We start from the raw sequence: 144,179 nt of genomic DNA on the forward strand, positions 1-144,179 counted from the left end.
CTATTTGTACCTGGCCGGACACAACAATATAGGGAAGCCCTTTTTTTCTTAATTATTTCATGAATTTCATGAAATAATTAAAAAAAAAGTACGTGGGGCTTCGCCCCATTTTTGTGTCCAGCCAGGTACAACTAGGCAGCTGGGGGCTGGAATCTGCAGCGCAGGGAGGCCCAAGCTTTCTGGGCCCCCCCCCGCTACAAATTGCAGTCTGCAGCCACCCCGGAAAATGGCGCGTTCATAGAAGCGCCATCTTCTGGCGCTGTACCCAACTCATCCAGGGCCCTGGTGCGGTGGCTCACTGGGTAATAAAGGGGTTCGGGCCAGCTTGGTATTATCAGCTGGCCCCAAGCCCAAAATTCATGGGGTCACGCCAGTATTAGACATGACCGCCATGAATTTCTAGTAAAGTATTTAAAAAAAACACAACACCCAGAATAAAGTCCTTTAATTGAAATAAAGACACAATTCTTTATTGTTCTAAATTAAACCATACTTACCATCACACCCATTCCAGCTGAAGCCAACGATCTCCTGCAATAAAAGAAAAATAATAAACCAACCTCATCCTTACCTTTCCATGGTTCCCACGACAGCTTCAGCTCTGCTACATCGAGATGACTGGCTGGACCGCAGCAGAACGCTGCCATCCAGTCTGTCATCCCACAGACACTGAGAAGCGCAGGCATGCTTGCGCTCCTCACTGTCTCGCTGTGACGGCATCCAGATGAGCCGAGGTCATGTCCAATGAACTCGGCTCACCTCATGCACGTCACTGACAGCGTGGGAAAATTCTCACGCTGAAGTGTGAGTGCAGGAGAATTCTCCCACGCTGTCAGTGATGTGCATGAGGTGAGATCATGTCCAATGAGCTCAGCTCACCTCCTGCACGTCACTGACAGCGTGGGAAAATTCTCCTGCAATCAGCGCTTCAGCGTGAGAATTTTCCCACGCTGTCAGTGACGTGCATGAGGTGAGCCGAGTTCATTGGACATGAACTCGGCTCATCTGGATGTCGTCACAGAGAGACGCTGAGCAGCGCAAGCAAGCCTGCGCTTCTCAGTGTCTGCGGGATGACAGGCTGGATGGCAGCGTTCTGCTGCGGTCCAGCCTGTCATCTCGATGTAGCAGAGCTGAAGCTGTCGTGGGAACCATGGAAAGGTAAGGATGAGGTTGCTTTATTATTTTTCTTTTATTGCAGGAGATCGTTGGCTTCAGCTGGAATGGGCGTGATGGTAAGTATGGTTTAATTTAGAACAATAAAGGATTGTGTCTTTATTTCAATTAAAGGACTTTATTCTGGGTGTTTGTGTTTTTTTTAACTTTGACTATGGGGTTAGTAATGGGGGTGTCTTATAGACGCCTCTCCATTACTAACCTGGGCTTGATGTCAGCTGGCATTATAAGCTGACATCAACCCCAACCCTATTACCCCCTGCCACCGCACCAGGGCAGCGTGGAAGAGCGAGGCTAAGTGCCAGAATTGGCGCATCCTATGAATGCGCCATTTCTGGGGCGGCTGACGGCTGGTGTTTCTAGCCTGGGAGGGGGCCAATATTCATGGCTCCCTTCCTGGGCTATTAATATCAGCCCCCAGCTGTCTGCCTAGCCTTTGCTAGCTATTAAATTAGGGGGGACCCCACGTCATTTTTTTTGGGGGTCCCCCATTTTAATAGCTAGTAAAGGCTATGTATTCAGCTGGGGGCTGATATTAGTAGCCTGGGAAGCTCCGTGGGTATTACCCCCTTCCCAGGCTTCAAACATCTGCCCCAGCCGTCTGCTTAACCTCCGCTAGAGCCTAAAATTAAGGGGAACCCCACGCCAATTTTTTTAATAATAAATCCTTTATTTTAATACTAAATGACAAGTACAGTAACCAACACTATCACTGTACTTCATATATATGTGACTGACATGTTTCTATCTATCTAATCTATGTGTGATGCTCTATCTTTCTGTTCTAAATTGTCGGGTACCGCTGCTGAATTGCCGGCCGGCTTTTTTAAAGAGACAGTGCATGAAAACACTATTATTTTTTTAAATAAATCCTTTACACTAAATGACAAGTACAGTAAGCAACACTATCACTGTACTTATTATATATGTGACTGACATGTTTCTATCTATCTAATCTATGTGTGAAGCTCTATTCTTTCTGTTCTAAATTGTCGGGTACAGATGCTGAATTGCCGGCCGGCTTTTTTAAAGAGACGGTGCATGAAAACACTAATATTTTTTTTAATAAATCCTTTACACTAAATGACAAGTGCAGTAACCAACACTGTCACTGTGCTTCTTATATGTGTGACTGACATGTTTCTATCTATCTAATCTATGTGTGATGCTCTATTCCTTCTTGTCTAAATTGTCGGGTACCGGTGTATGCCGCTGCTGAATTTGCCGGCCGGCTTTTTTAAAGAGAGTGTCTTCTGAGCAGTTTGTCAGCTTTTGGACACCTTTGCAGGTGTTTTCTATGTGTTTCTATGTGTTTTTGTTTGCCTGCCATTGGTTTTAACGGTGTTCGACGGTGTTCTAAGGTGTTCGACGAACAGTTCGACGAACATTTCCTCGAACATCCCGGTGTTCGACGAACCGAACCGAACCCGAACACTACGGGGGTGGCTCAACACTAATTATAATGTATGAGGTTATATGGGGGGATCATGCTATGTGGGCGTATGTACTGTGGGGACATCATACTGTTCTGGAGATATTGGGTTCATCATGCTGTGCTTGCGGGGGAATCCACTGTTGGTTGGGGGCATCATGCAGTGTGTTATATGCATTTTTAGAGGCATTATACTATATGGGGACACAAAAGGTGTACTATTGTAGTGGTGAAAACAGTAAGGGGCTTAAGAAAGAGCTAAATTACTGTGTATGTGCTGCAATACATACTGTGGTGGCCAAAAGTATTGGCACCCATGCAATTCTGTCAGATAATACTCGGTTTCTTCCTGAAAATGATTGCAATCACAAATTCTTTGGTATTATTATCTTCATTTAATTTGTCTTCAATGAAAAAACACAAAAATAATTGTCCTAAAGCCAAATTGGATATAATTCCACACCAAACCTAAAAAAGGGGGTGGACAAAAGTATTGGCACTGTTTGAAAAATCATGTGATGCTTCTCTAATTCGTGTAATTAACAGCACCTGTAACTCACCTGTGGCACCTAACAGGTGTTGGCAATAACTAAATCACACTTGCAGCCAGTTAACATGGATTAAAGTTGACTCAACCTCTGTCCTGTGTCCTTGTGTGTACCACATTGAGTATGGAAAAAAGAAAGAAGACCAAAGAACTGTCTGAGGACTTGAGAAACCAAATTGTGAGGAAGCATGAGCAATCTCAAGGCTACAAGTCCATCTCCAAAGACATGAATGTTCCTGTGTCTTCCGTGCGCAGTGTCATCAAGAAGTTTAAAACCCATGGCACTGTGGCTAACCTCCCTAGATGTGGACGGAAAAGAAAAATTGACGACAGATTTCAATGCAAGATTGTGCGGATGGTGAATAAAGAACCTCGACTAACATCCAAACAAGTTCAAGCTGCCCTGCAGTCCAAGGGTACAACAGTGTCAACCCATACTATCCGTCGGTGTCTGAATGAAAAGGGACTGTATGGTAGGATACCCAGGAAGACCCCACTTCTTACCCCGAGACATAAAAAAGCCAGGCTGGAGTTTGCCAAAACTTACCTAAGAAAGCCTAAAACGTTTTGGAAGAATGTTCTCTGGTCAGATGAGACAAAAGTAGAGCTTTTTGGGAAAAAGCATCAACATAGAGTGTACAGGAAAAAAAAAAGAGGCATTCAAAGAAAAGAACACGGTCCCTACAGTCAAACATGACGGAGGTTCCCAGATGTTTTGTGGTTGCTTTGCTACCTCTGGCACTGGACTGCTTGACCGTGTGCATGGCATTATGAAGTCTGAAGACTACCAACAAATTTTGCAGCATAATGTAAGGCCCAGTGTGAGAAAGCTGTGTCTCTCTCAGAGGTCATGGGTCTTCCAGCAAGACAATGACCCAAAACACACTTCCAAAAACACTATAAAATGGTTTGAGAGAAAGCACTGGAGACTTCTAAGGTGGACAGAAATGAGTCCAGATTAGAGATGAGCGTTGTTCTACTCGAACTGTTCGCCAATCTCAAATTCGAGCTGTTTTGGGCGGTGTTCGAGCCGTTCGGCGAACACGAACAATTTGAGAAAAATTCGGCTGTTCGAGGTTTTGTTCGATAACTGTTCGTGCACCAAAATCATAACTGGATTTTTTCTCAGTAATGATGAAAATTAATGTTAATACGCAGTTTGAGTGTACAGCGGGGTGGGGGGAGGGGCAGGGGATGGATCTCTGCAGGAACAATGAAGATCTCCATTTTTTTTTTCTCTTTCCTGCATTTACAGTGGGGAGGTGCAATCTGTCAGCCTATCAGCAGCGCACACATGGAGCAAAGTGCTTTTTTTCACACAAGCAAGGGCATGTGTCATTGGCAGTGTATGTCACATGTCCTTGCCCTATAAGACCAAGCCATTTTCCCCGTCGCCACCATTTTCTCACTGCTGCAGCTGCGTGTTAGACGGCACCGCTGTTGCTGTGTGCGCTATACCTTGTTAATTTCAAGCCAATTTTCGCACAAATCTACAGATAGCTTGGGAGTAGGGAATAGTTGTGATTGCAGTCCTTTTAAGGACTAGGTTACAGCATTTCCTACGACTTTTATCAGGCAGGTCTGTGCTCTTAAATAGATAGATTGTGGGAGTAAAGACTAATTGTAATTGGAGTCCTTTTCAGGACTAGGTTACATCAGTTCCTATCAGTTTTTGCCAGGCAGGTCTGTGCCAGTGCTGTGCAAGTTTTTTTCACAGCATTTGGCTGAATCTAGCAAAGCTAATCCTTTTTGGCCTATTGCAGAGTGTATTAGTCAGTGGAGTAGCCTATCTGTGTTGCAAGATATACCACCTGTGTATAGAATACCAATTTTTTTACTGCACCTAGTGAAGTAAAATCTTTTGGGCATAGCATCATTCTATTAGTCCATCTATACTGACCTCCATCAGGTTGCAAATTGAATATAATTTTTTTCTGCATCTAGCTCTGAAAAAATATTGGGCTTCTAGCTGTGTGTGGGACTTGTTGTATTAGTCCATCTATACTGACCTCCATCAGGTTACAAACTGCATATATTTTTTTCTTCATATACCTCTGAAAAAATATTGGGCTTCTAGCTGTGTGTGGGACTTGTTCTATTAATCCATCTATACAGACCTCCATCAGGTTGCAAACTGAATATATTTTTTTCTGCATCTACCTCTGAAAAAATATTGGGCTTCTAGCTGTGTGTGGGACTTGTTGTATTAGTCCATCTATACTGACCTCCATCAGGTTGCAAACTGAATATATTTTTTTCTGCATCTACCTCTGAAAAAATATTGGGCTTCTAGCTGTGTGTGGGACTTGTTGTATTAGTCCATCTATACAGACCTCCATCAGGTTGCAAACTGAATATATTTTTTTCTGCATCTACCTCTGAAAAAATATTGGGCTTCTAGCTGTGTGTGGGACTTGTTGTATTAGTCCATCTATACTGACCTCCATCAGGTTGCAAACTGAATATATTTTTTTCTGCATCTACCTCTGAAAAAATATTGGGCTTCTAGCTGTGTGTGGGACTTGTTCTATTAATCCATCTATACAGACCGCTATCAGGTTGCAAACTGAATATATATTTTTTCTGCATCTACCTCTGAAAAAATATTGGGCTTCTAGCTGTGTGTGGGACTTGTTCTATTAATCCATCTATACAGACCTCCATCAGGTTGCAAACTGAATATATTTTTTTCTGCATCTACCTCTGAAAAAATATTGGGCTTCTAGCTGTGTGTGGGACTTGTTGTATTAGTCCATATATACTGACCTCCATCAGGTTGCAAACTGAATATATTTTTTTCTGCATCTACCTCTGAAAAAATATTGGGCTTCTAGCTGTGTATGGGACTTGTTCTATTAATCCATCTATACAGACCTCCATCAGATTGCAAACTGAATATATTTTTTTCTGCATTTAGCTCTGAAAAAATATTTGGCCTTCTAGTAGTGTGTGGGACTTTCTCTATTAGTCCATCTATACTGACCTCCATCAGGTTGCAAATTGAATATAATTTTTTTCTGCATCTAACCCAGCCAATAGTTTTGGCCTAATACCACAGTTTGGCCACTCAGCTCTGCTCGGTTCCCATCCATTGTTTTTTTGTGCAAACAACTCCAGAGTTGTTAATTAGTTAACCACCAAAATGAGTGGAAAAAGGCCTGCTGCTGGTGGAAAGGGGAATAGGCGTGTTGGGAAGGGGAAAAAAGGTTGTGTCCGTGGGGTAGGTGTTAAAGCAACAGTAACATCTGCAGAAGAAAGACCATCTTCCAGCCAAACTAAAATGTCTACTTCTTTTAGCGGACAATGTGATAAGATCCCTTTCTTACGGCCACGCCAATCGCTACAAATTCCAGATGAGGCACAAAAACAGCAGGTGCTTCAACAGATATCAAGTGCTCCTTTAAGTGGGCTCTCCTCCACATCAACTTCAACATCACAAATACTCCAGTCCTCAAAGGTGTCACCCCAATCGCACTTGCTTCCTCACAGCTCCCAAATCTCCAGCTGCCCGTCTGAGTATGAGGCAGAACAGATGGTTGAGTCTGCAGAGCTGTTTACTCATACTATAGCCTGGGAATCAGAGATCGACTCCAGCGCTTCTGTGAATCCAGACGAGGAAATGATCTGCACTGATGCCCAGATTCTTTATGAGTCGGATCCAGGACCAGACGCAGAAGGTTCTGACCATAATGTAGACCCTCATTCCCAAACTGTAACTCCTGTTGGTGGAGACAATGAGGAAGACGATGATAAGACTCAAATACCTGATTGGAGCGACAACTTTAGTTTTTTGTCAGGGCAGGAACAGGTTGGCTCTGAGGACGACGGGTGTGATAACGCACAGGGTGATGATGATAAGGTTGGAGATCCCACTTACTGTCAACCCACAGTCAGCCAAGAGATGAGGTCAGCAGAGGAGGTGGAGGAAGATGCTAGTGACGACGAGGTCAGGTTGCGCCTTCCTGGACAGAGACGTAGTACTGGAAGCACGTCAACAACTGCATCCTCAAACACAACTCTGCCTCTCACCACAAGTCGTGGTGGCTCTTCAGGTCGCATGGGTGCTAAGCCTTGCATAGCCTGGGCATTTTTTCAGATCGATAAAGATGACCCAACTCGTGTTATCTGTAACATTTGTCAGCAAAAGCTAAGTAGAGGCCAAAAAATACATAGTTTGAGTACTTCATGCATGAACCGGCACATGGACATGAAGCATAAGTTGCAGTGGGAAGCTCACTGTGCTACAATGCGGCCTAGCCGGCCGGGCCAACCACCGTCTGCCATATCTTGTGCATCCGCGGCCTCTTCATCCTCTGTGACTGGGGGGACAGCAGTCACACCTGTTTTGGGGCGCAGACCTGCCACCTCTTTACCCGCAACAGCCAGCGTGATTGGCAGGTCATCATTTTCTTTGGAGGTGGTAACACCAGCTGGTGTTGAGCGCTGTCCGACATCGATAGCACCACCTTTGGATCAAGGCAACCTAACATGTCCGCCTGCATCTTCCTCATAGACCGGCAGTTTGCCGGGGACACCCTTATCAACCCCGTCTAAGCACAATAGCCAGCCCTCGGTCCCTCAGATGTGGACAAGTAAAAGACCATTTCCTCCTAGCCATGAGAAAGCTAAGAGGTTGAATTTCACCATCTGCAAGTTCTTGGCTACAGAAATGCTGCCTTTCCGCCTGGTGGACACAGAGGATTTTCGAGACCTTATGTCCGTCGCAGTGCCCCAGTACCAGATGCCCAGTCGGCACTACTTCTCAAAGAAAGGTGTGCCTGCGCTCCACCAGCATGTCGCACACAACATCACCGCTTCTTTGAGAAACTCTGTGTGTGACAGGGTGCATTTCACCACAGACACTTGGACGAGTAGGCATGGACAGGGGCGTTACATGTCGCTGACTGGGCACTGGGTAACTATGGTGACAGTAGGACAAGGGGCTGCTGTCCAAGTCTTGCCGTCCCCACGAGTTGTGCGTCAATCCTCTTTATGTCAAAGTTCCTCCACTGCTTCTGCCTCCTCAACCTCCTCTCGGTCTTCCACCTGCACCCAAAGCCTGTCTGGTCATGCCACAAGCTTTCTAACTGCGCAGAAGGGATCCTGCACACCTCCTTACTATGCTGGCAGTAGGGCTCAACGTCATCAGGCGGTTTGTACATTGAAATGTCTGGGAAATGTGAGTCACACAGCTGAGGAGTTGTGGTCAGCTCTGGAGAACCAATTTCATGAATGGTTGTCTCCACTGGACCTGAAACCAGGGAAGGCCGTGAGTGACAATGCTGCAAACCTGGGTGCGGCCCTTCGCCGGGGCAATGTCACACACGTGCCTTGTATGGCTCACATGTTGAACCTGGTTGTCCAGCAATTTTTAGCCCACTATCCCAGACTAGATGGCCTTCTGCAGAGGGCACGGTCGCTGTGTGCTCACTTTCGCCGTTCGCATCCCGCAGCTCAGTGACTTACATCTCTACAGAAGTCGTTGGGCCTGCCACTTCACCGGCTAAAATGCGATGTGCCTACCCGGTGGAATTCAACTCTGCACATGTTGCAGCGACTGTGGCAGCACCGACAAGCCGTGGTGCAATACATTCTGACGTATAGCCTGGGCCAACGAGATCCAGAGGTGGGGAAAATCACGCTGGAGGAGTGGTCTCAGATCAGGGACCTATGCACCCTTCTGCACAGTTTTGAAATGGCGACGAAGATGTTTAGTGCTGACGATGCCATTATCAGCATGACTATTCCGGTGATTTACATGCTGGAGCACATGTTAAACAGAATTCGGAGTCAGGTGGTGGCACAAGAGGAGGTGGAGGAAGTAGAGGAGGACGAGTTGTATGCGGAAGGGCTAACATCTGCAAGGTCCAGACGGTCGGCAGCACCAAGGCGGCAGGCATGTGAGGGTAGGGGAGATGGTTTTACCAGGGCGCATGGTAGCAGCCAAACTATTGAGGAAGGTGCAGGAGCCCAGGAAGAAGTGGAGGACGAACTGATGGAAGACTCATCAGATGAGGGAGACCTTGATCACATTTCTGTTGTGCGAGGTTGGGGGGAGAGGACAGAGGAAGGAAGCATGATTGTTACCTCGCCACCAACACAACAGGGACTTGGTGCTCCTGGATGCGCAACACACATGAGTGCAGAGACTGTTGCAGAATCTTACATGTGCTTTTCCACAAAATACCAGTGGTGCACGTAGTGAATCTCACAGTTCCAACTTGCCAACCGTGGGACCGTCAAGTGTTCAGCACTCAAACCGTAACAGAACCACAGTATCTGCTGGTAACATCAATTTTGCGGAATCATTTCACCTCTTTTTTAGCCCATCCTTTGCAAGGCCACAGGAGACAAGAAGTCTGACACATAGTCAACGCCTAGAGACGATGGTACAGGAGTATCTCCAAGTAAACATTGAAGCCACGACTGTGTCACTGGACCCTTGCTCTTTTTGGGCTTCCAATCTGGATAAATGGCCGGAGCTAGCCACTTACGCCTTGGAGATCTTGTCATGCCCCGCAGCCAGCGTTCTGTCTGAACGTGTGTTCAGCGCTGCTGGTGGTGTGCTGACAGATAAGCGCACGCGGCTCTCCACTGATAATGTAGACGGACTCACGTTCATAAAGATGAACAATTCATGGATCCGAAACGACTTTTCTACCCGTGTGTCATCCTGGGGAGAGTAAAAGCTTGATGATTGGTTAAAATCACCCTACCAACCGTTTTAAGCTTTCAAATTACTAATCATGTTTATCTGTATCTTGGCTGGAAAATAATTTGGGCTTTGTAGCAGTGTGCAGCACTGATTCTATTAGGCCATCTATAATAAGCTCCACCAGATTTAAAATTACTAATCATGTTTATCTGTATCTTGACTGGAAAATAATTTGGGCTTTGTAGCAGTGTGCAGCACTGATCCTATTAGGCCATCTATACTAAAGCTTCACCAGATTTAAAATTAATAATAATTTTTAGCTGCATCTAGCCCGGAAAATAATTTTGGGGCTCCGAGATGCGCAAGACACATAAGTGCCTTCTTGCTGCACTACCTGCAGCATGACCCTCATATTGTCAGAATTCGAAGTAATCATGACTACTGGGTTGCCACACTCTTAGATCCCCCAAACTTTTCGATCAACCTTTTCATTTTAATAAAGACCAAAAAAATGGTCATTTTTGAAATTATAAGCATTAGCAGGTTGTTAGAAACTGAAATCAAACAGTTTTCAACTCAAAACTTTATTCTAGGTGATGTTACATTTTCACATAGGACCCCTTGTTCGAAAGGAGCTTCTGAACTCTCTCGTCCATTGAATTTGTCAGGTTTTGGATGTTTTCTGCTTCAATTGTTTTGCATGAGGACAGAATACCCTCCCAGAGCTGTTGCTTAGATGTGAACTGCCTCCCGCCATCATAGACACTCCTTTTAATGATGCTCCAAAGGTTCTGAATGGGGTAGAGGTCAGGGGAGCATGGGGGTCACACCATAAGTTTGTCCCCTTTTATGCCCATATCAGCCAGAGATGCAGATGTTTTATGTGCAGCATGAGATGGTGCATTATCATGCAGAAAAATGATCTTGCTGTGAAATACACGGTTCTTCTTCTTGAACCATGGCAGGAAGTGCTGTTTGAGAAAATCCACATACATTATGGAGTTCATCTTTAGGACCTTCAGGGATCCTAAAGGGGCCGACAATCTCTCTCCCCATGATTCCAGCCCAAAACATTACTCCACCTCCTCCTTGTTGGCGCTGTAGCCGTGTTTGCGTGGGGTGTCCATCAACCAGCCATCCTCCACTCCATCCATCTGGACCATCGAGCGCTGCACGGCACTCATCCGTGAACAAAACAGTTTTGAAATCAGTCTTCATGTAATGTTTGGCCCACTGGAGCCGTTTCTGATTGTGTGAAGTGGATAGAGGAGGTCGACAGGATGGCGTATGCACAGCTGCAAACCTCTGAAGGACCCTGCATCTTGTTGTTCGGGGGACGTTGGAGGCACAAGCAGCTTCAAAAACTTGTCTGCTGCTATGACAAGGCTTTTTTGCCGCTGCTCTTTCAACCTGACGTAATTGCCTGTAGGAAAGAGTCCTCAATTTGCCCTTATCAGCACGCACACGTATGTACTGTGAATCAGCTACATACTTCTTGATTGCCAAGACACTTCATCCTGATCATCGCACAATGTTGATTGTAGTCATGCCTTGACCTAAACACTCCACAATTTGTTGCTTCTCAGCAGCCGACACATCCTTTTTCTTTCCCATTTTGGCAGAAAATGTAGGCTGCTTAATAATGTGAGACAGCCTTCTTAAGTAGTCTTGCCTTTCATTGGACACACCTGCCAAACTAATTAGCACAGGTGTCTGCAATTGCTTACAGTGATATAAAGAGCCCTGACACACATCACCATCAATGAGTTTAACTGACAAACAAACAAATTCTTCCCTTATCACTACTAAACACTTTTTGCATAATAATTTGGAACACAGTGTACATGTGCTTTTCCACAAAACACCAGTGGTTCACGTAGTGAATCTTACAGTTCTAACTTGCCAACCGTGGTCTGTATGGAGTTGTTCAATAAAGGGCCCAAAATTAAGATAACATAGATGGGAGAGGTCTCTATGAATAGGAATTCCTAAGTATTTGATACCCTGTGAGGGCCAGGCAAAGGGAAAGTTGGACTGGATGGAATCCTATATGGATTTGGGGAGGGAGACATCGAGGGCCTCAGACTTCGCTGCATTGATTTTAAAATTTGACCATGTAACAAAGTGATCTATTTCAGCCATAACAGCATGGATGGATATATGTGATTGAGTGATATATACTAGGACATCATCAGCAAATAGAGAGCACTTGTACTCGGTGCCTCCCACCTCAATCCACCTAATATTGGGGTTATGGCGAATTGATGAGAGCAGGTGCTCCGTCACTAGGATGTATAAAAGAGGGGACAGAGAACATCCCTGCCTTGTCCCATTGGTGATTGTGAAAGGTGATGAAAATGTTCTGACGCGCCCCCTGGGCCTTGGGACACCCGGAGCCGGACCCTTTTTGGTGGATGCTGGTGGTTGTAGTCTCCGTGGCGGCAACCCGGTTCCGTGGCTCAGGGCGATCAAACCAGTGGCGGAACTATTTATGTGGTTTTGATGTTTAAATGTCCGACTACGCCACCCGTGGATTGCGGTCAGAGTGAACCGCCGCTCCAGGGCAGACCGCTGAGGCTGGTGTTGTGGGTGCAGCAGAGCGTAGCATAACTCCCCACGGGAGGAGTATAGCCTCAGGGCAGTGTATGCGGAGGATGGGGGTGATGGTGCAGGGCAGCAGCAGTAATGACACGGAGTCAGTGATGCAGTCCAGGGCCTTTACTCACAGTTCTTATTATCCAGACCACGTCTGCAGGTAACGGCTGCCCACGTCGTACTGTGCTCACCAGGTGAGGGGCTCAGACAACTCCCAGATAACTTTGGAGTGCTTCACAAGACCCCCTTTGTGTGTCCTTTGTCTGGCCTTTCTTACCAACCCTTCTGTCCGGCTGCCTCGGGCCTCCTCTTGGTAAACTTGGCGCCAGTTTCCCTGACCCTATGTGGTGCCTTCCTAGCGGGTGTAGTGAGGGGCTGCGCCACATAAAATGTCACAGCCTCCTGTTTCTAGCTGAGGGTCGTTTCCTGCCTCCACTAGTTTCGGGGACCGGTCTCCCCCTTTGGCCTGACCCCTCCACGCAGGTGGATTCGGGCATGCGGTGGCGACTCGCCCGTCCGCACCCCTGAGATCCCTTCGTTCCTCGTTCCTGGAGCCTTCTCCGCTCCTCTTCCTTCCTTCTCCCTCTTCCAGGCCTGGGCCTCTGTTACTAGGCCCGCCTCCGGAGCAGAGCTCATGCAGAGCCCCTGCTCCCTGCCACTTCTGCTCAGACTTCTCTGCACTGAACTAAGATGGTGCCCACCTTTTATACTCCCTTCTCAATGCACCCAGGAACTGCTTCCTCCCTGCTCCTGCATTACAGGGTTCCCCTTTCTCAGTGTTCCCTCCCCCCACTCCAACCAGGGACAGGGACTGTCGTGCCCATCTCAGGGGCAAATTGGTCGCCCTGCCCCACGGCAATGTGGTGTAATGCATGCAGGTGTCGGGTCCTGATCCACACTACATCCTTACCTGAGAGTGAGATATCACACCTCTGGGTGAGGTGCAATACCTCTGTAGCAACCGAGCCCTCAGGGTGCTACAGTTCCATTTATCTTCAGCCTAGGTGACGTATTGCGATACAGGGCCGTGATTTTGGCTATAAAAGGGTCCCCTAGACCCCTACCCCAAGCTTTTTAAGAGAATCATATATGGCGTGCCAGGAGACTCTATGGAATGCTTTCTCAGCATCCAACGAGAGTATCTAATTACAAATTTTTAACTGCATCTAGCCCAGGAAATACTTTGTGCCTAGTAGCAGGGTCTGCTAGTCAGCGGATTATCCCGGCTGTTAAGCAAGCTACACCACCTGTAGTTTGGACACTTCATTTTTTCAAAGGAAATGCTTCGGGACCACGGGATACTCAGTGAAGAGCATCAGGAGGCACCCCAAGGCATATGGGCTCGGACTGGCAGTAGGATGCCTTGCGGTGGACAGCCGAGCTCGATCCTTATAAAAGCTTTTTAACTGCAGCAGCTTTAGTGGACGCTACTGGAGCTGGAATTACGCGGCTGCTGGCATGAGACTTGCCCTCCAATAGATCCTTGTAAATGGATTTAAAGTGTATTTATTCAAATTAGAGAGACAATTTAAATTAAAAAGCTTAGAGCTGCCTCCACCACAGGGGGGCTCGCTCGACCCACCAGCGGACAGGCACCAGTATTGGGAGAGGAGGGCTGGCCGTCAGGGTTCACCGCGGCTCTGGCACAAACCCGGCGACACGGAGGTGGCACGGGCAGGAGCGGACTGAACGTGTCGGCTTCTCACTTTTTGGATTTTAGAAGGGCATGACATGCCTATATCTGTGTCTCCCCCTCCTTTTACTCCTCCACCTCTTTTCTTTTCGCATGACTATATGTACTTGTCACTTTTCCATGTGTTAGTTGTGTCTTCTGAGCAGTTTGTCAGCTTTTGGACACCTTTGAAGGTGTTTTCTATGTGTTTCTATGTGTTTTTGTTTGCCTGCCATTGGTTTTAACGGTGTTCGAAGGTGTTCGACGAACATTTCGACGAACAGTTCGGCGAACACACGGGTGTTCGACGAACCGAACCGAACTCGAACACTACGGGGGTGGCTCAACACTAGTCCAGACCTGAATTCCATAGAACACCTGTAGAGAGATCTCAAAATGGCAGTTTGGAGAAGACACCCTTCAAATATCAGGGACCTGGAGCAGTTTGCCAAAGAAGAATGGTCTACAATTCCAACAGAGCATTAAAAGAAACTCATTGATGGTTACCGGAAGCGGTTGTTCGCAGTTATTTTGGCTAAAGGTTGTGCAACCAAGTATTAGGCTGAGGGTGCCAATACTTTAGTCTGGCCCATTTTTGGAGTTTTGTGTGAAATGATCAATGATTTGATTTTTGCTTCATTCTCTTTTGTGTTTTTTCCTTGCAAGCAAATTAAATGAAGATAATAATACCAAAGAATTTGTGATTGCAATCATTTTCAGGAAGAAACTGAGTATTATCTGACAGAATTGCAGGGGTGCCAATACTTTTGACCACCACTGTATCTCTATACCTATCTTTAAATGTTATGAGGTATGCCATTTTGTGACTCTTCCTGTGCGCCATGACCCCGCCTACTAAACTGAGAGGGAAGGGGGGGGGCCAATTAGGACTTTTGCCATGGGGCCCCATGGTTTCTATGTACGCCCCTGATCCAGATGTAGCTGAGTTGGGTTCTTCATAAAACAAATGTATTGTGGGCTGACAGGTGAGGATAACTATATCTTTTTATCTTTATTTTAAAAATAATAAATGGGTAAAAGAGGGTAAGGAGTGTTTATTTCAAATAAATGGCTTTTTTCTGTGTGTTTTGCTCAATTAAAGGACTTTTTCCTGTGTCTGTGTGTTAGTAATGGGGGTGTCTTATAGATGCCTCTCCATTACTAACCCCTGGGCTTGATGTCAGCTGACCAAGCTGACATCAACCCCACAAATAGTACCCCACTTTCCACATCAGCAGGGCAAGTGGGAAGAGTGAGGCTAAGCTCCAGATTTGGCGCATCTTATGGATTCACCATTTCTGGGGCGGCTGAGGGCTGATGTTCTTAGTCTGGGAGGGGGACCAACATTCATTGCCCCTTCCCAGGCTATTAATATCAGCCCACAGCTGTCTTTTTAGCCTTTGCTAGTTAGTAATTAAAGGGGGACCCTATATAATTTTTTCTGGGGTCCTACCCGTAAACTAACAAGCAAACAGCAATGAGTAGTGATGAGCGAGCATGCTCGTTACTCGAGATTTACGAACATGCTCGGGTGCTCACCGAATATCTTCAGTGTGCTCGGGTGTTATGTTTTAGTCAATCTGTGTGCATGATTTGCGACTGTTTGACAGCATTAATACATGTGAGGAATGCCTGTTTCTTAGGCTGTCAAACAGTCGCAAATAATGCACACAGATTGACTAAAACATAACACCGGATCACGCTGAAGATGCTCGCCTAAAGGGTTAACAGAACATACTCGCTCATCACTAGCTATGAGCTGTTATTAATAGCCTAGGAACCTTTATGGCTATTGGCCCCTTTCCCAGAATATTAACATCAGCCCCCAGCTGTCAGCTTTCCCTCAGCAGTTTATGAAAATTACGGAGGACCCCACACTGTTTTTTTAATACTTATTTATTTTTACACAATGTACACACATAGCGGGTGCTGAATACAACTCTCATTAGTGACGTTTGGTTGTGCTTATCTCAGGGAGACCAGGCAACAATGATGAGAGCTGCCTTCAGCACCCGGTGCCTGGGAACAGCGAGAACTGTACGGCTTTTCCCAGGCACCAGTACGTGTCACCCGTGTGTCATCAGTGTGCACGTGTGCGGCATGCATTTCGTCCATGGTGTGTGAAAAAAAAAGGACGTCTGTGGGTTTTTCACATGGACACATGGTCAATGTGAAAAACCTGACATGTGCACACCACCATTGAATACAATGGGTGTGCATGTGTCCTTAAAAAACGGACCGCAAACAGACATGAAAAATGGACATGTGAAGTTAGCCTAATGCTCAGCATTATTTGTGCTTTTAAGTATATGTAAGTTGTACATACCATAGACATTAATGCAACCCCCACACCATCAGAATGCAAGCTTTTGAACTGTGCACAGGTAATAATCTGGATTGTTCCTCTCCTCTTGAGTCCGCAGGACACAGCATGTCACGGGGCTACCGCGACAGGTTGGAGCTAGGAGACCTCTGCGCCGGAGGGCTCCTGTTCCAACTCTGAGTAGAAGCAGTTCTCCTTCATCTTAAATGTATTTATTTCTTCCAGCAGAACAGGGGTTAAGCGGCCATGTTGGATTTCCCTGTACTCACAGCTGAGCTTGGTTAGCCACTTCCTTTCCCTTTATAACCTGGGCTCTGATACTAAGTCCTTGTCAGAGCTAGCATTTGCTGCATGGCTAAGGAGAGTGAGGAGTTCTATGGGATGGAGTTTGGGAGGAATAACTTGTGACTGTTGCCTGGTTTGTATGCATGCTTATTCCTTATCCTTCTCCATTTTGGTTTATTCCCCCTACCTACACACCCTGGTTCTTTCCTCTGTTATATGTAAGACAGTATTTTGTGTGCCTGGAGTTTTCTTTTTATCCCTGTCCGTGTTACCTTGTTTGTCGGGTGGATGTACTTCGGTGCACAGTAGCGCCCTTCTTCCCTGGGTGGGGGAGGAGAACAAGCAGAGGGCTAACTCAGGAGTTAGGATGAGGGCGGAGGCCTCAGCATCCTCACCTTCAGAGGTATCCTGGGGAATATGGCAAGCTAGTGCGCCCCTTAGTGTTAGGGTCAGGGTAGGAGCCCCTGTTCCCTGGTCACCCAACAGCTCTGCCGTGACACAGCATCTGTAGTTTCCTTAAAGAATTTACATTTTAATTCATCTGACCACAGAATAGTTTTCCTTTTTCCTCAACCATTTTAAATGGGCTTTGCCCAAGAAAAGACAGCATCATTTCTGTATTATGTTGATAAATGACTTCTTCTTTGTATGATAGAGATCACAATCATCCAATATTGACTGTCGGCCTTGTCCATTGTGCACATGGATTTCTCTACAATCTCTAAATCTTTTGATGACATTATGTCCTTTAGATGGTGGAATATTTGAAGTCTTTGTAATTTTATGTTGAGGAACAGTTTTATGAAATTGTTTCCTTATTTTAGATGCAGTTGTTCACAGATTGTGACTTAGTTGAAAATTTTCCCTTCAGCTGTTTTTATTAGTACAACTTACTTTTCCAGCCTTTTGTTTCCCCTGTTCTAACTTTTTGAGATGTGTTGCTGCCATCAATTTCTAAATGAGTTCATTTTTTTCAAATGAAATGGAAAAACGTTTTTATGTTCAGCTTCTGATTTGTACTTTATGTTTCGTTGTGAATAGAATATGGTTATAAGAGATTTCCAAATCATTGTATTCTTGTTTTTTGCATTTTACACAGCTATCCCAGCTACCCATGTTTTTGTTAATTAGGGTTGTATACAATTTAAAGTTGCTGTAATGTTTTGGTCCTAAAAATGGATCTTCATCAAATAGTCATATTGCAGCATGAGGGGCGATCATGTCAGATAGTTGAATAGTAGTATAGCAGCAAAATTGGTGCATATTTCCCAGTAATTAGATCACTTCACAAAGCCCTATACTGATATTTTACTATCTGAAATTATCTCTATTCCTGAGGAAATTTGACTGATGAAAGCTCAACTTTTGGAATGAAATATTGCAGCAACTGTGAATTGTATATAATAAGCCGCGAATAATTACAAATATGGAGTTTGCTTAACTCTTTAATTAAAGGCCCACTTGGAAAGGCTGATAATCAGGAACTAGCAAGATTTATTTTCAGCTCATTTAAATGACAAATAATCAAAATGCTTGTTCGTTGAGTGAGATGATATTTAAGCAGGCTTAAAAATTACTGGCTATCAAGAACATCATCCCCTATAAACAAGACATGTGTGTCTGAAAATATTGATGCCGTATGTGCACAGAATAATGAAATTAAAATCTTTCTTTGTGTATAGAAGTATGGTCAGCCTGTCTAAATAGGCCATTGAAAGACTTCTGATGAGCGCATGTGTAGATGTTTGGCAGTTATTTAATTGCTGTGATCTCTTCTAAATTGGCCATAAGGAGAGAGATCCTACCAGAGCCCCAGAAATAAAATGAGTAACATGATAACCCCATGCCAGCCACAGTATTTTCACTTTGGTAGCCTGAGACCATCCCATGCTCACGTTCCATGCTGGGCTTCTTTCAGTCCTGGTTGATAAGTGTAGTAGAGTAGCATGATTTTCATCCTTTTGTTTTGGTTTTGTTTTTTACTGTTTACCATCACTGTGTGGTTATGTCTATCCATGCCTAGTTTTGGAACCCTTCTAGAGAATGGGAAGCAATCCCTACTTTAGATTGTGGGTGGGACAATGGGCTAAGCATGTTAGACTATCTGTGTCCTTTCACTTCAGAGGTACTGTAGATACAGGCTTTGATGCATTGGCCACTAGTAATTATCTTCATCAGTAGAGCTGTATATTGACTGACTATGCTAATGGAGTTTATTTCTGCACAGCAGTCTTAGCATTTGCACAGTCTGTAAATAGCTCACATGAAAAGACCCAGGTGGTATATAGTGTGCCTCATGTGAAGTAAACCAGGCAGAATGGACAGACTATACTGAGGACCAACTCATTTGCCTCTCGGGAATCCTGGGCCATGAGCAGAAGGCAAATTGCCATCTATTTAATTCTTGTTTGAAACAAGAGGGGATTGTAGGGAGAGAAAATAGGAAGCGCAGGCTTCTAAGTGTAGTAGTTAGATTCCAAGGGTATATACTCAGTATAAATCCACTCACCTATTTGGTGTCTTGAGATAAAGCATGTAAATCCAATCCGTGGATTACTCCATTCCACTCCATTCAGTTTGCTGCAGAAATCTGGGAGCTGATGAGAGCACTGGACAGAGCTTTCATGGGCGATACCACTTTGTAAATGTTTTTCCCAGCAATATGCGCTCCTGAAGGATGATGATGGAACTTGATATTCAGATTCAAAGATAATTTTTATTTCAAACTAAAATACAACCGGTTTCGACTTCTTTGAGTCTTCCTCAGGTATAACATCATGCATATAAACAGATCTATATACACACATTTTATAACAGATAACCCTGCTTGCCATTTTGGGTGGGGACTGAAAGATCTGTTTTTCAGACACACCCAGATACTCAGATATGCAGGATTTTGCACTCTGAGGAATCTAACAAAACCCATATACTAAATGACTATCATACAGTTTTTTTTCCATAAAAAAATTTTTGCACAACAAATTTTTTTCACACAGAAAGTATTTTCTTTTCTAAAAACACTATAAATATAGTTTTACCATATATAAAATGTCTTTTAAATGTTATTAAACATACTAAAAGTGTGATTTCATACAGAAATGTAAAATCCTGCAAACATGTACATTATGACAAAATTTAAAACCCTTTCTTTCTTCATATTATAGCCATTTTCAAATACAATTTGGGTGTGTCTGAAAAACAGATCTTTCAGTCCCCACCCAAAATGGCAAGCAGGGATATCTGTTATAAAATGTGTGTATATAGATCTGTTTATATGCATGATGTTATACCTGAGGAAGACTCAAAGAAGTCGAAACCGGTTGTATTTTAGTTTGAAGTAAAAATTATTTTTGAATCCAAATATCAAGTTCCATCATCATCCTTCAGGAGCGCATATTGCTGGGAAAAACATTAAATTTTTGTTTGCAACTGATAAGTCATTGAAGGTGGAAAAAGTTTTGAAATGATTTTTCTTGGTATGATTTTTTTACATGCCAAAAACCTAGCATTCTAGCAGGGGTGTGTAGACTTTTCGTATCCGCTATATACTCCAAAATAATACCAATAAAAACTACAGTTTGCTGCACAAGGACACACCACTCTCAATGGAAAATTCAATTAAGTTATGACTCTCAGAAAATATTGACAGGAGTTTAAGTGTTTTTATTGAGCAAAAGCAGTACAACATAAAAACAATACATTTAATTTCAAAATAAATGTTAGTAACATAGTTTTTAAGGTTGAAGGAAGACTAAGTCCATCTAGTTCAACTCATAGCCTAACATGTTGATCCAGAGAAAGGCAAAAAAAAACATGTGGCAAACACTAAGCTCCACATTGGGGAAAAAAATTCCTTCCTGACTCCATACGACAATCGGACTAGTTCCCTGGATCAATGCCCTATCAAGGAATCTAGTATATATAACCTGTAATATTATACTTTTTAAGAAAGGCATCCATGCCCTTCTTAAATTTTAGTAGTGAATCACTCATTACAACATCATGCGGGAGCAGTTCCATAGTCTCACTGCTCTTACAGTAAAGAATCCGCGTCTGTGATTATGATTAAACCTTCTTTCCTCCAGACGTAGAAGATGCCCCCTTGTCCCCGTCTCAGGCCTCAGAGTAAAAAGATCAGTAGAAAGGTCTGTGTAATCTCCCCTCATATACTTGTACATAGTAATAATTTCCCCCCTAAGCCTTCGTTTTTCCAAAGTAAATAACCCCAAGTGTAATAACCTGTCTTGGTATTGCAGACCCCCAGTCCTCTAATAACCTTGGTCGCTCTTCTCTGCACCCTCTCTAGTTCAGCTATGTCTTTCTTATACACCGAAGACCAGAACTGTACACAGTATTCTAAGTGTGGTCGCACTAGTGACTTGTATAGAGGTAAAATTATGTTCTCCTCATGAGCATCTATGCCTCTTTTAATGCATCCCATTATTTTATTTGCGTTTGCAGCAGCTGCCTGACACTAGCCACCAAACGTGAGCTTGTCGTCCACAAATACTCCCAGGTCTTTTTCAGTTACAGTTTTGCCCAGTGTTTTACAATTAAGCATATAATTATACATTTTATTTCCTCTGCCCAAGTGCATTACCTTACATTTATCCCCATTAAAGCTTATTTGCCATTTATCAGCCCAAGCTTCTAGTTTACATAGATCCTCCTGTAATATAAAATTGTCCTCCTCTGTATTGATTACCCTGCAGAGTTTAGTGTCATCTGCAAATATTGAAATATTACTCTGTATGTCCCCTACAAAGTCATTAATGAATATGTTAAAAAGAAGGGGGCCCAATACTGACCCCTGTGGTACCCCACTGTTAACTGAGACCCAGTCTGAGTGTTTTGCATTATTAACCACCCTTTGTTTCTTATCACTGAGCCAGTTCTTAACCCACATATATATATATTTTCCCCTATCCCCATTGTTCTCATTTTATGTATCAACCTTTTGTGTGGAACCGTATCAAAAGCTTTTGAAAAGTCCATATACACAACATCCACTGCATTTCCTTGGTCCAGTCCTGAACTTGCCTCCTCATAAAAGCTGATCAGATTAGTTTGACAGGAACGCTCCCTCGTAAACCCATGTTGATATTGGGTCATGAGGTTATTCTTCTTCAGATACTCTAGTATAGCATCTCTTAGGAAACCCTTCAGGATTTTACCCACAGTAGAGGTTAAGATTACTGGCCTATAATTTCCAAGTTCAGATTTTGTCCCCTTTTTGAATATTGGCACCATATTTGCTATACGACAGTCCTGTGGTACAGACCCTGTTATTATGGAATCTTTAAAGATTAAAAATAATGGTCTATCTATGACGTTACTTAATTCCTGCAGTACTCGTGGGTGTATCCCATCCGGGTCCGGGGATTTGTCAACTTTAGTGATTTTTAGACGCCGCCGTACTTCCTGCTGGGTTAAGCAAGTGACATTTAATGGAGAATTTTTGTCATCACTAATCATGTTTTCTGTTATGCGATTTTCTTGTGTAAATACTGTTGGAAAAAAAAATCATTTAGCATATTGGCTTTTTCCTCATCCACCATTTCACCCAGACTATTTTTAAGGGGGGCATCATTTTTTAGTTTTTTACTTTCTCTGGCAAAGAGACTCTCTGTCTCAGTCTTTGCTGCCTTGATTTGGTTTTTACAGAATTTATTTAATTTTCTGTATTTATTTAATGCCGTATCACTACCTACTTGCTTTAGTTCTCTAAATGCTTTCTTTCTGTCACTTATTGCGCCCCTTACAGCTCTATTTAGCCATAGTGGTTTCCTCCTATTTCTAGCATGTTTATTCCCATAGGGTATATATTGTCCACAGGTCCTATTCAGGATGCTAATAAATGTCTCCCATTTGCTTTGTGTAGTTTTATGTCTCAGGATATCGTCCCAGTTTATTGCACTAAGATCATCTCTCAACTGTTGGAAATTTCCCTTCCTGAAGTTTAGTGTCCTTATTAGTGTTGAGCCACCCCCGTAGTGTTCGAGTTCGGTTCGGTTCGTCGAACACCCGTGTGTTCGCCGAACTGTTCGTCAAACTGTTCATCGAACACCTTCGAACACCGTTAAAACCAATGGCAGGCAAACAAAAACACATAGAAACACATAGAAAACACCTTCAAAGGTGTCCAAAAGCTGACAAACTGCTCAGAAGACATAACTAACACATGGAAAAGTGACAAGTACATATAGTCATGCGAAAATAAAAGAGGTGGAGGAGTAAAAGGAGGGGGAGACACAGATATAGGCATGTCATGCCCTTCTAAAATCCAAAAAGTGAGAAGCCGACACGGCCAGTCCGCTCCTGCCCGTGCCACCTCCGTGTCGCCGGGTTTGTGCCAGAGCCGCGGTGAACCCTGACGGCCAGCCCCCCTCTCCCAATACTGGTGCCTGTCCGCTGGTGGGTCGAGCGAGCCCCCCTGTGTTGGAGGCAGCTCTAAGCTTTTTAATTTAAACTGTCTCTCTAATTTGAATGAATACACTTTAAATCCATTTACAAGGATCTATTGGAGGGCAAGTCTCATGCCAGCAGCCGCGGTAATTCCAGCTCCAGTAGCGTCCACTAAAGCTGCTGCAGTTAAAAAGCTTTTATAAGGATCGAGCTCGGCTGTCCACCGCAAGGCATCCTACTGCCAGTCCCAGCCCCTATGCCTTGGGGTGCCTCCTGATGCTCTTCACTAAGTATCCCATGGTCCCGAAGCATTTCCTTTGAAAAAATTAAGTGTCTAAACTACAGGTGGTGCAGCTTGCTTAACAGCCGGGATAATCCGCTCACTAGCAGACACTGCTACTAGGCACAAAGTATTTCCTGGGCTAGATGCAGTTAAAAATTTGTAATTAGATACTCTCGTTGGATGCTGAGAAAGCATTCCATAGAGTCTCCTGGCACGCCATATATGATTCTCTTAAAAAGCTTGGGGTAGGGGTCTAGGGGACCCTTTTATAGCCAAAATCACGGCCCTGTATCGCAATACGTCACCTAGGCTGAAGATAAATGGAACTGTAGCACCCTGAGGGCTCGGTTGCTACAGACGTATTGCACCTCACCCAGAGGTGTGATATCTCACTCTCAGGTAAGGATGGAGTGTGGATCAGGACCCGACACCTGCATGCATTACACCAAATTGCCGTGGGGCAGGGCGACCAATATGCCCCTGAGATGGGCACGACAGTCCCTGTCCCTGGCTGGAGTGGGGGGAGGGAACACTGAGGAAGGGGAACCCTGTAGTGCAGGAGCAGGGAGGAAGCAGTTCCTGGGTGCATTGAGAAGGGAGTATAAAAGGTGGACACCATCTTAGTTCAGTGCAGAGAAGTCTGAGCAGAAGTGGCAGGGAGCAGGGGCTCTGCATGAGCTCTGCTCCGGAGGCGGGCCTAGTAACAGAGGCCCAGGCCTGGAAGAGGGAGAAGGAAGGAAGAGGAGCGGAGAAGGCTCCAGGAACGAGGAATGAAGGGATCCCAGGGGTGCGGACGGGCGAGTCGCCACCGCACGCCCGAATCCACCTGCGCGGAGGGGTCAGGCCAAAGGGGGAGACCGGTCCCCGAACTAGTGGAGGCAGGAAACGACCCTCAGCTAGAAACCGGAGGCTCTGACATTTTATGTGGCGCAGCCCCTCGCTATACCCGCTAGGAAGGCACCACATAGGGTCAGGGAAACTGGCACCAAGTTTACCAAGAGGAGGCCCGAGGCAGCCGGACAGAAGTGTTGGTAAGAAAGGCCAGACAAAGGACACACAAAGGGGGTCCTGTGAAGTGCTCCAAAGTTATCTGGGAGTTGTCTGAGCCCCTCACCTGGTGAGCACAGTACGACGTGGGCAGCCGTTACCTGCAGACGTGGTCTGGATAATAAGAACTGTGAGTAAAGGCACTGAACTGCATCACTGACTCCGTGTCGTTACTGCTGCTGCCCTGCACCATCACCCCCATCCTCCGCATACACTGCCCTGAGGCTATACTCCTCCCGTGGGGAGTTATGCTACGCTCTGCTGCACCCACAACACCAGCCTCAGTGGTCTGCCCTGTTGCGGCGGTTCACTCTGACCGCAATCCACGGGTGGCGTAGTCGGACATTTAAACATGAAAACCACATAAATAGTTCCGCCACTGGTTTGACCGCCCTGAGCCACGGAACTGGGTCGCCGCCACGAAGACTACAACCACCAGCATCCACCAAAAAGGGTCCGGCTCCGGGTGTCCCAAGGCCCAGGGGGTGCGTCAGAACATTTTCATCACCTTTCACAATCACCAATGGGACAAGGCAGTGATGTCCTCTGTCCCCTCTCTTATACATCCTAGTGACGGAGCACCTGCTCTCATCAATTCGCCATAACCCCAATATTAGGTGGATTGAGGTGGGAGGCACCGAGTACAAGTGCTCTCTATTTGCTGATGATGTCCTAGTATATATCACTCAATCACATATATCCATCCATGCTGTTATGGCTGAAATAGATCACTTTGTTACATAGTAAAATTTTAAAATCAATGCAGCGAAGTCTGAGGCCCTCGATGTCTCCCTCCCCAAATCCATATAGGATTCCATCCAGTTCAACTTTCCCTTTGCCTGGCCCTCACAGGGTATCAAATACTTAGGAATTCCTATTCATAGAGACCTCTCCCATCTATGTTATCTTAATTTTGGGCCCTTTATTGAACAACTCCATACAGACCACGGTTGGCAAGTTAGAACTGTAAGATTCACTACGTGAACCACTGGTGTTTTGTGGAAAAGCACATGTACACTGCGTTCCAAATTATTATACAAAAAGTGTTTAGGAGTGATAAGGGAAGAATTTGTTTGTTTGTCAGTTAAACTCATTGATGGTGATGTGTGTCAGGGCTCTTTATATCACTGTAAGCAATTGCAGACACCTGTGCTAATTAGTTTGGCAGGTGTGTCCAATGAAAGGCAAGACTACTTAAGAAGGCTGTCTCACATTATTAAGCAGCCTACATTTTCTGCCAAAATGGGAAAGAAAAAGGATGTGTCGGCTGCTGAGAAGCAACAAATTGTGGAGTGTTTAGGTCAAGGCATGACTACAATCAACATTGTGCGATGATCAGGATGAAGTGTCTTGGCAATCAAGAAGTATGTAGCTGATTCACAGTACACACGTGTGCGTGCTGATAAGGGCAAATTGAGGACTCTTTCCTACAGGCAATTACGTCAGGTTGAAAGAGCAGCGGCAAAAAAGCCTTGTCATAGCAGCAGACAAGTTTTTGAAGCTGCTTGTGCCTCCAACGTCCCCCGAACAACAAGATGCAGGGTCCTTCAGAGGTTTGCAGCTGTACATGCGCCATCCTGTCGACCTCCTCTATCCACTTCACACAAGCAGAAACGGCTCCAGTGGGCCAAACATTACATGAAGACTGATTTCAAAACTGTTTTGTTCACGGATGAGTGCCGTGCAGCGCTCGATGGTCCAGATGGATGGAGTGGAGGATGGCTGGTTGATGGACACCCCACGCAAACACGGCTACAGCGCCAACAAGGAGGAGGTGGAGTAATGTTTTGGGCTGGAATCATGGGGAGAGAGATTGTCGGCCCCTTTAGGATCCCTGAAGGCGCTAAAGATGAACTCCATAATGTATGTGGATTTTCTCAAACAGCACTTCCTGCCATGGTTCAAGAAGAAGAACCGTGTATTTCACAGCAAGATCATTTTTCTGCATGATAATGCACCATCTCATGCTGCACATAAAACATCTGCATCTCTGGCTGATATGGGCATAAAAGGGGACAAACTTATGGTGTGACCCCCATGCTCCCCTGACCTCTACCCCATTCAGAACCTTTGGAGCATCATTAAAAGGAGTGTCTATGATGGCGGGAGGCAGTTCACATCTAAGCAACAGCTCTGGGAGGGTATTCTGTCCTCATGCAAAACAATTGAAGCAGAAACCATCCAAAACCTGACAAATTCAATGGACGAGAGAGTTCAGAAGCTCCTTTCGAACAAGGGGTCCTATGTGAAAATGTAACATCACCTAGAATAAAGTTTTGAGTTGAAAACTGTTTGATTTCAGTTTCTAACAACCTGCTAATGCTTATAATTTCAAAAATGACCATTTTTTTGGTCTTTATTAAAATGAAAAGGTTGATCGAAAAGTTTGGGGGATCTAAGAGTGTGGCAACCCAGTAGTCATGATTACTTCGAATTCTGACAATATGAGGGTCATGCTGCAGGTAGTGCAGCAAGAAGGCACTTATGTGCCTTGCGCATCTCGGAGCCCCAAAATTATTTTCCGGGCTAGATGCAGCTAAAAATTATTTTTAATTTTAAATCTGGTGAAGCTTTAGTATAGATGGCCTAATTGGATCAGTGCTGCACACTGCTACAAAGCCCAAATTATTTTCCAGTCAAGATACAGATAAACATGATTAGTAATTTGAAAGCTTAAAACGGTTGGTAGGGTGATTTTAACCAATCATCAAGCTTTTACTCTCCCCAGGATGACACAGGGGTAGAAAAGTCGTTTCGGATCCATGATTTGTTCATCTTTATGAACGTGAGTCTGTCTACATTATCAGTGGAGAGCCGCGTGCGCTTATCTGTCAGCACACCACCAGCAGCGCTGAACACACGTTCAGACAGAACGCTGGCTGCGGGGCATGACAAGATCTCCAAGGCGTAAGTGGCTAGCTCCGGCCATTTATCCAGGTTGGAAGCCCAAAAAGAGCAAGGGTCCAGTGACACAGTCGTGGCTTCAATGTTTACTTGGAGATACTCCTGTACCATCGTCTCTAGGCGTTGACTATGTGTCAGACTTCTTGCCTCCTGTGGCCTTGCAAAGGATGGGCTAAAAAAGTGGTGAAATGATTCCGCAAAATTGATGTTACCAGCAGATACTGTGGTTCTGTTACGGTTTGAGTGCTGAACACTTGACGGTCCCACGGTTGGCAAGTTGGAACTGTGAGATTCACTACGTGCACCACTGGTATTTTGTTAAAAAGCACATGTAAGATTCTGCAACAGTCTCTGCTGATACTCCTGCATGCGTGCATCCCTTTCTATGGCAGGAATAATTTCTGCAAATTTACTTTTGTACCGGGGATCTAACAGTGTGGCAACCCAGTAGTCAGGATTATTTCTAATTCTCACAATTCGAGGGTCATGTTGCAGGTAGTGCAGCAAGAAGGCACTCATGTGTGTTGCGCATCCAGGAGCACCAAGTCCCTGTTGTGTTGGTGGCGAGGTAACAATCATGCTTCCTTCCTCTGTCCTCTCCCCCCAACCTCGCACAACAGAAATGTGATCATGGTCTCCCTCATCTGATGAGTCTTCCATCAGTTCGTCCTCCACTTCTTCCTGGGCTCCTGCACCTTCCTCACTAGTTTGGCTGCTACCATGCGCCCTGGTAAAACCATCTCCCCCACCCTTACATGCCTGCCGCCTTGGTGCTGCCGACCGTCTGGACCTTGCAGATGTTAGCCCTTCCGCATACAACTCCTCCTCCTCTACTTCCTCCACCTCCTCTTGTGCCACCACCTGACTCCGAATTCTGTTTAACATGTGCTCCAGCATGTAAATCACCGGAATAGTCATGCTGATAATGGCATCGTCAGCACTAAACATCTTCGTCGCCATTTCAAAACTGTGCAGAAGGGTGCATAGGTCCCTGATCTGAGACCACTCCTCCAGCGTGATTTGCCCCACCTCTGAATCTCGTTGGCCCAGGCTATACGTCAGAACGTATTGCACCAGGGCTTGTCGGTGCTGCCACAGTCGCTGCAACATGTGCAGAGTTGAATTCCACCGGGTAGGCACATCGCATTTTAGCCGGTGAAGTGGCAGGCCCAACGACTTCTGTAGAGATGTAAGTCGCTGAGCTGCGGGATGCGAACGGCGGAAGTGAGCACACAGCGACCGTGCCCTCTGCAGAAGGCCATCTAGTCTGGGATAGTAGGCTAAAAATTGCTGGACAACCAGGTTCAACACGTGAGCCATACAAGGCACGTGTGTGACATTGCCCCGGCGAAGGGCCGCACCCAGGTTTGCAGCATTGTCGCACACGGCCTTCCCTGGTTTCAGGTCCAGAGGAGACAACCATTCATGAAATTGGTTCTCCAGAGCTGACCACAACTCCTCAGCTGTGTGACTCACATTTCCCAGACATTTCAATGTAAAAACCGCCTGATGACGTTGAGCCCTACTGCCAGCATAGTAAGGAGGTGTGCAGGATCCCTTCTGCGCAGTTAGAAAGCTTGTGGCATGACCAGACAGGCTTTGGGTGCAGGTGGAAGACCGAGAGGAGGTTGAGGAGGCAGAAGCAGTGGAGGAACTTTGACATAAAGAGGATTGACGCACAACTCGTGGGGACAGCAAGACTTGGACAGCAGCCCCTTGTCCTGCTGTCACCATAGTTACCCAGTGCCCAGTCAGCGACATGTAACGCCCCTGTCCATGCCTACTCGTCCAAGTGTCTGTGGTGAAATGCACCCTGTCACACACAGAGTTTCTCAAAGAAGCGGTGATGTTGTGTGCGACATGCTGGTGGAGCGCAGGCACACCTTTCTTTGAGAAGTAGTGCCGACTGGGCATCTGGTACTGGGGCACTGCGACGGACATAAGGTCTCGAAAATCCTCTGTGTCCACCAGGCGGAAAGGCAGCATTTCTGTAGCCAAGAGCTTGCAGATGGTGAAATTCAACCTCTTAGCTTTCTCATGGCTAGGAGGAAATGGTCTTTTACTTGTCCACATCTGAGGGACTGAGGGCTGGCTATTGTGCTTAGACGGGGTTGATAAGGGTGTCCCCGGCAAACTGCCGGTCTGTGAGGAAGATGCAGGCGGACATGTTAGGTTGCCTTGATCCAAAGGTGGTGCTATCGATGTCGGACAGCGCTCAACACCAGCTGGTGTTACCACCTCCAAAGAAAATGATGACCTGCCAATCACGCTGGCTGTTGCGGGTAAAGAGGTGGCAGGTCTGCGCCCCAAAACAGGTGTGACTGCTGTCCCCCCAGTCACAGAGGATGAAGAGGCCGCGGATGCACAAGATATGGCAGACGGTGATTGGCCCGGCCGGCTAGGCCGCATTTTAGCACACTGAGCTTCCCACTGCAACTTATGCTTCATGTCCATGTGCCGGTTCATGCATGAAGTACTCAAACTATGTATTTTTTGGCCTCTACTTAGCTTTTGCTGACAAATGTTACAGATAACACGAGTTGGGTCATCTTTATCGATCTGAAAAAATGCCCAGGCTATGCAAGGCTTAGCACCCATGCGACCTGAAGAGCCACCACGACTTGTGGTGAGAGGCAGAGTTGTGTTTGAGGATGCAGTTGTTGACGTGCTTCCAGTACTACGTCTCTGTCCAGGAAGGCGCAACCTGACCTCGTCGTCACTAGCATCTTCCTCCACCTCCTCTGCTGACCTCATCTCTTGGCTGACTGTGGGTTGACAGTAAGTGGGATCTCCGACCTCATCATCATCACCCTGTGCGTTATCACACCCGTCGTCCTCAGAGCCAACCTGTTCCTGCCCTGACAAAAAACTAAAGTTGTCGCTCCAATCAGGTATTTGAGTCTTATCATCGTCTTCCTCATTGTCTCCACCAACAGGAGTTACAGTTTGGGAATGAGGGTCTACATTATGGTCAGAACCTTCTGCGTCTGGTCCTGGATCTGACTCATAAAGATTCTGGGCATCAGTGCAGATCATTTCCTCGTCTGGATTCACAGAAGCGCTGGAGTCGACCTCTGATTCCCAGGCTATAGTATGAGTAAACAGCTCTGCAGACTCAACCATCTGTTCTACCTCATACTCAGACGGGCAGCTGGAGATTTGGGAGCTGTGAGGAAGCAAGTGCGATTTGGGTGACACCTTTGAGGACTGGAGTATTTGTGATGTTGAAGTTGATGTGGAGGAGAGCCCACTTAAAGGAGCACTTGATATCCGTTGAAGCACCTGCTGTTTTTGTGCCTCATCTGGAATTTGTAGCGATTGGCGTGGCCGTAAGAAAGGGATCTTATCACATTGTCCGCTAAAAGAAGTAGACATTTTAGTTTGGCTGGAAGATGGTCTTTCTTCTGCAGATGTTACTGTTGCTTTAACACCTACCCCACGGACACAACCTTTTTTCCCCTTCCCAACACGCCTATTCCCCTTTCCACCAGCAGCAGGCCTTTTTCCACTCATTTTGGTGGTTAACTAATTCACAACTCTGGAGTTGTTTGCACAAAAAAACAATGGATGGTAACCGAGCAGAGCTGAGTGGCCAAACTGTGGTATTAGGCCAAAACTATTGGCTGGGTTAGATGCAGAAAAAAATTATTTTGAATTTGCAACCTGATGGAGGTCAGTATAGATGGACTAATAAAAATAGTCCCACACACTGCTAGAAGCCCAAATATTTTTTCAGTGGTACTGTAGATGCAGATAAAAATTATTTTTAATTTGCAACCTGATGGAGGTCAGTATAGATGGACTAATAGACCAAGTCCCACACACTGCTAGAAGCCCAACTATTTTTTCAGAGCTAGATGCAGAAAAAAATTATATTCAATTTGCAACCTGCTGGAGGTCAGTATAGAAGGACTAAAAGAACAAGTCCCACACACTGCTAGAAGCCCAAATATTTTTTCAGAGCTAAATGAAGAAAAAAATTATTTTTAATTTGCAACCTGATGGAGGTCAGTATAGATGGACTAATAGACCAAGTCCCACACACTGCTAGAAGCCCAAATATTTTTTCAGAGCTAGATGCAGAAAAAAATTATTTTTAATTTGCAACCTGATGGAGGTCAGTATAGATGGACTAATAGACCAAGTCCCACACACCGCTAGAAGCCCAAATATTTTTTCAGAGCTAGATGCAGAAAAAAATTATTTTTAATTTGCAACCTGATGGAGGTCAGTATAGATGGACTAATAGACCAAGTCCCACACACTGCTAGAAGCCCAAATATTTTTTCAGAGCTAGATGCAGAAAAAAATTATTTTTAATTTGCAACCTGATGGAGGTCAGTATAGATGGACTAATAGACCAAGTCCCACACACCGCTAGAAGCCCAACTATTTTTTCAGAGCTAGATGCAGAAAAAAATTATATTCAATTTGCAACCTGCTGGAGGTCAGTATAGAAGGACTAATAGAACAAGTCCCACACACTGCTAGAAGTCCAAATATTTTTTCAGAGCTAAATGAAGAAAAAAATTATTTTTAATTTGCAACCTGATGGAGGTCAGTATAGATGGACTAATAGACCAAGTCCCACACACTGCTAGAAGCCCAAATATTTTTTCAGAGCTAGATGCAGAAAAAAATTATTTTTAATTTGCAACCTGCTGGAGGTCAGTATAGAAGGACTAATAGAACAAGTCCCACACACTGCTAGAAGTCCAAATATTTTTTCAGAGCTAAATGAAGAAAAAAATTATTTTTAATTTGCAACCTGATGGAGGTCAGTATAGATGGACTAATAGACCAAGTCCCACACACTGCTAGAAGCCCAAATATTTTTTCAGAGCTAGATGCAGAAAAAAAATTATTTTTAATTTGCAACCTGATGGAGGTCAGTATAGATGGACTAATAGACCAAGTCCCACACACTGCTAGAAGCCCAAATATTTTTTCAGAGCTAGATGCAGAAAAAAATTATTTTTAATTTGCAACCTGATGGAGGTCAGTATAGATGGACTAATAGACCAAGTCCCACACACCGCTAGAAGCCCAACTATTTTTTCAGAGCTAGATGCAGAAAAAAATTATATTCAATTTGCAACCTGCTGGAGGTCAGTATAGAAGGACTAATAGAACAAGTCCCACACACTGCTAGAAGCCCAAATATTTTTTCAGAGCTAAATGAAGAAAAAAATTATTTTTAATTTGCAACCTGATGGAGGTCAGTATAGATGGACTAATATACCAAGTCCCACACACTGCTAGAAGCCCAAATATTTTTTCAGAGCTAGATGCAGAAAAAAATTATATTCAGTTTGCAACCTGATGGAGGTCAGTATAGATGGACTAATAGAATGATGCTATGCCCAAAAGATTTTACTTCACTAGGTGCAGTAAAAAAATTGGTATTCTATACACAGGTGTTATATCTTGCAACACAGATAGGCTACTCCACTGACTAACACACTCTACAATAGGCCAAAAAGGATTAGCTTTGCTAGATTCAGCCAAATGCTGTGAAAAAAACTTGCACAGCACTGGCACAGACCTGCCTGGCAAAAACTGATAGGAACTCATGTAACCTAGTCCTGAAAAGGACTCCAATTACAATTAGTCTTTACTCCCACAACCTATCTATTTAAGAGCACAGACCTCCCTGATAAAAGTCGTAGGAAATGCTGTAACCTAGTCCTTAAAAGGACTGCAATCACAACTATTCCCTACTCCCAAGCTATCTGTATATTTGTGCGAAAATTGGCTTGAAATTAACAAGGTATAGCGCACACAGCAACAGCGGTGCCGTCTAACACACAGCTGCAGCAGTGAGAAAATGGTGGCGACGGGGAAAATGGCTTGGTCTTATAGGGCAAGGACATGTGACATACACTGCCAATGACACATGCCCTTGCTTGTGTGAAAAAAATCACTTCGCTCCGTGTGTGCGCTGCTGATAGGCTGACAGATTGCACCTCCCCACTGCAAATGCGGGAAAGAGAAAAAAAATGGAGATCTTCATTGTTCCTGCAGAGATCCATCCCCTGCCCCTCCCCCCACCCCGCTGTACACTCAAACTGCGTATTAACATTAATTTTCATCATTACTGAGAAAAAATCCAGTTATGATTTTGGTGCACGAACAGTTATCGAACATAACCTCGAACAGCCGAATTTTTCTCAAATTGTTCGTGTTCCCCGAACGGCTCGAACACCGCCCAAAACAGCTCGAATTTGAGATTGGCGAACAGTTCGAGTAGAACAACGCTCATCTCTAGTCCTTATAACCCCTCTACTAGATATTTTATTAAAGGATACATGAAAGCTTATTATTTTGTGATCACTATTACCCAAGTGACCCCCAACTCGTATATTTGATATGCGGTCTGGCCTGTTGGTTAATATTAGGTCTAGCAGTGCCCCCCTTCTTGTTCGGTCCTGAACCAGTTGTGAAAGGTAATTGTCTCTCATAATTGTCAAAATCTATTACCTTTGCTTGAACTACAGGTTTCTGCTCACCAATGTATTTCAGGGTAGTTGAAGTGCCCCATAATAATGACTTCTCCTTGAGTCGCTGCTTCATATATTTGTTTCATGAAGATATTCTCTGCAGTTTCCATTAATTTTGGAGACTAATAACAAACCCCTATCAGTAATTTATTATTTTTTCCCCCTCTCCTTATCTCCACCCACAGGGACTCTACACTTTCATTAGATTCACATATATTCTCACACAAGATGGGTTTTAAGGATGATTTTACATATAAACACACACCCCTCCCTCGGTTGTTTGTACGGTCATTTCTGAACAGACTATAGCCCTGTAAATTAACTGCCCAGTCATGGCTCAGATATCCCCACCATGTCATAATTATTTTCCAGCAAAATTAATTCTAATTCCTCCATTTTGTTGGTGAGGCTTCTGGCATTAGTGTACATGCATTTTATGCATTTCTCTGCACCTCTATTTCTTCTTACTATATTGACTGTTCTAACCCCACCCCCAATTTCTTTATTTGTGCCCAGGTTACGATCTGCACTATCTTCCCCACCTATAAAATGAGTACCCTCCCCCACCAATCCCTAGTTTAAACACTCCTCCAACCCTCATGCCATTTTCTCCCCCAGCACAGCTGCACCCTCCCCATTGAGGTGCAGCCCATCCCTAGTGTAGAATCTGTAGCCAACTGAGAAGTCGGCCCAGTTCTCCTGGAACCAAACCCCTCCTTCCTACACCAGTTCCTGAGAAACTTATTTATCTCCCTAATCTCCCGTTGCCTCTCTGGCGTGGCACATGATACACGTAGTATTTCAACGAATACCACCTTAGAGGTCCTTGCTTTAAGCTTGCAGCCTAATTCCCTGAAATCATCTTTAAGGACCTTCCACCTACCTCTAACTTTGTCATTTGTGCCAATGGGCACCATGACCGCTGGGTTCTCACCAGCCCTTCCCAGTAATATGTCAACCCGATCAGTGATGTGCCGGACTCGAGCGCCCGGTAGGCAGCACACTGTTCAATGATCCCTGTCTTTGTCACAGATTGCCCTATCTGTTCCCCTAATAATTGAGTCCAACACTACCAGCACCTGCCTAGCCTGCCCTGCTCTCCTATTTCCCCCCTTACTGGAGCTGACACTCCTCCGGCTTTCAGAGGACATGCCTTGCTACAGCAGTGCTACCTGTGCTTTTATTCTACTAATTTGCAGGACAAAAGGTACATATCCATGCCAGATGGTTTAAAATATTGAATAAAATTGAAAAATATATATTTTAATCCATCTCGCCAGTGAGAGTTAATATAAAGTAAAATGCGATATGTACCTCAGAATTATGGCATTGGAAATTACAACTAAACATGAAAAAACTCATGACCTTTAAGAGGCAAAATTTAGTAATTTATCTCCTACTACTTATACCCTCTTTTCTCCTATAAACTGTCTCTAGAAGGCAATGCCATCTAACCAGAAATTTTTTTTTAACAATACAATATTTTTAAGGTGAAAATTCAACACTGACTTATTATATGTTATGTCGTAGTTGAATATTTCAACATTTGACAGACCTTGCAACCTGATATCAGTCTAATCTATGGCTTATTTTCAATTGATGCTGATACGCTTCATTTTTCACCATTTCCGCAGTATATGTCACAGCACATTAGGTTAGTGTGGAAAAGCATTTCAATTTCCTTGGTGTAGTGTAATTTGTGACATCTTTTGAACTGACACAGATTTCTTTCATTTTCCAACATTTTCCATGCTGTAAATGTCAATGCACATCAGAATCTGATAACAACAGAGTATTTACCTCTACCAGCCAAGCTCAAAGGCATATCCAAAATCTCCAAAATGCCTGAAAAAATGGTCCTTGTCCCCATGATCACTTGATGTAATGGACTGTGTCACTGCCTGATATGGCAGCAGTGTGTCTACTCAAAATGGATAATTTATCTGATGAATGCCTTTAGCTTACTGGAAATATCCAATCTAAGCATTTTTATTCTACATTTAAGAGAAACTATGCCCTATTATATATGATCAGTGTCAGAGTAATTCTATTGCCGATTAGTGAGGATGATTTGTTAATAAATTATTGGGATCTCTAATATAGTTAAAGAAAATGTTGAGTGTGAATTACGTCCTTATGGTCATTTCTCTTATGCAAACGGTATGTTTCAAATACTAGTTGGTCATATTTGAATTATTTTCCAAAGTTCTTTTTTCCTCTAATTGAATATATTGACTTGTTTCTTGGTTGATACCATTGGTTTGTGTTATTTATTATGGCTATTTAGTAACACTCAGTAAATGCTAATGATTTACTAGCCCATATAATGGTCTATGATCTGGAAAAAAGCACAGTAAGTACATTATGACAGTATGTGATATGTATATTCTCTACATATTTTAATCACTACAGGTATTAGTGAGGTCTTATTGCAAAAAAAGGAAGAGACAGTAAAATTTACATTATGGTATTGATAAATTCTGTAAATACACTATGCAATGTTCTATATTGAGCCGAGGAGCAGTTTGTATATTTAGATTCCATCTAGCTGTTTCAGTTGTTGAAGGAGCTGATCCCTACTAGTCAGGCTTATTGGCTTCAGTGATCCCTGACACAAGGACACAATGATGTCACATTACCCACTGGGAATAGGGGCTCCAGCATCGGAGGGGAGGGTTGGAGGTAAGTATAGATTAGGTTTATTATATAGGGGGCGCTAAAGTAATTAAGCAGTTTTGCGAGAGCATGAAACTGCCATGGGATTACTGCCCTATTTTCTGGTTAGCACTACTCACTAGAGGTCAGCAAATCTTTTAGAATTTAAATTCGCCGACTTTGCAAAAATGTCCCCAAAAATTTAATTTGAAGCGAATAAATTTGCACGAATCTTAATGATGAAAAGCTTGAAATTACTCATAAAATATACAGGTTGGAGCAGAGAGAGAGAGAACCCTGATGACCATAAGAGGTTACATTTTAAATGAGGGATAGTGAGAGAGGACTCTGCTGACTATAAGAACTTATACTCTGCAGTCAAGAGAGACTAAGGAACCTGCTAACCATAATAGCTTACACTCAACAGGATAGAGAGATTTACCCAGTGACTCTAAAGATAGAAAACAAAAATTGGGAAATTGAACTGTAGTTCAAATCTCAAAATGTTCCAATTTTGCGTGAAACTGCAAATTTCAGGAAATTTGATTCAAACTTGATCCTCCTTGTATCGATACACTCATCTGCATTACTCACATTTAATACTTTACTGAGAAGGCCCACAGTCATAGAACTTTTTCTCCTTTAAATCAGCCTAGGAGATCTCACACTTTGCTTACTCTGAGGCTTTCCTTCCTCGCTTGATGACACTCCTCTTGTGAAACAGAACACTCCTACACTCTAAAGCCCCCGTCTCACATAGCGAGATCGCTAGCGAGATCGCTGCTGAGTCACGGTTTTGGTGACGCAACAGCGACCTCACCAGCGATGTCGCTATGGTGACACTTTGCAGCGATCTGGCCCCTGCTGTGAGGTCGCTGATTGCTGCAAAATGTCCTGGACCATTTTTTGGTCTTTGCCCTCCCGCTGGTCAGAACACATCGCGGTGTGTGACCAGCGGGACCAGCGATCAGGCTGGTAACCATGATAAACAGCGGGTTACTAGGGGCACACGCGCACTTTGTAACCCGCTGTTTATCATGGTTACCACTCTGCTACGGTGAGCGGTAACCTCCAGCTCACCGTAGCAGAGTGGTAACCATGATAAACAGCGGGTTACTAGGTGCGCGTGTGCCCCTAGTAACCCGCTGTTTATCATGGTTACCAGCCTGCTCATGCTTCAGCAGGCTGGTAACCAGGAGCAGGACATCGTGGAAGGATTCTTTCCACGATATCACTGCTCCCCTGATCGCTGGTGAGCCTGCCTGTTTGACAGCTCACCAGTGATCACATAGCGACGCAGCAACGATCCCTGACAGGTCATATCGTTGTCGGGATCGCTGTAGGGTCGCTAAGTGTGACTGAGCCTTTACACTCCTCATAGGTACAGATCTTTGGCTTCTTCACCCATCCTTTCAATCGCAGTTGGCTTGCTTCTCTCTTTTTCTATGAGCATATTAGTCTCCCATGCCTGTGACTGTACAAGGGGTAGCCTCAATACAGAAAAAGTTGAAGACTTGATGCTTTTTCAAACATAATTGTATTTATTAGGAACCGGCATTAGTGAAAACAGATGAATTTTTAATGTTGCGACCAGTACAATGGTCTTTTTTAAGGACATCTATATGAGGAGCTGATGATGTGTGATATGGCAGGCGCATGTGGTGTGGTCAACTTCCAAAAGAAATATGGAGACAGCCAATTACACGCATGCAGTCTCTTGTAAGAGTGTGGTCAGCCTGTTTTTGACCATCTTACATGCTTATTGCAAAACATTCCAAAACTTTTTTCTCTTAATACCGAAAAACACTTTTTTGTTCTAATCTGTGTTTTTTATTTTCTGTTTTTTATATATTTTACTGTATATATTTTTTTTTATTTTCTGTACATCTTGCTTTACCTTTTGTTAACTGCATTTAAAGATAAACCTACTGCGACAACATTAATCATAGACAGTAACAGACAGGCTCTGACTCCTGAAGTCAATAGAAGAGTGTTTGTGCATGCTTTGTGATTTGTGAACAGCTTATTGTGTAGGGACAAGGGAGACATGAGATATGAGCATCTTTTAGTGTGAATGTTGGGTCCTGTGTTATCTACTATTTATAGAGGAGGTATCTGTCATTGTTATCATGCCTGCTATTATGATGACTGCTGAAAAGTGATTTGCACAGGACTTATGAGCCTGATATTAAGCTTACTGGCCAGCTTAGTGGTTAGAGTGAAAAGTGCAAGATTTTTTTATAAATATATACAGTGGAGAAAACAAATATTTGATACACTGCCGATTTTGCAAGTTTCCCCACCTACAAAGAATGGAGAGGTTTGTAATTTTTACTGTAGATACACTTCAACTGTGAGACAGAATCTAAAAATAAAAAACAGAAAATCACATTGTATGATGATTTTTAAATAATTAAACTGGCTTTTATTGCATGAAATAAGTATTTGATCACCTACCAACCAGCAAGAATTCTGTTAGTTTTCTTTAAGAAGCCCTCCTACTCTGCACTCATTACTTGTATTAATTGCACCTGTTTGTACTCGTTAACTGTATAAAAGACACCTTTCCACATACTCAATCAATAACACTCCAACCTCTCCACCATGGTCAAGACTAAAGAGCTGTCTAAAGACACCAGGGACAAAATTGTAGACCTGCACAACGCTGGGATGGGCTACAGGACAATTGGCAAGCCGCTAGGTGAGAAGGTGCAATTATTAGAAAATGGAAGAAACACAAGATGGCTGTCAATCTTCCTCAGTCTGCAGCTCTATGCAAGATCTCGCCTCGTGGGGTAAGGATTAGTGTTGAGCAAGCACTAAAATGCTCGGGTGCTCGAAGTTCGGGCCGAGCTCACCGTGATACTCGGGTGCTCGACCCAAGCAACGAGCCCAATGTTAGTCTACGGGAGACCCGAGCATTTTTGTGGCAGCACCCCCGGCAGTCTGTAGAAAGCCTAAAAAGTGCCCAAAACGATAGTGACAGTGCTCAAATGACATGGGGACAGCATGGGGATCATCTCAGGAAGCATTTCTGACCCCCAGGTCACTGCTGTCAACAACGTGGTCAGAGGTATTAAGCCACTTTTACGGGATCACAATAAAACATTCAAAAACTAAACTGAAAGTGCTTTCCTGTAAAATATGTTAAGGAACATCCTTTCCAGGGTAAAGACTTGTGTATAAGGTAATATAAATAACCAAAAACAAAAATACTCCTCCACACCTTGGGCTATGTTCACAAGTAGCATTTTTTTTTCATTTTTGCAATTCTGCATTGCTTTCAACCGTGACAAATGCATTCACCGGGAAATGTCATTTTAACATTTTACAACCTTATCTGGCTATGTGCTGTGTGACACATGCATACAGTGCTGAAAAGACATGGGAACAGCATTGGGAAGACCCCTGGAAGCATCTCTAACACCCAGGTCACTGCCTAAAAGTGTGCCCATCAGAAGTGATCCTTGCCGCATCAGAAGATGCAGACTTGCAACTATCCCCGTGCAAGTCCTTGTCCCAGGGCAGTGTTCAATTGAACCTTTCCCATTCCTTGCAATGCAAGCGCAAGTATGCAGCCTGCCACCCACCCACCTCCAGGCTGCAATACCATACTGATTGCTTGCACTTGAAATTGGGCATTTTAGGCATGTGGAGGCGGAATCTGGCCACCACGTCATGGCTGCATCAGAGGCCTGGTATCCATACTCAGTCCCCAGCCGCTCGGCGCCGGGTGTCCACGCTTGGTCCCCAGCTGCCAGGGGGCGGCCGGGTGTCCATACTCGGTCCCCAGCCGCTCAGAGGCCGGGTGCCCACACAAGGTCCCCAGCCGCCTGGGGGTGGCCAGGTGTCCATAAACAGTCCCCAGCGGTTCCTATTTGTCCCGGTGCACCTTATACACAATCGCGCATACCAAAATATTACCTGTGCCCTCCCCAGTGCATTTAGTGGGAAGGACAGCCTAACCACAAACACGAGGACAAGTAAATGTGGCCAGGGATGGACCATCTCACTGACGCCTTCACACTGGGTTAATATTGTGGAAGCCAGGACACAGATGGACACTGGGATGCAACACGTCCTCCAGACAAAGAGGATTGCGGGTCCTGGGTCAATCAGGCTTCAAAACAAAGTTCAGAAGGTAGACAGCAGCAGTGGTCAGCCTCCTACACAACAAGTAAATTATTCATGATCATGAGGCCATCCATCTCCTTAGCTTTCTGTTCCTTGGAATGTAAGCGCATGTATGTAGTAGCGGCTAGGCCTGAGGTGGTCAGCATTTTGGCGCATATCCTACCTCCTCCGAGGATTGCTGGATGTTTTCCTGCTACTATCCACGTTCTATGACTCCCGATAAAACAAAGCTTAAGGTGATGAATGATGGATGAGGTGGTGGCAAAGGAGAAAGAGCAGGAGGAACAGGGACCATTCACTTCAATATCAGGCCAGTCAACCACACATGTCTTGTAGGATATGTTTCTGTACCAAAAGGAGCAGTTCGGCTACACAGTTATAGGGCAAACAGTGAGTGCAATACCTACCAAAAATTTTGAGGCACTCCAATGCCCCTTGGAATTGACATGGAGGTCAGAGGGCCTTAACTAAACCGTTTTTTCCATTTATAGCAACTGGGTCTCCTGTACACTGTTGGCCTAAGCAGTGAATGGAAAGCTTTCCAATAATTATGAGGAACTGCAATGCCCCTTGAAACAGACATGGATTACAGCATACTAAAAACCTTCTACCCATTATTGGGGAGTGGGTCTCCATTAGTGTTCGCCTATGCATTGAAAAGCAGAAGCTGAATAAAATTAGGAGGAAATGCTATGCCCGTTGGAGGAGATGTGGAGGTTAGAAGTAATTAAAAACAACATTTCAATGCCCCTTGGAAGAGCTATGGAGGTCCCAGTGTAATAAAAAGACAATATCAATGCCCCTTGGAATAGTGGTAGAGGTTGCAGTGGAATAAAAAGTCAATATCAATGCCCCTTGCAAGAGTGGTGGAGGTTACAGTGGAATAAAAAGACAATATCAATGACCTTTGGAAGAGACGTGGAGGTCACAGCTGCTTAACAAGATGATTTTAATGCCACGTGGAAGAGACGTGGAGGTCACAGTAGCTTAACAAGACGGTTTTAATGCCCCTTGGAAGAGACGTGGAGTTCAGAGTTGTTTAACAAGACGGTTTTAATGACCCTTGGAAGAGACATGTAGGTCAGAGTAGCTTAACCAGACAATTTTAATGCCCCTTGGAAAAGACGTGGAGGTCACAGTAGCTTAACAAGATTTTAATGCCCCTTACAAGATCCATGCAGTACAGCATATTAAAAACATTATTCCCATTATTGGGGAGTGGGTCTCCCATAGTCTTTGCCTGTGCCTTCCAAGCAAAAGCTGACAAAAATTAGGACGGAGGAACTTGCAATGCTGGCAACACGGACCACGGTCACCCTGGTGGTATAGTGGTGGTGGAGGCTGAGGATAAGGAGAAGAGCACTAAACAACAGAAATGAGGAAGCGTATACCCATGTGTGGGTGTGAAGCTGTGCATGAGAATACACCTCCCGAAATAACACAGTGGATTTGACTTTATGTTACTCTGCTGTCATTTGGTGGTGATGAGAAGTCTGGCTCAATCCAGCCCTTTTTCATTTTGATAAGGGTCAGCTTGTCAGCATTGTCAGTTGACAGGCGAGTGAGCTTATCAATTATAATTCCCCCGGCCACACTAAAAACACGCTCCGATAACACGCTAGCGGTAGGGCAGGCCAGGACCTCCAAGGCGTACGGAGCCAGTTCATTCCAAGTGTCCAGCTTGGATACTCAATAGTTAAAAGGCACAGAGGAATCACGGAGGATGCTGGTACGGTCGGCAAGGTACTCCCTCACCATCTTTTGAAACTTTCCACTCCTTGTGAGAGTACCCCGCGCCTCAGGGCCTGTAAGCTAGGCGGGTCTCAGAAAACTGTCCCAGAATGTTGACAGTGGTCCCCTGCCTCTGTTGGATTCGAGTTGCCTCTCTCTCGCTTGTACGCCTTGGTTGGTCAACGAACTGTGACCTCTGCCGCTAGCGTGTTCAGATGGGAACTCTTTTAACAGTTCTGCAGCAAGGGCCTTCTGGTACTGCCCCATTTTTGTAGACCTCTCCACCTCAGGAATAAGAGAGTGATAGTTCTCCTTGTAGCGGGGGTCTAAAAGTGTCACCAACCAGTAATGACTGTCACCCAACATTTTGACAACGTGAGGGTCACTGTTAAGGCAGCGTAACATAAAGTCAGCCATGCGTGCCAGACTGGTAACGGGCAAGATTTCCCTGTCCTCACCAAGATGATGACTGACCATGATCTCCTCCTCCGCCCCTTATCCTCAGGCTACCCACGCTGAACCGACGGTATGACAGTTGTACAGGTACTACCGTCTACAGCGCATGATACCAGCTCCTGTTCTTTCTCCTCCTCCTCCTCCTCTCCCTCATTGTCCCCCAATGCACGTTGGGATGAGATGAGGCTGGGCTGTGTGTAATTGCCCGCTACAGCTTCTTGATCCATCTCATCATACTCTGGCTGCAATGCCTTCTCTTTACAAAAGACAGACAAGTGGGATGCTGACGCTAATGATGGCGTCATCGCCACTCACCATCTTGGTGGACTCCTCAAAGTTTGTCAGGATGGTACATATGTCAGACATCCAGGTCCACTCCTGAGGTCTTATGTCTGGAGTCTGACCTGAATTTCGACGGCCTTGTTGCAGCTGGTACTCCACAACTGCTGTCTTCTGCTCATAAATCCTTTGCAACATGTGGAGGGTAGAGTTCCAACGTGTGGGGACATCACACACCAGTCGGTGTGCCGGAAGCTGCAAACGCCGCTGCAACACAGCATGGATGGCGGAAGCTGTAGCTGACAGGCAGCGTACTTTGATGAGCAGATCTGGCAACTCGTGGTACGATTTAAAAAAAACGCTGAACCACGAGGTTAAGCACTTGAGCCAGGCATAGTACGTGTGTGATCTCGCCTCACCTCAGAGCCGCCACCAGGTTACGGCCATTGTCACACACGACCATGCCTGGATGTAGGTTCAGCGGTCTCAGCCACAGATCTGCCTGCTCTTTCACAGCTGTCCACAACTCACAGGCAGTGTGAGGTTTATCACCTAAGCTTATGAGTTTCAGCACAGCCTGTTGCCAATTGGCTGAGACAGTACTGCAGTGCTTCCAGCTTGTAACTGATGTGGTGATATCTGAGATGGAGGCTGAACATGAGGAGGAGGAGGATGCGCAGGAGCTCTACACTGTGGGGGCAACTCTGACTGACATAGGGCCTGCAATCCTCGGTGTGGGGAGGATGTGTTCTGTCCCAAGGTCCGACTGGGTCCTGGCTTCCACTATATTTACCCAGTGTGCCATCAGGGAAATGTACCGTCCCTGGCCACAAGCACTTGTCCACATGTCCGTTGTCAGGTAGACTCTCCCAGTAACTGCGTTGTTGACGGCATGGCAGATGTTTTGGGACACGTGCTTGTGTAGTGCTGGGATGGCACACCGGGCAAAATAGTGTCGGCTGGGGACTGAGCACCAAGGGACGGCCACCGCCATAAGGTTGCGGAAGGATTCCGACTCCACCAGCCTAAAAGGCAGCATTTCCAACTCAAGCAGTCGTGAAATGTGAGAATTTAGGACTGTGGCCTGTGGGGCGTTTGCTGCGAATTTGCGCTTTCGTTCAAAGGTCTGAGATATGGACAATTGCACAGTGCGGTGGGACGTGGAGGTTGATGCTGTTTCTTGAGAAACTGCCATAAGTTTGCATGCAGTATGGATAGGGGATTGCCTTGCACGCACAACAGGGGGTTCTTTTACACGCACAACAGTGGAAGAAGCAGTGGTGACACCCGCTGACACTGGTCGTGGACCCTGGGGTTCGCCCCACAAAGTGGGGTGCTTTGCTGCCATGTGCCTGATCATGCTGGTGGTGGTCAGGTAAGTACTTTTGTCACCCCTGCTGATGCTGGCCTGGTAAGTGGTACAAATGGCCTTTTTGGGGTTATCAGCAGAGTCTTTAAAAAAATTCCAGACTCTGGAAGACCTACAGGTTGTACTGGCAACGTCCCTCATGTTTCTGTTACGGGGAACGGTTGCCCGCCTTCTGTCTGTGGCCACCACACTGCTTCTTCCTGCCTGTTGGGGTACTCTGCCTCCCTCCCCCTGTGTGCTGCTGGCCTCGCTCTGCATGTCCTCCTACCACGTTGGTTCAGTTACTAGATCATCCACCACCTCCTCCTCTTCCACTTCCGCACTACGATCCTCCTCCTCACTTCGTGGCAATTGTCTCATCATCATCCACCTCTTGTGACAAATTGCCAGCGTTGCATTCCTGTGGCCGTGGCTGTTCAAATATTTGGCCATTGCTACATGGGATCTCCTCTTCCACCACTTCAAGCAGAGCAGGTGAGGGGCACAAATATGGAAATGGACCAGTGAACAGCTCTTCAGAGTGTCCCACTGTGGGATCAGTTTCTGTCTGACGACACTCGGCATGGTGGGAGGGAAGAGCATCAGGGTGAGGAGGAGTATGCAGTCGAGACTCACGGCTACTAACACTTGACCGTGTGGAAGACAGACCAGAGGTGGTGGTGCCCAGGTAACTGGAAGAATTATCTGCTATCCAATTAATAACCTGTTCACACTGATCAGTTCACAATAGTGGTGCTGTTGTGTGCTTCCCTAGTAATTCGGTCAAGAACTGGGAGTGAGAAGATGTGGCTGTTGGTTGTGGCACATTTTCACCTTGGCCATGGCCCCGTCCTCTGCACGCACCATCACCAGAACGTCCAGTTCCGCGCCCCTTGCTACGCGCCTTGCCCATTGTAAAGTAAGTAAAATAGCTTACACTCGCACTATCAATGGCAAACGTGTAATAAAAAGGAGATTTGAACCGTGGAAGAGGAAAACCACAGTTCTAGTTATCTGACCTACACTAGAATCTTTTAAACAGATAGATATATTTGTGTCTGAACAGTCTGCGAGACACTCAAACTGTTTTTTTAATGGAAAAAAGGCAAAAAAGTGGATAATACAGAGATTTGAACTGTGGAACTGCAAAACCACAGTTCTAGTTATCTGGCCTACACCAGACTCTTTTAAACAGATATATTTGTGCCTGAACACTCACAGACACACTCATTTTTTTTTTTTTTTTGGGGGGGGGATACCAGAAGGTTAATAAGACAGGTATTTGTACTGTCTGACTGAGGGGAAAAAAAAAAAAAGAGGATTTAGATGAAAAAAAAGGATTTTTTCCTGGCCCCTGAGACCTGGGGCTAAGTCTAGCAATTTGAAAAGCAGCACACAGTACTGTAATGCAGAGTTTGTTGGTATAACCGCTGCGTCTCCTATACAGCCTGCCTGATATCTGGGATGGATATTAGTCCTGAGAAGGACTGTTTGTTTGATTTGGCAGGCTTTAGAGACCCTACACTACCTATTTCACAGTATAAATCTCTCCCTAGCTCAGCAGCACTCTCCCTACACCGTCTGATCCGGAGCGACTGTGTCCAAGATGGCGGCGCCCGGTTTTAAATACTTGAGGTGATGCTGTGGGGCCAGACAATCACTGAAATGCCCACAACCAACATGGCTGCGGCATTACAGTGAATGACTGGCAATCCCTGCATGTTCATTGGCCTTGTAAAGAGCGCCAAACATGCAGGGCGGAGAGCTGAGCTCCCCCCCCCGAGTAACCTGGAAATGCTCGGTGTTCGCCATACATCCCGAGTAGTGAGATGCTCGGGCGAGTGCCAAGCAGTGTCGAGCATGCTCGCTCAACACTAGTAAGGATGATTCAGAGAAAATTGAGGAATCAGCCCAGAACTACACGGGAGGACCTGGTCAGTGACCTCAAGAGAGCTGGGTCCACAGTCTCAAATATTATCATTAGTAACACACTACGTCATGCCCATTTGAAGCTCACGAATGACCATCTGGATGATCAAGATGAGGCATGGAAGAAGTTCATGTGGTCAGATGAGACCAAAATATAACTTCAAATCAGCAGTGGCAAAATCGGCAGCATATCAAATACTTATTTTCCTCACTGTATATTGATCAAAAATTTTAAATATGTACAACATAAAAACTGTATTTAAAGTATAACCGTCATTTAATTTTATTTTTAATAAATAAATAGGAAATGAAATATGCAACTTTTTCCTTCTGAACTGGTCATTAGTGCTCAATATTCTCACTTCATTAGTAAAATCAGTCTTCAGTACCCATAAAGTTCTAAGGGGAATGGTAATTGTTGTTTCAGGATAATATTCAGCATAATGTCTATTTCTGCCACAAGCTCCTCCTTCCATAGAATTTTAAAAACACCAACTGTCATTTCATTAATAGGAAAATCTGTCTTCAATGCACACAGATTTTACAGATCTTACACGTAAATTGAGAATGAATTATCAATCTAGAAGGAGAAAGAAGTAACTTTCTCTGATAAGATAAATGATAAAGTTGGTTTTCAGGTGTACTATTGATTTAGGAAATAAAAATTAAAATGACTGTTATTCGTTAAACACCAACTCTGATTATTCATTCCATTGAAGAAGTTTAGTGGAGTATCACAGTATAAGGTTGATCTTGATAAAGATAGGTTTGTGTCATGATCTAGATTACAGTAAAATTGCTAGATTTTTCCGTCCTGTACATATGGTACATATCTGTAAGCTATTCTGACAGTGAATCTTGATTGAGTAGTCACAGTTAATTTTTACTCTTAGCTTTAAGTATAAAAAACATTCTTTATGACTTAGATATTGTGGGAATATTTTCAACAGGTGGGATAAATCTGAACCAGGTTATTATTGCCTTGAACAGTACTTGATTTTTGTCCTATAACTTCAACTTTATTAGGCCTTACATTGACCTTTGCTAGGTCACAAAAAAGAATTTTTACTTTTATTTGCCTAAAAAACATTCTAGGATTCTTAAACAAGTTACAATGGCTGCAGTGCTTGCACGGGTGTAATATTGATAACAGAAAATATGTGGCTTGAAGCTAATATAGTATTTATGCCAGGTACTATGTAATATATAGAAACAACACTCACTAAGTATAGCAAAACATAAGAAATCGTAGAAACCTAAATAAATAGAGTAAACCCTTAAGAGTATATGTTTGCTATAGTGGACAGGTAAATGGCAGACGAACAACAAAGATGAAAGAAACTGAACATGGGGTCCAAAGAAATCAAAGCAAAAAGTGTTGAGTAAGATAAAAAACCTTTGTTGGACGAATGGTGAAGTGACACTAAATACAGAGTGCCCGCACTCAAACATAAAAAAATTGCAAATATATAAAAACCAATTACATACATAAGGACCACCTAGGAAAACCATGCATGCACTAGAAGATAATATAGGAAATATACTATATACTACACACAGTGTAGAATTGAATCATCCAAAACATATACTGTATGAAACTACAAAAAACACTGTATATTATAGTGCTGATGAAGAACCCTCAGTCCCAATCACGCATTGGGATGTGCGCCGCACTTATTCCATGGATCACCTTAGGTAATATACATTAGTTCCCTTCTTATGACTGTTACTACATGACCGCTGCACATCTATATAGGATGATGTCTCTGGGGCTGATATGAGGATATAATTTTGTGATATAGGCCACAAGATTATGACAACTTGCTGCATATATATTTACAGAAACTCTACATGTATGATAAGTGTGATTTAGCCATCACATTCAATGCCAGTGACTAGTGATGGGCGAGCACTAAAATGCTTGGGTGCTCGATGCTCGGGTCGAGCACATTGGAATACTTGGGTGCTCGACCCGAGCAATGAGCCCAATGTAAGTCTATGAGAAACTCGAGCATTTTTCAGGAGCCCCCCCCCGGCAGTCTGCAGAGGGCCTAAGAATTGCTCAAATCAATGGGAACAGTATTCAAATTGCATGGGAACAGCATGGGGAAGACCCTTGGAAGCATTTCTGACTCCCAGGTCACTGCTGCCAACGATGTTGTCAGAGGTATTACGCCACTTTTACGGACTCACAATAAAACATACAAAAACGAAACCAAAATAGATTTTCCTGGGAAATATGTTAAGGAACATCCTTTCCAGGGTATTGACTTGTATATAAGGCAAAATAAATAACAACCAAAAACAAAAATACTCCTCCACACCATAGGCTATGTTCACGCGTAGCATTTTTGATGCGTTTTTGCAGTTTTGTATTGCTTTCAACTGTGACAAATGCATTCACAGGGAAATGTAATTTTAACAATTTACAACCTTATCTGGCCATGTGTAGTGTGAGACATGATCAGACACATCCTGTTTCATTTATGAAGGAGGGACTCTGAAAGCCTATTTTTATAGGGTCATCAGGCGGCCCTTACTATTCTTAGAGAGCCATCAGCCGGCTATGCTTTGTTGTTCCCATTACTAAATAGTGGGTCTCCTATACTGTTATCTTGTATGCAGTGAGTGGTAGGGCTGCCCAAAATTTGGACGCACCCCAACACTCCTTTGAAGAGACTTAGAGGAGGGTCTCCTGAAAGCAATGTTCCCATTATTAGGAAGTGATAGCCTATGCAGTGAATGCAAGGGCTGCCAAAAATTGGGAGACACTCCAATGCCCCTTGGAAGAGACGTGGAGGTCAGAGGGCCTCCTGAAAATAATGTTCCCATTATTAGGAAGTGGGTCTCCCATTGTGTTTTCCTATGCAGTGAATGCAAGGGCTGCCAAAAATTGTGAGGCACTCCAATGCCCATTGGAAGAGACGTAGAAGGCCTCATGAAAAAATGTTCACATTATTAGTAAATGGGTCTCCCATAGTGTTGGCCTATGCAGTGAATGCAAGGGCTGCCAAAAATTGGGAGGCACTACAATGCACCTTTGAAGAGACGTGGAGGAGGGCCTCATTAAAAAATGTTCCCATTAGAAAGGAGCGGTTCTCCTATACTTGTAATGCCCATGCACTAAATGTATGGGCTGACAAACATTTACCCCTGGGGGGTATACCAGAAAAATTGTATAAATTATAAAAACCCTGTAAAAAAATTATGTGGGTGTTGCATCACAGACCACGGTCACCCTGGTGATATGGTGGATGAGGATGAGGAGAAGGAGGAGGACGGGAGCAAATAGCCAAAATCAGGAAGCGTATACCCATGTGTGGGTGTGAAAATGTGCATGGGAATACACCTTCCAAAAAAAGACACTGGATTTGAGTTTATGTTATGCTGCTATCATTCGGTGGTGCTGAGAAGTCTGGCCCAATCCAGCCCTTGTTCATTTTTATAACAGTCAGCCTGTCAGCATTTTCAGTTGACAGGCGGATGCGCTTATCAGTTATAATTCCGCCAGCGGCACGAAAAACCCGCTCTACTAAAACACAAGGGGCAGCGCAGGCCAGGACCTCGAAGACGTAGAGAGCCAGTTTATTCCTCTTATCCAGCTTGGATATCCAATAATTATAAGGCACAGAAGAATCACGGACGACATTGGTACAGTCAGCAAGGTACTCCCTCAGCATCTTCCCAAACTTTGCACTCCTTGTGAGAGTACCCTGGGCCTCAGGGCTTGTGCGATGGGAGAGGCTGAGAAAATTCTTCCAGAACTTTGACAGTGTTTCCCTGCCTCTTCTGGATTGGAGTTGTGTCTCTCTCGCCTGTACTCCTTAGTTGTCCAACGAACGGCGACCTCTGCCGCCCACATTTTCAGATGGGAAATTTTTAATAGTTCCGCAACAAGGGCATTCTGGTACTGCCCCATTTTTGTAGACCTGTCTGCCTCAGGAATAAGAGATATAAAGTTCTCCTTGTAGCATGGGTCTAGAAGTGTCACCAACCGGTAATGACTGTCACCCAAAATTTTGAGAACGCAAGGGTCTTGGGAAAGGCAGCATAACATAAACCCAGCCATGCGTGCCAGACTACTAACAGGTAAGACTTCCGTGTCCTCACCAAGAGGACGACTGACCATGCTCTCCTACTCCTCCTCTCTGTCCTCAGGCCATCCATGCTGAACAGACGGTATGACAGTTGTGCAGGTAGTTTACTGCGCTATAGACGGTACTATCTCCTGTTCTTCCTCCTCCTCCTCTTCCTCTTTGTCACCCAATCCACATTGGAATGATATGAGGCTGGGCTGTGTGTAATCACCCTGTATGGTTCCTTGCTCCACCTGCAATGCTTCCTCTTTGATTGTGAGAAGAGAGCGTTTCAGAAGACAGAGAGGCAGGATGGTGATGCTAATTATGGCGTCATTGCCGCTCACCATCTTGGTGTAGTCCTCAAAGTTTTGGAGGATGGTACATATGTCTGACATCCATGTCCACTCCTGAGGTCTTATGTGTGGAGTCTGAACTGAATACCGACGCCCTTGTTGATGCTGGTACTCAACAACTGCCCTCTTCTGCTCACAAATCCTTAACATCTGCAGTGTAGAGTTTCAACACATGGGGACATCACACACCAGTCTGTGAGCTGGAAGCTGCAAACGCTGCTGAAACAAAGGAAGGGCGGCAGAATCTGTACGTGACTTTCTAAAATGGGCACACAGGCGGCGTACTTTAACCAGCAGATCTGGCAGCTCCAGGTAGGATTTGAGAAACCGCTGTACCACGAAGTTAAGCACATGGCTGTAGGTTCAGTGGCATGAGCCACAGATCTGCCTGCTCTTTCAGAGCTGTCCACAACTTTTCAGCGTTGTGAGGATTGTCACCTAAGCATATTAACTTCAGCACAGCCTGTTGCTGCTTGGCTGAGGCAGTGCTTCCAGCTTGTGACTGATGTGGTCATTTCGGAGATGGAGGCTGAAGAGGGGGAGGCTGAGGAGGATGAGGTGCAGGAGCTGTAGACTGTGGGGGCAACCCTGATTGACCTAGGGCCCACAATCCTCGGCGTCGGGAGGACGTGTTCCTTCCCATGGGCCGACTGGGTCACGAATTCCACTATGTTAACCCAGTGTGCCATCAGCGAGATGTACCATCCCTGTCTACAAGCACTTGTCCACGTGTCTGTGGTTAGGTGGACTTTCCTGGTAACTGCATTGTTGAGGGCACGGCTAATGTTTTGGGACACGTGCTTGTGCAATGCGGGGATGGCACACGGGAAGAAATAGTGGCGTCTGGGGACAGAGTGCTGAGGTACAGCCGATGCCATCAGGTTGCGGAATGCTTCCGTCTCCACGAGCCTAAAAGGTAACATTTCGAGCGTAAGCAATGGCGAATTTTGGGAATTTAGTAGTGTGGCCTGTGGAGCATTGGCTGTGTATTTGCGCTTGCGTTCCAAGGACATGTGTAGCACCCTGAGGATTCGGCTGCTACAGGGGTATTGCACCTCAACCCAGAGGTGTGATATTCCACTCCCGGGTAAGGATGGAGTGTGGAACTGAGCTCAGAAAGCTGCATGCACTACACACATCCCATTTCCGAGGAACAGACCAACGGTACTCCCACTTAGAAATGTGCAGGTACGACCGAGTCTGTTCCTGGCTGGAGTGGGAGGGGGGTGGTACATCCCAGTAGTGTAGGGGCAGATAGGGGGAGCAGCCTGGGTAAAGATAGGAGCTCATTGGGTGCTGGTCACCTGAGCTCACACATAGAGGGAGTATTTAAGGTGGGCACCATCTAAGATCAGGGTCAGTCAGTCAGCCAGTCTTTGCAGAGAAGCCAGAGGAGAGGAAGAGAGCAGAGAGCAGAGCAGCCCCAGAGTGAGAGAGAGGAGAAAGCAAGAAAGACCCAGAGGGGGTGAAAGAAAAGGACTCTGAGAACCCAAAGTCCATCAGCGGGTGAAGAGTTGGCAATAGGGTACCGGATCCCAAACTGGTGGGGGCTTAAGCACACCTCAGCCAGAGACCGGAGGCCGTGGGCAGGATCTGCCACGGCCACCCACCACATCTACCCTGAAGGCAAACCACATGTAGGGTCAGGGAACCCAAGGCCAAGGGTCTCCCAACAGAAGGCCCGAGGGAGCTGGACCTAGGTGGATCCCTGGTGGGGACGGCCAGAAGAAAGGACAAGAAGGAGGGCTCAGGGTCACGCTCCGGACTTGCTTGGGGGTTGGCTGAATCCAGGACCTGGTGGAGGCAGCACGGCTCGGGTGGTCACTTGAAGCTGGAGTGACCGGAACATCAGCAGTAAGTAAATACCCTAAACTGCACAACCCGACTCTGTCTTTAATTACCATCTATGCTGCACCACCACAACCCCCATCCTCTGCACCTGACCCCCTGAGGCTATACCCCACCCGTTGGGGGTTATACTATCAAAAGCTGCACCAACACCATCAGCCTCAGCGGACCCTGCTGCAGCGGCGGCCGTGGTGACCGCAATACAACGGGTGGCGTAGTCGACATAAAGAACTTTATAACATCTGTAGGACTGCCACATACTCTGAGCTTGACACCCTGGGCACGGACCGGGTCACAGCCACTCGGAGACTACAACCCCCATCTGATCCGGCTCCGGGTATTCCCCTAAAGAATATGGCCCAGGGGGCGCGTCAACTTTGGCGTAGTCGGCAGGATCACGTGCCCGCAACACCCGGGTACTGCGTGCCTGAAGAAAAGAACAAGTTTACCTCAAAAAGAAGTCTCCTGCCGGTTCCGGAGGGTCCCCGCCATCGGACTCCATCACAGATCGATTCCCGCCGGTTGTCCGCCATTAACAGCTTTTTCCCGCCATCTGCAGAGTTTCCCGCCACTGGGAGACGATTCCCGCCATTTCCAAAGGTTTCCCGCCTTGGAAGAGCGGACGCCATTATGGGCGTGCCAGAGGGTGGCAAGAGGCCACCTCCCATCGAGGGCCAGGACCGAAAATGGCGCCAAAAGTGGAAACCGCCCCCACCAACAGAGACTGTGATGCTAGAGGTGTCTGTCAGCGTTAAAGAACTGCCCCTGGAGCTGACAATCACCAAGTGGCCCCGGGACCGCCCTCGAAGTGGGAGGACTGAGAAGAAGAGAGCAAAGATGGGTGTCGCTTGGGGCAGTCTGGAGAGAGCGCACCCGGAGACAAGAAGCCTGGAGCAGAGTCCAGAAAGAGCTTACCCGGAGATGGGAGAAGAGCAGAGCAGCGCCGGCCCGCTGGCCAGGAGCCTGCTGGAAACAACAGAAGGAGAGCAGAGCAGCACCGACCCGTTGGTCAGGAGCCTGCTAGAAGCAACGACCCCACTAGGCTTAGTGGAGGTCCTGGCACAGCTCCCCCGAGATCGGGAGTGTGCGCAGACCGCTCTGGAGGGCCTCGCAAGGAGGATGGCCCGGGTGCAGCGAGAGACGTTGGCGGAGTGGAGCCGTGAGATGGCCCAGCAGACCGAGACCCGTCAGCGGAGCACGCCACCCAAGACGAGGAGACAGACCGCCTCTGAGGATGGCGCAGGAGGACTGAAGGCCGGAGACGGCGCCGAGAAGGGAGCCGAACGAAGGGAGGCAGGTAAAGGGGACGTCTCTACCCCAAGCCGGGAAACCGCGTGCCTGCCCCATCTCCCCGTCGCAGAGCCCGAAGTACCCCCTGCCGTGCCCGTAACCGCAACGTCACCGCCACAGACTAGGCCTCAACCGGAAGCCGCAGCCGCGACCCCTGTGACGTCACACGCCTCGACCCCGAGCGTGACCAAGCAGGAAGTACCACCAGCCTGGTCGCAAGGCCTAGTACCCCCGGTCGCCGCAATACTAACAGCGCCCCCTACCTCCGCGGAGCCACCGGCCTGGTCGCAGGGCCAAGTAGCCCAGGGCGCCGCCATCCTTACGGTGCCCTTCACTTTCCAGGTGCCCCAGGCCTGGCCGCAAGGCCTGGGCAACCCGGGCGCCGCCACCACCACCGCGCCCATAAAACCTAAAGTGCCGCATCTGGGAGAAGATCTGTTCGCCCAACACACATGGCCGGACGGGCAGCCCTTTGTCTGGCCCAGGGAGTACTACGAACAAGAGCTCCAAAAGAGGGCAAGGCCCATGTGTGAACCCCTGATCCCGGCTCCAAAGCCCGTTAAGAGGATCTCGCCCCCGCTAGCAGAAGCGCAGTTTGAGTGGGACCCCACCGGAGAAGATCTCATGGGGTTCACTCAAGAGACTCGGGCAGCCGCAGCGGAGCGTGCAGAGTGCTGCCGCCAGCAGCTCGAGGTCTTTGAGAGGGAGCGGAGAGAGAGGCGGGTCCGGGAACAACAAGCCCAGATAAGGAGCGCGGAGCAGAAGAGCCGGGCCAGGAGAGACCCCCGTGCAGCGCATAATCCCCGCACCACCGGGACTGTGATCAAGTTTAACATGCAGCATGGGTGGGGCTTCATCCGAGACCACCGCACCCCAGGCGACGTCTTCGTGACCAGGAGAGACGTTGAGTCCCACCTACCGGAGGGACACAGAGGTCGTGACCTTTACATCGGGGACGAGGTCACCTTCACCCAGCACAAGTGTGCCAAAGGACCCTACGCCCTCCATGTGCATCGCCTGACAGAGGAGGAGCTGCGGTGTGAGGAAGAGCAAGAGGACCCGGACGGGTCTGAAGCTAAAGGTAACCACAAAGAAAGAGCAGGAGGACGTCGTCGTTAAGTACAGCAGAGTACAGGCTGTATATAGTTGCCCGTCGGGGCACAGTGAACTGTTGCTAATGTAGTCCCCGTTGGGACCAGCGAATTGAACTGTTACCCGTATTTCCCTTAATCCCACTGACCGAGGACTGAGAGCGGCCACTACCCCTTTTGTATATAGTTGCGCTTCCTAAAGCGCCCCCTACCGGTTTTATAGGAAAACCATTTTTCTAAGGAACTGTCGCACTTTTCCCGGGCACACGTTGCACAGTGTCTGGAGGAGGAACCAGAAGAAAGAATGTTAATATGAAAAGTTTTATGATGCTGCTAATATATATGTTTTATATGTTTTATTATGTTGTTTATGAAAAAAAAAATTGTATGTTTGGATGATGTCTTATATCTTGCAGCCCGAGGACGTGCTGTGATTTACCAGGGGGGAATGTAGCACCCTGAGGATTCGGCTGCTACAGGGGTATTGCACCTCAACCCAGAGGTGTGATATTCCACTCCCGGGTAAGGATGGAGTGTGGAACTGAGCTCAGAAAGCTGCATGCACTACACACATCCCATTTCCGAGGAACAGACCAACGGTACTCCCACTTAGAAATGTGCAGGTACGACCGAGTCTGTTCCTGGCTGGAGTGGGAGGGGGGTGGTACATCCCAGTAGTGTAGGGCAGATAGGGGGAGCAGCCTGGGTAAAGATAGGAGCTCATTGGGTGCTGGTCACCTGAGCTCACACATAGAGGGAGTATTTAAGGTGGGCACCATCTAAGATCAGGGTCAGTCAGTCAGCCAGTCTTTGCAGAGAAGCCAGAGGAGAGGAAGAGAGCAGAGAGCAGAGCAGCCCCAGAGTGAGAGAGAGGAGAAAGCAAGAAAGACCCAGAGGGGGTGAAAGAAAAGGACTCTGAGAACCCAAAGTCCATCAGCGGGTGAAGAGTTGGCAATAGGGTACCGGATCCCAAACTGGTGGGGGCTTAAGCACACCTCAGCCAGAGACCGGAGGCCGTGGGCAGGATCTGCCACGGCCACCCACCACATCTACCCTGAAGGCAAACCACATGTAGGGTCAGGGAACCCAAGGCCAAGGGTCTCCCAACAGAAGGCCCGAGGGAGCTGGACCTAGGTGGATCCCTGGTGGGGACGGCCAGAAGAAAGGACAAGAAGGAGGGCTCAGGGTCACGCTCCGGACTTGCTTGGGGGTTGGCTGAATCCAGGACCTGGTGGAGGCAGCACGGCTCGGGTGGTCACTTGAAGCTGGAGTGACCGGAACATCAGCAGTAAGTAAATACCCTAAACTGCACAACCCGACTCTGTCTTTAATTACCATCTATGCTGCACCACCACAACCCCCATCCTCTGCACCTGACCCCCTGAGGCTATACCCCACCCGTTGGGGGTTATACTATCAAAAGCTGCACCAACACCATCAGCCTCAGCGGACCCTGCTGCAGCGGCGGCCGTAGTGACCGCAATACAACGGGTGGCGTAGTCGACATAAAGAACTTTATAACATCTGTAGGACTGCCACATACTCTGAGCTTGACACCCTGGGCACGGACCGGGTCACAGCCACTCGGAGACTACAACCCCCATCTGATCCGGCTCCGGGTATTCCCCTAAAGAATATGGCCCAGGGGGCGCGTCACATGGGTATGGAGAACTGAATGCTGCGCTGGGACAAGGATGTGGACTTGCTTCCTGATGCTGCTACTTGAGAGTGTGCAATGACAGGTACAGGGCAGGAGGCATCTTCGCATGGACCATGGACAGGGGAATGGCTTGCATGCACCACAATGGAAGAAGCAATGGTGCCACCTGCAGACACTGTTCCTGGACCCTGGGGTTCGGCCCACAAAGTCAGGTGCTTTGCTGCCATGTGCCTGATCATGCTGGTGGTGGTCAGGCTGGTAGTTTTGCCACCCCTGCTGATGCTGGCCTGGCAGGTGGTGCAAATGGCCTTTTTGGGGTTATCGGCAGAGTCTTTAAAAAACAACCAGACTCGGGAAGACCTAACAGTTGTACTGGCAACTTCCTTCGTGTTGGTGTTACAGGGAACAGTTGCCTACTTTCTTTCTGCGGCCACCACACTGCTTCTTCCTGCCTGTTGGGGTGCTCTGCCTCCCACTTCCTGTGTGCTGCTGTCCTCACTCTGCATGTCCTCCTGCCAGGTTGGGTCAGTTACTATGTCATCCACCACCTCGTCTTTCACTTCCGCACCCTGATCCTCCTCTTGACTTTCTGGCAATTGTGTCTCATCATCGTCCACCTCTTGTGACACTTTCCCACAGTTGCCTTCATGTGACCGTGGCTGCTCAAATATTTGTGCATCGCTACATGTGATCTTCTCTTGCCCCGCTTCAAGTGGACCGGGTGAGTGCCTGAATCTATAAATGGAAAAGTGAACAGCTCTTCAGAGTGTCCAAGTGTAGGATCAGTTGTCTCCGGGCACTCAGCATGGTGGGAGGAAGGAGGATCAGGGTGAGGAATATGCATTCCAGACTCACAGCTACTGAGAGTTGACCGTGTGAAAGACAGGGTGGTGGTGGTGGTGGCAAAGTGACTGGGAGCATTATCCGCTATCCGACAAACAACCTTTTGACACTGCTCTGGGTTCAATAGTAGTGTGCTGCTGTCCCCTAGGAATTGGGACAGGAAGGTCGGGAGAGAAGATGTGGGTGTTTGTTGTGGCACAATTTCAGCTTGCCCACGGCCCCGGCCTCGGCTTCTGCATGCACCATCACCATCACGTCCAGTTCTTCTTCCCTTGCCACGCGCCTTGCCCATTTTAAATGGAGGACAATATTTTCCACGCTCACTACAAATGTCTGAATTTGGAGGGAACTATTATGTGATCCATGTGATGGACAAACCACAGTTTTAAATAACTGGCCTGTAGGTAACTATTTTTAAGAGTGAACTGGTGTCAGAAACTTCGCTAACACACTGCAACAAAATTTAAATGGAGGCCAGAAATGGCAGAATTTTAAGAGCACTGATGTGTTCCGTGTGACAGAGAAACCACAGTTTTAAATACCTGACCTGTTTGTAACTATTTTGAACAGCAAACCGGTGTCAAAAACTTTGATGACACACTGAAGCAAATTTTTAATGGAGGTCAGAAATGGCAGTATTTTCTGAAAACGTATATGTGATCCGTGTGACGGAGAAACCACAGTTTTAAATAGCTGGATTTTTAGCGCTGTAATAGGGAAAAGACCTGGCTGTATTCTGCACTGCCAACAAGCAATTGGTGCAGAAAAACTGTGTTCTCTGGATTGCTTTTTTAAGCAACTAATGAGGATTAAGATAAAAAAAAATATCCCTGGCCCCTGAAACCTAGGCCTATGTCTAGAAATGTCTAACAGCAGCAGCAGACAAAACTGGAATGGAGCCTCTTGTGCTATGTGCCCTGCAGTCTGCTATATACACTGCCTGCCTGCCTATATACACTGCCTGCCTGATATCTCTGCAGATGGATTAGTCCTCAGAAGGACTGTTTGTTGAGATGGATATGTGCAATATGCTTCTGTTCTACCTACACTACCTAATAAACAAGCGAATCTTTCCCTAGCTCAGCAGCAGCTCTCCCTACATCGTCTGATTGTGAAGTAGACTGACAAGCACAGCGGCGCCAGGTCTGATATAGACCTGATGACGCTGTACGGCCAGCCAATCACTGTAATGCCACAACCAACATGGCTGCAGCATTCCAGTGAGTGGCAGGCAATCCCTGCATGTTCATTGGCTCTGTAAAGAGCGCCAAACATGCAGGGAGAGGACCTGATCATCTGCCCGAGCATCTCGCAAGTACTCGGCCAGCTCCGAGCATCTCGAGTACTAAGATGGTCGAGCGAGTATTGAGTACTTGCGAGTATGCTCGCTCATCACTACCCGTGACATTTCACTTTGTGAACCTTGTTTCCTTTATTTCATTCTACTGCTACAAATAATGTATTCAGTTATATGAACATTGTGGCATACGAGTCTTATTACATCTATACACACTACATGTGCTCAGCGATTTGGCCATCATCATTACTATGTAATTAATGTAATGTTTGATTATGACAAGGTTACAAGATACATGTGATATCCTATATCTTCAGCCGAGAACATTTTAGATGTAAGGTCATTTAGGATTATTTTTTAATATCCAATATCATGCTGTTATATAAACATGTTGGAGCTTGGATATATGATATTAATATTTCATTATGGCCCAATTTGAAACTAGAAGAGTTTGTTGACCTATTGGATGGGAACATAATGAAAACATTTGAATTCTGGATCCTTACATATGAAATCCCATCCAATGATTTTTTTAAAAAATTACAACTTAAACATTTATACCTAGACTCCATTTTTGAATATAACTATTTATTAACAATATCTTCAATTACAATAATTTACGATTAAGAGATACCTGGCTTCATATAAACCACTTATTGAATCGTATGTAGTAAAGAAGTCATCATATATGGTAGATTGTGAAAAAAGAGCTAGGAAAGATCTTTTTAATTAACACACTGTGCAAATTTAATATATTGTAATTTGTTTATTAAGATGTGTGGATCATTTGGATAGTATAGATGAGCATATTACTTCTTAAAATCATTATATGTACCCAAAAGCCTTTTTCTAGGTTGGAGACAGTGCGGGGTATGGGATATAAGGCACTCTCTTACATCCAATAGGACATGTTCTTTTTTTTTTCTAAAAAGCGTTTCAGTTTATCACATAAGAATGTATTTTCCATATCCTGTACTAGCATTGTTAAACCTGGCTGCAGATATAATTCCTAGACTTCCTGCATTACATGTCTTTATTGCAGCCAGATGGTATACAGTGATGGAAATCTACACTGGGTCTAAATTGGACAGATGTCGAATCTCATGTTTTGGTATAGTTCCAGTATGAATTGGAAATCACTACTTTGCACAACCATAGAGAGTGATGTATACAAAATTGGCAATACTGGATAGATCTGTCTGAGCTTTAAGCCAAACATACCATGTTGTGAATCATAGGCAATTGCTAGCAGGTTAAAAAATGTATATTTGTAGCAGTGCCATGCCAATCTCTCCTTTTTATTTTTTACCAATATTTTTAAGTTATTAATAGAAATACATTTATGATATCACAAACATCTGTATGAGTTACGTATAAATGTATTTTTGAGTAATTTAAAAAATATGTATTTCAAGGACTTGCTAGGACAAAAAGTTAATGTTGCAGCTAATCAGTTGGCCATTGATCGGCTACACTGTTCAAATTATGCCCCTGCTGGATGATGATAAAAACCGGGATTCAGAGTTGAGTATGGAGGAGCAGCGCAGGTCCAAGAGGTGAAAATCATTTTAATTTTTTTCCGTCACCTCCCCCTTTTCCATTAATAAGGAGTTGTCCAGTAGTGTGTAATAATGCATAACCTACTTATATTTTTTTCTTTTTACTTTTGTTATTATAATCCCAATTGTTCAATATTACTTATTTTTAATCAGTGTTTCCCAAGTCCTATCATTTCTTTACCTTGGAAAGTAAGGCATGTAAAATTATCAACACGCCTATATTATGGGGCGGTTGAATATATAAATTGCAGCTCACTTTATGTATTTGTATACCATGCCTAAGAAAGTTTGGAGTTCAAAACGCATAGGTTTCATGGAGGTTTCCCCCTTAATTTTTTATTGGGTTGATAGGAGAATCACAATATTATTTCCTATTGGATTTGGAAGCTGGGCCTTTTCCTATCAAACTTGCATCTACAAACGCTGGGCGGTGGCATGGCCTCATGTTTCCTTACTATCCGAGACAGAAAGAGTGAGCTTAAATAACTTGCAGCTCCACCAGGCTACACTGCAGGGAACCATCACTGACAGAAGTTAATTCCAAAACTTTCAGCCTGGATGGATCTACAAATCCCAGAGGACACAGAACTTCTCTCCCAATATTGTTGCAATAAGAGTGCAGCGCTACCAAGTGACAGAAACAGAGACAGGAAGGATGGGCAGGCACCTCTACAGTATCCTAAAACAGCTGTCGGCAGATGGGTGTCTGGATTGTTTGATATACCTGTAGAATGTAAGCCTGCAAGGGCAGGGTCCTCTTCCCTCCGTACCGTTCTCTCATTATTAGTTTGTTTACTGTAAGTGATATCTGTATTTGGTATGTAACCCCTCCTTATGTACAGCGCCATGGAATCAATGGCGCTATATAAATTATTAATAATAATAATAATCATAATATACATGGTCATGTTGTAAACCTTTAAATGGTGAGACGTTGATTTTTATGTTACGGCCCCACTATCAGTATTTGGTCAGTACTTTTCCTCAGTATTTGTAAGCCAAAACCAGGAGTGGATGATAAATGCAGAATTGGTGACTTGTTTCTATTATACCTTTTTTCTGATTGTTCCTCACCTGGTTTTGACTTACAAATACTGAGGAAAAATACTGACCAAATACTGATAGTGTGGCTTTAGCCTTAAGGTAACTACGGCTCTAGTGAGATGGCTGTTTTTCCTCTTGGAAGGAGCAAACTTGTATCACCAAAAAGCTATTTTCTCATGTTTTTCTGTGTTGCAAATTCATTTATGATTTGATTACATTGGAATAATTTACTGTTGTATACAGGTTTCTTCTGAAAATTAATTCTATGGGCTGGTGAATCTGTGAATCTAGAAACAATTTACATGTATCTATCTAAGGCTCCTTTATTTTTGTACAAAGTACCATAATACTTTGGCTAACTAAATGTATTTTGGGGTTATGATTCCACTTGCTAAATAGAAGACCCCGTCCACAATGGCACTTGCATTAGTCCACATTGTAGGCCGGTTATTTTTCAATTATGTTCTCCCTGTCGTGCAAATCACAGCCAAACTGGACTAAAAAGCAAGCCAGACACACAACCCCAGACAGCCCACATACAATATCTCACCTGAGGAAGGAAAAACAGAAGACCACGATGGTTCAGTGAAAGCTACTTTAATAGTGTTGAGCCACCCAGGAAGTGTTCGGGTTCGGCTCGTCGAACACCAGGATGCTCGTGGAACTGTTCGTCGAACACCGTTAAAACCAATGGCAGGCAAACAAAAACACATAGAAACACATAGAAAACACCTTCAAAGGTGTCCAAAATCTTACAAACTGCTCAGAAGACACTCTCTTTAAAAAAGCCAGCCGGCAATTCATCAGCGGCATACACCGGTACCCGACAATTTAGAACAGAAAGAATAGAGCATCTCATATAGATTAGATAGATAGAAACATGTCAGTCACATATATAAGAATTACAGTGACAGTGTTGGTTACTGTACTTGTCATTTAGTGTTAAAGGATTTATTAAAAAAAATAATAGTGTTTTCATGCACCGTCTCTTTAAAAAAGCCGGCAGGCAATTCAGCATCTGTACCCGACCATTTAGAATAGAAAGAATAGAGCATCACACATAGATTAGATACATAGAAACATGTCAGTCACATATATAACAAGTACAGTGATAGTGTTGATTACAGTACTTGTCATTTAGTGTTAAAATAAAGGATTTATTAAAAAAAAAAAAAAAATGGCGTGGGGTTCCCCGTAATTTTAGTCTCTAGCGGAGGTTAAGCAGATGGCTTGGGCAGATGTTTGAAGCCTGGGAAGGGGGTAATACCCACAGAGCTTCCCAGGCTACTAATATCAGCCCCCAGCTGAATACCTAGTCTTTACTAGCTATTAAAATGGGGGACCCCAAAAAAAATGACGTGGGGTCCCCCCTATTTTAATAGCTAGCAAAGGCTAGGCAGACAGCTGGGGGCTGATATTAATAGCCCAGGAAGGGTGCCATGATATTGGCCCCCTCCCAGGCTAGAAACATTAGCCATCAGCCGCCCCAGAAATGGCACATCCATAGGATGCGCCAATTCTGGCACTTAGCCTCGCTCTTCCCACTGCCCTGTAGCGGTGGCAGTGGGGTAATAAGGCTGAGGTTGATGTCAGCTTATAATGCCAGCTGACATCAAGCCCAGGTTAGTAATGGAGAGGCGTCTATAAGACACCCCCATTACTAACCCCATAGTCAAAGTTAAAAAAAAACACAAACACCCAGAATAAAGTCCTTTAATTGAAATAAACACACAATTCTTTAATGTTCTAAATTAAACCATACTTACCATCACGTCCATTCCAGCTGAAGCCAATGTCTTCTGCAATAAAAGTAAAATAATAAAGCAATCTCATCCTTACCTTTCCATGGTTCCCATGACGGCTCCAGCTCTGCTACATTCACATGACATTTTTTTTTTTTTTAGCAAACTTTGGATTTTTTTTCACCACTTAAATAAAAAAGAGCATATACATGTTTGGAATCTATGAACTCATAATGATGTGGAGAATAATAATGGAAGGTCAGTTTTAGCATTCAGTGAACGTGGTAAAAAAAAAAAAAAAACATCTGTGGTATTGCAATGTTTTTGAAATTTCACCGCACTTGGAATTTTTTTTCTGTTTTCCCCTACACGATATGGTAAAACCAGTAATGTCGTTCAAAAGTACAACTTGTCCCACAAAAAATAAAAATAAGCCCTCACACGGCCATATTGACCAAAAGATAAAAACGCTATGGCTCTGGGAACAAGGGGAGCAAAAAAACGAAAATGCAAAAGTGGAAAATATCGGGGTCCTTAAGGGGTTATGACTAACGACTCATATGCTAGTCTTAATTAACCCTTTTCTGACGAGAGCCATATTAATATGTCCCTGTGCCCTGGGCCTTAATAACCAGGTACATATTATTACGTCTCTACGATCACGCCCGCATAGAGACTGTGCGGGCGTGATCGCCGCCGGGTGTCAGCTGACACCCGGCACTCAGTGCCAGAAGCTGAAAACGTCATCTTGTCCCTCAAAAAACAAGCCCCCATAAAGCTCCATCAGTCGAAAAATAAAGTTATAGTTCTCAGAATAAAGCGATGTAATTTTTTTTTTCTATAAAATAGTTTTTATTGTGTAAAAGCGCCAAATCATAAAAAAAACTATACAAATGTAGTATCGCTGTAAATGTACTGACCAGAAGAATAAAGCTGCCTTATCAATTTTAACACAATTCCCGGAACGATTTAAAAAAAACAACCAAAAAACAATTCCTGAATTGTTGTTTTTTGTTTATTCTGCCTCCCAAAAATTGGAAAAGAAAGCGATCAAAAAATTTCACGTGCCCAAAAATTGTACCAATAGAAACATCAACTTGTCCCACAAAAAAACAAGCCCTTACATGACTGTCAGCTGAAATATGGAAAAATTATAGCTTTCAAAATATGGCGATGTAAAAACTAGTCTTTGCAAAAAAAAAAGTTTTTTCAGTGTGTGACAGTTGCCACACATAAAAACCCAATATAAATATGGTATCGCTGTAAGCACACTAGAATAAAGTAGTCTAATCACTTATACCACACGAGGAACGGCATAGAAAATTAATAAAGCCAACTGTTCACCTGCTACTGATTTGTTCAGTCTGCCTCCCAAAGATCGCAGTATGGCTCGGCTCACACTTATCCTGCGCTTTGTGCTGAGCGCTTTCTTCGGGGTTTCTGTGCAAATCTCTGAAATAAGTGATTCAGATGGAACCCCCGGTGGAAGATTCCCTGTAATGAGGCAGATGGAGGCACCGTGGACGCCATCTGGCCTGTGATCCCACAGTGTCCATCTTTTTATTAGACGTGCATAAAAGTGCCGTCTGCCACAGTGTTGTGAACCTCTGAAAAAAAGGACACAGCTAAACAGAGGCTAGACGGAGTCCAGAGTAAGGCCGGTTTCACATGTCCTGATATTTCCGGTACTGGAAAAAAAAGGACCGGAGATATCAGTGTCCATGTGCACCAGTGTGGCAACAGTGTGTCACATCAGGAGCACACATACCGATGCCTGGAAATCAGCAGGACAGTTAGCTCTGTTCCCAAGCACCAGGTGCTGAATGCTGACCTCATCATTGTCTCCTGCTGGCACTGTGCTCAGTGCGAGCAAGGGACAATATTGAGCGCAGCATTTTGAGCCATCTGTGTTCTGGTGTAAAAATAGGTATAAAATAAAAAATCCTTATACTCACCTGTCTGAAGCTGTCCCCCGCTGTAACCCATCTGACCTCTCACACTGAGAAGCCAGGGAGAATGACTCACTCCATCGAGCAGGCCCTGGAGATTAACTCAGGGAGAGGTGTCCTGTTACTCACTGAGCTCAGCACAGAGCAAGGGCCCACTTGCTGGAGCGAGTCATTCTCCCCAGCTCCTTTGCATGATCAGTCAGGCGGATTATAGCAGGGGACATCTTTGGACAGGTGAGTATAAGGATTCTTTTATTTTTACACAAAGATACAGTGGGAGCAGAATACTATTCTCATCATTCTCCCTTGATCGCGCTGATCACAGCGCAATCAGGGGACAATGATGAGGGCAGCGATCAGCACCCAGTGCTTGGGAACAGCACTAACTGTATGCTGATCCCCAGGCGCCGGTATGTGTCACACTGATGACACACGGATGTCATCTGTGTGTCATCAGTGTTGGACTTTTTGCTGCCTGTGCAGTGCAAAAAATAAAGACTAGTGATGAGCGAGCACTAAAATTGCTCAAGTGCTCATTGCTCGGGTCAAACAAGTCGTAATGCGTGGGTGCCTGACCCGAGTAACGAGCCCAATGTAAGTCAATGGGAAACTCGAGCATTTTTCCGGCGGCCCTTCCGGAGGTCTGGAGGGGGCCTAAAATTTATTCAAATCGATATAAACAGTGCTCAAATGACATGGGAACAGCATGAGGAAGACCCTTGGAAGCATCTCTGAATTCCAGGTCGCTGCTGTGAACAATGTTGTCAGAATATTACGCCACTTTTACAGACTCACTATAAAACATACAAAAATGAAGCAAAAATGGATTTTCCTGAAAAAATGTAAGAAACATTCTTTCCAGGGTAATGACTTATATATAAGGCAAAATAAATAACCAAAAAGAAAAATGCTCCTCCACAGCTTGGGCTATGTTCACACGTAGTGTTCTTGATTCGTTTATTCACTTTTGCATTTCTTTCAAAGGTGAAAAATACATTCACTAGTAAATGTAATTTTAACTTTTTACTACCTTATTTGGCCATGTGGTGTGTGAGACATGATCAGACACATCTAGAATGAACACTCATTTCCAGCTGATAATACCATCTAGCACCTGACCTTATTTTAAATGCAGCTAACAGTGTTATCAATAGAGAATAGTTTTTTTTTTTCAGCACGGAGCATAATACAATAATCCCTGAATACATGCCTGTAAGATGCTATCCCTACTGCTATGTCACCCATACACGAATCGCAGATAAGAGGTAATATTGTACAATAAAAATAAATTTTAACCGGCAGTTTTCGGGCGTGGCAGCAGCAAACTGAAGGGACGCAAGCAACCCTGCCTGCTTTCATAAATTTATGATTAAAGATCACCGTTAAAAAATATGAATCGGTCAACGAATGCATGGAAAATATCAATCAAGTAATGCACTGTGGAACAGATGTGTTCGACAATGAACAACACTCATCTTCAGCTGATGATACCTTGCACCTGTCCCTACTGTAAATGCAGCTAACAGCGGTAACAATAGGGAATATAATAGATTTAATTTTATTTTCCAGCAGCAGCAGTGTAAGGCAATAATACCTGGCTGGATCGGTGTAATATGCTATTCATACTGCAATAGCTCACCCATAAACGAATTTCAGATAAGAAAGGTAATATTGTAGAATATAAAATCAATTTGAATAGGCCTTCCCATTATTAAGGAGTGGGTCTCCTATACTGTTGTTGCGTTTATGTTATAATACCCCCAGTGGCACTAAAAACCATCTCTGACAAAACACTAGCAGCCAGGACCTCCAAGGCATGGATAAACAGTTCATTCCATGTGTCCAGCTTGGATACCCAAGATTTGTAAGGCACAGAGGAATCACAGAGGGAGCTGGTACGATCACCAAGGTACTACTTTAGCATCCTCCAAAACTTTTCCCTCCTTGTTAGAGTAACTCACGCATCAGGGCCTGGGCACTGAAAGGATGTTAGAAAACTGTCCCAGACCTTTGACAGCATTCCCCTGCCTCTGCTGCATCATATTTGTTTTTCTCTCACCTGTACTCCTTGTTTGTCCAACAAGCTGCGACCTCTGCCACCAGCGTTCTCAGATAGGATTTTTTTAAATAATTCTTCAACAAGGGCCATCTGATACTGTAACATACAGCATAGGAGTGGGTCTCTTATACTGGTTTTGCATATGCAGCAAGTTCAAGGGCTGCTAAAAATTAGGACACACTCCAATACCACTTTGAATAGACGTAGTAAAGGTCCTTAATGCTATTTTTTTAATCTTATTAAGGAGTGGGTCTCCTATACTATTATTGCGTATGCAGCAAGTTCAAGGGCTGCCAAATATTAGGATGCACTCCAATACCAATTTGAAGAGATGTAGTGGTGGGCCTCAGTTAAAACGTTATTTTCCATTATTAAGGAGTGGGTCTCCTATACTGGTATTGCGTATGCAGTGACTGAAAGAGCTGGCAAAAATTCAGACACACTCCAGTACTCCTTTGAAGAGACTTTTAGGAGGGCCTCATTAAGAAAAAAATTCCCATTAGAAAGGAGTGGGTCTCCTATACTAATGATGCGCATGCAGTGACTGCAAGGGCTGCAAAAAATTTGGACGCAAACTCAATGCCCACCTTTGAAGAGACATAGAGGAGTGGATCATTAAAAAAAAATGTTCCCATTATAATGGAGTGGGTCTCGTATACTGTTGATGCATATGTAGTGACTGCAAGGTCTGTCAAAACTTAGAACGCATTCTAATACCCCCTTGAAGAGACATGGAAGAAGGCCTCATTAAAAAAAAAATTTCATTATTAAGGAGTGGGTTTCCTATACTGGCATTGGCCATGCACTAAGTGCATGGGCTGAAAAACATTTACCCCTGGGGGGTATACATGAACATACTGTATACATGAACATACAGTATAACATATGGAATGTTAGAGGTAGGCCTTTAAAAATATTTCCTACGGGCATCGTAAATACCCTTAAAAAAAATTATGTGGGTGTTGCATGATGGTCGCCCTGGTGATATGGTGGTGGAGGATGAGGAAAAGGAGAAGGAGGAGAGTGACATAAAATAGACAAAATCATGAAGAGTATACCCATGTCTGGGTGTAAATAGGTGCATGGGAATATCCCCCCCCAAAAAAAAAAACGCTGAATTTGACTTTACGTTCCGCTGCTATCATCTGGCGGAGTTGAGAAGTCTTGCCCAATCCAGCCCTTGTTAATTTTGATAGAGTCAGCTTGTAAGCATTTTCAGTTGACAGGCGAATGTGCCTATCAGTTATAATACCCCCGGCGGCACTAAAAACACACTCTAATAAAACGCTAGCGGTAGGGCAGGCCAGGACCTCCAAGGCATAGAGAGACAGTTCATGCCACATGTCCAGCTTGGATACACAATAGTTATAAGGCACAGAAGAATCACGGAGGATGCTGGTACAATCAGCAAGGTACTCCTTCAGCATCTTCCAAAACTTTTCCCTCCTTGTTAGAGTACCCCGCACATCAGGGCCTGGGTGCTGGGAGGGACTGAGAAAACAGTCCCAGACTTCTTACAGTGTTCCCCAGCCTCTGCTGCATCGAATTTGTGTCTCCCTCGCCTGTACTCATTGGTTGTCCAATAAACTGTGACCTCTGCAGCCAGCGTTTTCAGATGGAAATTTTTTTAAAAATTCTTCAACAAGGGCTTTCCGGTACTGCAACATTTTATCAGACCTCTCTGCCACTGGAAGGAGAGATAAAGTTCTCCTTGCAGCATGGGTCTAGAAATGTGACCAACCAGTAATTAGTACTGGCCAAAATGCGTACAACGTGAGGGCCACGGGAAAGGAAGCGGAAAATAAAGTCAGCCATGTGCGCCAGACTGCCAACAGCCAAAACTTCCCTGTCATGGCTAAAAGGATGACTGGACATGCTCTCCTCCTCCTCATCCTCCTCCTGGTCCTCTTCCTCGTTCTCCATCTTCTCAGGCCATCCACACTGAACAGACAGCATGAATGTTGTCTCTAGTGCAGGAAACCATCTCCTGTTCCTCCTCCTTCTCTTTCTCATTACTATCACCCAATCCGTGTTGAGATGAGATGAGGCTGGGCTTTGTAGCATCACACTGTATAGTTTCTTGCTCCGCCTGCAATGCCTCCTCTTTAATTGTAAGCAGCAAGCTTTTCAGTAGACAGAAGTGGGATGGTGACAATTCCTCAAAGTTTTGGAGGACGGCACAGATGTCAGACATACATGCCCACTCATCAGCTCTTATGTGCGGAGGCTGACCTGAATACCAACGGGCGTGTTGAAGCTGGTACTCAACAACTGCCCTCTGCTGCTCACAAATCCTTCCCAACATATGCAAAGTTGAGTTCCAACACGCGGTGACCAGTATGTGAGCTGGAAGCTGCAAACGCTGCTGAAGCTCAGTGAGAGCAATGGAGGCTGTAGCTGACTTTCTCAAATGGGCACACACGCAGCTTACTTTCACAAGCAGCTCAGGCAGATCCTGGTAGGTTTTGAGAAACCGCTGAACCACTTGGTTGAGCACATAGGCCAGGCATGGTATGTGTGCGAGGTTGCCAAGCCTCAGAGCCACCACCAGATTCCAGCCATTGTCACACATGACCATGCCTGGCTGGAGGTTCAGCGGTGACAGCTACAGATCTGTCTGCTCTGTTACAACGTTAAACAACTCTGCAGTGGTGTGCGGTTTGTCACCTAAGCATATTAGCTTCAGCACAGCATGTTGCCGCTTGGCCGAGGCAGTACTTCAAGCTTCCGACTGATGTGGTCATTTCAGAGATGGAGGCTGAAGAGGAGGAGGTGCAGGAGCTGTAGAATGTGGGGGCAACCCTGATTGACCTAGGGCCCGCAATCCTCTGCGTCAGGAGAATGTGTTCCGTCCCAGGGTCCGACTGGGTCCCGTCTTCCACAATATTAACCCAGTGAGCCGTCACTAAAATTTATCGCCCCCGGCCACAAGCACTTGTCCATGTGTCCGTGGTTAGGGGGACCTTCCCAGTAACTGCATTTGGTGAGGACACAGCTAATGATCTGGGACACGTGCTTGTGTAAGGTGGTGACGGCACACCGGGAGAGATAGTGGTGGTTGGGGACTGAGTACTGAGGGACAGCCACCGCCATGAGGTTGCAGAAAGTTTCTGTCTTTATGAGCCTAAAAGGCAATCTTTCCAGTGCATGCAGTCCAGAAATGTGGCAGTTTAGTATTGTGGACTGTTGGTGGTGCAAGTGTGCCACAACAGGTGCAGGGGGGGAGGCATCTGTGCCTGTGTTATGGACAGGGGAATGGTGTGCATGCACAACAATGGAACAGGCAGTGATGTCAACTGCACACACTGTTTCTGGACCCTAGCTTTTGGCCCAACTTGTCGAGTGCTTTGCTGTCATGTGCCTGAGCATGCTGGTGGTGGTCAGGCTGGTAGTTTTGCTGCCCCTGCTGATACTGGCATGGCATATGTTGCTAATGGCCTTTGTGGGGTTAACTAGACAGTCTTTAAAAAAGAGATGAGATTCGGGAAGACCTAACAGTTGGACTGGCAACTTCCCTCGTGTTGGTGTTCAGAGGAACAGTTGCCTGCCTTGTGTCTGTGGCCACCCCACTGCTTGTTCCTGCCTGTTGTGGTGTGACGGCTCACTCCCCCTGTGTCCCACCGTCGCCTTCGGGTAGCCGTATCTGCTCAAATACTTGGGCATCATTACACGCGTTCTCCTCTTACCCTGCTTGAAGCTGGCTGGGTGAGAGGCCTGAATCTATAAATGGAAAAGTGAACAGCTCTTCTGAGTGTCCAAATGTGGGATCAGTTTTCTCTGGGTCAAGGGGAGGCTATAATTTTAGTTTACAATAGGACAGGTAGGGAATAGTGCAATAAGTGGTCCGTGGCCACAAGTATAAGATAATGGAAATAGATAGGATAACTATTGGATACACAGTTATGCCAATTGAATAATCCTGATAGTCCTCACTACCTGTGCCTATATTGGAATTTTAATATAAATTACTACTATAATAAGGATTTAATTATTAAAAGTTAAGTTTTATAGAGCTTTAGTTGGGGGGTTCTATTTGCCAACAGGCAATATGTTAATGAGTTAAATTGCCCCTACGCTGTCTCTGGCTGAACAGTGTTGGCTAGTTTTCTCTGGGCACTCGACATGGAGGGAGGAAGGAGGATTAGGATGAGGATTATGTGGTCCAGACCCACGGCTATTGAGACTGGACCATGTGGAAGACAGGGTGGTGGTGGTGGCAAACTGACTGGAAGCATTATCTGCTCTGAAACCAACAACCTTTTCAGACTGATGTGGCTTCAGGAGTGGTAGACCGTGACCCCCTAGAAAGTGGGGCAGGAAGGTAAGGCGACATGATATGGGTGCTTGTTGTGCTCTCTCAGCAGGCACAATTTCAGCTTGCCCAAGGTTCGGCCTCTGCGTACACCATCATCATGTCCACTTCCCCATCCCTTGCCATGCGCCTTGCCTCTTTTAAATGGAGTATAATATTTGTCAAGTTCCCAAAAATGTCAGGGTTATTGCCACAGTAATATAGGATCACGTCTGATGATCATGGTTTTAAGCAGTGACCTAATAGATATGGTATTGGTCAGACTTTAAATGGGGTAGAATGTTTGCCACGTTCCCAAAAATGTCAGGGTTATTACCACAGTAATATAGGATCACGTCTGATGATGGACAAGTTTCTCTGCTTCCACCATACAGCAATGCTATTAAAATCAACCAAATCTGGCTGTATGCTGCTAACAAGCAAATGGAGCAGTAAAAATTGTGTATTATATTGCTTTTCAACAAAATAATCAGCATTAAGAGCAAAATGATTATTAATCCTGATATCTAGGGCTAAGGATATGAGTAACAGAAGCAGAAAGAATGTGCAATGGACCCTTTTCTGTTGTATGCGCTCTCCACAAACTCTGCCTGCCTAACTACTGCTATCACCAGGATTAATATGCATCAGAATTAGTCCTTAGAAGGACTGTTAGTTTATATTTTTAATGGTGTGGAATACCTCACTAAAACAACAGTGAATTATCTCCCTCACTCAGCGGCACCTCTCCCTACTCTGCCCGTTTGACCAGTAGACTGTGACGAGCATAGGGTCCCGGGTCTTATATAGATCCGAAGATGCTATGCAGCCAGCCAATCACTGTAATGTCACAACCAACATGACTGCGGCCTTACAGTGACTGGCAGGCAATCCCCACATGTTAATTCGCTGTCTAAACAGCGCTAAACATGTGGGGTGGGGATTGGAGCTCCCGTCCTAGCATTCCAAAAGTACTCGCTGAGCACCAAGCATCTCGAGCACTGAGTTGCTTGAGCGAGTACCGAATAGTGACGAGCATGCTCGCTCATCACTAATAAGGACATGACAATGTGTTTTGACTACAGACACACGGTCCGTGGAAACACACTGACATGTGCACAGACCCATTCATTTGAATGTATCTGCGTGTGTATGTGTCTCCGGTTCATTTGGAATCTGTCACCACACGTACCGGACACACTGACGTGTGAAAGAGGCCTAACTCTGCTGCCTCATTATAGTGAATGGATCCCTCGGGGGTTTCATCTGAATTACGTCACTTGGAGATTTAAATGGATACCCCAATATCAGTGCTCAGCGTAGAGCACAGGATAAATGGGAACATTTTACTTAAAATTTTGCATCACAATAAAGGCTTTGACTCAATCCACAAAAAAATCAAGTCCCCACTCAGGTCCATCATCTGTTAACAGAAATATAAGGGGCTTCCACGTTACTTGCAGCACAAAGGCTCTGGAAAAGCGAAATGGCCCTTGTCCCCCAAAAGAAATTCAGCAAATTCTGTGTTCCCAAATACAAATGCCCACGTCCCTTTTGCGCCCCACAGTGTGCCTGAACCGCAGTTAGCGTCCACATGTTCGACATTTCTGTAGTGATGACAGCCTGCCTAATTTATGGGTGCATGTCTCCAGAAGCACGAGCTGGGCATAGCGTGCTGCTCACTTTTTTGCGCTGAAAAAGTCAAACGGTGCCCCTTCCCTTCCGAGCCCTGCCATACACCCAAACAATGGTTTCCCCCCACATGTGGGGTATCATCATACTCAGGAGAAATTGTAGAGCAACTTTTCTCCTGTTACTCTTGCAAAAATAAAAAAAATTGGGGCTAAAAGATCATTTTTGTGGAAAAAAAAGTGATTTTTATTTTCATGGCTCTACATTATAAACTTTTCTGAAACACTTGGGGGTTCAAAGTAAACACTTCACATCTCGATAAGATCCTTAAGGAGTCTAGTTTCCAAAATGGGGTCACATGTGGTGGGTTTCTACTATTTAGGCACATCAGGGGCTTTTCAAACACGACATGGCATCCGCAAATTATTCAAGCAAATTTTACACTCAAAAAGTCAAATGGCGCTCCTTTCCTTCCGAGCCCTGCCGTGCGCCCAAACAGGGGTTTTCTCACACAAATGGGGTATCGGCGTACTCATGCAATGCAAGCGCAAGTATGTACCCTTGTGAAAATAAAAAAATATGGGTAAAATTAAAGTAAAAGTAAAGTTTTTGTGAAACAAAGTTAAATGTTCATTGTTTTCTTCCACGTTCCAAAAATTCCTGTGAGGCGCCTGAAGGGTAAATAAGCTTCTTTAATATGGTTTTGAGTACCTTCAGGGATGAAGTTTTTAGAATGGTGTCACTTTTGGGTATTTTCTGTCATAAAGGCCCCTCAAAGTCAATTCAAATGTGATGTGGTCCCTAAAAATATGGTTTGGGAAAATTTTGTTGGAAAGATTAGAAATTGCTGGTCAACTTTTAACCCTTATACTTCCTAACAAAAAAAAAAAATTTGGTCCAAAAATGTAACTGATGTAAAGTAGACGTGGGAAATGTTATTTATTAACTATTTTGTGTGACAAATCTCTCTAATTTAAGGGCATGAAAATTTAAAGTTGTGAAATTTTCAAAATGTTCGTCAAATTTCCGATTTTTTTTTTTTTCACAAATAAACTCCAGTCATATCAAATAAATGTTACCACTATCATGAAGTACAATATGTCACAAAAATAAAGTCTCAGAATCAGGGGAATCCGTTGAAGAATTCCAGAGTTATTACTTCATAAAGTGACACTGGTCAGAATTGTAAAAATTGGCCTGGTCAAACAGACTTCGGGGGTAAAGGGGTTAATGGCGTGTAGGAATAAGATGTGCCAAATTCATTTAGAGACACAGGACAGATAATGCATTTTGTGCATCTTAATGTGCTGCATGGTTGGAAATATCTTGGGAACTGTTAACTGGCAAGATGTTCATCCATCTGGATATCACGTCCAGCCTACAGAGGGGAAATTAAGTATTTGATACACTGTATTTGATTTTGCAGGTTTTCCCACCTACAAAGAATGGAGAGGTCTGTAATTTTTATCGGATTTATACTTCGATTGTGAGAAACAGAATCTAAAAAAAAATCCAGAAAATCACATTGTATGATTTTCACATAATTAATTTGCATTTTATTGCATGAAATAAGTATTTGATACAATAGAAAAGCTTAATATTTGGTAGAGAAACCTTTGTTTGCAATTACAAATTGCAATAGTCAGATGTTTCCTGTAGTTTTTGACCAAGTTTGCACACACAGCAGCAGGGACTTTGGCCCACTTTTCCTTGAAATGTTTCTGACAGAGCCACTCCTTAGTTGCCCTGGCTGTGTGTTTCGGGTCATTGTCATGCTGGATGACCGAGCCACGACCCATCTTCAATGCTCTTAATGAGAGAAAGAGGTTGATTTTCTAAAATCTTGCGATGCATGACCCCATCCATCCTCCTTTTAATACGGTGCAGTCGTCCTGTTCCCTTTGTAGAAAAGTACCCCCAAAGTAAGATGTTTCCCCACCATGCTTCATGGTTGGGATGGTGTCCTCATTCTTCTTCTTCCTCCAAAAACAGCGAGTGGAGTTGATACCAAAAGTTCTATTTTGATCTCATCTGACCACATGACCTTCTCCCATGCCTCCTCTGGCTCATACAGATGGTCATTGGTGAACTTCAAACAGGCCTGAACATGTGCTGGCATGAGCAGGTGGGACCTTGCAAGCCCTGCAGGATTTTAATTCATGACGGCATTGTGTGTTACTAACGGTCTCCACTCTGTTCAGTGCATTGATAAGGTCCTCCCTTGTAGTTCTGGGCTGATTCCTGACTTTTCTCAGAATTATCCTTACCCCATGGGGCGAGATCTTGCCTGGAGCCCCAAACCAAGGAAGATTGAAAGTCATCTTATGTTTCTTCCATTTTCTAATAATTATGCACACAGTTGTTGCCTTCACACCAAGCTGCTTGCCTATTGTCCTGTAGCCCTATCCCAGCCTTGTGCAGGTCTACAATTTTTTCCCTGGTGTCCTATGACAGCTCTTTGGTCTTGACTATAGTGGAGAGGTTGGAGTGTGATTGATTGTGTGTGGACAAGTGTCTTTTTTACAAGTAATGAGTTCCAACAGGTGCAATTAATACAAGTAATGAGTTCAGAGTAGGAGGGATTTTTAAAGAAAAACTAACAGGTCTGTGAGAACCTGAATTCTTTTTGGTTGGTTTGTGATCAAATATTTATTTCATGCAATAAAATGCAATTTAATTATTTAAAAATCATACAATGTGATTTTCTGTTTTTATTTTTAGATTCTATCACAGTTGAAGTGTACCTGCAGAAAAAATTACGGACCTCTCCATTCGACGAACATTTCGCAGAGAAGCTTCTTCCTGGAGGAATCTTTTTCACGAAGCGCGCGTCGGGGGCTACACTACATCGCCAGGTTATATCTTCTATTCCTTGCACTTTGCAATCATCTCTTAACTTTCATGATGTATACTCTGCACTCTGCTTAGTACCTCTATGCACTATGTCAAGCCCATCCTTTATATTTTATTAACTTTGAGACACTCTATGAAGTTTCATCCATTATTGTTGTACTGACTGCATTTTATTTGTGTCTAGCAGGACTTGGTGTTGGCTTGAGCAGGATTTTTTTTTGTCTGCTTAAATATTATGCACTTTAAGTCACATTGTACTTTATTTGAGTTTAGAAGAGGGTGTACACACACCGATAAACATATTCTAACTAAATTAGTTGACATGTTTTGAACATCATGTACCATTGGGTTAAAAAGTGTATGAATCATAGAGCTTAGGCTTCCTCTTCTGGAAAAGATAGGTATTGCCAGTGGTTGTAGTCTTTCTGATTTGTTTCCCCTTGATTTTAGCATTTTATGAATTTTTGTCTTTGATCAATAAAGAATATTGTTTTTGTATTTGAATGGCTTTAACTTCCTTCTCTTTATAGGTTTATTAAGATGGTGAAGTTGTGGTATTCCTACACTAATAAACTCTCTGCACTCAGTGTTGTTGAGCACTTAGGACAAGCATGGTACATGTGTGAGCTTGACAAACTTCAGTCGCCACCAGTCTACGGCCATTATCACACATGACCATGCCTGGTTGAAGTTTCAGCCGTGAGAGTCACAGATCTGTCTGGTCTGTTATTGTTTTTAACTACTCTGCAGCTGTGTACAGTTTGACTTCTAGACAAATTAGCTTCAGCAGAGTCTGTTGCCTCTTTGCTGAGGCAGTGCGGCAGCAGATCTTCCAGCTTCTGGTTGATATGGATGACGTGCTCTAAGATAAAAAATCGGAGATGGAGAGATGCAGGAACTGGTGTAGAAGGTGAAGGAAACCCTGATAGAAGTAGGGCCAGCAATCCTTGGCGTCGGTAACACATGTGCCGTGCCAGGGTGTGACTCGGCCCCGGCCTCCACAAGGTTCACCCAGTGTGCCATCAGGAAAATGTAGCATCCCTGGCCACAAGCACTTGTCCACGTGTCGGTCGTTAAGTGGACAATCCCAGTAACTGTGTTGGTAAGGGCATGGGTGATGTTCCTGGATTCATGCTGGTACAAAGCACGGATGCCACACAGGTATAAAAAGTGGCGTCTGGGGACCAAGTACCAAGGGACAGCTGCCGCCAAGAGTCAGTGTAAATACTCCATGTCCACAAACCTAAACAGCAACATTTTCACTGCAAGCAGCCTGGAAATGTGCCTGTTTACCTTTTGGGCCTCTGAGTGGTTGGCTGGGAACTTTCTTTTACATTCCAAAGCCAGGGATAGGGACAGCTGAACGCTGTGCTGGGACAAGGATTTTGAAGTGCCTGATGATTGTGCCTCAGAATGTGGCTCACAGAAAAGGACATGAATTCAAAAAACATTGCAGAAAAGAAACAGGCCCTACCAACACCAGGTCAGATTACCAAAGCACAGTATGATGCAGCAGACCCCCATAATAAAGGCGGGGACTAGCACAAGGTTTTTATTGGAGTTTAAACATGCGTCAGTTTCAATAAGCCTGACAGGCACAGCTCACACATTTTTGTTTCCCCCTCCTCTCCAAGGTGGCAGAGGATCCCGCCCCTCCCAATACTTTCCTATCTTTAGGTGCTGCTTGAAACCCCCAACACTCAGTTTTAGCGCCATCCTTGTGGAGAGCAGGTGTGACATCCGTGTCCTCTAAGGCTCATTGGGTACTTTCTGTTTTTTGTTTTTCATCACAATTGTTGATTTTTGCTCATTTTATGAATGAATAATGCAAAGTTTGCCGATATTTCATAGAAATAAGTAGTATTTTCTTACAAATAAGAGGGTTTTTCTTATAAATGGCCTCTCAGGCACATTGCGCCCGGACACACAATAATAATCTAAGATATGATATGATAATATGATTTGCCAACCTTGCTTTTCTCTCTGCCAATGTGTTTTTTCTGCTGAACTTTTAACGTCTGAATCTGAGTGAATATGACTCCAGTAGCATCTAACTTTCTTACAATTAAGTTTATTTTCCTAATTTTAATGTTTAGTAATGTCCTTTAAAACTGGAGGCTATTTGGCGGTAGTTGTGAAAGTTGGGTACTATTTGTTTTATTACGTTTATGGTTATTACATTTTTTTTTTTGCATCTGATTTTGCGTTGTCTTTTAATGCATCCCTATTAATGTCACTGGTTACTTTTAGAGGCCATAAATTGAGATAATTAGATATTATAGGTGGTTTTCTAACCTGTGCCTGTCAGGCGCACTGCGCTGACCTTGGGAGTACCAGAGATGCACCTGATCCAGGGTTAATACCACTGTAACTTAACACAAAGCACGTTAAACTGTAAGGATGACAAATTTAATACAGTAAATTTTTTTGAAGGGCTTCTTGACATTAACCCCTTAATGACCGCCGATACGCATTAAAACAGAGGCCACTAAGGGACCTTATTCCCTCATTGTCATTTTAAAACAGCAATTGGGAATAAGTGAATAGCGCCCCCCAGAATCCAAAAATCTCCGCGATTTAAGCTATCGGGGGTAGCTGAGACCCTGGAGAACATGATCAGGGCCGGATTATGTGATCGCTGTTATTCAATGAATAACGGCGATCAAGAAAAAAAAAGGTATTCCCGTTGTTAAAATGATTTCTCTTTCTTCTGACATGATATAAATTATTAATATCATGAGTCCAAATAATAATCAATTACTGCTAGACACTTTTTAACATTAGTAATACTCCAAGATCCCTATCGGTCATAGACACAGGCCAGGGAATAAGAGACTCTAGCTACAAAATATCGTAAAAATACAAAGCTTTATTGATAGAATTAAATACAATGAAAATATCAAGAAAACAAGGGAGGAACCTCACCACGGAGGGGAGAAAATCACAATCCACAAAATACATCTATTTGATAATAGAGTCTGATAACTATATGTCATATAATTATTCTATTAATAGGTCACTATATGGGAAGACAGTATTACAATGTGATTAAATAAAGTGCATAGTACTAAATGTCTTCACAATCTCATGCTGCCATTACTGTGTGTAGGGAATAGTAGTCTGCTGCTGAACAGAAGGTTTGTTGATTGTGTAATACTATTAAGTATTAGTTTTGAGCGAGCACTAAAATGCTCGGGTGCTCGAAGCTCGGGCCGAGCTCTCCGTGATACTCGGGTGCTCGACCCGAGCAACGAGCCCAATGCTAGTCTATGGGAGACCCGAGCATTTTTGCGGCAGCACCCCCGGCAGTCTGTAGAAAGCCTAAAAAGTGCCCAAAACGATAGTGACAGTGCTCAAATGACATGGGGACAGCATGGGGATCATCTCAGGAAGCATTTCTGACCCCCAGGTCACTGCTGTCAACAACGTGGTCAGAGGTATTAAGCCACTTTTAAGGGCTCACAACAAAACGTTCAAAAACGAAACTGAAACTGCTTTCCTGTGAAATATGTTAAGGAAGTTCCTTTCCAGGGTAATGACTTGTGTATAAGGTAAAATAAATAACCCCCCAAAAAAATACTCCTCCACACCTTGGGCTATGTTCACAAGTAGCATTTTTTATGCGTTTTTCCACTTTTGTATTGCTTTCAACCGTGACAAATGCATTCACCGGGAAATGTAATTTTAACATTTTACAACCTTATCTGGCCATGTGCTGTGTGACACATGCATACAGTGCTGAAAAGACATGGGAACAGCATGGGGAAGACCCTTGGAAGCATCTCTGACTCCCAGGTCACTGCCTAAAAGTGTGCCCATCAGAAGTGATCCTTGCCGCATCAGAAGATGCAGACTAGCAACTATCCCCGTGCAAGTCCTTCTCCCAGAGGAGTGTTCAATTGTACCTCCCCCATTCCTTGCAATGCAAGCGCAAGTATGCAGCCTGCCACCCACCCACCCCAAGGCTGCAATACCATACTGCTTACTTGCACTTGAAATTGGGCCTTTTAGGCATGTGGAGGTGGAATCTGGCCACCATGTCATGGCTGCGTTGGCGGCCGGGTGTCCACACTCAGTCCCCAGCCACCCGGCGGCCGGGTGTCCACACTCGGTCCCCAGCTGCCAGGGGGCGGCCGGGTGTCCATACTCGGTCCCCAGCCGCCCCGCAGCCGGGTGTCCACACACTGTCCCCAGCCGCCTGGGGGCAGACGGGTGTCCATAAACGGTCCCCAGCCGCCCCTATTTCTCTTGTCAACTTCCCCCCACACACTTTTCTTAGCCCGGCCTGCTTTAGGACAGCATTGGACGAGCCCACCAGAGAATCACACTCCTCCGGTGGGCCCTAGCTTCTCCATCAGGGGAGTTGAGAGTGCCAAGGTGAGGAGCATGATGATGATGATAGAAGTTAGCATCTGCTTTGTTTTCTTGGAATGCAGGTGCATGTATGTAGTAGCGGCTAGGCCTGAGGTGGTTAGCATTTTGGCGCATATTCTACCTCCTCAGAGGATTGCTGGATGTTTTTCTGCTACTATCCCAGTTCTATGACTCCCATTAAAACAAAGCTTCAGGTGATGAATGATGGATGAGGTGGTGGCAAAGGAGAAAGAGCAGGAGGAACAGGGACCATTCACATCAATATCAGGCCAGTCAACCACACATGTCTTGTAGGATATGTTTCTGTACCAAAAGGAGCGGTTCGGCTACACAGTTATAGCGCATACAGTGAGTGCAATGCCTACCAAAAATTTCGAGGCACTCTAATGCCCCTTGGAAGTGACATGGAGGTCAGAGGGCCTTAACTAAACTGTTTTTTCCATTTATAGCAACTGGGTCTCCTGTACACTGTTGGCCTAAGCAGTGAATGGAAGGCTTTCCAAAAATTATGAGGAACTGCAATGGCCCTTGAAACAGACGTGGATTACAGTTTACTAAAAACTTTCTACGCATTATTGGGGAGTGGGTCTCCCTTAGTGTTCGCCTATGCATTGAAAAGCAAAAGCTGAATAAAATTAGGAGGAAATGCAATGCCCGTTGGAGGAGACGAGGAGGTTAGAGGTAATTAAAAACAACATTTCAATGCCCCTTGGAAGAGCTGTGGAGTTCAGAGTGGTTTAACAAGACGGTTTTAATGCCCCTTGGAAGAGACGTGGAGTTCAGAGTGGTTTAACAAGACCGTTTTAATGCCCCTTGGAAGAGACGTGGAGGTCAGAGTGGTTTAACAAGATGATTTTAATGCCCCTTAGAAGAGACATGGAGGTCAGAGTGGTTTAACAAGACGGTTTTAGTGCCCCTTGGAAGAGACATGGAGGTCACAGTAGCTTAATAAAACGGTTTTAATGCCCCTTACAAGAGCCATGCAGTACAGCATGGTAAAAACATTATTCCCATTATTGGGGAGTGGGTCTCCCATAGTCATTGCCTATGCCTTCCAAGCGAAAGCTGCCAAAAATTAGGACGGAGGAACTTGCAATGCTGGCAACATGGACTACGGTCACCTTGGTGGTATAGTGGTGGTGGAGGCTGAGGATAAGGAGAAGAGCAAAAAACAGCCGAAATGAGGAAGCGTATACCCATATATGGGTGTGAAGCGGTGCATGGGAATACACCTCCCAAAATAGCACAGTGGATTTGACTTTATGTTACTCTGCTGTCATTTGGTGGTGATTAGAGATGAGCGTTGTTCTACTCGAACTGTTCGCCAATCTCAAATTCGAGCTGTTTTGGGCGGTGTTCGAGCCGTTCGGCGAACACGAACAATTTGAGAAAAATTCGGCTGTTCGAGGTTATGTTCGATAACTGTTCGTGCACCAAAATCATAACTGGATTTTTTCTCAGTAATGATGAAAATTAATGTTAATACGCAGTTTGAGTGTACAGCGGGGTGGGGGGAGGGGCAGGGGATGGATCTCTGCAGGAACAATGAAGATCTCCATTTTTTTTCTCTTTCCCGCATTTGCAGTGGGGAGGTGCAATCTGTCAGCCTATCAGCAGCGCACACACGGAGCGAAGTGCTTTTTTTCACACAAGCAAGGGCATGTGTCATTGGCAGTGTATGTCACATGTCCTTGCCCTATAAGACCAAGCCATTTTCCCCGTCGCCACCATTTTCTCACTGCTGCAGCTGCGTGTTAGACGGCACCGCTGTTGCTGTGTGCACTATACCTTGTTAATTTCAAGCCAATTTACGCACAAATCTACAGATAGCTTGGGAGTAGGGAATAGTTGTGATTGCAGTCCTTTTAAAGACTAGGTTACAGCATTTCCTATGACTTTTATCAGGCAGGTCTGTGCTCTTAAATAGATAGATTGTGGGAGTAAAGACTAATTGTAATTGGAGTCCTTTTCAGGACTAGGTTACATCAGTTCCTATCAGTTTTTGCCAGGCAGGTCTGTGCCAGTGCTGTGCAAGTTTTTTTCACAGCATTTGGCTGAATCTAGCAAAGCTAATCCTTTTTGGCCAATTGCAGAGTGTGTTAGTCAGTGGAGTAGCCTATCTGTGTTGCAAGATATACCACCTGTGTATAGAATACCAATTTTTTTACTGCACCTAGTGAAGTAAAATCTTTTGGGCATAGCATCATTCTATTAGTCCATCTATACTGACCTCCATCAGGTTGCAAATTGAATATAATTTTTTTCTGCATCTAGCTCTGAAAAAATATTGGGCTTCTAGCTGTGTGTGGGACTTGTTCTATTAATCCATCTATACAGACCTCCATCAGGTTGCAAACTGAATATATTTTTTTCTGCATCTACCTCTGAAAAAATATTGGGCTTCTAGCTGTGTGTGGAACTTGTTCTATTAATCCATCTATACAGACCTCCATCAGGTTGCAAACTGAATATATTTTTTTCTGCATCTACCTCTGAAAAAATATTGGGCTTCTAGCTGTGTGTGGGACTTGTTCTATTAATCCATCTATACAGACCTCCATCAGGTTGCAAACTGAATATATTTTTTTCTGCATCTACCTCTGAAAAAATATTGGGCTTCTAGCTGTGTGTGGGACTTGTTCTATTAATCCATCTATACAGACCTCCATCAGGTTGCAAACTGAATATATTTTTTTCTGCATCTACCTCTGAAAAAATATTGGGCTTCTAGCTGTGTGTGGGACTTGTTCTATTAATCCATCTATACAGACCTTCATCAGGTTGCAAACTGAATATATTTTTTTCTGCATCTACCTCTGAAAAAATATTGGGCTTCTAGCTGTGTGTGGGACTTGTTGTATTAGTCCATCTATACTGACCTCCATCAGGTTGCAAACTGAATATATTTTTTTCTGCATCTACCTCTGAAAAAATATTGGGCTTCTAGCTGTGTGTGGGACTTGTTGTATTAGTCCATCTATACTGACCTCCATCAGGTTGCAAACTGAATATATTTTTTTCTGCATCTACCTCTGAAAAAATATTGGGCTTCTAGCTGTGTGTGGGACTTGTTCTATTAATCCATCTATACAGACCTCCATCAGGTTGCAAACTGAATATATTTTTTTCTGCATCTACCTCTGAAAAAATATTGGGCTTCTAGCTGTGTGTGGGGCTTGTTCTATTAATCCATCTATACAGACCTCCATCAGGTTGCAAACTGAATATGTTTTTTTCTGCATCTACCTCTGAAAAAATATTGGGCTTCTAGCTGTGTGTGGGACTTGTTCTATTAATCCATCTATACAGACCTCCATCAGCTTGCAAACTGAATATATTTTTTTCTGCATCTACCTCTGAAAAAATATTGGGCTTCTAGCTGTGTGTGGGACTTGTTCTATTAATCCATCTATACAGACCTCCATCAGGTTGCAAACTGAATATATTTTTTTCTGCATCTACCTCTGAAAAAATATTGGGCTTCTAGCTGTGTGTGGGACTTGTTCTATTAATCCATCTATACAGACCTCCATCAGGTTGCAAACTGAATATATTTTTTTCTGCATCTACCTCTGAAAAATATTGGGCTTCTAGCTGTGTGTGGGACTTGTTGTATTAGTCCATCTATACTGACCTCCATCAGGTTGCAAACTGAATATATTTTTTTCTGCATCTACCTCTGAAAAAATATTGGGCTTCTAGCTGTGTGTGGGACTTGTTGTATTAGTCCATCTATACTGACCTGCATCAGGTTGCAAACTGAATATATTTTTTTCTGCATCTACCTCTGAAAAAATATTGGGCTTCTAGCTGTGTGTGGGACTTGTTCTACTAATCCATCTATACAGACCTCCATCAGGTTGCAAACTGAATATATTTTTTTCTGCATCTACCTCTGAAAAAATATTGGGCTTCTAGCTGTGTGTGGGACTTGTTGTATTAGTCCATCTATACTGACCTCCATCAGGTTGCAAACTGAATATATTTTTTTCTGCATCTACCTCTGAAAACATATTGGGCTTCTAGCTGTGTGTGGGACTTGTTGTATTAGTCCATCTATACTGACCTCCATCAGGTTGCAAACTGAATATATTTTTTTCTGCATCTACCTCTGAAAAAATATTGGGCTTCTAGCTGTGTGTGGGACTTGTTCTATTAATCCATCTATACAGACCTCCATCAGGTTGCAAACTGAATATATTTTTTTCTGCATCTACCTCTGAAAAAATATTGGGCTTCTAGCTGTGTGTGGGACTTGTTCTATTAATCCATCTATACAGACCTCCATCAGGTTGCAAACTGAATATATTTTTTTCTGCATCTACCTCTGAAAAAATATTGGGCTTCTAGCTGTGTGTGGGACTTGTTGTATTAGTCCATCTGTACTGACCTCCATCAGGTTGCAAACTGAATATATTTTTTTCTGCATCTACCTCTGAAAAAATATTGGGCTTCTAGCTGTGTGTGGGACTTGTTGTATTAGTCCATCTATACTGACCTCCATCAGGTTGCAAACTGAATATATTTTTTTCTGCATCTACCTCTGAAAAAATATTGGGCTTCTAGCTGTGTGTGGGACTTGTTCTATTAATCCATCTATACAGACCTCCATCAGGTTGCAAACTGAATATATTTTTTTCTGCATCTACCTCTGAAAAAATATTGGGCTTCTAGCTATGTGTGGGACTTGTTCTATTAATCCATCTATACAGACCTCCATCAGGTTGCAAACTGAATATATTTTTTTCTGCATGTACCTCTGAAAAAATATTGGGCTTCTAGCTGTGTGTGGGACTTGTTGTATTAGTCCATCTATACTGACCTCCATCAGGTTGCAAACTGAATATATTTTTTTCTGCATCTACCTCTGAAAAAATATTGGGCTTCTAGCTGTGTGTGGGACTTGTTCTATTAATCCATCTATACAGACCTCCATCAGGTTGCAAATTGAATATAATTTTTTTCTGCATCTAACCCAGCCAATAGTTTTGGCCTAATACCACAGTTTGGCCACTCAGCTCTGCTCGGTTCCCATCCATTGTTTTTTTGTGCAAACAACTCCAGAGTTGTGAATTAGTTAACAACCAAAATGAGTGGAAAAAGGCCTGCTGCTGGTGGAAAGGGGAATAGGCGTGTTGGGAAGGGGAAAAAAGGTTGTGTCCGTGGGGTAGGTGTTAAAGCAACAGTAACATCTGCAGAAGAAAGACCATCTTCCAGCCAAACTAAAATGTCTACTTCTTTTAGCGGACAATGTGATAAGATCCCTTTCTTACAGCCACGACAATCGCTACAAATTCCAGATGAGGCACAAAAGCAGCAGGTGCTTCAACGGATATCAAGTGCTCCTTTAAGTGGGCTCTCCTCCACATCAACTTCAACATCACAAATACTCCAGTCCTCAAAGGTGTCACCCCAATCGCACTTGCTTCCTCACAGCTCCCAAATCTCCAGCTGCCCGTCTGAGTATGAGGTAGAACAGATGGTTGAGTCTGCAGAGCTGTTTACTCATACTATAGCCTGGGAATCAGAGGTCGACTCCAGCGCTTCTGTGAATCCAGACGAGGAAATGATCTGCACTGATGCCCAGAATCTTTATGAGTCGGATCCAGGATCAGACGCAGAAGGTTCTGACCATAATGTAGACCCTCATTCCCAAACTGTAACTCCTGTTGGTGGAGACAATGAGGAAGACGATGATAAGACTCAAATACCTGATTGGAGCGACAACTTTAGTTTTTTGTCAGGGCAGGAACAGGTTGGCTCTGAGGACGACGGGTGTGATAACGCACAGGGTGATGATGATGAGGTTGGAGATCCCACTTACTGTCAACCCACAGTCAACCAAGAGATGAGGTCAGCAGAGGAGGTGGAGGAAGATGCTAGTGACGACGAGGTCAGGTTGCGCCTTCCTGGACAGAGACGTTGTACTGGAAGCACGTCAACAACTGCATCCTCAAACACAACTCTGCCTCTCACCACAAGTCGTGGTGGCTCTTCAGGTCGCATGGGTGCTAAGGCTTGCATAGCCTGGGCATTTTTTCAGATCGATAAAGATGACCCAACTCGTGTTATCTGTAACATTTGTCAGCAAAAGCTAAGTAGAGGCCAAAAAATACATAGTTTGAGTACTTCATGCATGAACCGGCACATGGACATGAAGCATAAGTTGCAGTGGGAAGCTCAGTGTGCTACAATGCGGCCTAGCCGGCCGGGCCAACCACCGTCTGCCATATCTTGTGCATCCGCGGCCTCTTCATCCTCTGTGACTGGGGGGACAGCAGTCACACCTGTTTTGGGGCGCAGACCTGCCACCTCTTTACCCGCAACAGCCAGCGTGATTGGCAGGTCATCATTTTCTTTGGAGGTGGTAACACCAGCTGGTGTTGAGCGCTGTCCGACATCGATAGCACCACCTTTGGATCAAGGCAACCTAACATGTCCGCCTGCATCTTCCTTACAGACCGGCAGTTTGCCGAGGACACCCTTATCAACCCTGTCTAAGCACAATAGCCAGCCCTCGGTCCCTCAGATGTGGACAAGTAAAAGACCATTTCCTCGTAGCCATGAGAAAGCTAAGAGGTTGAATTTCACCATCTGCAAGCTCTTGGCTACAGAAATGCTGCCTTTCCGCCTGGTGGACACAGAGGATTTTCGAAACCTTATGTCCGTCGCAGTGCCCCAGTACCAGATGCCCAGTCGGCACTACTTCTCAAAGAAAGGTGTGCCTGCGCTCCACCAGCATGTCGCACACAACATCATCGCTTCTTTGAGAAACTCTGTGTGTGACAGGGTGCATTTCACCACAGACACTTGGACGAGTAGGCATGGACAGGGGCGTTACATGTCGCTGACTGGGCACTGGGTAACTATGGTGACAGCAGGACAAGGGGCTGCTGTCCAAGTCTTGCCGTCCCCACGAGTTGTGCGTCAATCCTCTTTATGTCAAAGTTCCTCCACTGCTTCTGCCTCCTCAACCTCCTCTCTGTCTTCCACCTGCACCCAAAGCCTGTCTGGTCATGCCACAAGCTTTCTAACTGCGCAGAAGGGATCCTGCACACCTCCTTACTATGCTGGCAGTAGGGCTCAACGTCATCAGGCGGTTTTTACATTGAAATGTCTGGGAAATGTGAGTCACACAGCTGAGGAGTTGTGGTCAGCTCTGGAGAACCAATTTCATGAATGGTTGTCTCCACTGGACCTGAAACCAGGGAAGGCCGTGTGCGACAATGCTGCAAACCTGGGTGCGGCCCTTCGCCGGGGCAATGTCACACACGTGTCTTGTATGGCTCACGTGTTGAACCTGGTTGTCCAGCAATTTTTAGCCCACTATCCCAGACTAGATGGCCTTCTGCAGAGGGCACAGTCGCTGTGTGCTCACTTCCGCCGTTCGCATCCCGCAGCTCAGCGACTTACATCTCTACAGAAGTCGTTGGGCCTGCCACTTCACTGGCTAAAATGCGATGTGCCTACCCGGTGGAATTCAACTCTGCACATGTTGCAGCGACTGTGGCAGCACCGACAAGCCCTGGTGCAATACGTTCTGACGTATAGCCTGGGCCAACGAGATTCAGAGGTGGGGCAAATCACGCTGGAGGAGTGGTCTCAGATCAGGGACCTATGCACCCTTCTGCACAGTTTTGAAATGGCGACGAAGATGTTTAGTGCTGACGATGCCATTATCAGCATGACTATTCCGGTGATTTACATGCTGGAGCACATGTTAAACAGAATTCGGAGTCAGGTGGTGGCACAAGAGGAGGTGGAGGAAGTAGAGGAGGAGGAGTTGTATGCGGAAGGGCTAACATCTGCAAGGTCCAGACGGTCGGCAGCACCAAGGCGGCAGGCATGTGAGGGTGGGGGAGATGGTTTTACCAGGGCGCATGGTAGCAGCCAAACTAGTGAGGAAGGTGCAGGAGCCCAGGAAGAAGTGGAGGACGAACTGATGGAAGACTCATCAGATGAGGGAGACCTTGATCACATTTCTGTTGTGCGAGGTTGGGGGGAGAGGACAGAGGAAGGAATCATGATTGTTACCTCACCACCAACACAACAGGGACTTGGTGCTCCTGGATGCCCAACACACATGAGTGCCTTCTTGCTGCACTACCTGCAACATGACCCTCGAATTGTGAGAATTAGAAATAATCCTGACTACTGGGTTGCCACACTGTTAGATCCCCGGTACAAAAGTAAATTTGCAGAAATTATTCCTGCCATAGAAAGGGATGCACGCATGCAGGAGTATCAGCAGAGACTGTTGCAGAATCTTACATGTGCTTTTCCACAAAATACCAGTGGTGCACGTAGTGAATCTCACAGTTCCAACTTGCCAACCGTGGGACCGTTAAGTGTTCAGCACTCAAACCGTAACAGAACCACAGTATCTGCTGGTAACATCAATTTTGCGGAATCATTTCACCACTTTTTTAGCCCATCCTTTGCAAGGCCACAGGAGACAAGAAGTCTGACACATAGTCAACGCCTAGAGACGATGGTACAGGAGTATCTCCAAGTAAACATTGAAGCCACGACTGTGTCACTGGACCCTTGCTCTTTTTGGGCTTCCAATCTGGATAAATGGCCGGAGCTAGCCACTTACGCCTTGGAGATCTTGTCATGCCCCGCAGCCAGCGTTCTGTCTGTGGTGTTCTGACGTGTGTTCAGCGCTGCTGGTGGTGTGCTGACAGATAAGCGCACGCGGCTCTCCACTGATAATGTAGACAGACTCACGTTCATAAAGATGAACAAATCATGGATCCGAAATGACTTTTCTACCCCTGTGTCATCCCGGGGAGAGTAAAAGCTTGATGATTGGTTAAAATCACCCTACCAACCGTTTTAAGCTTTCAAACTACTAATCATGTTTATCTGTATCTTGGCTGGAAAATAATTTGGGCTTTGTAGCAGTGTGCAGCACTGATCCTATTAGGCCATCTATACTAAAGCTTCACCAGATTTAAAATTAATAATAATTTTTAGCTGCATCTAGCCCGGAAAATAATTTTGGGGCTCCGAGATGCGCAAGACACATAAGTGCCTTCTTGCTGCACTACCTGCAGCATGACCCTCATATTGTCAGAATTCGAAGTAATCATGACTACTGGGTTGCCACACTCTTAGATCCCCCAAACTTTTCGATCAACTTTTTCATTTTAATAAAGACCAAAAAAATGGTCATTTTTGAAATTATACGCATTAGCAGGTTGTTAGAAACTGAAATCAAACAGTTTTCAACTCAAAACTTTATTCTAGGTGATGTTACATTTTCACATAGGACCCCTTGTTCGAAAGGAGCTTCTGAACTCTCTCGTCCATTGAATTTGTCAGGTTTTGGATGGTTTCTGCTTCAATTGTTTTGCATGAGGACAGAATACCCTCCCAGAGCTGTTGCTTAGATGTGAACTGCCTCCCGCCATCATAGACACTCCTTTTAATGATGCTCCAAAGGTTCTGAATGGGGTAGAGGTCAGGGGAGCATGGGGGTCACACCATAAGTTTGTCCCCTTTTATGCCCATATCAGCCAGAGATGCAGATGTTTTATGTGCTGCATGAGATGGTGCATTATCATGTAGAAAAATGATCTTGCTGTGAAATACACGGTTCTTCTTCTTGAACCATGGCAGGAAATGCTGTTTGAGAAAATCCACATACATTATGGAGTTCATCTTTAGCACCTTCAGGGATCCTAAAGGGGCCGACAATCTCTCTCCCCATGATTCCAGCCCAAAACATTACTCCACCTCCTCCTTGTTGGCGCTGTAGCCGTGTTTGCGTGGGGTGTCCATCAACCAGCCATCCTCCACTCCATCCATCTGGACCATCGAGCGCTGCACGGCACTCATCCGTGAACAAAACAGTTGTGAAATCAGTCTTCATGTAATGTTTGGCCCACTGGAGCCGTTTCTGCTTGTGTGAAGTGGATAGAGGAGGTCAACAGGATGGCGTATGCACAGCTGCAAACCTCTGAAGGACCCTGCATTTTGTTGTTCGGGGGACGGTGGAGGCTCAAGCAGCTTCAAAAACTTGTCTGCCTCTATGACAAGGCTTTTTTGCCGCTGCTCTTTCAACCTGACGTAATTGCCTGTAGGAAAGAGTCCTCAATTTGCCCTTATCAGCACGCACACGTGTGTACTGTGAATCAGCTACATACTTCTTGATTGCCAAGACACTTCATCCTGATCATCGCACAATGTTGATTGTAGTCATGCCTTGACCTAAACACTCCACAATTTGTTGCTTCTCAGCAGCCGACACATCCTTTTTCTTTCCCATTTTGGCAGAAAATGTAGGCTGCTTAATAATGTGAGACAGCCTTCTTAAGTAGTCTTGCCTTTCATTGGACACACCTGCCAAACTAATTAGCACAGGTGTCTGCAATTGCTTACAGTGATATAAAGAGCCCTGACACACATCACCATCAATGAGTTTAACTGACAAACAAACAAATTCTTCCCTTATCACTCCTAAACACTTTATGCATAATAATTTGGAACGCAGTGTACATGTGCTTTTCCACAAAACACCAGTGGTTCACGTAGTGAATCTTACAGTTCTAACTTGCCAACCGTGGTCTGTATGGAGTTGTTCAATAAAGGGCCCAAAATTAAGATAACATAGATGGGAGAGGTCTCTATGAATAGGAATTCCTAAGTATTTGATACCCTGTGAGGGCCAGGCAAAGGGAAAGTTGGACTGGATGGAATCCTATATGGATTTGGGGAGGGAGACATCGAGGGCCTCAGACTTCGCTGCATTGATTTTAAAATTTGACCATGTAACAAAGTGATCTATTTCAGCCATAACAGCATGGATGGATATATGTGATTGAGTGATATATACTAGGACATCATCAGCAAATAGAGAGCACTTGTACTCGGTGCCTCCCACCTCAATCCACCTAAAATTGGGGTTATGGCGAATTGATGAGAGCAGGTGCTCCGTCACTAGGATGTATAAGAGAGGGGACAGAGGACATCCCTGCCTTGTCCCATTGGTGATTGTGAAAGGTGATGAAAATGTTCTGATGCACCCCCTGGGCCTTGGGACACCCGGAGCCGGACCCTTTTTGGTGGATGCTGGTGGTTGTAGTCTTCGTGGCGGCGACCCGGTTCCGTGGCTCAGGGTGGTCAAACCAGTGACGGAACTATTTATGTGGTTTTGATGTTTAAATGTCCGACTACGCCACCCGTGGATTGCGGTCAGAGTGAACCGCCGCTGCAGGGCAGACCGCTGAGGCTGGTGTTGTGGGTGCAGCAGAGCGTAGCAAAACTCCCCACGGGAGGAGTATAGCCTCAGGGCAGTGTATGCGGAGGATTGGGGTGATGGTGCAGGGCAGCAGCAGTAACGACACGGAGTCAGTGATGCAGTCCAGGGCCTTTACTCACAGTTCTTATTATCCAGACCACGTCTGCAGGTAACGGCTGCCCACGTCGTACTGTGCTCACCAGGTGAGGGGCTCAGACAACTCCCAGATAACTTTGGAGCGCTTCACAGGACCCCCTTTGTGTGTCCTTTGTCTGGCCTTTCTTACCAACCCTTCTGTCCGGCTGCCTCGGGCCTCCTCTTGGTAAACTTGGCGCCAGTTTCCCTGACCCTATGTGGTGCCTTCCTAGCGGGTGTAGCGAGGGGCTGCGCCACATAAAATGTCACAGCCTCCGGTTTCTAGCTGAGGGTCGTTTCCTGCCTCCACTAGTTTCGGGGACCGGTCTCCCCCTTTGGCCTGACCCCTCCACGCAGGTGGATTCGGGCGTGCGGTGGCGACTCGCCCGTCCGCACCCCTGGGATCCCTTCATTCCTCGTTCCTGGAGCCTTCTCCGCTCCTCTTCCTTCCTTCTCCCTCTTCCAGGCCTGGGCCTCTGTTACTAGGCCCGCCTCCAGAGCAGAGCTCATGCAGAGCCCCTGCTCCCTGCCACTTCTGCTCAGACTTCTCTGCACTGAACTAAGATGGTGCCCACCTTTTATACTCCCTTCTCAATGCACCCAGGAACTGCTTCCTCCCTGCTCCTGCATTACAGGGTTCCCCTTCCTCAGTGTTCCCTCCCCCCACTCCAGCCAGGGACAGGGACTGTCGTGCCCATCTCAGAGGCATATTGGTCGCCCTGCCCCACGGCAATGTGGTGTAATGCATGCAGGTGTCGGGTCCTGATCCACACTCCATCCTTACCTGAGAGTGAGATATCACACCTCTGGGTGAGGTGCAATACCTCTGTAGCAACCGAGCCCTCAGGGTGCTACAGTTCCATTTATCTTCAGCCTAGGTGACGTATTGTGATACAGGGCCGTGATTTTGGCTATAAAAGGGTCCCCTAGACCCCTACCCCAAGCTTTTTAAGAGAATCATATATGGCGTGCCAGGAGACTCTATGGAATGCTTTCTCAGCATCCAACGAGAGTATCTAATTACAAATTTTTAACTGCATCTAGCCCAGGAAATACTTTGTGCCTAGTAGCAGTGTCTGCTAGTCAGCGGATTTTCCCGGCTGTTAAGCAAGCTACACCACCTGTAGTTTAGACACTTAATTTTTTCAAAGGAAATGCTTCGGGACCATGGGATACTCAGTGAAGAGCATCAGGAGGCACCCCAAGGCATAGGGGCTGGGACTGGCAGTAGGATGCCTTGCGGTGGACAGCCGAGCTCGATCCTTATAAAAGCTTTTTAACTGCAGCAGCTTTAGTGGACGCTACTGGAGCTGGAATTACGCGGCTGCTGGCATGAGACTTGCCCTCCAATAGATCCTTGTAAATGGATTTAAAGTGTATTCATTCAAATTAGAGAGACAATTTAAATTAAAAAGCTTAGAGCTGCCTCCACCACAAGGGGGCTCGCTCGACCCACCAGCGGACAGGCACCAGTATTGGGAGAGGGGGGCTGGCCATCAGGGTTCACCGCGGCTCTGGCACAAACCCGGCGACACGGAGGTGGCACGGGCAGGAGCGGACTGGCCGTGTCGGCTTCTCACTTTTTGGATTTTAGAAGGGCATGACATGCCTATATCTGTGTCTCCCCCTCCTTTTACTCCTCCACCTCTTTTATTTTCGCATGACTATATGTACTTGTCACTTTTCCATGTGTTAGTTATGTCTTCTGAGCAGTTTGTCAGCTTTTGGACACCTTTGAAGGTGTTTTCTATGTGTTTCTATGTGTTTTTGTTTGCCTGCCATTGGTTTTAACGGTATTCGAAGGTGTTCGACGAACAGTTCGACGAACAGTTCGGCGAACACACGGGTGTTCGACGAACCGAACCGAACTCGAACACTACGGGGGTGGCTCAACACTAGTGGTGATGAGAAGTCTGGCCCAATCCAGCCCATCTTCATTTTGATAAGGGTCAGCTTGTCAGCATTGTCATTTGACAGGCAAGTGTGCTTATCTGTTATAATTCCCCAAGCGGCACTAAAAACATGCTCTGATGACACGCTAGCGGCAGGGCAGGCCAGGACCTCCAAGGCGTACAGAGCGAGTTCATTCCAAGTGTCCAGCTTGGATACTCAATAATTAAAAGGCACAAAGGAATCGCGGAGGACCCTGGTACAGTCGGCAAGGAACTCCCTCACCATATTTTGAAACTTTCCACTCCTTGTGAGAGTACCCCGCGCCTCAGGGCCTGTAAGCTGGGCGGGTCTCAGAAAATTGTCCCAGAATGTTGACAGTGTTCCCCTGCCTCTGCTGGATTGGAGTTGCGTCTCTCTCGCCTGTACGCCTTGGTTGGGCAACGAACTGTGACCTCTGCCGCTAGCGTGTTCAGATGGGAATATTTTTAACAGTTCTGCAGCAAGGGCCTTCTGGTACTGCCCCATTTTTGTAGACCTCTCCACCTGAGGAATAAGAGAGTGAAAGTTCTCCTTGTAGCAGGGGTCTAAAAGTGTCACCAACCAGAAATGACTGTCACCCAACATTTTGACAACGCGAGGGTCACGGTTAAGGCAGCGTATCATAAAGTCAGCCATGCGTGCCATACTGGTAACGGGCAAGACTTCCATGTCCTCACCAAGATGACGACTGACCATGGTCTCCTCCTCCTCCTTCTCCTCCCCCCTGTCCGCAGGCAACCCACGCTGAACCGACGGTATGACAGTTATACAGGTACTACAGTCTACAGCGCATGATACCAGCTCCTGTTCTTCCTCCTCCTCCTCCTCTCCCTCATTGTCCCCCAATGCACGTTGGGATGAAATGAGGCAGGGCTGTGTGTAATCACCCAATACAGCTTCTTGATCCATCTCATCATACTCTATCTGCAATGCCTCCTCTTTAATTCTCTGCAGAGAGCGTTGCAAAAGACAGACAAGTGGGATGCTGATGCTAATGATGGCGTCATCGCCACTCACCATCTTAGTGGACTCCTCAAAGTTTGTCAGGATGGTACATATGTCAGACATCCAGGTCCACTCTTGAGGTCTTATGTGTGAAGTCTGACCTGCATATCGATGGCCTTGTTGCAGCTGGTACTCCACAACTGCTCTCTTCTGCTCACAAATCCTTTGCAACATGTGGAGGGTAGAGTTCCAACGTGTGGGGACATCACACACCAGTCGGTGTGTCGGAAGCTGCAAACGCTGCTGCAACACAGCAAGGGCAGCGGAAGCTGTAGCCGACTTCCGAAAATGAGCTGACAGGCGGCGTACTTTGACGAGCAGATCTGGCAACTCTTCGTATGATTTAAGAAAAGGCTGAACCACGAGGTTAAGCACTTGAGCCAGGCATGGTACGTATGTGATCTCGCCTCGCCTCAGAGCCGCCACCAGGTTACTGCCATTGTCACACACGACCATGCCTGGATGTAGATTCAGAGGTCTCAGCCACAGATCTGAATGCTCTTTCACAACTGTCCCCAACTCACAAGCAGTGTGAGGTTTATCACCTAAGGTTGTGAGTTTCAGAACAGCCTGTTGCCGCTTGGCTGAGGCAGTACTGCAGTGCTTCCAGCTTGTAACTGATGTGGTGATATCTGAGATGGAGGCTGAACATGAGGAGGAGGATGTTGTGAAGGAACTGTACACTGTGGGGGCAACTCTTACTGACATAGGGCCCGCAATCCTCGGTGTGGGGAGGATGTGTTCCGTCCCAAGGTCCAACTGGGTCCCGGTTTCCACTATGTTTACCCAGTGTGCCGTCAGGGAGATGTACCATCCCTGGCCACAAACACTTGTCCACGTGTCCATTGTCAGGTGGACTCTCCCAGTAACTGTGTTGTTGAGGGCACAGCAGATGTTTTGGGACACATGCTTGTGTAGTGTGGGGATGGCACACCGGGCACAATATTGTCGGCTGGGGACCGAGCACCAAGGGACGGCCACCGCCATAAGGTTGCGGAAGTATTCCATCTCCACCAACCTAAAAGGCAGCTTTTCCAATGCAAGTAGTCGTGAAATGTGCGAATTTAGGACTGTGGCCTGTGGGTCGTTGGCTGCGAATTTCCACTTTCGTTCAAAGGTCTGGGATATGGAAAATTGAATCCTGCGGTGGGACGTGGACGTGGACTTTGATGCTGTTTCTTGAGAAACTGCCATAACAAGTGAAGACTGAGAGGAGGGGGAATCTTTGCATGCAGTATGGATAGGGGATTGCCTTGCACCCACAACAGGGTTTTCTATCACACGCACAACAGCCGAAGAAGCAGGGGTGACAACTGCTGACACTGGTCGTGGACCGTGGGGTACGCCCCACAAAGTCATGTGCTTTGCTGACATGTGCCTGATCATGCTGGTGGTGGTCAGGCTAGTAGTTTTGTCACCCCTGCTGATGCTGGCCTGTCAGGTGGTACAAATGGCCTTTTTGGGGTTATCAGCAGTCTTTAAAAAAATTCCAGACTCTGGAAGACCTACGGGTTGTACTGGCAACGTCCCTCGTGTTGGTGTTACGGGGAACGGTTGCCCGCCTTCTGTCTGCGGCCACCACACTGCTTCTTCCTGCCTGTTGGGGTACTCTGCCTCCCTCCCCCTGTGTGCTGCTGGCCTCGCTCTGCGTGTCCTCCTGCTACGTTGGGTCAGTTATTAGATCACCCACCACCTCCTCCTCTTCCACTTCCGCACCATGGTCCTCCTCCTCACTCCGTGGCAATTGTGTCTCGTCATTATCCACCTCTTGTGACAAATTGCCAGCGTCGCCTTCCTGTGGCTGTGGCTGTTCAAATATTTGGCCATCGCTACATGGGATCTCCTCTTCCACCACTTCAAGCGGAGCAGGCGAAGGGCCCAAATATGGAAATGGACCAGTGAACAGCTCTGCGGAGTGTCCAACTGTGGGATCAGTTGCTATCTGACGACACTGGGCAGCATGGTGGGAGGAAGGAGCATCAGGGTGAGGAGGAATATGCAGTCGAGACTCACGGCTACTAACACTCGACCGTGTGGAAGACAGACCAAAGGTGGTGGTGCCCAGGTGACTGGAAGTATTATCTGCTATCCAATTAATAACCTGTTCACACTGATCAGTTTGCAATAGTGGTTCTGTTGTGTGCTTCCCTAGTAATTCTGTCAAAAACTGGGAACGAGAAGATGTGGCTGTTGGTTGTGGCACATTTTCACCTCGGCCACGGCCCCATCCTCTGCACGCACCATCACTAGAACGTCCAGTTCCACGTCTCTTGCCACGCGCCTTGCCCATTGTAAGTGAAGTAAAATAGCTTACACTCGCACTATCTATGCAAAAGGGTAATAAAAAGGAGATTTGAACCATGAAAGAGGAAAACCACAGTTCTAGGTATCTGGCCTACACCAGAATCTTTTAAACAGATATATTTGTGTCTGAACACTCACATACACACTCAATTTTTTTTTTTTGGTGGGGGGGGGATACCAAAAGATGCGTATTTGTAGAGTCTGACTGAGGAAAAAAAAAAGAGTATTTAGATGAAAAAAAAGGATTTTTCCTGACCCCTGAGACCTGGGGCTAAGTCTAGCAATTTGAAAAGCAGCACACAGGACTGTAATGCAGTGTTTGTTGGTATAACCACTGCGTCTCCTATACAGCTTGCCTGCCTGCCTGATATCTGGGATGATATTAGTCCTGAGAAGGACTGTTTGTTTGATTTTGCAGGCTTTAGAGACCCTACACTACCTACTTCGCAGTATAAATCTCTCCCTAACTCAGCAGCACTCTCCCTACACCGTCTGATCCAGAGCGACTGTGTCCAAGATGGCGGCGCCCGGTTTTAAATACTCGAGTTGACGCTGTGCGGCCAGCCAATCACTGTAATGCCCACAACCAACATGGCTGCGGCATTACAGTGACTGGCTGGCAATCCCTGCATGTTCATTGGCTCTGTAAAGAGCACCAAATATGCAGGGCAGAGACCCGAGCTCCCACCTGAGTAACCCGGAAATGCTCGGTGCTCGCCGAACATCCCGAGTAGTGAGATGCTCGGACCAGTACCGAGCAGTGTCGAGCATGCTCGCTCAACACTAAAAACCACCTTAAACAAAAGGCACGTTAAATGGTATGGATGACAAATTCAATACATTAAAAAAAATGCTATGTTTTTTTTTTAACTTTTAAGGCTCTGTTCACATTTGGCATTTTTTCAGGGTTTTTATGCATTTTTAATGCAAATTTTCAGCTGCGTTTTACAGTACCAGCAATGTCTATGAGATTTCATAAATCTCATGCACTCACATTGGTTTTTGTGTCATCAGTATTTTTTGCTTTGCATGTTTCGTTGCACAACAGAGCATGTCACTTCTTTCAGCGTTTTTTCTGCATTTTTCACTCATTGAAAGTAATGGGTGGTGAAAAAACGCTGAAAAAACGCATAGTGTGAACATAGATATTAGGTTTTGCTGCGTTTTTAGTGAAAAAAAGCAAGTACAGCAGTATGTGAAACTCAGTTATTTTGTGATCTTATCTTGGTCACCGGAGATGGCAGTTTGGATTAGGACAGTTTAATTAAATTAGTGACGTGAATTTCTCTCCTGCCAAGAGATCAGGTTTTGCTGCAGAAAAAAAACACTGAACAAATGCCTAGTGTGAACATAGCCTAATACCATCGTAATTTAACACAAAGCATGGTAAACTGTTTGGATGACAAATTCAATACAGTAAATTTTTTAAAAAGCGTTTTTAGTTAATACCACCGCAATTTAAAACAAAGGACGTTAAAATTTATGGATGACAAATTCAGTATAATAAATTTGTTTGAAGTTTGTTTTTTTAGCTTAAAACCACTGTAATTTAACACAATGCAGGTTAAACTGTGTGTACAGTACATTTTTTCACCAAAATTTGGACACCTATAGTAGCTATGTATTTAGCAACGGATTGCTAAGCCCTAAGCCCTGCCTAGAGGCTGTATTCAGCCACATTCCCTGCTCCAGCAGCTGTCACTAGGCTAAATGCAGTATATATAGCATAGAAATCGCAAAGCACAAGGTTAGCCCTTAGAAGGACTTTTTTATGATGGTTCAGCAACACTATGTCCACTAGAGGATTCTGGTTCCTGAAACTGTGCACACAGGCCTGGACAACTACTCCCTCCCTCCAATCAGAACTATGCCTGAGCTGTGCAATGGCGTCAGTGTGCTGAGCATGGTGGCATGCTCTGATGGGTAATGCAGCCAGCCAATCACAGTAATGCCACTACCAAGATGGCTACAACATTACAGTGACTGGCAGGCAATCCCCGCATGTTTATTGGTTGTGTAACAGGCATCAAACATGCAGGGTGGGGATTTGAGCATTAAATCCGAGCACCAGACAATGCTCGGCGAGTGACAAACATATCCCAGCACCCAGGTACTCGAGTGATATCCGAGTATTACTGAGCACATTTGCTCATCACTAATAAAACTACAAGAACAAAGCAATATCTTCTGGGCACAAAGGTATAACCGCAAATAAACAGTTCATTAAGCAGGCACATATATGTCAATGCAGGCTCACCCGATTACAGTCCTCTCCCTCTTAGCTTCTGGCTGAGACTGCCAACACCAGGATCTTTTCTGTCTCCCAGATACAATAATGTGACATATATAAAGTTCGTTCTCCCAGAGCAAACTTTACATAAAGTAGAGCTCTCGGTATCATGTTCAACCTGAGCTCCAGCAACTTCTGCACATTACTCTGCATCTCCAACACACAGACTGCTCTGCTTTCCTAGCTGCCCCGTGCTGTCTCCATTCAGAGAGAGACTCTGGCTTGGTTCTGTTCCAGCTACAGCTCACATTTTGGCTGATCACTCACCAGTTTCAACACACTCCACTCAGTTCAACGTCCCCAGCAGACTGAGAGCTCCAAAGTGAACACATGCCCTGGTTCTTAGTCAAAGCTAGTCAGGGGAATCTATTCAAGACCTACAGTTCTACGATTTAACCCAGTCCTACCTGGCTTTGCTACAATACATACTGTAGGTGTAAATACACACACAATATATATATTTTTTAGATATAGAGATAGCCACAAACAAATATTTATATATATATATACAGTGGGTACGGAAAGTATTCAGACCCCTTTACATTTTTCACTCTTTGTTTCATTGCAGCCATTTGGTAAATTCTAAAAAGTTCATTTTTTTCTCATTAAAGTACACTCTGCACCCCATCTTGACTGAAAAAAAACAAAAATTTAGAAATTTTTGCAAATTTATTAAAAAAAGAAAAACTGAAATATTACATGGTCATAAGTATTCAGACCCTTTGCTCAGTATTGAGTAGACGCACCCTTTTGAGCTAGTACAGCCATGAGTCTTCTTGGGAATGATGCAACAAGTTTTTCTCACCTGGATTTGGGGATCCTCTGCCATTCTTCCTTGCAGATCCTCTCCAGTTCCTTTAGGTTGGATGGTGAACGTTGGTGGACAACCATTTTCAGATCTCTCCAGAGATGCTCAATTGGATTTAGGTCAGGGCTGTGGCTGGGCAAGTCAAGAATGGTCACAGAGTTGTTCTGAAGCCACTCCTTTGTTATTTTAGATGTGTGCTTAGGGTCATTGTCTAGTTGAAAGGTGAACCTTCGGCCAAGTCTGAGGTCCAGAGCACTCTGGAAGAGGTTTTCATCCAGGATATCTCTGTATTTGGCCGCAATCATGTTTCCTTCAATTGCAACCAGTCGTTCTGTCCCTGCAGCTGAAAACACCCCCATAGCATGATGCTGCCACCACCATGTTTCACTGTTGGGATTGTATTGGGCAGGTGATGAGCAGTGACTGGTTTTCTCCACATATACCGCTTAGAATTATCACCAAAAAGTTCTATCTTCATCTAATCAGACCAGAGAATCTTATTTCTCATAGTCTGGGAGTCCTTTATGTGTTCTTGATCAAACTCTATGTGGGCTTGCATATGTCTTGCACTGAGGAGTGGCTTCCGTCAGGCCACTCTGCCATAAAGGCTCCACTGGTGGAGGGCTGCAGTGATAGTTGACTTTGTGGAACTTTCTCTCATCTCCCTACTGCATCTCTGGAGCTCAGCCACAGTGATCTTGGGGTTCTTCTTTACCTCTCTCACCAAGGCTCTTCTCCAACGATTGCTCAGTTTGGCTGGACGACAAGGTCTAGGAAGACTTCTAGTGGTCCCAAACTTCTTCCATTTAAGGATTATGGAGGCCACTGTGCTCTTAGGAACCTTGAGTAATGCAGAAATTCTTTGATAACCTTTGCCAGATCTGTGCCTTGCCACAATTCTGTCTCTGAGCTCTTTGGGCAGTTCCTTTGAGCTCATGATTCTCATTTGGTCTGACATGCACTGTGAGCTGTGAGGTCTTATATAGACAGGTGTGTGCCTTTCCAAATCAAGTCCTATCAGTTTAATTAAACACAGCTGGACTCCAATGAAGGAGTAGAACCATCTCAAGGAGGATCACAAGGAAATGGACGGCATGTGACTTACATATGACTGTCTGAGCAAAGGGTCTGAATACTTATGACCATGTAATATTTCAGTTTTTCTTTTTTAATAAATTTGCAAAAATTTCTACATTTCTTTTTTTTTCAGTCAAGATGGGGTGCAGAGTGTACTTTAATGAGAAAAAAATGAACTTTTTAGAATTTACCAAATGGCTGCAATGAAACAAAGAGTGAAAAATTTAAAGGGGTCTGAATACTTTCCGTACCCACTGTACGTGTGTGTGCTCATATGTGTATGTGTGTGTGTGTGTGTGTGTGTGTGTGTGTATTTATACACCTTTGTTCCATACAAGTAATACAATAATATAGTTGCTTTATATAATTTTATGTTTCAGGCATACAAGCAATACTATGTTGTCGTTATCAAACATCTCCAATTGTGAGCTATTTTAAGCTGATTTTGCATTTCACGGCATCAGCAGCTCTTCCATGTTGGGTAAATTACTTCTAAAGTAACTACTACTGGATGAAACAAGTGATAGTGTCAAAGGTAGCACAACTTTAAGTTTTCCCTCTTTTCACTAATTATCTGATATGATGAAACAACAACAGCAGATGTCTATACCTCCTCTGGCTGTTAAGATAAAAACAGTTAAGACAGCCACAAGCTGCCTCTCACTTCCTGATAATTATTGAGGAATGTATAGTGAGAACATCTCCAGAATAACTGGAGGGCTGCCATGATTTTATTCAATTTGTTTATATCATTTTAATAGGGAATTTGATTCTTTGGAGGTATTGTTGTTAGTAAAAATCCAGCATGCAGATACTTTAATATGTATGCTCATATTTCAGCATTTCTAAATAAAAGTTTAAATGGAAATCTAAATTGCATAATGTACAGTAAGGCATTTTATAAAAATGACCGAATGGTATATGTTACCGATCATGATGTACTGGATAGACTATTTTATTTTAGATTAACACATTACTAAGATTACAAGACAAAACCATATATTAGTGGGTCATTCCATTTTTAATTTCAATATTCCATAGGCATACTATGTTTAAAAATCCCCAAATTAGTCTAGGTTCACAATTATTCAATGCTTTATGGAACACAGCATCAAGGTTTTCATCAGAACCTCCAAAAAACTCAATTCAGTCAGAAACCTTCAGAGCTCTAATGGATCCATTCACTATTTTCCGGCTGATGGAATCACTTTGAACATTGTCTGATCTCTGTCCCAGCAGCATTCTTCTTTTTCTGAAGAGCACAAAAATGTAGCAGGCCATGTTTTTGTACTTGTCTGTTAAAAAAAATTAACATTGCCAGGATGGAGGCTAATGTTCAAAGTGACTCTGTCGGTTTCCTAATAGTAAATGGCTCTGTTTGTTGTGGTTTCTGTTGGAATCCTGCTTTTCGTGGGTTCTAATGGAAACCTCAATGCAGTGCTCAATTGAGATGCGATGTGAGTGAATGTAGCATTAGCATTGCCCACTATCCGGACATAGCAGCTCTTTGGATGCAGCATATTTTTGCTGCAAAACGCTACGTTCTATTGAACGCTTGTAAATCCGCATGGGTTCACTGAACCATGAGGATTTACCGCATTCAATTCAATTTTAGTGGTCAAATTTCTGTTGCGGAGACTAGCAACTCCGCAAGAGAAATTGACATGCTGCGTCCCTGAAAGACGCGCCGCATGTCAGTGTCCCCGGGTGATCCGCAGCTTCAGATGCACGCATAGTGAACATGGGATTTCTAGAAATCCCATCCACTATGCTGTAACATCTGGCCGCTGCGGGTTGAGCACATACCCTTACTTTGCTCCAGTGCCTCCTCTCTTTTAACCAAGCCTGGCTAATGCTACTTTCACATTGTGTTTTTGCACCTGTTCACTTGTGTTGTTGGGTCTGGCATCTGAATTCGTCGCCACAAAATGAGATTTGGACGCATGCGCCATTGGGGTAATTGACTATAATGGTACCGACAGAGATTAAGGTGTGTTGTGTCGTGAATCATTTTCGGTCATATACACCTACTGAATGTGGACACTCAGGCTATGTGCCCACGATGCAGAAATGCTGCATATTTTTTACGCTTCTCCTTGGCACAAAAAACGTATGCTGTTTTTACATGCATTTTTCCCGCCAGGTAGAAGCGTTTGTCAAGCACTTTTGCATGCATTTCTGCATGCGGGTTATCAAGTGCTTTTCCAAGCGATTTTAGCATCACTTGGAAAAGTGCTTGACAACTTGTTCACACTATATAAATCCATGCAACCGGCATGGATTTATAGTAGTGTGAAAAGTTAGTTAAAAATAAAGAATAAGAATGGTAAAAAAATAAAAAATAAAGCTTATACTCACCTTCCGGTGTCCTCCCGGTGTTATCTCCGCTGCGTCCGGTCTCTTGCATTGCTCGCGCTGTTGTGAAGGACCTGCGGTGACGTCATTCAGTCATGTGTCAGGTCACATGACTCAATGATGTCATGGCAGGTCCTTCACAACACCGCGAGCAATGCAAGAGACCGGACGGAGCAGACACAACACCGGGAGGACATCGGAAGGTGAGTATAAGCTTTATTTTTTATTTTAAATTCTTTTTTTTTTACAGTTTCTATGGTACCCAGGTCTGGAAGAAAATCTCCTCTCCTCCAGACCTGGGTACCATCCGCACATTGAACCGTGTGATATCCGCTTATCCACATGTAGTGATGCGGATGTCACGCAGTCCAATGCAAGTCAATGGCGTGTCCGCAAAATTAATGGACATGCGGATTTTTGAGCGCAGCATAAATCCGCAGCATGGGCATTGAAATTGGGGTTTGTCTTTGGGGACCATGGGGGGCGGATTGCCAAGCATTTCCCAAGCGTTTACGCTGCGGAAATTCTGCAGCATAAACGCATGGAAAATGCTTCGTGGGCACGCAGCCTCAGACACAATCTACTACGCCTGGGTGTCCACCTCCAGTAGGTGTATACGCCTGAAAACAATGCCCATCATAGCACATGTTGACTCTGTTGACGCCATTAGTCAATGGCGACGTCATATGCATGTATCCTCTTTTGCTAATGGGACCAACAAACGTGGGCAAAAAGGCATGTAAAAGAAGCCTTAGTTGTAATGGGACCAACAAACGTGGGCAAAAAGGCATGTAAAAGAAGCCTTAGTTGTATCCAGTACATGAGTTGATGTCACAATTGCCTGTACTTGTGTTTTTTTTTTATGTGACAGTTAGGAACTAGTGATGAGCGAGCATGCTCGCTACTGCTCTGTGCTCGCCTGAGCATCTCACTGCTCGAGATGCTTGGTGCTCGCCGAGTATTCCGGGGTTGATCGGCGGGAACTTGGGTCTCCTCCCTGCATGTTTGGCGCTCTTTATAGAGCCAATGAACATGCAGGGATTGCCTGCCACTCACTGCAATGCCGTAGCCATGTTGGTTTGGCATTATAGTGATTGGCTGGCTGCACAGCGTCATCAGTTCTATATCAGACCTGGCGCCGCCATGCTCGTCACAGTCACTCCGGAATCAGAGAGTATAGGGAGAGTTGCTGAGCTAGTGAGAGATTTGCTTGTTTCTAGTTAGTGTAGGTGTACCAAACTATATTAGAGACACATATCCATCTCAACAAACAGTCCTTCTGAGGACTAATTCATCTGCAGAGATATCAGGCAGGCAGTTTATATAGGCATTTAACAATTAACAAACAGTCACTTAAAGAGGAGTTCACATTGATAGGGTCCTGGTATTTTTGAGAAACGCCTTACCGTGGCTACCAGGCACTCATGAATTGGCCAATTTATGCGCTAAGATTTTTCATTTATTTCTATTTTTCTACAGCAGTAATGCTATTCAAATTTCATATATTTCATGTTCGCATACTTAGCATTACAGTGTGCTGCTTTGTTTGTTAATTGTATATGGAGGTAGCTGCTCCTAGTAAGCACCTGTTCACACCTATTTCTTGTTTTGGAAGTGCCGGACATTTTTTTCTGTTTCAGTGTATATAGGCAGGCAGGCAGGGTATATAGCAGACTGCAGTGCACATAGCACAAGAGGCTTCATTCCAGTTTTGTCTGCTGCTGTTAGATATTTCTAGAAATAGGCCCAGGTCTCAGGGGCCAGGAGTATTTTTTGGAACTTAATTCTCATTATTAGCTTAAAAAGCAATCCAGAGAGCACCGTTGTTCTTTGCCATTTGCTTATTGGCACTGCAGAATACAGCCAGGTACTTTACATATTACAGCGCTAAAAATCCAGTTATTTAAAACTGTGGTTTGTCCGTCACACGGATAACATATAATTGCGCTGAAAATTTCTGGCCTCCATTAAAAAAAATTCAGTGTGTCAGTGAAGCAATTGACACCAGTTTGCTATTCAAAATAGTTACTTACAGGCCAGGTATTTAAAACTGTGTTTTCTCTGTCACACAAATCACATATACATTTTCAGAAAATACTGCCATTTCTGGCCTCCATTAAAATTTTTTCAGTGTGTCAGTGAAGCAATTGACTAGAGATGTGCTCGACTCAAACTGTTCGCCAATCTCAAATTCGAGCTGTTTTGGGCGGTGTTCGAGTCGTTCGACGAATCCGAACGATTTGCAAAAAATTCGGCTGTTCGAGGTTATGTTCGATAACTGTTCGTGCACCAAAAGCGTAACTGGATTTTTTTACAGTAATACTGTTAATCAATGTTAATAGACAGTTTCAGTGTAGAGTGGGCGGGGGAAGGGGCAGGGGATGGATCTCTGCACAAATAATGCCGATCTCCATTTTTCTTTTCTTTCCCGCATTTACAGTGGGACGGTGCAGTCTGTCAGCCTATCAGCCATGCACACACGCAGCGAAGTGTTTTTTTTTTACACAAGCAAGGGCATGTGTAATTGGCTGTGTATGTCACATGTCCTTGCCCTATAAGACCCAGCCATTTTCCCCGTCGCCACCATTTTCTCATTGCTGCAGCTGAGTGTTGAATGGCACCTCTGCTGCTGTGGGCACTGTACAGTATAATTGTGTGAATTGGGAGCGAATTTGCTGTTAAATAGAGAGATAGGTTTAGGGAGTAGGGACTAGTTGTAATTGCAGCCCTTTTGAGGGCTAGGTTACAGCAGTTCCTAGCACTTTTTGCGAGGCAGGTCTGTGCCAGTGCTGTGCAAGTGTTTTTCACAGCATTTGGCTAAATCTAGCTAAGCCAATCCTTTTGGGCCTGTAGCAGTGTCTGTTAGTCATTGGAGTAGCCTATCTGAACCAAGCTACACCACCTGTGTATTTAATAACAATTTTTTACTACATTTAGCCCAGTAAATCCTTTTGGGCGTGTAACAGTGTCTGTTACTCATTGTAGTAGCCCATCTGAACCAAGCTAAACCACCTGTGTATTTAATAACAATTTTTTACTGCATCTAGCCCAGTAAATCCTTTTGGGCCTGTAGCAGTGTCTATTACTCATTGTAGTTGCCCATCTGAACCAAGCTACACAACCTGTGTATCTAATAACAATTTTTACTGCATCTAGCCCAGTAAATCCTTTTGGACATAGTAGCAGTGTCTCGTAGTCAGCGGAGTAGCCCACCTGTGAAGCAAGCTACACCGCCTGTGTATCTAATAAAATTGTTTTACTGCATCTAACCCAGCCAATCCTTTTGGGCTAGTACCACAGTTTGGCCACTCAGCTCTGCTCGGTTTCCATCCATCATTTTTTGTGCAAACAACTACAGAGTGGCCAATTAATTAACCACCAAAATGAGTGGCAAAAGGCCTGCTGTTGGTGGAAAGGCGAAAAGGCGTGTTGGAAAGGAAAAAAAAGGTTGTGTCTGTGGGGTAGGTGTTATAGCAACAGTAACATCTGCAGAAGAAAGACCATCTTCCAGCCAAACTAAGATGTCTACTTCTTTTCGTGGACAATGTGATAAGATCCCTTTATTACGGACACGCCCATCACTACGAATTCCAGATGAGGCACAAAAACAGCAGGTGCTTCAACGGATATCAAGTGCTCCTTCAAGTGGGCTCTCCTCCACCTCAACTTCAACATCACAAATACTCCAGGCCTCAGAGGTGTCACCCCAATCGCACTTGCTTCCTCACAGCTCCCAAGTCTACAGCTGCCCATCTGAGTATGGGGTAACACAGATGTTTGAGTCTGCAGAGCTGTTTACTCATACTATAGCCTGGGAATCAGAGGTCTGCTCCATAGCTTCAGTGTCTGCTAGTCAGCGTAGTAGCCCAGCTGTGAAGCAAGCTACACCGCCTGTGTATCTAATAATTTTTTACTGCATCTAACCCAGCCAATCATTTTGTGATAGTAGCAGTGTCTCATAGTCAGCGGAGTAGCCCATCTGAAGCAAGTTACACCGCCTTTGTATCTAATAAAAAATTTTAACTGCATGTAGCCCAGGCAATACTTTGGGCCTGGTAGCAGTGTCTGCTAGTCAGCAGAGTAGCCCAGCTGTTAAGCAAGCTACACCACCTGTGGTTTGGACACTTTTAATTTTTTCAAAGGAAACGCTTCGGGCCCCCGGGACACTCAGTGAAGAGCATCGGGGAGGCACCCCAAGGCAAAGGGGCTGGGACTGGCGGTAGCACGCCTTGCGGCAGACCGCCAAGCTCGATCCTTAAAAAAACATTTTAAATGCAGCAGCTTTAGTGGACACTACTGGCGCTGGAATTACCGCGGCTGCTGGCACCAGACTTGTTATGATCTGCTACAGGAACTAAGGAAAGAAAGGAGATCTGTCCCTACAATAGAGCTAAACTAGATCCCTACGATGTAACGGGGAACCTGATCCTGCTATCAGACCCGCTAAAGTCCTCGGCTAGTCTGTACGAAGACCTATAGATGTGAGGGAGGGATCCCTACAAGAACTAGGGACTGGGATAAGTTGGACACCTCCTAACAGAAATAGTAGCAGTCAAAGACAAACACACAACAAAAAGCATAGAGGTCAGAAGACCTAGCAACACTAACAGAGAACGGCAACAGAACACCAAGCTAGCTCAAGAGTAGTAAATACAATGAAGTCCAGCAAGGCCAGGAGGGCAGAGCCCGATTAAATTGGCAAAAATGGTCATGTGACCAGCAAACTAAAAAAAAACTAACAGGAGAGTTCTAACAAGACTTGCCCTCCAATAGATCCTTGTAAAAGGATTTAAAGTGTACTCATTCAAATTACAGAGCTTAGACCTGCCTCCACCGCAGGGGGTCTCGACCCACCAGTGGACAGGCACCAGCATTGGGAGAGGGGAGTTGGCCATCAGGGCCCACCGTCGCTCTGTCACAAACCCAGTGACACAGAGGTTGCACGGGCAGGGACAGCTTGGCCGTGTCTGCTTCGCACTCCAGCGTAGTCCCTCTGCCCACTCGCGCCCGTAACCTCAAAGGGATGCGCAAGCGGCTTTTCTTCCCAGAGCTGTTCCCCGCCCAGCAGGAGGAATGTGGGGGAGCTCAGGTCGGCCTTCCACCGTACTCCCTTACCTCCCTTGCCCTCTTTCCTTCTTCCGTTCTCTATATAACCCCTCGGCTCTGTGGTGTCCGCTCTCCCTCCAGCTCTCTCCTTCTCACAGGTGGACTACCGCGTGTATTCAGACTGTGGCGAATCTTTTGGGCCCAGGAATAAGAAGTCGTCGAGCTAATGGAAAATATATGCCCCCTTAGAAACGTCCATGACGACCCATTCGAGGAAGCAACTAAACGCCTCAAATAGTGAGCAGGATCTGGACCACCCCATGGGCAAACAGCGATCTATATAGTATGCTCCTTCCCAGAAGCAGCCCAATAGGCAGACACTATTCAGAGGCACAGGTAGTAAGTAACCGGAACACCACATCAATGTCTATTTTGGCCATTAGGGTGTCCCTTCCTAACTTCTTGACTCGCCTGATTGCCTTGTCAAAGGATGTACAGTATATACTACTGTACTTGGTTCTGCGTCGATGTTGTCGTTTACTGACCTGCCCCTTGGATATGACAAATGGTGGATTAGTCCGAATGTATTGGGTTCCGTTTTTGGCACGACTCCCAACAGGGATACCACTACGTCTTGTAAGGAAAGTGTTCTGAATGGAACCGCCATTCTACCTAAACATGTTTCTTTTTTTAATTTTCTTGTCACGACGTCTGGGTGTTGGTAGGCTGATTTTAGATTTTTACTCCAGCCTTTCTTGATTTTAGAAGGGCATGACATGCCTATATCTGTGTCTCCTCCTTTTACTCCTCCACCTCTTTTCTTTTCGCATGACTATATGTACTTGTCACTTTTCCATGTGTTAGTTGTGTCTTCTGAGCAGTTTGTCAGCTTTTGGACACCTTTGAAGGTGTTTTCTATGTGTTTTTGTTTGCCTGCCATTGGTTTTAATGATGTTTGATGAACAGTTCGGCGAACATACCTGTGTTCGACGAACCGAACTGAACCCGAACACTACGGGGGTGGCTCAACTCTACAATTGACACCGGTTTGCTGTTCAAAATAGGTTTAAATAGCTGGCCTGTAGGTAACTATTTTGAACAACAAACTGGTGTCAATTGCTTCACTGAAACACTGAAAAAAAAATTTAATGGAGGCCAGAAATGGCAGTATTTTCTGAAAACGTATATGTGATCCGTGTGACGGAGAAAACACAGGTTTAAATAGCTGGCCTGTAGGTAACTGTGTTTTCTCCGTCACACGGATCACATATACGTTTTCAGAAAATACTGCCATTTCTGGCCTCCTTTAAATTTTTTTTTCAGTGTTTCAGTGAAGCAATTGACACCAGTTTGCTGTTCAAAATAGTTACCTACAGGCCAGGTAATTAAAACTGTGGTTTGTCCGTCACACGGATCACATATAAGTTCGCTCCAAATTCAGTCATTTGTAGTGAGCGTGGTAGATATTGTCCTCCATTTAAAATGGGCAAGGCACGTGGCAAGGGACAGGGAACTGGACGTGATGGTGATGGTTCATGCCAAGGCCATGGGCAAGCTGAAATTGTGCCACAACAAACACCCACATCTTCTCACTCGACCTTCCTGTCCCAGTTAATAGGGGACTGCAGAACACCACTACTGAACACAGAGCATTGTGAAAAGGTTATTGGTTGGATAGCAGATAATGCTTCCAGTCAATTAGCCACCACCACCTCCACCTTGTCTTCCACACAGTCAAGTCTCAGTAGCTGTGAGTCTGGACCGCATATTCCACACCCTGGACCTCCTTTCTCCCACCATGCCGAGTGCCTGGAAACAACTGATTCCACACTTGGACACTCTGAAGAGCTGTTTACTTTTCCATTTAAAGATTCGGGCCTCTCACCTGGTCCACTTGAAGCGGGGCAAGAGGAGATCGCATGTAGCGGTGCCAAAGTATTTGAGCAGCCACGGTCACACGAAGGCGACGGTGGGAAAGTGTCATAAGAATTGGACGATAATGACACACAATTGCCAGAAAGTCAGGAGGAGGACCAGGGTGAGGAAGTGGAAGACGAGGTGGTGGATGATACAGTAACTGACCCAACCTGGCAGGAGGACATGCAGAGCAAGGACAGCAGCACACAGGGGGAGGGAGGCAGAGCACCCCAACAGGCAAGAAAAAGCAGTGTGGTGGCTGCAGAAAGAAGGCAAGCAACCATTCCCCGTAACAGCAACACAAAGGAAGTTGCTAGTACAACTGTTAGGTCTTCCCGAGTCTGGTTGTTTTTTAAAGACTCTGCCGATAACCCCTAAAAGGCGAATTGCACCACCTGCTACGCCAGCATCAGCAGGGGTGGCAAAACGACCAGCCTGACCACCATCAGCATAATCAGTCACATGGCAGCAAAGCATCCGACTTTGTGGGCCAAACCCCAGAGTTGGCACCACTGCTTCTTCCGCTGTTGTGCATGCAAGCCAATCCCCTGTCCATGGTGCAAGCGAAGATGCCTCCTGCCCTGCACCTGTCATTGCACACTCTCAAGTAGCAGCATCAGGAAGCACGTCCACGTGCTTGTCCCAGTGCAGCGCTCAGTTGTCCATACCCCAGTCCTTGGAGCGCAAGCACAAATACGCAGCCAATGCACCACCGGCCACAATACTAAATTTCCACATTTCGGGACTGCTTGCGCTAAAAATGCTGCCTTCTAGGCTCATGGAGACGGAAGCATTTCGCAACCTGATGGCGCCGGCCGTCCCTCGATACTCGGTCCCCAACCGCCACTATTTCTCCCGGTGTGCCATTCCCGCATTACACAAGCACGTTTCCCAAAACATTAGACGTGCCTTCAACAACGCAGTTACTGGGAAAGTCCACCTAACCACGGACACGTGGACAAGTGCTTGTGGGCAGGGACGGTACATCTCGCTGACGGCACACTGGGTTAACATATTGGAAGCTGGAACCCAGTTGAACCTTGGGACTGAACATGTCCTCCCGACGCCAAAGATCACAGGCCCTAGGTCAAGCAGGGTTGCCCCCACAGTCTACAACTCCTGCACCTCCTCCTCCTCAGCCTCCTCCTCCTCTTCAGACTCCATCTCCGAAATGACCACATAATCACAAGCAGGATGCACTGCAGCACTGCCTCAGCCAAGCAGCAACAGGCTGTGATGAAGCTAATATGCTTAGGTGACAAACCGCACAATGCTGAAGAGTTGTGGACAGCTCTGAAAGAGCAGACATATCTGTGGCTCACACCACTGAACCTACAACCAGACATGGCCGTGTGTGACAATGGCCGGAACCTGATGGCGGCTCTGAGGCGATGGGAGCTCACACACGTACCATGCCTGGCCCATGTGCTTGACCTTGTGGTTCAGCGGTTTCTCAAATCCTACCTAGAGCTGCTGAATCTGCTTGTCAAAGTACTCTGCCTGTGTTCCCATTTTAGAAAGTTGGCTACAGCTTCCGCCATCCTTGCCGTGCTTCAGCAGCATTTGCCGCTTCCGGCTCACAGACTGGTATGTGATGTCCCCACGCGTTGGACCTCTACATTGCAGATGTTGGGAAGGATTTTTGAGCAGAAAAGGACAGTTGTTGACTACCAGCATCAACAAGGCCATCGGTATTCAGGTCAGACTCCACACATAAAACCTCAGGAGTGGACCTGGATTTCAGACATATGTACTATCCTCCAAAACTTTGAGGACTCCACCAAGATGGTGAGCGGCGATGACGCCATAAATAGCATCACCATCCGCTTTTGTCTTCTGAAACGCTCTCTGCTCACAATCAAAGAGGATGCATTGCAGGAGGAGCACGATGAGATGGAGCAAGGAACCATACAGGGTTATTACACACAGCCCAGCCTCATTTCATCCCAACGTGGATTGGGTGACAATGAGGAAGAAGAGGAGTAGGAGGAGGAAGAACAGGAGCTTGTTTCATGCGCTATAGACGATACTACCTGCACAACTGTCATACCATCTGTTCAGCGTGGATGGCCCGAGGACAGAGAGGAGGAGGAGGAGAGCATGGTCCGTCGTCTTCTTGGTGAGGACATGGAAGTCTTGCCTGTTAGTAGTCTGGCACACGTGGCTGAGTTTGTTACGCTGCCTTTCCCATGACCCTCATGTTCTCAAAATTTTGGGTGACAGTCATTACTGGTTGGTGACACTTCTAGACCCACGCTACAAGGAGAACTTTATATCTCTTATTCCTGAGACAGACAGGTCTACAAAAATGGGGCGGTACCAGAAGGCCCTTGTTGCGGAACTATTAAAAAAATTCTCATCTGAAAATGCTGGCGGCAGAGGTCATAATTCGTTGGACAACCAAGGACTACAGGCGAGAGAGACACAACTCCAATCCAGCAGAGGCAGGGGAACACTGTCAAAGTTCTGGGAGAATTTTCTCAGCCTCTCCCATCGCACAGGCCCTGAGGCGTGGGATACTCTCACAAGGAGTGCAAAGTTTGTGAAGATGCTGAGGGAGTACCTTGCCAACCGTACCAACATCCTCCGTGATTCCTCTGTGCCTTATAATTATTGGGTATCCAAGGTGGATACGTGGAATGAACTGGCTCTCTACGCCTTGGAGGTCCTGGCCTGTCCTGCTGCCAGCGTTTTATCAAAGCGGGTTTTTAGTGCCGCTGGTGGAATTATAACTGATAAGCGCATCCACCTGTCAACTGAAAATGCTGACATGCTGACTCTTATAAAAATGAACAAGGGCTGGATTGGGCCAGACTTCTCAACACCACCGAATGATAGCAGCGTAACACAAACTCAAATCCAGTGTCTTTTTTTGGGAGGTGTATTCCCATGCACCTTTTCACACCCACACATGGGTATACGCTTCCTGATTTTGGCCATTTGCTGTTGTCCTCCTCCTTCTCCTCATCCTCCACCACCATATCATCAGGGTGACCGTGGTCCGTGATGCAACACCCACATAATTTTTTTAAAGGGTGTTTATGATGCCCGTAAAAAAAATGTATACAGTATGTTCATGTATGCCCCCCAGTGGTAAATGTTTGTCAGCCCATACACTTAGTGCATGGGCATTACAAGTATAGGAGATCCGCTCCTTTCTAATGGGAACATTTTTTTGTGAGGCCCTCTAAGTCTTTTCCAAGGGGCATTGGAGTGCCTCCCAATTTTTGGCAGCCCTTGCATTCACTGCATAGGCAAACATTCTGGGAGACCCTCTAATGGGAATTTGTCATTACTGTGTACCTGCTCTATGTGTCTTTAAATTCTTAGTGTGGTTTTTCCTAAATTTGGTCAGCCGTTGGACTCACTGCATACCCTATAACTGTATAGCAGACTCTCTCCTTTCTAATGGGAATTTGTCGTTACTGTGGCCCTACTCTATGTGTCTTTAAATTCTTATTGGGGTTTTTCCCCAATTTGGCAGCCCTTGCAGTCACAGCATGGGCATTAGCACTATAGGAGACCCTCTCCTTTTATAATGGGAACATTTTTTTACTGAGACCCTCCTCTACGTCTCTTCAAAGGGGTATTGGGTAGCATCCGAATTTTTGGCCACCCTTGCAGTCACTGCATACACAATAACAGTATAGGAGACCCTCCTGTTAATAATGGTAAAAACAAAGCTTAGCCGGCTGATGACTCTCTAACAATAGTGAGGGCCGACTGCTGGCCTTTTAATAATAGTAAGGGCCGCCTGATGGCCCTATAAATATAGGCTTTGTGACATTTAGAGTCCTTCCATCATAAATGAAACAGAATGTGTCTGATGATGTGTCACACACCACATTGCCAGATAAGGTTGTAAAATGTTAAAATGACATTTCCCGGTGAATGCATTTGTCTTAAAAAATAACGAAAAACAAAACAATAGGATCTTTCTTTAGTATCAAAAACAGAGTCACCAATGTAACCTCAATGTAATCATATTGTTCAGCTCCTGCACCTCCTCCTCCATCTCCGAAATGACCACATCAGTCACAATCTGAAAGCACTGCAGCACTGCCTTGGCCAAGTGGCAACAGGCTGTGCTGAAGAAAACATGCCTAATGCTTAGGTGACAATTAGAGATGAGCGGTGTTCGACTCGAACTGTTCGCCAATCTCAAATTCTAGCTGTTTGTGCGGTGTTCGAGCCGTTCGGCGAACACGAACAATTTGAAAAAAATTCGGCTGTTCGAGGTTATGTTCGATAACTGTTCGTGCACCAAAATCATAACTGGATTTTTTCTCAGTAATGCTGAAAATTAATGTTAATACGCAGTTTGAGTGTACAGCGGGGCGAGGGGAGGGGCAGGGGATGGATCTCTGCAGAAATAATGAAGATCTCCATTTTTTTTCTCTTTCCCTCATTTACAGTGGGGAGGTGCAATCTGTCAGCCTATCAGCAGCGCACACACGGAGCGAACTGCTTTTTTCACACAAGCAAGGGCATGTGTCATTGGCAGTGTATGTCACATGTCCTTGCCCTATAAGACCCAGCCATTTTCCCCGTCGCCACCATTTTCTCACTGCTGCAGCTGCGTGTTAGACGGCACCGCTGTTGCTGTGTGAGCTATAATTTCAGTGTTAATTTCAAGCCAATTTTTGCACAAATCTACAGATAGCTTGGGAGTAGGGAATAGTTGTGATTGAAGTCCTTTTGAGGACTAGGTTACATCAGTTCCTATCACTTTTATGAGGCAGGTCTGTGCTCTTAAATAGATAGAATGGGAGTAAAGACTAATTGTAATTGCAATCCTTTTGAGGGCTAGGTTACATCAGTTCCTATCACTTTTTGCCAGGCAGGTCTGTGCCAGTGCTGTGCAAGTTTTTTTCTCAGCACTTGGCTAAGTCTAGCTAAGCAAATCCTTTTTGGCCTCTTGCAGTGTGTGTTAGTCAGTGGAGTAGCCTATCTGTGTTACAAGCTACACCACCTGTGTATAGAATACAAATTTTTTTACTGCACCTAGCCAAGTAAAACCTTTTGGGCATAGCATCATTCTATTAGTCCATCTATACTAACCTCCACCAGGTTGCAAATTCAAAATAATTTTTATCTGCATCTAGCTCTGAAAAAATATTTGGGCTTGGGCTTGTAACAGTGTGTGGGACTTGTTCTATTAGTCCATCTATACTAACCTCCACCAGGTTGCAAATTCAAAATAATTTTTATCTGCATCTAGCTCTGAAAAAATATTTGGGCTTCGGCTTGTAGCAGTGTGTGCGACTTGTTCTATTAGTCCATCTATACTAACCTCCACCAGGTTGCAAATTCAAAATAATTTTTATCTGCATCTAGCTCTGAAAAAATATTTGGGCCTCGGCTTGTAGCAGTGTGTGCGACTTGTTCTATTAGTCCATCTATACTAACCTCCACCAGGTTGCAAATTCAAAAATAATTTTTATCTGCATCTAGCTCTGAAAAAATATTTGGGCTTGGGCTTGTAGCAGTGTGTGGGACTTGTTCTATTAGTCCATCTATACTAACCTCCACCAGGTTGCAAATTCAAAATAATTTTTATCTGCATCTAACTCTGAAAAAATATTTGGGCTTGGGCTTGTAGCAGTGTGTGGGACTTGGTCTATTAGTCCATCTATACTAACCTCCACCAGGTTGCAAATTCAAAATAATATTTATCTGCATCTAGCTCTGAAAAAATATTTGGGCTTGTAGCTGTGTGTGGGACTTGTTCTATTAGTCCATCTATACTAACCTCCACCAGGTTGCAAATTCAAAATAATTTTTATCTGCATCTAGCTCTGAAAAAATATTTGGGCTTGGGCTTGTAGCAGTGTGTGGGACTTGTTCTATTAGTCCATCTATACTAACCTCCACCAGGTTGCAAATTCAAAATAATTTTTATCTGCATCTAACCCAGCCAATACTTTTGGGCTAATGCCACAATTTGGCCACTCAGCTCTGCTCAGCTCCCATCCATTGTTTTTTGCGCAAACAACTCCAGAGTTGTCAATTAGTTAACCACCAAAATGAGTGGAAAAAGGCCTGCTGCTGGTGGAAAGGGGAAGAGGAGTGTTGCGAAGGGAAAAAAAGGTTGTGTCCGTGGGGTAGGTGTTAAAGCAACAGTAACATCTGCAGAAGAAAGCCCATAATCCAGCCAAGCTAAGATGTCTATTTCTTTTAGCGGACAATGTGATAAGATCCCTTTCTTACGGCCACGCCAGTCGCTACAAATTCCAGATGAGGCACAAAAACAGCAGGTGCTTCAATGGATATCAAGTGCTCCTTCAAGTGGGCTCTCCTCTGCCTCAACTTCAACATCACAAATACTCCAATCCTCAGAGGTGTCACCCCAATCGCACTTGCTTCCTCACAGCTCCCAAGTCTCCAGCTGCCCGTCTGAGTATGGGGTAGAACAGATGGTTGAGTCTGCAGAGCTGTTTACTCATACTATAGCCTGGGAATCAGAGGTCTGCTCCAGAGCTTCTGTGAATCCAGACGAGGAAATGATCTGCACTGATGCCCAGAATCTATGAGTCTGATCCAGGATCAGACGCAGAAGTTTCTGACCATAATGTAGACCCTCGTTCCCAAACTGTAACTCCTGTTGGTGGAGACAATGAGGAAGACGATGATGAGACTCAAATACCTGATTGGAGCGACAACTTGAGTTTTTTGTCAGGGCAGGAAGAGGTTGGCTCTGAGGACGACGGGTGTGATAACACACAGGGTGATGATGACGAGATTGGAGATCCCACTTACTGTCAACCCACAGTCAGCCAGTCAATGAGTTCAGCAGAGGAGATGGAGGAGAATGCTAGTGACGACGAGGTCAGGTTGCGCCTTCCTGGACAGAGACATAGTACTGGAAGCACGTCAACAACTGCATCCTCAAACACAACTCTGCCTCTGACCACAAGTCATGGTGTCTCTTCAGGTCGCATGGTTGCTAAGCCTTGCATAGCCTGGGCATTTTTTCAGATTCATAAGGATGACCCAACTCGTGTTATCTGTAACATTTGTCAGCAAAAGCTAAGTAGAGGACAAAAAATACATAGTTTGAGTACTTCATGCATGAACCGGCACATGGATATGAAGCATAAGTTGCAGTGGGAAGCTCACTGTGTTACAATGCGGCCTAGCCGGCCGGGCCAACCACCGTCTGCCACATCTTGGGCATCCGCGGCCTCATCATCCTCTGCGACTGGGGGGACAGCAGTCACACCTGTTTTGGGACGCAGACCTGCCACCTCTTTACCCGCAACTGCCAGCGTGATTGGCAGGTCATCATTTTCTTTGGAGGTGGAAACACCAGCTGGTGTTCAGCGCTGTCCAACATCGATAGTGCCACCTTTGGATCAAGGCAACCTAACATGTCCGCCTGCATCTTCCTCACAGACCGGCAGTTAGCCAGGGACACCCTTCTCAACCCCGTCTAAGCACAACAGCCAGCCCTCGGTCCCTCAGATGTTGACAAGTAAAAGACCATTTCCTCCTAGCCATGAGAAAGCTAAGAGGTTGAATTTCACCATCTGCAAGCTCTTGGCTACAGAAATGCTGCCTTTCCGCCTGGTGGACACAGAGGATTTTCGAGACCTTACGTCCGTCGCAGTGCCCCAGTACAAGATGCCCAGTCGGCACTACTTCTCAAAGAAAGGTGTGCTTGCGCTCCACCAGCATGTCGCGCACAACATCACCGCTTCTTTGAGAAACTCTGTGTGTGACAGTCAGCTCTGGAGAACCAGTTTCATGAATGGTTGTCTCCACTGGACCTGAAACCAGGGAAGGCCGTGTGCGACAACGCTGCAAACCTTGGTTCGGCCCTTCGCCGGGGCAATGTCACACACGTGCCTTGTATGGCTCACGTGTTGAACCTGGTTGTCCAGCAATTTTTAGCCCACTCTCCCGGACTAGATGGCCTTCTGCAGAAGGCACGGTCTCTGTGTGCTCACTTCGCCGTTCGCATCCCGCAGCTCAGCGACTTACATCTCTACAGAAGTCGTTGGGCCTGCCACTTCACCGGCTAAAATGCGATGTGCCTACCCGGTGGAATTCAACTCTGCACATGTTGCAGCGACTGTGGCAGCACCGACAAGCCCTGGTGCAATACGTTCTGACATATAGCCTGGGCCAATGAGATCCAGAGGTGGGGCAAATCACGCTGGAGGAATGGTCTCAGATCAGGGACTTATGCACCCTTCTGCAGAGTTTTGAAATGGCGACGAAGATGTTTAGTGCTGACGATGCCATTATCAGCATGACTATTCCGGTGATTTACATGCTGGAGCACATGTTAAAAAGAATTCGGAGTCAGGTGGTGGCACAAGAGGAGGTGGAGGAAGTAGAGGAGGAGGAGTTGTATGCGGAAGGGCTAACATCTGCAAGGTCCAGACGGTCGGCAGCACCAAGGCGCCAGACATTTGAGGGTGGGGGAGATGGTTTTACCAGGGCGCATGGTAGCAGCCAAACTAGTGAGGAAGGTGCAGGAGCCCAGGAAGAAGTGGAGGACGAACTGATGGAAGACTCATCAGATGAGGGAGACCTTGATCACATTTCTGTTGTGCGAGGTTGGGGGGAGAGGGCAGAGGAAGGAAGCATGATTGTTACCTCGCCACCAACACAACAGGGACTTGGTTCTCCTGGATGCGCAAGACACATGAATGCCTTCTTGCTGCACTACCTGCAACATGACCCTCGAATTGTGAGAATTAGAAATAATCCTGACTACTGGGTTGACACACTGTTAGATCCCTGGTACAAAAGTAAATTTGCAGAAATTATTCCTGCCATAGAAAGAGAAGCACGCATGCAGGAGTATCAGCAGAGACTGTTGCAGAATCTTAAATGTGCTTTTCCACAAAACACTAGTGGTGCACGTAGTGAATCTTACAGTTCCAACTTGCCAACCGTGGGACCGTCGAGTGTTCAGCACTCAAAACGTAACAGAAACACAGTATCTGCTGGTAATATCAATTTTGCGGAATCATTTCACCACTTATTTAGCTCATCCTTTGCATGGCCACAGGAGACAAGAAGTCTGACACATAGTCAACGCCTAGAGATGATGGTACAGGAGTATCTCCAAGTAAACATTGAAGCCATGACTGTGTCACTAGACCCTAGCTCTTTTTGGGCTTGCAATCTGGATAAATGGCCGGAGCTCGCCACTTACGCCTTGGAGATCTTGTCATGCCCCGCAGCCAGAATTCTGTCTGAACGTGTGTTCAGCACTGCTGGTTGTGTGCTGACAGATAAGCGCACGTGGCTCTCCACTGATAATGTAGACAGACTCACGTTCATAAAGATGAGCAAATCATGGATCCGAAATGACTTTTCTACCCCTGTGTCATCCTGGGGTGAGTAAAAGCTTGATGATTTGTTAAAATCACCTCACCAACCGTTTTAAGCTTTCAAATTACTAATCATGTTTATCTGTATCTTGGCTGGAAAGTAATTTGGGCCTTGTAGCAGTTTGCAGTACTGATTCTATTAGGCCATCTATACTAAACTCCACCAGCTTTCAAATTAATAATAATTTTTAGCTGCATCTAGCCCGGAAAATAATTTTTGGGCTCAAAGATGCGCAAGACTCATGAGTGCCTTCTTGCTGCACTACCTGCAACATGACCTTCAGATTGTCAGAACTCGAAATAATCCTGACTACTGGGTTGCCACACTCTTAGATCCCCTACACTCTTCAATCAACCTTTTCATTTTAATGAAGGACAAAAAAATGGTCATTTTTGAAATTATAAGCATTAGCAGGTTATTAGAAACTGAAATCAAACAGTTTTCAACTCAAAACTTTATTCTAGGTGATGTTACATTTGCACATAGGACCCCTTGTTCGAAAGGAGCTTCTGAACTCTCTCGTCCATTGAATTTGTCAGGTTTTGGATGGTTTCTGCTTCAATTGTTTTGCATGAGGACAGAATACCCTCCCAGAGCTGTTGCTTAGATGTGAACTGCCTCCCGCCATCATAGACACTCCTTTTGATGATGCTCCAGAGGTTCTCAATGGGGTTGAGGTCAGGGGAGCATGGGGGTCACACCATAAGTTTGTCCCCTTTTATGCCCATATCAGCCAGAGATGCAGATGTGTTATGTGCAGCATGAGACGGTGCATTATCATGCATGAAAATGATTTTTCTGCGGAATACACGGTTCTTCTTCTTGAACCATGGCAGGAAGTGCTGTTTGAGAAACTCCACATACATTATGGAGTTCATCTTTACCCCTTCAGGGATCCTAGAGGGGCCGACAATCTCTCTCCCCATGATTCCAGCCCAAAACATTACTCCACCTCCTCCTTGTTGGCGCCATAGCCGTGTTTGCATGGGTTGTCCATCAACCAGCCATCCTCCACTCCATCCATCTGGACCATCGAGCATTGCACGGCACTCATCGGAGAACAAAACAGTTTTGAAGTCAGTCTTCTTGTATTGTTTGGCCCACTGGAGCCATTTCTGCTTGTGTGCAGTGGATAGAGGAGGTCGACAGGATGGCTTACGCACAGCTGTAAACCTCTGAAGGACCCTGCATCTTGTTGTTTGGGGGACGTTGGAGGCACCAGCAGCTTCAAAAACTTGTCTGCTGCTATGACAAGGCTTTTTGCCGCTGCTCTTTAAACCTGACGTAATTGCCTGTAGGAAAGAGTCCTCAATTTTCCCTTATCAGCACGCACACGTGTGTACTGTGAATCAGCTACATACTTCATGATTGTGCGATGATCTGGATGAAGTGTCTTGGCAATGTTGATTGTAGTCATGCCTTGACCTAAACACTCCACAATTTGTTGCTTCTCAGCAGCCAACACATCCTTTTTCTTTCCCATTTTGGCAGAAAATGTAGGCTGCTTAATAATGTGGGACAGCCTTCTTAAGTAGTCTTGCCTTTCATTGGACACACCTGCCTAACTAATTAGCACAGGTGTCTGCAATTGCTTACAGTGATATAAAGAGCCCTGACACACATCACCATCAATGAGTTTAACTGACAAACAAAAAAATTCTTACCTTATCACTCCTAAACACTTTTTGCATAATAATTTGGAACACAGTGTGCATGTGCTTTTCCACAAAACACCAGTTGTTCACGTAGTGAATCTTACAGTTCTAACTTTCCAACTGTGGTCTGTATGGAGTTGTTCAATAAAGGGGCCAAAATTATGATAACATAGATGGGAGAGGTCTCTATGAATAAGAATTCCTAAGTATTTGATACCCTGTGAGGGCCAGGCAAAGGGAAAGTTGGACTGGATGGAATCCTGTATGGATTTGGGGAGGGAGACATCGAGGGCCTCAGACTTCGCTGCATTGATTTTAAAATTTGACCATGTAACAAAGTGATCTATTTCAGCCATAACAGCAGGAATGGATATATGTGATTGAGTGATATATACTAGGACATCATCAGCAAATGCAGAGCACTTGTACTCGGTGCCTCCCACCTCAATCCACCTAATATTGGGGTTATGGCGAATTGATGAGAGCAGGTGCTCCGTCACTAGGATGTATAAGAGAGGGGACAGAGGACATCCCTGCCTTGTCCCATTGGTGATTATGAAAGGTGATGAAAATGTTCCATGTATCTTCAGCCTAGGTGACGTATTGCGATACAGGGCCGTGATTTTGCCTATAAAAGGGTCCCCTAGACCCCTACCCCAAGCTTTTTAATAGAATAATATATGGCGTGCCAGGAGACTCTATGGAATGCTTTCTCAGCATCCAACGAGAGTATCTAATTACAAATTTTTAACTGTATCTAGCCCAGGAAATACTTTGTTCTTAGTAGCAGTGTCTGCTAGTCAGCGGATTATCCCAGCTGTTAAGCAAGCTACACCACCTGTAGTTTGAACACTTAATTTTTTCAAAGGAAATGGTTCGGGCCCCCGGGACACTCAGTGAAGAGCATCGAGGAGGCACCCCAAGGCACAGGGGCTGGGACTGGCGGAAGGATGCCTTGCGGTGGACCGCCAAGCTCGATCCTTATAAAAGATTCTTAACTGCAGCAATTTTAGTGGATGCTACTGGAGCTGGAATTACGTGGCTGCTGGCATGAGACTTGCCCTCCAATAGATCCTTGTAAAAGGATTTCAAGTGTACTCATTCAAATTAGAGAGACAATTTAAATTAAAAAGATTAGACCTGCCTCCACCACAGGGGGGCTCGCTCGACCCACCAGCGGACAGGCACCATTATTGGGAGAGTGGGGCTGGCCGTCAGGGTCCACCGCGGCTCTGGCACAAACCCGGCGACACGGAGGTCGCACGGGCAGGAACGGACTGGCCGTGTCGGCTTTGCACTTTTTGGTTTTAGAAGGGCATGACATGCCTATATCTGTGTCTCCCCCTCCTTTTACTCCTCCACCTCTTTTCTTTTCACATGACTACATGTACTTGTCACTTTTCCATGTGTTAGTTGTGTCTTCTGAGCAGTTTGTCAGCTTTTGGACACCTTTGAAGGTGTTTTCTATGTGTTTCTATGTCTTTTTGTTTGCCTGCCATTAGTTTTAACGGTGTTCGAAGGTGTTCGGCGAACATACGGGTGTTCGACGAACCGAACCGAACTCGAACACTACGGGGGTGGCTCAACACTAGTGACAAACCGCCCAGCACTGCAGAGTTGTTGAAAGCTGTAACACAGCAGCCTGCTCTGTGGCTCTCACCGCTGAACATACAACCAGGCATGGTCGTGTGTGTCAATGGGTGGAACTTGATGACGGAGAAATGACAGCCGGGGTAGATATGGTCTCCCTCTATGTCAGTCCTTTCACCGAGCTAAAGAATATGGCTGTGGTGAAATACAACTCCCACTGAGAAGCTGTTTCAGATTGAAAAACATTGGGCCCACCAGAGGATTTGATTATGAGGGCTCTCCTTTCTCCCCCACTCTGGAGCCCCATAGCAGCTGTAAATTTTGCGCTATCATGAACTCTCCTGATGTAGAAGCCAGGGCACACCAGAGGATTCGATAGTGGGACCCTCCAACCCTGCCGAGAAGCAGTCCTGGCTAAGAAAAGTGTGTGGGAAGGTTCCCGGATACTCTATGGCTGCTTTTTTACTGAGGTGGAAACCCACGCAAACACGGGGAGAACATAAAAAATCCATGCAGTTGTTGTCCTTGCTGTGATGTGAACCCAGGATCCCAGCGCTGCAAGGCTTCAGTGCTAACCACTGATCCAATGTGCTGCCATTCACTCTCTGATATCTAACAGGCTGGAGAAACTTGCAGCTACTGCCACTCTATCTTCAGCTCCTTTGTGAGAAACTAATGCATTTGGGCAGTCACTCAGTCTACCAAATAAAATTCCTGAGAAGGAAATTGGAGATGGCTTCACTACTGGTACTGGGGGCAGTGCTAATACCATGGCGTCGTACCATAGTTTACTGGAAATATTCCAGGCTGGTAGGAGGCAAGCATATTCCCACAGAAAAGTACCAGCAGTAATGTTCAGGGACCCGCGCTTGTAGAAGATGGAGACAACACCGGGAAAAATAGTGGCGGCTGGGGACCGAGTATGGACACCCGGCCGAAGCCGGCATGAGGTTGTGCAAAGCTTCCGCCTCTACAAGCCTAAAAAGCCACATTTCAAGTGAAAGCAACTTTAGAGGACTTCCTGGGAGAAATGACAGCTGGAGTAGATGGTTTCCCATGTCTTTTCACAAAGCTAAAGAATATGGCTGTGGTGAAATACAACTCAGCAAAAAAAGCTGTGGACTGACTCCATACCATCCCTGGCCACATTCACTTGACCACATGTTTGTGGGTAGACTGTCCTTCCCAGTAAGCTCACTGGGGAGGGGGACTGGTGCTTGTTGAAGGCGGAGACGATACCAGGAGAAATAGTGGCGGCTGGGGACCGAGTATGGACACCCGGCTGCTGCCGGCATGAGGTTGTGAAAAGCTTCCACCTCCATGAGCCTAATAGGCCATATTTCAACTGCAAGCAGCTGCCCAGAAATCTGGCAGTTTAGTATTGCAGCCTGTGAGTGATTGGCTGGCTGCAAACTTGCACTTGCATTCCATATAACAGAAAACTAAGCAGATGGTGGTCTGTATCATCATCATGACCTCACCTCGGCACTATGAACTCTCCTGAAGGAGAAGTCAGGGCCCACTGGAGGAGTCTCCGGTTTTCTGGTGGGCCCGTCCAACCCTGCCGAGAAGCTGCCCTGGCTAAGAAAAGTGTGGGGAAAGGTTCCCGGACACTCTATGGCTGCTTTTTTAATGTGGATCGAACGTACTTATTAGAGATGAGCGGTGTTCAACTAGAACTGTTCGCCAATCTCAAATTCGAGCTGTTTTAGGCGGTGTTCGAGTAGTTCGACGAACGCGAACGATTTGCAAACAATTCGGCTGTTCGAGGTTATGTTCGATAACTGTTCGTGCACCAAAAGCGTAACTGGATTTTTTTACATCATGCAGGGCTTGTCTGCCACTCACTGTAATGCCACAGCCTTGGTGGTTGTGGCATTACATTGGTTGCCCAAATCGATGTGAAGAATGCTCACAGTGAAACATGAAAAGCCGGCAATTCAGCAGCGGCATACACCGGTACCCGACAATTTAGAACAGAAAGAATAGAGCATCACACATAGATTAGATAGATAGAAACATGTTAGTCACATATATAATAAGTACAGTGACAGTGTTGGTTACTGTACTTGCCATTTAGTGTTAAAGGATTTATTACAAAAAAATTGGCGTGGGGTTCCCCGTAATTTTAGTCTCTAGCGGAGGGTAAGCAGAAGGCTGGGGCAGATGTTTGAAGCCTGGGAAGGGGGTAATACCCACGGAGCTTCCCAGGCTACTAATATCAGCCCCCAGCTGAATACCTAGCCTTTTCTAGCTATTAAAATGGGGGACCCCCAAAAAAATGATGTGGGGTCCCCCCTATTTTAATAGCTAGCAAAGGCTAGGCAGACAGCTGGGGGCTGATATTAATAGCCCAGGAAGGGTGCCATGAATATTGGCCCCCTCCCAGGCTAGAAACACCAGCCGTCAGCCGCCCCAGAAATGGCACATCCATAGGATGCGCCAATTCTGGCATTTAGCCTCGCTCTTCCCACTGCCCTGTAGCGATGGCAGTGGGGTAATAGGGCTGGGGTTGATGTCAGCTTATAATGCCAGCTGACATGAAGCCCAGGTTAGTAATGGAGAGGCGTCTATAAGACACCCTTATTACTAACCCCATAGTCAAAGTTAAAAAAAAAACACAAACACCCAGAATAAAGTCTTTTAAATGAAATAAACACATAATTCTTTAATGTTCTAAATTAAACCATACTTACCGTATCGCCCATTCCAGCTGAAGCCAACGATCTCGTGCAATAAAAGTAAAATAATAAACCAACCTCGTCCTTACCTTTCCATGGTTCCAAGGACGGCTCCAGCTCTGCTACATACATATGACAGGCTGGATCGCAGCCAAAAGCTGCCATCCAGCTTGCCATGCCGCAGACACTGAGAAGCGCAGGCATGCTTGCGCTCCTCAGTGTCTGGTTGTGACGGCATCCAGATGAGCCGAGTTCATGTCCAATAAACTCAGCTCACCTCATGCACGTCACTGACAGCGTGGGAGAATTCTCCTGCGCATGCGGTGAGCATGAGAGAATTCTCCAGTCAGTGGACATGAACTTGGCTCATCTGGATGCCGTCACAACCAGACACTATGGATGCTCCATTTATGGGGCGGCTGACGGCTGGTGTTTCTAGCCTGGGAGGGTGCCAATATTCATGGCACCCTTCCTGGGCAATTAATATCAGCCCCCAGCTGTCTGCCTAGCCTTTGCTAGCTATTAAAATAAGGGGGACCATAAGTAATTTTTTTTGGGGGTCCCCATTTTAATAGCTAGTAAAGGCTAGGTATTCAGCTGGGGGCTGATATTAGTAGACTGGGAAGCTCCGTGGGTATTACCCCCTTCCCAGGCTTCAAACATCTACCCCAGCCATCTGCTTAACGTCCGCTAGACACTAAAATTAAGGGAACCCCATGCCAATTTTTTTTTAATAAATCCTTTATTTTAACACTAAATGACAAGTACAGTAATCAACACTATCACTGTACTTATTATATATGTGACTGACATGTTTCTATCTATCTAATCTATGTGTGATGCTCTATTCTTTCTGTTCTAAATTGTCGGGTACCGATGCTGAATTGCAGGCCGGCTTTTTTAAAGAGAGTGTCTTCTGAGCAGTTTGTCAGCTTTTGGACACTTTTGAAGGTGTTTTCTATGTGTTTTTGTTTGCCTGCCATTGGTTTTAATGGTGTTCGACGGTGTTCGACAGTGTTCTAAGGTGTTCGACGAACAGTTCCACGAACATCCCGGTGTTCAACGAACGGAACCGAACCTGAACACTACGGGGGTTGCTCAACACTAATGCTTATGCGTGTTATTTCTCAAACCGCATTGCAGATCAGGCCATTGCCCAACTCTGTAGTCATGAAATTAAATGCGCAAAGAAAGATGTTTGTGTGTCAAAGCACCACCGACAAGTGCGAGCTGATGTTGGACAGGCTGCCATTGCTTCTGCAACAAACTGTATTAGAGGACTTCCTGGGAGAAATGACAGCTGTAGTAGATATGGTTTCCCAAGTCCTTTCACCAAGCTAAAGAATATGGCTGTGGTGAAATACAACTCTCAGCAAAAAAAGCTGTTGACTGGCTCTGTACCGTCCCTGGCCACATTCACTTGACCAGTACTTGACCACGTGTTTGTGGGTAGGCGGTCCTTCCCAGTAAGTTCACTGGGGAGGGCATGGGTAATGTTGTGGCACCCGTGCTTGTGGAATGCAGAGACGACACCCGGACAAATAGTGGTGGCTGGGGACCGAGTATGGATACCCGGTTGCCGCCGCCATAAGATTGTGGACAGCTTCCGCCTCCACGAGCCTTAAAGGCCACATTTCAAGTGCAAGCAGCTGTCAAAAATTTGACAGTATAGTATTGCAGTCTGGCCTGTGGGTGGGTGGGTGTCTGGCTGCATATTTGCGCTTGCATTCCAAGGAATGGGGTAGGGACAACTGAACGCTGCACTGGGACAAGGACGTGGACGGTGATTGTTGCAAGTCTGCAATGACAGGTGCATGGTGGGAGGCATCTTCGCATGTGCCAAGGATCACTTATGATGGGCACACTTTTAGGCAGTGACCTGGGAGTTAGAGATGCTTCCAGGGGTCTTTTCCATGCTGTTCCCATGTATTTTCAGCACTGTATGCATGTGTCTGATGATGTGTCACACACCACATGGCCAGATAAGGTTGTAAAATGTTAAAATGACATTTCCCAGTGAATGCATTTGTCTTGGTTGAAAGCAATGCAAAAGTGCAAAAACGCATCAAAAACGCTACGTGTGAACATAGCCCAAGCTGTGGAGGAGTATTTTTGGTATTGGCTATTTATTTTGCCTTATACACAAGTCATTACCCTGGAAAGGATGTTCCTTAACATATTTTCCAGGAAAATCCATTGTGGATTCGTTCTTGTATATTTTATTGTGAGTCCGTAAAAGTGGCGTAATACCTCTGACAACATTGTTGACAGCAGTGACCTGGGAGTCAGAAATGCTTCCAGGGGTCTTCCCCATGCTGTTCCCATATCATTTGAGCACTGTTCCCATCGATTTGAGCAATTTTTAGGCCTCTGCAGACCGCCAGGGGGAGCCGCCTGAAAAATGCTCGAGTTTCCCATAGACTTACATTGGACTCGTTGCTCGGGTCAAGCACCTGAGTATTCTAATTTGCTTTACCCGAGCAATGAGTACCCGAGCATTTTAGTGCTCGCTCATCACTAGTCACAGTCACTAAATATAAAAGCCCTGGCCAGGCGGTAGGTGCCAGAGTCTGTACCAGGCCATGAAGTCGGTTTATATCCTCCTTTGCCACAGAAGGGTCCCAGAGTAGTCAGATCCTGGAGAAGGCCTGAGTTAAGAGGAAGATCGGTGACCTGAGCTGAGAGAAAGATCTGTGACCTGAGCTAATAGGAAAATCTGTGATCTGAGCTAAGAGGAAGACTGTGACGTGCGCCAGTAGAAGACTGTGACCAAAGCCGAACTAGGCTTATAAGACAATGCGGCTGTAGCTGCAGGACTGTTCCTGTGGGCTATTACTTCCAGCACAGATGTACAGCACAGAGCGTGGGTTGGGGCCATGCTTCAGAAAATGAAGACGACCAATGTGACGAGCATACTGTGTACCAACTGACTCATATATCTAGGACTTGTGGCCTAGTGGGACCCCCGTTAGAGCCAGTATAGCGATTAGAGATGCTTAAAGAGAATACAGTGGCGATGACCATTTAGTGAAAGTGATGAACGTTAACTTAATTATTAGACCTAATATCATACAAAAAATCAGACCCTACAGTCCTTACACCGGACTCCAAAATGTTTACAAGAAGGTCTCAGTCCATTTCACTTTCAGTGTGCTGCCTCTGTGAAACTCCTGACATTGGCTAGTATCAGGACATTGTATTCAACCCCACACACATGATCCTGACAAAAGCTTGTATGCAGACTGAGCTCTGTACAGAATATCCTCATGCTGTCCATTAAGAGGACTTTTTTTGACAACTGCATACAACACTGTTAAGCTGGGTAGTATCCAACATTTGAGCACTGGAGAATATGGTCATGCTGTCAATTAATATTTCCTTGTTTGCACAACTGCACTCAACATTATTAAGATGTGTAGTATCAAAACGTTATGTCCCCGATTCAGAAGGTGGGGGAGAGCAATGATGGGGGTGGGAGGGAGCAATTATGGAGGTGGCTGAGAGAAATTATGGGGAATTATTTGAACGCAATATGCTGTTAATATCTGGTCTGGTCACTGTGTGGTGGTATTTCTCCCTTGTTTGTAGTATTATTCAGTCACTATGGAGTGGTAATATGTGGTCTGGTCATGGTGTGGTGGTATTTCTCCCTTGTATGTAGTATTATTCGGTCACTATGTGGTGGTAATATGTAGTCCAGTCATGGTGTGGTAGTATTTCTCCCTTGTATGTGGTACTATTTGTGTTGGTACAGTGGATTGTGTTGTGTATGGCGGTCATTTGTTCTCTCTTATATTAATTAGGAGAAGATTCTAAATTTCCATTAGTGATTAAATACTTGGAACAAGATGCACTTACAGGGGTTCTCCTGGGAAAACAAGTAATCACCTCTCCACAGGATAAGTGATACATTATTGATTAGTGGGGGTCTGACTAATTGGACCCACACCGATTGGTAGAATGTGGAGCTTTTATCCCCATTAGACTGGAGCTCATGTGCGACTTGACCACTGATCCATTCATTCCCTCAGTTGCTGTTCTTGTTTTTTTTCTGAAACACCAAAGAGAATGAATGGAGATGCGGTCAGACGTCCCACCTGCCGCTGCATTTTAAAATGGGGATAAGTTACCTGACAGGGATAAAACTTCCCCATTCTTCCGATCGGTGCGGTTTCCAATGTTCGGACCCAAACGTTCAGTAAGCACCTATCCTGTGGAGCCCTTGGATCGGTGATAACTTGTTTTAACCAAAGAACCCCTTTACTGCAAATTACTGTAATTGTACATCCCAGTTAGAGCATGTGCACAGTAGATGTGACGGGCTTGCCTGTGATTTACAGCAGACGCTCCACTATAATGGGGATATCGGCTATCAGGTATTTGCATATAGCTGTAGGGTGGTCCCCGAGGATCAATTCCTCCTGTGGGCCCCAGACACCCCAGTCCGACACTGCAAACTCGAATCCCCGCCCTGCATTTTTGGCACCTGTTACACAGTCAATGAGCATGTGGGGATTGCCTGTGTGTCACTGTAATGTCGTTGCCATCTTGGTAGCGGCATTAATGTGATTGGCTGGCCATCTGACATCATCAGAGATTATAAAAGAGCAGGCGACGCCCGGCTCGGCACACTGACACCATTGCACAGCTCTGTGACATTTCGCATTGGAGGGAAAGAGTGCTTCTACAGATGTGTGTGCACAGTATAACAATTGAAACTGGTGCTGAAGCAGAACCATAATACTAACAGCCCTTGTCAGGGCTAATCCTGTGCTTTGCTGTTTGTATCACAAACATTCTGCATTAAGTGTAGGGAGGGAGAGAGAGTTGCTGAAGCAGGGAGAGTGACATAATACAGTCTGTAGACAGGGATTAGGTCTGTGCAGTCCATTGGCAAATATATAGCTGCACCATTTTTTTGGGGGGTGGGGCAAAAATTGAATATATTTTGATCCATCAAGTATTACGTGCTTTGATGTCCTTTTTTGTGTTATAACACTCCCAAAAATCATTTAAACATTTTCCTGGCTTCCATTTCTCAGCCATACAGTGTAACGTGGACTGTGAGCATTTCTGTTATCTGTAAAACTGATTAAAAGCTGTTAAAATTTTTCTAGGGTTTGGCGGGGATGCGGGTGTGACGTCCCTGCCTTGTACCAGCACAGTTACTGGCATTGTCCACTTACTGACAGACACGTGGACAAGTGCTTGTGGCTAGGGATGCTACATTTTCCTGACAGCACACTGGGAGAACATTGTGGAGGCTGGGGCCGAGTACCTCACTGGCACAGCACATGTGCTCCCAAAACCGAGGATTGCTGGCTTTACTTCTATTAGGGATTCCCCCACCTCCTACACCAGTTTCTGCATGCCCTCCTGCTCCTCCTCTTCCTTCATCTCCGATGTGCTATCTCAGAGCACGTCATCCACATCAGCTGGAAGCTCTGCAGCATTGCCTCAGTGAAGCGGCAACAGACTCTGCTGAAGCTAATTTGACTAGAAGACAAACTGCACACCGCGGCAGAGTTCCTTAAAGGAATAACAGACCTAACAGATCTGTGTTTTTTTCCACTGAACCTCCAACCAGGCATGGTCGTGTGTGATAATGGGCGTAACCTGGTGGCGGCTGTGACTCTTTTCAAGCTCACACACATACCGTGCTTGGCCCATGTGCTCAACTTAGTGGTTCAGCGGTTTCTCAAAACCTACCCTTACCTGCCAGAGCTGCTTGTGAAAGTACGCTGCGTGTGTGCCCATTTCTGAAAGTCAGCTTCAGCTACAGCATCCGCTGCACTGGCAGTGTTTTAGCAGCTTCCAACTCACTGACTGGTGTGCGATGTCACCAAACGTTGGAACTCAACGTTGTATATGTTGGCAAGGCTTTGTGAGCAGCTGAGGCCAGTTGTTGAGGACCAGCTCCAACACGCACATTGGTATTCTGGTCAGACTCCGCATATACAGTTGAAACCAGAAGTTTACATACACTATATAAAAAGACACATATTCATGATTTTCTCAATATCTGACATGAAATCAGAATAAACCTTTCCCATTTTAGATCAATTAGGATTACCATAATTTTTAATATTTGCCAAATTCCAGAATAATGAGAGAGAGAGAATGTTTTAAGGCATTTTTATTACTTACTGCAAATTCAAAAGTTTACATACACTAAAATTACTATGCCTTTAAACAATTCAGGACTTCCCATATGATGATGTCTTGTGTTTGGAAGCTCTGATAGGCTTTTTGGCAACATCTGAGTTAATGAGAGACACACCTGTAGATGTACTTTAATGCATACCTGAAACACATTGCTTCTTTGTGTGGCATCATGGGAAAGTCTAAAGAAATCAGCCAAGTTCCCTTTGGAAGTGCATTGAGCTGTAGGGTGCATTGCTGGAAAAGGGGAAAAAAAAAAAAACTCTTTAAAGCTCTTAGTTTGCGAGTGTGACCGAGCTGAGTGTGACCGGAGCGTAAGTGCAAACGAAAGTAAGTGTGTGACTTGTTTTTCAGTGAAGAAGTATTTGGAAATCCTGCAGAAAATACCTGTGTGAATTGCGGTGAGTTGCTGCATTGTGAACTGCTGAGTGCTTTTCTACCTGTTAGGTTTTAAAAAGCTCAATAAAACTAATTTTCTCACTACAGTTTTACAGTTTCTTAATTTACTACCTGTGTATTTAAGGGTTAACTACATTGCACTAAAATCCTGAGGTGTAGCTATACTCACAAAGGGTTAATTAAGGGGCAGGGGTCATAATTAAGGGTTTATAAGGGGCAGCTGGTTGGGCATCCAGTCGTTTGGAAGTGCATTGAGCTGTAGGGTGCATTGCTGGAAAAGGGGGAAAAAAAAACCGCTTTAAATCTCTTAGTTTGCGAGTGTGAACAAGCTGACTGTGACTGGAGCGTAAGTGCGAACGAAAGTGAGTGTGTGACTTGTTTTTCAGTGACTTTGGATTCAGGGAGTTTGGAAGGGAGGACTTTTGACTGAATTGCTGTCTGTATTTTATTAATTCTTTACTTTTCTTTTTACTTAACATTCTGTCTATTGCAATCCCCATTAGGAAATGAGCTCCATTATTGACAATGCTATCCAGTGTACATCTTGCCACATGTATGCATTCCTTGAACAGCCGGTCGGGGTTGCTTACTGCTGCGCGAGATGTGTGCACATTGTGCGTTTGGAAGCCCAGGTACTGGATCTAAATGAGCAGCTGGCAACACTGAGATCCATTGCCAATATGGAAAGGAGTCTGCTGCTCACTGAGCAGCAGCTCACTGGGGTAGTTGTGGGTGAGGGTGGTTGTTGGGAGCTGCAGAACAGTGAGGCCGCTAGTTGGGTGACAGTTCGAAGGGGGGGTAGAGGGAAGAGTGCCAGGGAGGCTAGTCCTGATCTGGCACACCCCAATAAGTTTGCAAAGTTGGCAGATGAGGGGAGTGACGGTACAGGGGTAGCATTGCTGCAGCAAGGCATGTCCCCTGAAAGTCGGAGGAGTGTCAGCTCCAGTAAAGAGGGAAATAGGAGAGCAGGGCAGGCCAGGCAGGTGCTGGTAGTGGGGGACTCAATTATTAGGGGAACAGATAGGGCAATCTGTCACAAAGACAGGGATCGTCGAACAGTGTGCTGCCTACCTGGCGCTCGAGTCCGGCACATCGCTGATCGGGTTGACAGATTACTGGGAGGGGCTGGTGAGGACCCAGCGGTCATGGTGCACATTGGCAAAAATGACAAAGTTAGAGGTAGGTGGAAGGTCCTTAAAGATGATTTCAGGGAATTAGGCTGCAAGCTGAAAGCAAGGACCTACAAGGTGGTATTCTCTGAAATACTACCAGTACCACGTGCCATGCCAGGGAGGCAACAGGAGATTAGGGAGATAAATAAGTGGTTCAAGAACTGGTGTAGGAAGGAGGGATTTGGGGTCCTGGGGAACTGGGCCGACTTCTCAGTTGGCTACGCTAGGGACCGGCTGCACCTCAATGGGGAGGGTGCAGCTGTGCTGGGGGAGAAAATGGCTAGAAAGTTGGAGGAGTGTTTAAACTAGGGATTGGGGGGGAGGGTACTCATTTTATAGGTGGGGAAGATAGTGCATATAGTGACCTGGGCACAAATAAAGAAATTGGGGGTGGGGTTAGAACAGTCAATAAAGTAAGAAGGAATAGAGGTACAGAGAGATACATAAAATGCATGTACACTAATGCCAGAAGCCTCATCAACAAAATGGAGGAATTAGAATTAATTTTGTTGGAAAATAATTATGACATGGTAGGGATATCTGAGATGTGGCTGGATGAGAGCCATGACTGGGCAGTTAATTTACAGGGCTATAGTCTGTTCAGAAATGACCGTACAAACAAGCGAGGGGGGGGGTGTTTATATGTAAAATCTTCCTTAAAACCTGTCTTGCGGGAGGATATATGTGAATCTAATGAAAATGTAGAGTCCCTGTGGGTGGAGATAAGGGGAGGGGGAAAAAATAATAAATTACTGATAGGGGTTTGTTATAAGTCTCCAAAAATAATGGAAGTAGTGGAGAATATCCTCGTAAAACAAATAGATGAAGCAGCGACTCAAGGAGAAGTCATTATTATGGGAGACTTCAACTACCCTGAAATACATTGGGGGACAGAAGCATGTAGTTCAAGCAAAGGTAATAGGTTTTTGACAACTATGAGAGACAATTACCTTTCACAACTAGTTCAGGACCCAACAAGAAGGGGGGCACTGCTAGACCTAATATTAACCAATAGGCCAGACCGCATATCAAATATACGAGTTGGGGGTCACTTGGGTAATAGTGATCACAAAATAATACGTTTTCATGTAACCTTTAATAAGATGTGTAGTAGAGGGGTTACAAGGACTCTAAACTTCAGGAAGGCAAATTTCCAACGGTTGAGAGATGATCTTAGTGCAATAAACTGGGACGATATCCTGAGACATAAAGCTACGCAAAGCAAATGTGAGACATTTATTAACATCCTGAATAGGACCTGTGCACAATATATACCCTTTGAGAATAAACATGCTAGAAATAGGAGGAAACCACTATGGCTAAATAGAGCTGTAATGGGCGCAATAAGTGACAAAAAGAAAGCATTTAGAGAACTTAAGCAAGTAGGTAGTGATGAGGCATTAAATAAATATAGAAAATTAAATAAATTATGTAAAAAACAAATCAAGGCAGCAAAGATTGAGGCAGAGAGAATCATTGCCAGAGAAAGTAAAATAACCCCAAAATATTCTTTAACTACATAAATAGTAAAAAACTAAAAAATGATAGTGTTGGCCCCCTTAAAAATAGTCTGGGTGAAATGGTGGATGAGGATGAGGCAAAAGCCAATATGCTAAATGATTTTTTTTCAACCGTATTTACACAAGAAAATCGCATGACAGAAAACATGATTAGTGATAACAAAAATTCTCCATTAAATGTCACTTGCTTAACCCAGCAGGAAGTACGGCGGAATCTAAAAATCACTAAAGTTGACAAATCCCCGGGTCTGGATGGGATACACCCACGAGTACTGCAGGAATTAAGTAACGTCATAGATAGACCATTATTTTTAATCTTTAAAGATTCCATAATAACAGGGTCTGTACCACACGACTGGCGTATAGCAAATGTGGTGCCAATATTCAAAAAGGGGGCAAAAATTGAACTTGGAAATTATAGGCCAGTAAGCTTAACCTCTACTATGGGTAAAATCCGGGAGGGTTTCCTAAGAGATGCTATAATATAGCATCTGAAGAAGAATAACCTCATGACCCAATATCAACATGAGTTTACGAGGGACCGTTCCTATCAAACTAATCTGATCAGTTTTTATGAGGAGGCAAGTTCTGGACTGGACCAAGGAAATGCAGTGGATGTTGTGTATATGGACTTTTCAAAAGCTTTTAATACGGTTCCACACAAAAGGTTGATACATAAAATGAGAACAATGGGGATAGGGGAAAATATATGTATGTGGGTTAAGAATTGGCTCAGTGATAGGAAACAAAGGGTGGTTATTAATGGAAAACACTCAGACTGGGTCTCAGTTAACAGTGGGGTACCACAGGGGTCAGTATTGGGTCCCCTTCTTTTTAACATATTTATTAATGACCTTGTAGGGGTCATACTGAGTAATATTTCAATATTTGCAGATGACACTAAACTCTGCAGGGTAATCAATACAGAGGAGGACAATTTTATATTACAGGAGGATCTATGTAAACTAGAAGCTTGGGCTGATAAATGGCAAATGAGCTTTAATGGGGATAAATGTAAGGTAATGCACTTGGGCAGAGGAAATAAAATGTATAATTATATGCTTAATTGTAAAACACTGGGCAAAACTGTAACTGAAAAAGACCTGGGTGTATTGGTGGACGACAAGCTCACGTTTAGTGGCCAGTGTCAGGCAGCTGCTGCAAAGGCAAATAAAATAATGGGATGCATTAAAAGAGGCATAGATGCTCATGAGGAGAACTTAATTTTACCTCTATACAAGTCATTAGTGCGACCACACTTAGAATACTGTGTACAGTTTTGGTTTCCGGTGTATAAGAAAGACATAGCTGAACTAGAGAGGGTGCAGAGAAGAGCGACCAAGGTTATTAGAGGACTGGGGGGTCGGCAATACCAAGACAGGTTATTACACTTGGGGTTATTTACTGTGGAAAATAGAAGGCTTAGCGGTGATCTTATTACTATGTACAAGTATATGAGGGGACAGTACAAAGACCTTCCTACTGATCTTTTTACTCTGAGGCCAGAGACGAGGACAAGGGGGCATCTTCTATGTCTGGAGGAAAGAAGGTTTAATCATAATCACAGACGCGGATTCTTTACTGTAAGAGCAGTGAGACTATGGAACTGCTCCCGCATGATGTTGTAATGAGTGATTCACTACTAAAATTTAAGAAGGGCATGGATGCCTTTCTTGAAATGTATAATATTACAGGTTATATATATACTAGATTCCTTGATAGGGCGTTAATCCAGGGAACTAGTCTGATTGTCGTATGGAGTCGGGAAGCAATTTTTTTCCCCAATGTGGAGCTTAGTGTTTGCCACATGGGTTTTTTTGTCTTCCTCTGGATCAACATGTTAGGCTATGGGTTGAACTACATGGACTTAGTCTTCCTTCAACCTTAAAAACTATATTACTATGTTACTATGTAAGTTATCAGGAAGAGAATTGTGGACTTGCACAAGTCTGGCTCATCCTTGGGTACAATTTCAAGGTACCTGAAGGTGCCTCATTCATCTGCAATCCTACAAGTCACAATTGACCCTTTAACGAGTCATACAATATGACTTAAAAATAAGATTGAGAGTCTGATTTGGCTAATATCCTAAGTACATATACAGTACAGACCAAAAGTGTGGATGCACCTTCTCATTTAAAGATTTTTCTGTATTTTCATGACTATGAAAATTGTACATTCACACTGAAGGCATCAAAACTATGAATTAACACATGTGGAATTATATACTTAACAAAAAAGTGTGAAACAAGTAAAAATATGTCTTATATTCTAAGTTCTTCAAAGTAGCCACCTTTTGCTTTGATGACTGCTTTGCACACTCTTGGCATTCTCTTGATGAGCTTCAAGAGGTAGTCACCGGAAATGGTTTTCTCTTCACAGGTGTGCCCTGTCAGGTTTAATAAGTGGGATTTCTTGCCTTATAAATGGGGTTGGGACCATCAGTTGTGTTGTGCAGAAGTCTGGTGGATACACAGCTGATAGTCCTACTGAATCGACTGTTAGAATTTGTATTATGGCAAGAAAAAAGCAGCTAAGTAAAGAAAAACGAATGGCCATCATTACTTTTAGAAATGAAGGTCAGTCAGTCCGAAAAATTGGGAAAACTTTTAACGTGTCCCCAAGTGCAGTTGCAAAAACCATTAAGCGCTACAAAGAAACTGGCTCACATGAGGACCGCCCCAGGAAAGGAAGGCCAAGAGTCACCTCTGCTTCTGAGGATAAGTTTATCTGAGTTACCAGCCTCAGCAATCGCAGGTTAACAGCAGCTCAGATTAGAGACCAGGTCAATGACACACAGAGTTCTAGCAGCAGACACATCTCTTTAACAACTGTTAGGAGGAGACTTTGTGCAGCAGGCCTTCAGGGTAAAATAGCTGCTAGGAAACCACTGCTAAGGACAGGCAACAAGCAGAAGAGACTTGTTTGGGCTAAAGAACACAAGAAATGGACATTAGACCAGTGGAAATCTGTGCTTTGGTCTGATGAGTCCAAATTTGAGATCTTTGGTTCCAACCACCGTGTCTTTGTGCGATGCAGAAAAGGTGAACGGATGGACTCTACATGCCTGGTTCCCACCGTGAAACATGGGGGAGGAGGAGGTGTGATGGTGTGGGGTTGCTTTGCTGGTGACACTGTTGAGTATTTATTCAAAATTGAAGGCATACTGAACCAGCATGGCTACCACAGCATCTTGCAGCGGCATGCTATTCCATCCGGTTTGCGTTTAGTTGGACCATCATTTATTTTTCAACAGGACAATGACCCCAAACACATCTCCAGGCTGTGTAAGGGCTATTTGACCAAGAGGGAGAGTGATGGGGTGCTGCGCCAGGTGACCTGGCCTCCACAGTCACCAGACCTGAACCCAATCGAGATGGTTTGGGGTGAGCTGGACCGCAGAGTGAAGGCAAAAGGGCCAACAAGTGCTAAGCATCTCTGGGAACTCCTTCAAATTGTTGGAAGACCATTTCCGGTGACTACCTCTTGAAGCTCATCAAGAGAATACCAAGAGTGTGGAAAGCAGTCATCAAAGCAAAAGGTCGCTACTTTGAAGAACCTAGAATATAAGACATATTTTCAGTTGTTTCACACTTTTTTGTTAAGTATATAATTCCACATGTGTTAATTCATAGTTTTGATGCCTTCAGTGTGAATGTACAATTTTCATAGTCATGAAAATACAGAAAAATCTTTAAATGAGAAGATGTGTCGAAACTTTTGGTCTGTACTGTATCTAAAGGTGTTCTTAACATGACAACCCATTCAATCCACAGAGGCAAAGAAGTAAAACCATAGATGTCCATAAGTTGTGTTTGATACTGAAAAATGACACAGGGAAAAAATATTGAACACGCTTACTGAAATGTAATTAATTAATGCTTCATATGTAAGCCTTTGTTGGTGATGACAGCTTCAAGACACCTCCTGTATGGACAAAGAAGTAAAACCTTAGATGTCCATAAGTTGTATTTGATACTGAAAAATGACACAGGGAAAAAGTATTGAACACGCTTACTGAAATGTAATTAATTAATGCTTCATATATAAGCCTTTGTTGGTGATGACAGCTTCAAGACACCTCCTGTATGGACAAACTAGTGTCATACATTGCTCTAGTGTCATTTTGGTCCATTCTTCCATACAAAAACTCTTCAAATCTTAAATGTTCCATGTTCCTTCTATGAACTCTGAGCTTTAGTTTCTTCCATATTTTCTATTGTATTCAGCTCAGATACTTGGCTTGGCCATAAAGCAGCTTTATTTTCTTTCTCTGAAAACAATTGAAAGTGTCCTTGGCTGTGTGCTTGATATAATTGTCTTGCTGAAATGTCCACGCTTGTTTCATCTTCAACATCCTGGTAGATGGCAGTAGATGGCAGCAGATTTTTATCAAGAATGTCTGGGTACATTTGTCCATTCATCTTTCCTTTAATTATATAAAGATTGTTAGTGCCATATGCTGAAAAGAAGCCTCAAACCGTGATGTTTCCACCTCCAAACTTCACTGTTGGTATGGTGTTTTAGGAGTGATATGCAGTGCCTTTTGGCCTCCAAACATGGTGTGTATTATGGCATCCAAAGAGTTCATGTTTGGTCTTATCTGACCAGACTATATTCTCCCAGTATTTCACAGGCTTGTCAAAATGTTGTTGAGAAAACTTTAAACGTGTTTGAATATGCTTTTTGTTCAGCAACAGTGTCTTGCATGGTGAGCATTCATACAGGCAATGGAGGTTGAGTACTTATGGTTTTCTTTGAAACAATTGTACCGGTTTATTGCAGGTCTTTCTGTAGCTCTTTACAGGTGGTCCATGGCTCTTGGACAACTCTTCAGGCAATTCTTTCCACTCCTCTGTTTCAAATCTTGTGGGGTGCACCTGGTCATGGCCGGTTTATGATGAAATTATGGTTTTACCACTTCTGGATTATAGTCTAACAATGCTCACTGGAACCTTCCGTAATTTAGAAATTCTTCTGTAACCAATGCCATCAATATGTTTTGCAACAATAAGTTTGCAAACGTCTTGAAACAGCTCACTAGTTTTACCCGTCATGAGATGATTCTGTGTGGCCCCTTGGTAATGAGACACCTTCTATAGGCCATCAGTTGAACCAGCTGATATTATTTTACACTAAGTGGCATGATTGCTTTCTAAAGTACTGATAGATTTCAGCTGGTCTCATGACTTTCCATGGCTTTTTGCACCTCTCTTTCTTCATGTGTTCAATACTTTTTCCCTGTGTCGATTCTCATTATTACACATAACCTGTATTTTTTTATAGTCAGAATGTGCAGGCTTACCAAGGGGTTGCGGCAGTGGTGGAGCAAGGTCCCTTCCACAGCGGCAGAAGTATGGCAATGCTGCGAGCCCGGTGTTGGCGGTGAGCAGAACGGAGCGCATCAATGCTTTCCCAGCTGCCATTTTCCTGAGCCATGGGCCGCCAGAAGTGGCACGTGTGCAGATTCCCAATCTGTGCACTCGCCACCGATTGCGGCCACCGGTGGCGGCCATTTCCCTGAAGTCCATGGCTTCAGGAAAATGGCCACCGGAGGCGGTGCATGCGCAGATTAAGATCTTAGCTGGGCCAAGATCCCAATCTGTATGCGGCCCTTGGCTTTAGGAAAATAGCCACCGGGAAAGCAGTGGTGCACACTGCTCTGCTCATCGCCAACACTGGGCCAGCAGCATCGCCACACTTCTGCTGCCACCAGCTTCCTGAGTAGGGGAACCTGCTCCAAGCAACACACTCTGCTCTGCCTTACTGCCAACACCGGGCCCACAGCATCGAACCGCTGGGATACCCCCTCCTCTCACCTAGGGCCCTCAGCATTGCCCCACTTCTGCCGCTGCTGGTTTTCTGAAGAAGAGACCATGCCTCCTGACACCATGCCTCCTGTGACCCTGCTCCACCGCCGCTGCCAGCCAGGTAAGATACCTTAAATTCAGAATATAAGATGGACCCCCCATCTTATAAAAAATATTTTTTTCCCATTTTCCACCCCAAAATTTGGGGTGCGTCTTATGGTCCGGTGCGTCTTATAGTCCGAAAAATGTGGTAATTTATGCACATCTATGGTTTGATTCATTTGCCTGTATTGATTGGATGGGTTGTTAATGACATCTGATGAGAATTTCATGTCAATAGCATTTTTAAAATATATTTACTTAGAAAATTGGTGGCATGTTCAATATTTCACCCACTGTATGCCCCTATACTGGGCCCCTTCGTGGTATATACTGTATCTCTGCCATTCTGCCTCTCCATAGAAAAAAAAAATAACAAAACTAAATATTCTACTCAACTTGCTCTGCTCCCTCAATGTCCAGTATCCTCTTCTGTAGCTGACAGCAGACATCGGCCTGCCTGCTTTGGTGACACATGAAGTCATTGCCATGCAATGCCAATGCCTAGCACGCCAACATCATATACCAGCCTCTGATTGACTGGCGGTATTTACTGTAGCACAGTAAGCCAGATTGGAAACTGCACTGCAGTACACTTAAGCTGGAAGTCTGTCTTCTGCAACTGCAATCATTACACCTCTGCTGATGCACATGAGCAAACAGAAATGTACCACGTGAGCAACCAGGTTCAGTTGTATCTGGACTGTGTTCTTTCTCCAGCAGATATCCTGAGCCCTGACCTCATGGACTTCCGTGTCAGTTATTAGACCAGTTGCTCAAGTGAGCAGTAGACCTCTTTGTGATGCCCGCAGACACAACTCTCCTTCACCTATGTGCCAAAGTTAGGGCTACAACAAGTAGCAGCATCAGCTACAGCATATTTGACATGATGGATTAGATGATATTTGTCATTGCAACAATCTGATGCACTTCCGTTAACAAAGAGGCCCCCTCTGTACAGCCAGTTTCAGTTTTTGGCTAAAAATGCCTCAGAATTATGGCGCATTTCGCTTAGTAAATCTCCCCCACTTTGTTGAGGTGTAAGTCAAAGCAGCAACACAGTTGCAGAGTGAAAGTTACTGAAAAGTCACACCATTCATATACATGATAGTTCATCCACAGAAATTTCTGCAATGATCCATCACCAGAGGCGTACATAGAATTCATGGGGCCCCCTAGCAGAAGTCCTAATTGGGCCCGCCCAAAAAAAATAAATATATAATATTCAGCGGGGTCACAGAACAGCATATCTCATAACTTTGCAGCCCTTACAGAGTAATTTTGCTCTTATTGAAGCCTCTACGTGTTGTGACTCACTTAGATATCCCTCTCATAGACCCATAAAGTAGGAAGCCAACAATTGTGCCCCCAAACACAGTAATACAGCTGCATCTCACTAAATTAGAATATCATCAAAAAGTTAATTTATTTCAGTTCTTCAATACAAAAAATGAAACTCATATGTTACATAGAGTCATTACAAACAGAGTGATCTATTTTCAAGTGTTTATTTCTGTTAATGTTGATGATTATGGCTTACAGCCAATGAAAACGCAAAAGTCATTATCTCAGTAAATTAGGATACTTTATAGCAACAGCTTGAAAAATGTTTTTAAAATCCGAAATGTTGGTCTAATGAAATGCATGTTCAGTAAATGCACTCAATACTTGGTCGGGGCTCCTTTTGCATCAATTACTACAACAATGCGGCGTGGAATGGAGGCGATCAGCCTGTGGCACTGCTGAGGTGTTATGGAAGCAAAGGTTGCTTTGATAGCAGCCTTCATCTCGTCTGCATTGTTGGGTCTGGTGTCTCTCATCTTCCTCTTGACAATACCCTATAGATTCTCTATGGGGTTAAGGTCAGGCGAGTTTGCTGGCCTATCAAGCACAGTGATACTATTGTTTTTAAACCAGGTATTGGTACTTTTGGCAGTGTGGACAGGTGCCAAGTCCTGCTGGAGAATGAAATTTCCATCTCCAAAAAGCTTGTCGGCAGAGGGAAGCATGAAGTGCTCTCAAATTTCCTGGTAGATGGCTGCGCTGACTTTGGTCTTGATAAAACACAGTGGACCTACACCAGCCTATGACAAAGCTCCCCAAACCATCCTGATTTCCAAATGAAAATTGGAACTGTGGGACCTTGTGGAGTGTGTCAATGACTGCCTTCTGGACATCTGTCAAGTCAGCAGTCTCCCCCGTGATTGTGGAGCCTACTGAAACAGACAAAGGGGCCTTTTAAAACGCTTAGCAAGCCTTTTCAGGTGTTTTCATTGGCTGTAAGCCATAATCAGCAACATTGACATAAATAAACATTGAAATAGAACACTCTGCTTGTAATGAATCTATACAATATAGGAGTTTCACTTTTTGTATTGAAGAACTGAAATAAATTAACTTTTTGATGATATTCTAATTTAGTGAGATGCACCTGTACATTCCCACAGTGAATTCCTCCACATTATCCTCCACACACAGTGTGATGACCCTACAAAACCACCATCTTCCACAGTGTATGAAACCCCCACAATGACCGCAACACAGTATGATGGCTCTCATAATCCCCCATACACAGTATGATGGCCCCAACAGAGCCTTCCACACAATGATGGCCCCCACGCAGCCTTCTAAACAGTATGATGGTCATCACATATTATAGTGGCCCCCACTAGCCCTCCAAACAGTATAATGGCCCCCACACAGCCCTCTAAAAAGCATAATGGCCCCCACACAGCCCTTTAAACAGTATACTGACCCCAACAAAACCCTCCACACTGTATAATGACTACCACAAACTCTCTACACTGTATAATGGCCTGCAACAATAGTGCCTCCACACAGCCCTCTAAACAGTATTATGGCCCCACACACAGCCCTCCAAACAGTATCATGGCCCCCACAAAATGCTACACTCTATATAATGGCCTGTACACATTATAATAGCCCCCACTAACCCTCTAAACAGTATAATGGCTCACCATATAGCCCTGAAAACAGTATAATGGCAACTGCTAAACCCTTCACATAGTATAGTGACCCATGCACAACTATCCACACAGTATAATGGACCCAACACATTATAATGGCCCACAAATAGCCCTCCGAATTGTATGATGGCCATTAAATAGCACTCCAAATAGTATGATGACCCCCACATTGCCCTCAAAATAGTATAATGGCCCACGCAAAGTACTGATTGATTAGAAAAAAAATACCTTGCCCCATTCCCCCACTGCTCTGGTCTCTAATGCATGTTGCATGATCCTCTGCACTACTTGGCACAGTGGGGGCGATGTAATGATATTATTATGC

Source organism: Phyllobates terribilis, unplaced genomic scaffold (genome assembly GCF_046119375.1).
Source record: "Phyllobates terribilis strain yellow unplaced genomic scaffold, ASM4611937v1 Scaffold_3__8_contigs__length_932513732, whole genome shotgun sequence".
Lineage (NCBI taxonomy): Eukaryota > Metazoa > Chordata > Amphibia > Anura > Dendrobatidae > Phyllobates > Phyllobates terribilis.